This window comes from Muntiacus reevesi, chromosome 1 (genome assembly GCF_963930625.1).
Source record: "Muntiacus reevesi chromosome 1, mMunRee1.1, whole genome shotgun sequence".
In the NCBI taxonomy this organism is placed as follows: Eukaryota; Metazoa; Chordata; class Mammalia; order Artiodactyla; family Cervidae; genus Muntiacus; species Muntiacus reevesi.
Window position 1 is genome coordinate 63,058,810 of NC_089249.1, and position 134,788 is coordinate 63,193,597.

Genomic DNA, 134,788 nt, shown 5'->3' on the forward strand with positions numbered 1-134,788 from the left:
CAGGCCATGGTTCTTCCTGTTCCGACCGTGCTCCAGAGGCACATTTATTTTATATCACAGTTTTACTTTTTCTGATTGATTGGTGAATAATTTTGCTTTTGGTATTTATAGTGATAGAGTTTATTTTATTTGGTCCTTCTGTCCAGAAATTGTGGATTCAGCCTCGCTTTGTACTAACTGTTCTGTGTACACTATGGGAAGAGAATTCTATGGAAAAGCTGTAACTATCAACTACATCTTGTGACCAATTTCAGAAACCAGAATTGTAGTAGCTTAGCATGTTTTCTTTTTGCATGTATAATATATATAAACTAACTGTTATCTTTTCTCCATTTTCCATTTTTAAGAAATACACAATGTTGGAATTGACATATACACAGTATTGATACCATATATAAAATAGATAACTAACAAGAACCTACTGTATAGCACAAGGAACTTTACTCAATGCTTTGTGGTGACCTAAATGGGAAGGAAATCTAAAAAAGAGTGGGTGAATGTGTACGTGTAACTGATTTACTTTGCTATACAGCAGAAACTAACACAATATTGTAAATCAACTATACTTCAATTAGAAATGTTAAATGAGTTGGAATAATACATACACATTTTGCAAAAAGGCAAAATGGTTGTCTGAGGAGGCCTTACAAATAGCTGAGAAAAGAAGAGAAGCGAAAGGCAAAGGAGAAAAGGAAAGATATACCCGTCTGAATGCAGACTTCCAAAGAACAGCAAGGAGAGATAAGAAAGCCTTCCTAGGTGATCGATGCAAAGAAATAAGGAAAACAAAAGAATGGAAAAGACTATAGATCTCTTCAAGAAAATTAGAAATACCAAGGGAACATTTCATGCAAAGATGGGCACAATAAAGAACAGAAACGATATGAACCTAACAAAAGCAGAAGTTATTAAGAAGGAGTGGCAAAAATACACAGAAGAACTACACAAAAAAATCTTAATGACCCAGATAACCATGATGGTGTGATCACTTACCTAGAGCCAGACATCCTGGAGTGCAAAGTCAAGTGGGCCTTAGGAAGCATCACTGTGAACAAAGCTAGTGGAAGTGATGGAATTCCAGCTGAGCTATTTCAAACCCTGAAAGGTGATGCTGTTAAAGTGCTTCACTCAATATGCCATCAGATTTGGAAAACTCAGCAGTGGCTACAGGACTGGAGAAGGTCAGTTTTCATTCCAATCCCAAAGAAAGGCAATGCCAAAGAATGTTCAAACTAGGGTACAATTGCACTCATTTCACACACTGGCAAAGTAATACTCAAAATTCTTCAAGTCAGGCTTCAACAGTATGTGAACTGATATCTTCCAGATGTTCAAGCTGGATTTAGAAAAGGCAGAGGAACCAGAGATCTAATTGCCAACATCCGTTTGATCATAGAAAAAGCAAGAGAATTCCAGAAAAACATCTGCTTCATTGACTATGCTAAAGCCTTTACTGTGTGGATCACAACAATCTTGGAAACTTCTTCAAGAGATGGGAATACCAGACCACCTTACCTGCCTCCTGAGAAATCTGTATTCAGGTCAAGAAGCAACAGTTAGAACCAGATATGGAACAACAGACTGGTTCCAAATTGGGAAAGGAGTACATCAAGGCTATATGTTGTCACCCTGCTTATTTATTCTATGCAGAGTACATATCATGTGAAATGCTGGGTTGGATGAACCACAAACTGGAATGAAGATTGCTGGGAGAAATATCAGTAACTTCAGATATGCAGATGACACCACCCTTATGGCAGAAAGTGAAGAACTAAAGAGCCTCTTGATGAAAGTGAAAGAGGAGAGTGAAAAATTTGGCTTAAAGCTCAACATTCAGAAAACTAAGATCATGGCATCCGTTCCTATCACTTCATGGCAAGTAGATCGGGAAACAACTGAAACAGTGAGAGATTTTATTTTGGGGGGCTCCAAAATCACTGCAGATGGTGACTGCAGCCATGAAATTAAAAAACTCTCCTTGGAAGAAAAGCTGTGACAAACCTAGACAGCATATTAAAAAGCAGAGATATTACTTTGCAACAACAAAGGTCCATCTAGTCAAAGCTATGGTTTTTCCAGTAGTCATTTACAGATGTGAGAGTTGGATCATAAAGAAGGCTGAGTGCTGAAGAATTGATGGTTTTGAATTGTGGTGTTGGAGAAGACTCTTGAGAGTCCCTTGCATTGCAAGATCAAACCAGTCAATTCTAAAGGAAACCAGTCCTGAATATTCATTGGAAGGACTGATGCTGAAGGTGAAGCTCCAATACTTGGCCACCTGATGTGAAGAACTGACTCATTAGAAAAGACCCTGATGATGGGAAAGATTGAAGGCAGGAGAAGGGGACAACAGAGGATGAGATGGCATCACTGACTCAATGGACATGAGTTTGAGCAAGCTCAGGGAGTTGGTGATGGACAGAGAGGCCTGGTGTGCTGCAGTCCATGGGTCACAAAGAACCAGACACAGCTGAGAGACTGAACTGAAGTGAATAATAAATGTAGTTAAAAAATACACAAGTTGTCAAAAGTTAACTTTACTATTTAGTTTTGAGAGCATAAGAGAATACTCAGTGGGAGAGTGACAATCTGAGGAGTGATGAATGGAGTCAGTGATGATGCAGTGGCTGCTGGGACTGCACAGATGCTCTCCCTCGGGGGAAAGTGAGACTTCTTCACTTACAGTAAGAATAGATGTACCTTGTTAGGTGAAAATATAGCATTGTTTTTGTTGATAGGAAGTTCAGGTATGTTTCAAAGGCTGCAAACAGAAGCCGACTTTCCAGAAGGTCAGACTTGTCCACTTTCCACTTACTGCCTCAGATCCAGATCCAATTTTCCCTGTTGCTCTGCAATAATGGAGCTGGGTCCTGGGAGCACTGAGCAGGGAGTGTTCTGTCCTTTCTTGAATATAGCATTCTTTATAGTTAATCTCACTGTCAGGAGTTTTTATGTCAAACTTTCCCTGAAGTCACTGTGTGGTCTTGCTATTGAACCCCAACTGCTGATACAAGGAGGAAAAACCAAGCAGGCAGAGGGGCTGTGAGTGTGCCCGTGTGCGTGCACGTCTGTACATGTGCATGTGTGTGTGTGTGTGCAGATGTGTACATGTGCACGTGTGTACATGTGCATGTGTGTACGGAGGCTTGAGATCTTAAGTAGGGAGGCCAGGGAAGTCCTCAGGGAGAAGGGGATGATGGAGTAAGATGTAGGAGGTCAGTTAGCACGGGGACAGTTGGAGGGTGTGACATGTTGCACAGACAATGGCCTGTGGCAGGAGGGTGTCATGATTTGGAGCTAAATGAACACGGGCAGAGCACAAATGAGACCCAACTGTGTAGGAGCTGTGGGTGGCGGCACGACTGGCTTTCATGCTGTGTGAAACTGGAGCCCCTGGGGGAGGGCTGTGGTTGGACTTGTTTCCACTGGGTGCTGTGCTGACTACGACAAGCTGGCCTCCAGCAAGTATGGCAGGGTAGCAGCAGGGAGCCCGCCCGGAGGCTGCTGCTGTGAGTTTGGTGGGAGAGACTGTTCTAAGACTAGGGCTGCGGGGAGAGGGGCTCCAGTTAGAAGTGGAGGGACTGGAACTCAGGGTGGGTGGGAGAGGAGAGGGGCCCTAGCTGATCCCAGAAGAGCATCATGATCCGGCTGAGGGTTGCCGGCTCTCACAGCAGGACAACCAGCCCGAGCATCGCAAGCACTGGACCCTATTCTGAAACTCTGCCTACTGCACCTCCAGCCTCGGAGCTGGGGGGGAGGTCTTTGCTTGCAGGGCTTGTACTCTATTCTCGGTTGTAAGATTGACGCTTTTAACCCCCATTTCCTGAACGATCACCCTACAGAACTTGCCAGAAATCCACCCTGCGGTCTTCCTGGGAAAGATGTTTGGGGGGAGCTGTCTAGGCAAATGTGGGACCATGGGGAAGTGGCACCTGAGGCCAGCGGAGCGGCCCTGTAGCAAACCTTCTCTGGCAACCTCTGCAGCACCCTCTGCTGACAAGGCTCGGTAAAGCCAGGGATCAGATCCATTTTGAAGTTAAAAGAAACTTGCTTCTTCGAAGGAAAGCTATGACAAACTTAGACAACATATTAAAAACCAGAGAAATCACTTTACTGACAAAGGTCTGTCTAGTCAAAGCTATGGTTTTTCCAGTAGTCATGTATGGGTGTGAGAGTTGGACTATAAAAAAGGCTGAGGGCCAAAGAATTGATGCTTTTGAACTGTGGTGTTGGAGAAGACTCTTGAGAGTCTCTTGGACGGCAAGGAGATCCAACCAGTCCATCCTAAAGGATGTTCATTGGATGTTCATTGGAATGCTCATTGGAAGGACTGATGCTGAAGCTGGAACTCCAATACTTTGGCCACCTGATGCGAAGAACTGACTCTTTTGAAAAGACCCTGATGCTGGGAAAGATTGAAGGCAGGAGGAGAAAGCGGACGACAGAGGAGGAGATGTTTACGTAGAGCGACCAAAGGAGGAAGACACGCCCGCCCTTACCTCTCGAGGCCCTTCCGACCCCCGCGGCCACGCCCACCAACTGCGGCCCCGCCCTCGGCGCGGCCCCGCCCGCAGCCGCTCCACCCACACAGGGCCCCGCCCCATCCCGACACGAGGCCCCGCCCCCGGCGTGCGCGCGGACGGCCGCCGCCACCGCCATTTTGGAGCCAGCAGAGCGCGGCCCGCGGCCCGAGCCGGTCCTCAGGCGCCGGCAGGCCGCGCCGGATCTGTGGGCGCAGTGTCTGTGGGCGCCTAGCCCGGCCGGGCCCATGTGCGCGCGGCCTACTCCAGGCCGCCCGGGCTTCGCCTCCGCCCGGTCCCTGGCCTCCACCCGGGCCTCCGAGGAGCCGCCGCGGGCAGGTGAGTGCGGCCGCGGCTCAGAGCCGGCGGTGCTGGCCTGCGGGAGCCGGCGGGGCCCGCGCCTCAGGGTCCCCGTGTCAGCGTCCGCCCCTCTCTCGTCGCTGCCGCCGTGACGCTCGCCGTGTCAATGCCAGCCCTTGTCAGCGTCCCCAGCTCAGTGCCCACCCGGTCGGCCCTCCCCCTTTAGCGCCCGCCCCGTCGCTGTCCTCCACACGTGCCCGCCGCCGACTGACACTTTGTCACCGTCCGCCCGCCGTGGCCTCCCGCCGGTGGCCGCCCCTCCACTTCCTTAGCGCCCCCAGAGCTGTGGTCTTCGCTCCCTAAAGCCCGCCCCACCCGCGACCCCACGGCAGGGCCCTCCCACCCTGACCCCAAAGCAGCGGCCACCCCACCTGTGGTGCCCTCCCAGTCGGAGTCCCCACCGTCAGTGACCCCCGAAAGACTCTCCCCCCTGTAGTTTCGCATTTCTGTCCTTCCTTCCCCCGTGCTGCCAGGGCCCCCACAGTCAGTATCCCACTTGCGGGCGAGATTCCCCCTCAGTGCCACCGCCTCCTTGCCCGCCGCCGTTTCTCCTGCCTGGCCATGTGGCGCTCTGCTCGCCTGAGCCCTCTGTCGTCTCCTCCCCTTCACCACTCACTGCCTCCTCTCCCCTCACTGCCCCCTTCCCGTCACTGTTAGGGCTCCTGTGTCTCTGGTCACCTATCTCCATCTGTCATCTCCTTACTTCTTCCATGGCAGCCCACTCCGGCACTCTTGCCTGGAAAATGCCATGGATGGAGGAGGCTGGTAGGCTACAGTCTACGGGTCGCCGAGTGGGACACGACGGAGCGACCTCGCCTAGTGCCCATTCACTGCCCCATTTCCTCCTCCATCACCTCTCCTTCACACGTGTCGCCTTCCCTTATGCACTGTACAGGCCTCGTGAATGTCCTTGCACCATCACTGTGAGGTCCTCCACACAACCCCCCTTCCACTTTGTGTCTTCACAGGCTAACTCCCTGGAGCGTCCACAGACTTGTTACTGACCGCTCCCACTTCGATGCTGACCCCTGGTCTGTCACCACCAGCTCGTCCAGTCTGTCACTTACACTTAGTTCCTGCATTTCACTTTGCCCCGCGCTGTTCTGTCCCTGTAGCCACCTGCCTTGTCCGTAGGGCCTTCTCCAGCCTGCTACTCTTATCCACCTGGCACCTCCCCCCTTCCCTGTGGCTCAGCTGGTAGAGAATCTGCCTGCAATGTGGGACACCTGGATTCGTTCCCTGGGTTGGGAAGATCCTCTGGAGAAGGGGAAAGCTACCCTTTCCAATATTCTGGCCTGGAGAATTCCGTGGACTCTACAGTCCATGGGGTCGCAAAGAGTCGGACACCACTGAGCGACTTTAACTCACTCACTCCCCTCCCCTCGTGGCCTCTTCCTGCCTTGCCCTTGGCTTATCGGGGCCTGAGTCCTCACTGGTACTCTCAGCTGTTCCCCTCTTCTTCATGTCCCTTCCTTTTTGGCTTGCCTTCCCTTTTGGCTTCTCTAATGTCAGCTAAACCCTGGAAGGCAAGAGGAGCCTTCTGGGGTAAGGCAGCAGCAGATGAAAAGATGCTGGACCTCCTCCAGGAACCTGGATAAGACCGATATGTGGCCAGGGTAAAGGGGAGACACTCAGAGACACTCAGAGCCTTGGTTAAAACATTGGCCTTCCAGTTGTCTGTTCCTTATAGGCTGTTGACTCTGGGTTGTGAGGGGACCCAGGCTTGCAGATTGAGTTGGGGAGTGCCATCAACATATGAATAACAGAGGAAGAGACAGGATGTTGGGAGTGAGTGCAGTTTCTTTTTTGTTTGTTTGTTTCCTTTTTTTTTTTTTTTCCTATTTTTTCAGTGCGGTTTCTTTTTTGTGTTCCTTTTTAGTTGTTAAAGCCATTCTTCAAAATTGAAAGGTAACAGTTTCTGATTCTGATCTCTATTTTTTAGACTAATTTTGCAGGTCCTTCAGCATCATATAAATGGAGCCAGAAAGTACAATATATGGTCTTTTACGTCTCTGTTTATTTATTTATTTGGCTGTGCTGGGTCTTAGTTGAGGTATGCAAGATCTTTAGTTGCAGCATGCAGACTCTCAGCTGTGGCACATGTGCTCCAGTTCCCTGACCAGGGATGGAACCCAGGCTACCCGCATTGGGAGCGTGGAGTTTTAGCGGTTGGACCACCAGGGAAATCTCTGTGTCTGTCTTCTTTTCCTCAGTATATTTTTGAAATATAATGATTTTGATTCCTGTATCTATAGTTGTGCTTTTCATTTGAATAATATTCCTTTGTGTGAAAATGTTTTTCTTATTGATATTTGGGTTGGTTTCACCTTTTGGCTGTTGTAACTAGTCACTAAGTTTATTGTACATTCTTTTGTGGATATGTGTTATTTCTTTGGGGTAAATGTGTGGGAATGGAATTGCTAGATCATAGAATAGATTTATGTTTAATCTTTTTAGAAACTGTGAGTTTTCCAAACTGGTACCATTTTATACTCCCGTCAGTAACGTATGAGAGTTCTAGTTTCTCCACATCCATACCAACAGTTGATATTATCAGTCTTTAATTTTAATTCTGGTGGTAGTGGTGTTTCATTATGGTTTTAATAACAACAGTGGGGCTTCCCTGGTGAGTCAGTGATAAAGACTCTCCCTGCCAATGCAGGAGACACAGGTTTGATCCCTGATCAGGGAAGATCCCACATGCTGTGGAGCAAACTAGACCTGTGCACTACAACTATTGAGCCTGTGCTCTGGAGCCCGGGAGCTACAACTTCGGAGCCCACGTGCTCTCTAGAGCCTGTGCTCTGCAACAAGAGCAGCCACTGCAGTGAGACGCTAGGGTATTCCCTGCTTACTGCAACTAGAGAAAAGCCCACATAGCAAGGAAGACCCAGCACAGCCAAAAATAAATAAATAAATAAATAAAATGAAAAAAACAATGGTGAGTGACTTTTCATGTGCTTTCCAACCATTTGTATATCTCTTGTGAAGTGTCTAGTCTTATGTCCGCTTTTTGTTGGTTTGTCTTTATTATTCAGTTTTAGCAATTTAAAAAAAATTCTGATTATGAGTCTTTTATGATGTGGATACATATACAGTGAGGGAGTGGGAGGAGGACAGGAAGTGAGGGCTTAATGTTTTTTCCTATTTTGTAGTTTGCCTGATTCTTTTTTTCCTGAAAACAATTGTTTATTTGGCTGCGACAGGTCTCACTGTGGCACCTGGGCTCTCTGGTGGTTGCCCCATGGGTCCCGGCATGTGCGGGCTCAGTGGTTGTGCTGTGAGTGGGCCTACTTACCCTGTGGCACGTGGGATCCTAGTTCCTCCACAGGGATGGAGCCTGTGTCCCCTGCATTGCCAGGCAGATTCTCAACCACTGGGGAAGTCTCAGCCTATTTATTTGTTAATGGTATCTTTTTATGAGGAGAAAATTTTAATTTGGGTGAAGTAAATTTGTCAGTATTTTCTTTTTATGTTTATCATGTGTTGTAAGAAACTTGTGCCTGCATCAGAATTGTGAAGACACTGTCCACTTTTTTGTTTTCATAGAAGCTTTATAGTGGTAGCTTTTGTATTTGAGTTTTTTGTATTTTGTATTTATGAGTACTCTTTTTCTTTTAAACAGCTATCTTGAGATAACAGATGACATACAGTAAACTACACGTTTTTAAAAAATGTTCATTTTATTTGTTTAGCTGTGCCAGGTCTCAGTTGCAGCAAATGGGATCTTGTGGCATGTGGGATCTAGTTCCCTGACCAGGAATTGAACCCAGCCCCCTGCATTGGGAGCGCTGAGTCTTAGCCCCTGGACCACCAGGGAAGTCCCTAAACTGCACATGTTTAAAGTGTAAAATTTGATAACTTCTGACATATGCACATACCTGTGAAATCATCACCACGGTCAAGATATTGAATGTATCCATCATTTCCCAAATTTCCTCACATCCCTTTGGAATCCCTCCTGCCAACCCTTTTTTGCCCCTCCACCTCCAGGCAAATACTGATCTCCTTTATGAATGATCCATCCATCTTGTGTCTTTTTTGTGTGAAGTGGAAAAGGGTACATTTTCCCCCCATATGAATTATATAATCATTCTAGCATCCTTTGTTGAAGAGACTGTCTTCGTTAAATTGCACTGGAACCTTTGTTGTGAATTAATTGAATATGTGTATGCAGGTTTATTTCTGGGCTTTCTATTATGTTCCATTGGTCAATTTTTTTATCCTATGCCAACACCATGCTGTCTTAATGGCTGTGATTTTACGGTCAGTTTGGAACTCAGATAGTATAAAACTTTCACTTTTATTCCTCTACAAAGTTGTCTTGCCAGTTTTAGAATAAGCTCTTCAATTTGGACATGAATTTTTGCTAGGAGTTTGGTTGGGATCACATGGAATCTCTAGATCGGTGGTGGTGGTGTTTAGTCTAAGGCTTGTCCAGTTCTTTTGCAACCCCATGGACTGTAGCCTGCCAGGCTTCTCCGTCCATGGGCTTCTCCGTCCATGGGCTTCTCCAGGCAAGAATACTGGAGTGGGATGCCATTTGCTTCTCCAGGGGATCTTCCCAACCGAGGAATCAAACCCAAGTCTGCATTTCAGGAGAATTCTTCACCACTGAGCCACTGGGGAAGTCCATATCAATTTTAGAATTGAGTTATTAACTGAGTCTTCTGTGCAAATGGTACATCTCTCCATTTATTTAAATTTTCCTTAATTTTTCTCAGCAACATTTTGTAATTTTTTGGTGTGAAAGATCACTTTTTTCATTCAGTATGTTTGTACGTATTTGATAGTTTTGATGTTATTTAAAATATTTTTATATTATTTTTTCAGTTACTTGTTCATGTGCAAAACCACAATTGGTTTATGTATACTAATCATGTATCCTGCAACTTTGCTCAGTTTATTTATCAATTCTCATGGTAGGTTTGTATTCTATCTGCATAATCATATCATCTGTGAATAAAGACAGTTTTACTTTTCCTTTCCAATTATTATGCCTTTTGTTTGTTTTTCTTTGTAGTACCATCTAGGACCTCTAATATATAATGTGGAATAGAAGTGTGGTGATAGTGGGTCTTCAGTGGTTGAGGAGGTTGCCCTCTAGTTTGTTTTAGGGGATGTTTCTACCACGAAAGGGTGTTGGATTTTGTCCAGTGCCTTTTCTACATTTGTTGGGATGATTATTTGGTGTCTGTCCTTTATCTTATCAGTGTAATGAAAGTGAAAGTGTTAGTGTTAGTTGCTCAGTCAAGTCCCATTCTTTGTGATCCTATGGACCATACCCTCCCAGGCTCCTCTGTCCATGGAATCTCCAGGCAAGAATACTGGATTGGGTCACCATTCCCTTTTCCAGGGAATCTTTCTGACGCAGGGATCAAACCTGGGTCTCCCACATTGCAGGCAGATTCTTTTACCATCTGAGCCACCAGGGAAGCCCCATCAGTGTAGTGTGTTATGTTAATTAATTTTCAGATGTTAAAGTAACTTTGCATTTTTGGATAAATGCCCTTAGTGTGGGGGTATGGGGGGAATTCCCTGGTTGAGGAACTAAGAAACTAAGATCCTGCACGCCACCAGGCATGGCCCCCCCCCACCACCACCTCCGCCGGCCAAGAGACAAACACCCAAAAACGGTGGCTGGATTTTTGTTTCCTAGGGTTGTGTTAAGAAATTTTTTTGCATAGATCATATATATGTTTATAAGAGATATTTGTGTATGATTTTTTTCCCCATATGATATTTTTTGCTTTGGTATCTATGTAATACTGGTCCCAAAGAATGAGTTGGGAAGTTTTTTATTCCTTTTTGTGGATTGAATTTCTATAAGGCATCATTTTCCTTTGGCTTAAAGCACTTTTTTTTAGTATTTCTTATGTTGTGGGTATGCTGGGGACAGAATCACTCCATTTTTGTCGGTCTGAAGAAGTGTTTACTTACCCTTCAGTTTTGAAAGGTATTTTTCCTGAATATAGAATTCCAGGTTGATAGCTTTCTTCTTTAAGTGCTTTGAAAAAATTATTGCGTTGTGGTTTTTTTCTAAGATTTTTTTTTTAATGTGGACCATTTTTAAAGTCTTTATTGAATTTGTTACAATATTGTTTCTGCTTTATGGGTTTTTGTTTTGTTTTTTGTCCACAAAGCATGTGGGATCTTAGCACTCCCAACCAGGGATCAAACCTGACCCTGGCGTTGGAATGTGAAGCTTTAACCACTGGACCGCCAGGGAAGTCCTCACTCCATTGTCTTCTAGCCTCTGTTGTTTCTGATGAGGAGTCAGCTGTCATTCTTACTTTTGTTTACCCGATATCCTTTTTCCTTCTGTGTTTAAGATATGTATTTATTTTTATTAAATAAATTCTTAAAAACTTTTTTTCCATTTGGGTATAATTTTCTAGGTGTGTTTCTGTATTTATCCTTCTTGGATCTATGGGTTGATGTATTTAATCACCTTTGGAAACTTTTTGGCCACTGCCTCTTAAATATTTCTTTTACCTCCTAATCTTTCTTCTCTTGGAACTCTGGTGGTATCTATTTTAGACTGTCTGATATTGTCCCACAGGTTTTGAATGTGTTGGTATTTTCAAATTCGTTTTTCTCTCTTTTTTTACATTTGTATATTTTCTTTTCATCTGTCATCAAGTTCACGGCTTTTCTTCTTTGTGTCCTTTCTGTTATTAATTCTATCCAGTGACATTTTAATTTCAGATGCTGTTTTTCAGATTTCCTTAGTGGCTCAGACAGTAAAGAATCTGCCTGCAGTGTGGAAGATCAAACCCAGGGTTTGATCCCTGGATTGGGAAGATCCTGTGGAGAAGGGAATGGCTACCCACTCCGGTATTCTGATCTGGTGAATCCCATGGACAGAGGAGCCTGGGAGGCTACAGTCTGGGGGGTTGCAGAGAATTGGACATGACTGAGTGACTTTCACTTTCACTGAGTTTTTCAGTTCCAGAATTTCCTTTTGGTTCTCCTTTCAAGTTTGCATTTCTCTGCTAATATTCTCCACCTGTCATTTCTTCTGTTCCCTTTTCCTAAAGTCCTTTAACATATTTATAATGACTGTTGTGAAGTTTTCATTTGCCAGTTTCAATATATGGTCATTTTTGCTTCCTGTAGATTGTTTTTTCTCTTGATCATGGGTAATATTTTTCTTTTCGGCATGTGTAATACTTTTTTTTTTTTTAATTGCAAAATAGACATTGTGGGTAGTGTATGCTAGAAACTCTGTTTTAGGTTATCTTTCCTTAAAGAGTGTTGAGTTTTGTTAGGGCAGGCTGTTAAATGACTGGAATATTATCTTAATCCTGTCAAAGCTTTTCTAGAGTAGATCTGTTTTGGTTTTGTTCTAAGTTTTAGGGCATAGCTTTTAGCTCCTAAGGCATGGCCCTTCTGAGGTTTTAATAGAAAACCCATCTATTTTAGCAAAATTTAACCTCTGAATTCTGTCTCCACAGTGCTGGGCAGCTGCCAAATCTTGGCTTAGCTCTTTCATCTCACAACAGCTGTCTTCTGCTCAGTTTTTTTTTTTCCTCCAAGCTTTATCAAGGTGTAATTGACAAATAAAAATTTAATATATTAAAAGTACATTGTGATGATTTGATAAACGTGTACATTGTGAAGGAATTCTATCTAGTTAATTGTCACAGCTAGCACTGTCTTAATATATACACACACATACGTGTATATGGTAAGAACATTTAAGTTTTGTTTTAGCAGATTTCAGTGCCTTGTTATTAACTGTAATCACCATGTCTTACATCTAGTCCTCAGACCTTACTCGTCTTGGGCTTCCCTGGTGGCTCAGTGGTAAAGAATTGGCCTGCAAATGCAGGACATGTGGGTTTGATCCCTGGGTTGGGAAGATCCCTGGGAAAGAGAATGGCAACCCACTCTAGTATTCTTGCTTGGGAAATCCCACAGACAGAGAAACCTAGTGGGCTGAGGTCTGTGGGGTCGCATAGAGTTGGTCTTAGCTGTTAAAAGAATCCACCTTCAATGCGGGAGACCTGGGTTTGATGCCTGGGTTGGGAAGATCCCCTGGAGAAGGGATAGGCTCCCCACTCCAGTATTCTTGGGCTTCCCTGGTGGCTCAGCTGGTAAGGAATCCACTTGCAAATGTGGAAGACCTGGGTTCAGTTCCTGGGTTGGCAAGATCACCTGGAGGAGGGAATGGCTATCCACTCTAGTATTCTGACTTGGAGAATTCCATGGACCATATAGTCCATGGGGTCACACAGAGTCGGACAAGACTGACTTTCACTTTCACTCTCATAGAGTTGGACATGCCTGAGCACACACATGCACTTCTCTCTTTGATTTTCCCATTCAGTTTCAGCCGTCCTGGTAGCCCTGAAATCGGTTGGAACTTTCTCCTCCTGTGGTCGACACTACGTCAGGAGCTCTTCAGTGCAGAGCTCGTGGGGTTTGTTCTTTCAGTGACTGTGTTCCCTCCACTTATTGCATGTTTTTGAGTGGTGTCTGGTATCTTCAAATAGCTGCTTTTATGTTTTGTTTAGAGTTTGTACTTATTATCAGCAGGGAGATTAGTGTGATATAGCTGCTCCAGTTTTCCTAGAATCAGAACTGAGAGCTGCACTTCTAAACCCTGCGTTATTACCTGTGCAGCAGAGGGCAAGGAGGGAGACAGGACTGACGCTGGGAGATGCCACTGATGGATTGAGCAGAGGAAGTGGAAGCTGACAGAGTAGCTCTGGGGGCCGCAGGACTCTGGAGGGTGTGGTGTCAAGGAAGCTAAGACATACTGTTACTTCCACCGTGCCAGGCTGGGAGATGCTGAGGGGGGTGGTCCTGGGTGGGCACTGACTTCCTTAATAGAAACAGTCTGGTGGCGTGGTGGGCAGGAGCTGGATGGGAGGGGATGGTGCAAACCGGCATCCCTTGGGGAAGCATTCCTGTGAGCAGGATTGCAGAACCGTCTATGGGGTGGGAGTGTGCACACTTACGTGTGTGCACAGTGAGGGAGGAGAGACTGGCAGGCCAGAAGGTGTGAAGGGCGGGGTTGAGCACGTGGGTGCAGTGGTTTGTCTTGGTGGGAGCAAGGCCTTTTCTGTGCTGTAATGACGGGAGGCAGGGACTGTGATTTGGGTTGCAGATTTGGTGAGCTGAAGACTAGAGGGTTCCCACTTGAGACCGTGTGCTTTTTCTGTGTACTGGGGGATAACGATGTTGAAGGGTTGGGAGGGAACAGAAGGAATCAAATGACTTTTTCCTGAGTTGGTGGGTTGAGCCCAGTTTGGGTGGTGCTGGCTCCAGTCTGCTCTGTGTGTGGAGCCGGGCCTCCTCGCTAGACGAGGCTCTCCAGGGTTCAGTCTTCCTTAGGGAGGCTGGAAGGGCTTCTTTGCACTGGCCACAGGGCTCCTCGGGGGCGAGAGCAGGGGCTGGGGGGGCCTTTCAGAGCTGACACTTGGAGCCGCCGCATCCCTCCCCACCTGTGGTGACTGGGGGTCCTGGGCAGGGACACTTGCTTTTTGATGCGAGGAGTTGTGCAGAGTTCATGTCTGTCCAACATCTGTCCTGGTTGTCTCAGAAGAGGCAAGCTTGCTTCCGAGAGGAAGCCGGCTCGCCGGGCTGCGTTCTGTGTGCACGTGAGGAGTAAAGCTCCAACAGGTTTCCCCATGGAAGCTGTTGCTGAGTACAGCCCTGTCCTGAGTCCTGAGGACAGTCCTCTGGGGTCTCTCCCAGCTCCCCCAGCCTCTCCTTGGCGGGTACCGCAGAGGTGCCTTCTCTGTGTGGGGCGAGCTGTGGCTCCTGGGGCCTTAGCGCCTCTGGTCTACTCTCCTCTGGGAACTTGACTCCTACCTGTCAGCCCACTGAGCGCGCCTGTTTCTTCATTAAGATGTACTTCCTGTCCTGTGAGACCCACTCTTTTAAAGGATGTGGTTCATTGGCGTTGAGCACACTCAGAAAGTCATGCTCCGTGGCCACTGCCTGACCCCAGCTCGTCACAGTGAAGCCCCTGGGCACTCTACTTGGAGGGCTTGCTGGGTGACACCCTGGACCATCCAGGCCTGGGTTGTGCCTTTGCTTCCATTCCGTCCGTCTCAGTCAGCCCACTGCATCTTCTTCGATGCCTTCCTTTCTCCCTGTATCGACTGGAATCTGGGCCAGAATCTGGTATTGTGTAGAGACTGAGAGCATGGACTTCGCTGTCAGACAGCCTGGCTTCCTGTTACAAAGGTGGCAGTAACCTCGGCGCCTTGGGCTGGCCCTGTCGTGGTCGCCGCCTCTGCAGCTTCACTTGTGACCTGCAGTTGGTGGCAGGTTGCCTCCTGCACTGAGCCGTACTTGGCTCACGGGTACTGGCCCTTTAATAAGGTCCCTGTGAGAGTGGCTCCTGTTGCTGCTTTTCTTAGGGTAGGCGTCACCCTGCGTCAGTGTTCCTTAACTTAGTCCTTTTGTGTTCTTGTTTGGACTCAGCTCTGTTCATTGCCCTGGTTTCCACCCTCGTGCTGTTGAGTTTTTCTGCCTATTTGGCACTGCTTTTTAGCTGCCTGTTTAACGTTACTTTTCCTTCCAGAATCTCAGCCTAGAGGCTTTCCTGGTGGGCCAGTGGTTAAGAATCCAGCTGCCTATGCAGAGGACACGGGTTCGATTCCTGGTCCGGGAACTAAGATCCCACATGCCTTGGGGCAGCTAAGCCCGTGTGCCACAACTCCTGACGCTCCTGCACCATAGAGCCCGCACTCCTTGATCAGCAACCCCACCGCAGTGAAAAGCCTGCACACCGCACTTGGAGGGCAGCGCCCATTCGCCCCTGCTCGACAGGGCCCATTCACAGCACCGAGGGCCCAGTGTAGCCAGAGTGCACAGTCTCCCCCTAGAGCGTGCCCTGCCCTGCCGCCTTCGGTTTTGGTTCTCCCAGGGGTGTGGTGCTGAGAACAGGTCCAGGCAGGCACTGCCTGCTGGTCTCGTCTGTGTGCTGGGGTGGGTGCCCCCGGGCCTTGCTGTGGTGGGTCTCTGTGGCGCAGATTCTGACCCACCATGCCACCAGGGAACTCTAGAAACATTTTTTTAAGTAGGTGGCATATGTCAGTGGTCTTCTGTGGTGTCTCAGGCGGTAAAGGACCTACTCACAATGCGGGAGACCCAGGTCTGACCCCTGGGTGGGGACGATCCCCTGGAGAAGGGAATGGCAGCCCACCCAGTGTTCCTGCCTGGAGAGTCCCATGGACAGAGGAGCCTGGCGGGCTGCAGTCCATGGGGTCGCACAGGGTCAGACATATACCATCTCCATATGTAAGCAAATAGTTAACATTTATTAGATCTCAATACATGAATATTGTAATATTTTTCTCTGGACTTTTTAATGTTTTAAATATTTTTTTCATGATTGAAGATAAATAAAAAATACTTAAAACTAGATTATAATGTGTTGATTCTCATGTAATAGTGCTGAGGAAGGATTCAAGAAACCCTGATAAAAGTGGTTGTCTTTGAATTTTGGGCTTGAGGGGCAGATAGGAATTTGCCAGGTAAGGAAGGTGGAGGAAGGGTGTTTCAGGTAGAGGCCCATGTGCCGAGGTGTCCGCTGCAGAGGCTGGCAGTGAGTCAGGAAGTAGGGGTGCGGGGCAGGTAGGGGGAGCGGGGGTGTGCTGAGAGTGAGGCGGTGCCTGGCGCCCCGGCGTGCCCTGGACTCGGGGCTCACCGTGTGCTCCCGGGGCCCTTGTCCTCTCTTTCTGGCTGTTGTTGGATTGAGAGTGTGTTTGTGATCCTCTTTGGGTCTTTGTGTGTCTTTTCGTGTCTCTGGCATGTCTCATCTTCCCTCTATGTTTTTGAACATATGGAATACAGTTACAACAACTGCTTAATGTGCTTGCCTATTAATTTTACTATCTGTGTCATTTCTGGCTGGATTATGGTTTGTGTTTTCCTGCTTCCTTGCATATCTGGTCATTTTTGATTGGATGCCAAGATAGTGTGACTTTTATCTTGTTGGATGCTGGGTATTTTTGTTTTCTATACATTTGTTTTCTTGACCTTTGTTCTGGAATGTTGTTAAATTACTTGGAAGGAGTTTAATTCTGTGAAATGAAATGAAGTGAAAGTCACTCAGTTGTGTCCGACTCTTTGCGACCCCATGGATGGTAGGTAACCTGCCAGGCTCCTCTGTCCATGGAATTCTCCAGGCCAGAATACTGGAGTGGGTAGCTGTTCCCTTCTCCAGCGGATCTTCCCAACCCAAGAATCAAACCAGGGTCTCCTACATTGCGGGGGGATTCTTTCCCAACTGAGCTAGATTCTGTGGGTCTGGCTTTTAGGCTTTGTCAGGTGGGGTCCAGGTCTCATTTTGCCCCATCACTGAGGCTTCCGAATACTTTGTGCAATGCCCTGAAGTTAGGAAAATAGCCACTGTGACTGGGAGGAGGAGTAACTCTCCTTGACCCCATGTGAATTTGGAGGGTCGTTCCCACTAATCCTGGACTTGGCTGCTGCTCTCACACACTTGGGCTGAGCAGTACCTGGCCGGAGCAGGTGCATCCTCGGCGCACTCTGTGCCTCTGTCACCCTGTGCTATGCTTGGGAATGCTCGCGCCTTGCTCCCTGGACTCCTGCTCTCTCTTCCCCTCGGGGACTGCTGGATCCACCTGGTTCCTCTGCTGTGACCCAGAACTCTTGTCAGGCAGGAAGCTGGGCAGTTGATGGGCTCCTCTTGTTACCTCCTTGAGGGATCACTGTTTCCACTGCCAGGTAGCCAGTGTCCTGAGAACCATTTCATTTGTAAATCTGGTCCCTGTTATTTCATCTCGGCTAAAAGCAAAAGTATCAAAAACAGATCCTTGAATGAAGGCATTAGGAGGCACAGAAGCGGGTGCTGGGCCTGTGAGAGTGCTGCCTGCCCCTTGTCCAGTTCGGGGTGCCTGTGTGGACCTCAGGGAATGCACTTGTTTAGGGAAGGAGGTGGGGTAGGGCTTGGGAGAAAGGGGTCACAGGAAAAGCAGGCTGCTCACCAGATCCGAGAGCCTGCTGCGGTCTGGGCAGGAGGACAGGGTGCTTGCTTTGGGAGGGAGGGCGCGGGAGAGGGTGGCGCTGCCAGGCAGTGCGAGCATGGGGTGCGTGCTCAGGGTCCCTGCCTGCTGAGGAACCTCATCTCCCGTTCCCCGGCTGCACACCCTCCCCCGCCGCCCCGTCCCCCGGCTGCACCCCCCCCATGTCCTGGCTGCACAACCCCTACCATTCCCCAACTGCACTCCCATGTCCCAGTTGCACCCCCCCAATTCCCCGGCCGCACTCGCCATGTCCCGGCCGTACCCACCCCCCACCCCCTCCCACCGTTCCCTGGCTGCACCCCGCCATGTCCTGGCCACATCCCACTTGTCCTGGCTGCACACCCCCCATTCCCCGGCTGCACCCCCATTCCCCGGCTGCACCCCCATTCCCCGGCTGCACCCCCATGTCCTGGCTGCACACCCCCCACCACCCTCTGACTGCACCCCCTCAGTCCCCCAGTTCCCTGGCTCTACCCCCCCACCCCCGTCCCCGGCCGCACCCTGCCATATGTCCCGGCTGTTGGGCTTCCTCCAGCTCACACTGAGGAGAATGTGTCAAGAAGATGCAAAGTTATAAAAGTGCCCTGTTCAGAGTCAGAATAAACAAGTCTAAGAGCCCTTATAGAGATACTTCTTTATTTTAAAAACTGTGTAAAGTGCTGAAAAGCCAATTTTGAATTGGGTGGGAGCTTGAGAATAGCAGTTCGGGGCAACCAAGCAATAGCAAAAGCCATAGGCAACTCTCCCAGACAAAGAAGACGAAGGTTACTGTGCAGAGAAAAAGGAGAAAGTTGGGAGGGGCTCTTGAGCAAAAGTCCCTTGGAGGAAATGAGAGTTCAGGGTGCTGACGGTTTGTTACTGACTGAGTTGCTGGGCAAATGGGAAGCCTTCCTCCACGGGAATCTGTGACTCACCCAGTAATGCCGGCTGAGGCCCCCCTTGGACCTCCTGACTCTGTTAAAGGAAGGGTCCTTTGTTCTGTTTCGGTTTTAAAAGCTGTTTCCCTGTCTGAGGGTGTGACGTGGACTTACTGCTGGCTTACTAGCACAGTTCCAAGTGCTTTTTTTTTTCTTTTTATATGAAATTTAAAAATACACCAGAAAACACTGAATACCCTTGTGCTCATTTCCCAGCTTTATCAGTGATCAGCACTTGGCTAGTTTTTTTTTTTGTTGGTGGTGGTGTTCTGTCACACCTTTAAAATTTGTTTGGCTCTTGTGTTTTGGTAAAGTGTTTTTAAAGTAAATCCAAAAAATAATATCATTTCACTCATGAATACTTCATTTTTTCTGCCAGATAAGGGAGGTTTTTGTTTTTAAAAACATAGTGACCATGTTATTTTTACAACTAAGAGATTGACATTAATTCCTTAGTACTAATACCAGTCTGTATTTAGATTTCCCCAATAGTATCAAAAATACACTCTTCAAGTTGATTCATTTTAATTGGACCCAAACAAGATTTAAATACTGTATTTGATGAGTCTCTTAAGGCTCTTATGTTCTAGAACGGTCATCCCTCCTTATTGCTGAAGTATGACTTTCAAATGGTAAAATCATGACTTTTATACAAATAAAGAGTGAACAGCTGGGGGCTCTCTTGGTCCACGTTTTTGCTGCACTCCTTGAAGTCAGGATTTTCACCGAGGAGTGCTACTCACATTGTTTGAAAATGATGTTTAGCAATCCCACCTGGAGCACTTTGGAGTACTTTTTTTCTGAAAGCCGTGGGGGAAGTTGTCCTGTCATCTTGTGATCAGGATGGGTGTTTGTTGATGTTGATAGTGTGTAGGCGTGGAACTGGACAGCTTCACCGGGATCCTTCTCCTGTCCTTAAATTCCAGCCATTGAGCTGGTTAACCAGCCAGAGGATGGGTGTGTATCACTGGTACCAGTCCCTGTAGAACAAGCAAGGACAAGGGAGTTTTTAGATCCTTGGTCACAAATTGTTCTGATAATCTGAATTCTTAGTAAAGGTAATAACTTTGGTTTTCTGTATCATTTTGGTGAGTTGACTTTAAAAACATAGAACTTAAGGTTTTTTTCCTCTCTTATTTTTCAGGTGAAGAGATTATACATCTACTGAATGAAAAATTTTTTCTTAAAGTTGCATATACTCCAAGAAAAAATCCCAGATGTTTTTATATTTTGTCTAAATATAAAATTTAAACAAGGAGTTTGCACAGAAGGTAAGAATTGTTTTTGATTCTCGTTAATTGTGTGGTATATACAAATACACGGTATGAGGAGACATTCAAGGATGAATGACAACAAAAATTTCAGTTTTGAAAGGTGTGTATATGGTCTCCTGACTTTTGGGTTTTCTTTGGCCCTTGTGTGTCTGGTTTTGAGGTGCTGTGTTGTGGAAAGATGACTTGGTCCCTCTAAGCCAAAGCATTATCCAGACGAAGCAGAGACGGTCGTGTGTGTGTCGTGCGGGGAGGGCTCTGTGTGACCTGTGTGGAGCGGGTGGCTCCGGCTTAGATGTGAGCATGGACCCCGTCAGAGCACAGTCCGTACAGGCGGTGGGCAGGGCGGGAAGGACTTGTGCCTCCAGCAGTAGTGGAAGCTCCTGAGAGGCTCTCCCATTGCAATCCAATTAGAAGCTGGATAAATTACAATAGTTATAACTTATTGCGAGTGCTTCAGTGCTTTAAAAATTAAGCTAAGAGGACTTCCCTGCTTGTCCAGTGGGCAAGAATCCTTGGTCTGGGAACTGAGATTCCACATGCTGTGGAGCAACTAAGCCCGTACACTGCACTGAGAATCCATGCACTGCGTTGAGAATCCATGCACTGCATTGAGAGTCTGCTTACTGCACTGAGAATCCGCGCGCTACCTTGGAATCCGCGCATTGTGATGAAGGATCCCTCGCGGTGCAGCGAAGATCCTGAGTGCCGCAAGTAAGAGCCATCGCAACCAGCTAAGTAAATAAGTAAAACTTAAAAAAAAAAAAAAAAGCTATCTCTTCAAAAGTCGAAAGAGACTTGTTCTTCAGTTTCTAAGTCATGTCTGACTCTTCGACGCCAATGGACTGCAGCACACTGGGCTTCCCTGTCCTTCACTATCTCCTGGAGTTTGCTCAGACTCATGTCCACCCTCTTCTGGAGGCCGGTTCTGGCCAGTTCTGCATCTGACAGGGCTTTGACTGTGGGTTTCCAGAGTCCAGATGGTTCAGCGTAGTCTTAGGTAAACTATTCTTTGGTAATCGTTTAAACTTACCTTTGTGTTTGTGGTAATTTCTTCTTTTCACTTCTGATTTTAGATTTTTATTCATCTGTTCCTGCCAGCCACCCCCTTTCTCTGGGTCTCCCTCCTGCCGCCCCCAGTGGACTGTATCCAGTATAGACATGATCTTGTTTGTGGATTGATTGATTGTCCAGGTATCCACTGCTCTTCATGGACTCGCGTTGTGATTTTTTTCCCAGACCAGTGAGGTTTCAGTGGTGTGTTGATAAATGTTTAACTACTGACTCTCTGGGAGAGTCAGAATCCTCCTTGCTTACAGCATCTGTTGATTCTGCAATGCAGAACTTCCCTCATGTCCACCTTTAGCTACCAGTGTGATGCCACTGAAGCTGGCTCCGGGAGAGGCTCTGGTCCGCTCCCTTGAGCAAGCTGTGCCTGCCCCCGGCCACTGCTGAGCCCAGCCTCGGCGGCACGCTGGCCCTGTCTCTGTTTCCTTCTCTCTGCCATCAGTACCTCTGAGGAGGGGTTGTGCCAGTCCTGTTCGGGCTCCTCACACAGAGGGCAGCTTGAGTCATCCTCACAGCAGCTCTCCTGGGAGGTGCTCCTTGTCCCAGTTTTCAGGCGAGGACACAAAAGGCACAGGAGGTCAGGTCATCCAGCGGAGCCAGCACTTGAAACGGACCTGTGGTCAGATTCTCCTTTTCTCTTAGCAACAGTCTCTACCACAGAATGTCTGTTTCTGAAGGGCTCTGTTCATGGAACTTCGTGGTCGTATGGGCAGCATTTCTGTTTGGAAGCTGCCTTCTCTCTGATGGTTGTACTAACCAGAAAAAGTCAAAGAAGCAGCAGCACTTGAAGTTTCTTTATTTGGCTATTGGATAAAAGTCTGGAAGGAAGATAATGGTAATACTTTGCCTGGCATTCCAGGGAGACTGGAGGGCATTGTCAGGATATGACAGGAACGCTTATAGTGTATTGGAGCTCAGGTATAACCAGAGATATCTCGAGTCACCATGCCAGTTTACGAGCCAGTTGTTGTTCGGTTGCTCAGTCATGTCCTACTCCTTGCGACTCCATGAATGGCAACATGCCAGGCTTCCTTGCCCTTTACTGTCTCCCAGTTTGCTCAAACTCATGTCCATCGAGTTGGTGATGCCATCCAACCATCTCATCCTCTGTCACCCCTTTATTCTCCTGTCCTCAATCTTTCCCAGCATCAGAGTTTTTCCCAGTGAGTCAGCTCTTCCCATCAGGTGGCCAAAGTATTGGAGCTTCAGCATCAGTCCTTCCAATTAATATTCAGGGTTGATTTCCTTTAGGATTGACTGGTTTGATCTTGCTGTCCAAGGAACTCTCTGGAATCTTCTCCAGCAGCAGTTCAAAAGCGTCAATTCTCTGGTGCCCCACCTTCTTTATAGTCCAGCTCTCACATCCATACGTGACTACTGGAAGAACCATAGCTTTGACTATACAGACCTTTGTTGACAAAGTAATGTTTCTGCTTTTTAATATGCTGTCTAGGTTTGTCACAGCTTTTCTTCCAGGGTGCAAGCATAACTTTTAATTTCATGGCTGCAGTCCCCATCTGCAGCGATTTTGGAGCTCAAGAAAATAAAGTCTGTCACTGTTTCCATTTTTTTTCCCATCTATTTGCCATGAAGTGATGGGGCCGGATGTCATGATCTTAGTTTTTTGAATGTTGAGTTTTAAGCCAGCTTTTTCACTCTCCTCTTTCATTGAAATCAAGAGGCTCTTCAGTTCCTCTTCACTTTCTGCCATAAGGGTGTTGTCATCTGCATATCTGAGGTTATTGATATTTCTCCTGGCAGTGTTGATTCCAGCTTGTGCTTCATCCAGCCAGGCATTTTGCATGGTGTACTCTGCATATAAATTAAATAAGCAGGGTGACAGTATACAGTCTTGATGTACTCCTTTCAAATTTTGAACCAATCCAATGTTCCATGTCTGGTTCTAAGTTTTGCTTCTTGGTTTCTTTGCTTCTGTGAGTTTCTCAGAAGGCAGGTAAGGTGGTCTGGTATTCCCATCTTTTTAAGAATTTTCCATAGTTGGTGGTGATCAACACAGTCAAAGGCTTTAGTATAGTCAATGAATCAGGAGTAGATGTTTTTCTGGAATTCTTGCGCTTTTTCTGTGATCCAGCAGATGTTGGCAATTTCATCTCTGGTTCCTCTGCCTTTTTAAAATTCAGCTTGTACTTCTGAAAGTTCTCAGTTCATGTACTGTTGAAGCCTCTCTTGAAGGATATTGGGCATTACTTTGCTAGCATGTGAAATGAGTGAAGTTGTGCAGTAGTTTGAGCATTCTTTGGCATTGCCCTTCTTTGGGATTGGAATGAAAGCTGACCTTTTCCAGTCTTGTGGCCACTGCTGACTTTTCTGAATTTGCTGGCATATTGAGTGCAGCACTTTAATAGCATCATCTTTTAGGATTTGAAATAGCTCAGCTGGAATTTTGTCGCCTCTGCTAGTTTTGTTGGTAGCAATGCTTCCTAAGGCCTGCTTGACTTTACACTCCAGAATGTCTGGCTCTAGGTGAGTGATCACACCATCCTGGTTATCCAGGTCATTAAGATCTTTTTTGTAGAGTTCTTCTGTGTGTTTTCTTCACCTCTGCTTAATATCTTCTGCTTCTGTTAGGTCCGTATCGTTTCTGTCCTTTATTGTGCCCATTTTTGCTGAAATGTTCCCTTGGTATCTCTAATTCCCTTGAAAAGCGCTCTAGTCTTTCGCATTCTGTTGTTTTTCTCTGTTTCTTTGCATTGTTCACTGAAAGTCAAAGTGAAAGTGTTAGTCTGGTCGCTCGGTTGTGTCCGACTCTTCGCTGCCCCATGAGCTGTAGCCCACTCGGTTCCTCTGTCCGTAGGATTATCCCCTGGAGTGGGTAGCCACCTTCTCCAGGGGATCTTCCTGACCCAGGGATCAAACCCAGGTCTCCCGCATTTCAGGCAGATATTTTACTGTTTGAGCCATCAGGGAAGAGAAGGTTTTCTTCTCTCTCTGTTATTGGATTTCTGTGTTCAGATGGGCATATCTTTGTTCTTCTCCCTTGCCTTTCACTTCTCTTCTTTCCTCAGCTGTTTGTAAGGCCTCCATCTTGCCTTGTTGCATTTCTTTTTCTTGTGGATGGTTTTGGTCACTGCCTCCTATACCATGTTACGAACCTCCCTACGTGGTTCTTCAGGCACTCTGTCAATGAGATCTTATCCCTTGAATCCATCTGTCACTTCCATTGTAAAGATGAGCTGTCAGTGGTGGGCCTCTGGGTCATCTTGGGAAGGAAAGCTAGCCTTCTGGTAGGCGAGGGCCCAGTGAGAGGATGCTGGCATCTCTTTGGAGGGTAGCACAGAGCTGTTGGGACACAGGAAGCGTTTGGAAAAGAAGTATGCAGCTGTTACCTGAATGATAGTTCTGGAACCAGTTTACACTGCTTCCTTGGGTGGTGAGATGAGGTCACCTAGACCGGTGCTGTCGCTGTGAACTCTTCAGGGATGCCGCTGATGCGATTGCCTGTTTCTTACAGTGCATGGCTAGCCACCAAAGCTCAGGAATGTTATTACACAGAGACATTTGATTGAATGACCTAGAACTGTACTGATGTGGGCCAGTGAGGTAATAGTCAGTCTAAGGGAATGACTTTTGAGAGTACCTTAGTTTTATTTCTAGTCACAGTGCTGGTTTATGTGTAATAGATGAGTTGAGCAAAGGTGAACTTTTCTTTAATTTTTTTTGTGTGAGCTTTTCTTTACAAAAAAATGTTTTTTAAATTTATTTATTGTTGGCTGCATTGGGTCTTCGTTGCTGCTCATGGGCTTCCGCTGTTTGTGACGAGGAGGGACTCCTCTCTGGTTGGGGTGGGCCGTCTTCTCGTTGCAGCACTCTCCTTATTGTGAGCCCAGGCTCAGAAGTTGTGGTGCGTGGGCTTAGTTGCCTTGTGGCATGTGGGATCTTGGACCAGGGATCGAACCTGTGTCTCCCGAATTTACAGGCCGATCTCTTAACCACTGGACCACCAGGGAAGTCCCCTAAAGTGTGTCTTTTGTTGGAGATTGCTTTTTAAAAATTAAATCTGAGAAAACTCTTTTGCATTGACTAGTTTATTCCATATATTATACAACTATTAAAATTATTATTAGTACTAATTTATTTTTTAGAATTCATTTTTATTGAAGTATAGTTGGTTTACAGTGCCATATGTTAGTGTTAATTTCTACCATTTTGTTTCACGTTTTCCTTTACTAGCACTTCCCTTTTTTATATCTCCTTTTCTATTTTCTGTTGGATAGATTGTTTTACTCCTGATTAAGTTGCACATTCTATTTTGTGTGTGTGTGTGTGACCTTGAACTTAAGACCTTTTGTTATGGGTGTTTGACTTTTCCAGCTTCACAGGATCTTTGCTTTCCTTCAGTAAGACAACTGTGTTAACATGCTCCTCTCCTGATTGACATGGCCCCAAATTCTGACCTCTGCTCTATTTTATTTAAAAATCTGAGCAGTGATTGAAGGATATATTAGGATTCTTGGGCTTCCCTGGTGGCTCAGTGGTAAAGAATCTGCCTGCCAATGCAGGAGACAGTTTCAATCCCTGATCTGGGAAGATCCCATGTGCCTTGGAACAGCCAAGATCATGTACTGCCCTCCTAGGCCTCTGCTCTAAAGCCTGAGAGCTGCACCTGCTGAAGCCCTCGCGCCTGGTAGCCCCTGCTCACTGCGGCCAGAGAAGCCACCACAGTGAGGAGCCTGCACGTATGCTGAGGAGCAGCCCCTGCTCGCTGCAAGTGGAGAAGAGCCCATGCAGCAAGCAAGACCCAGCACAGCCCAAAGTGAATACACAATTTTTTGGAAAAAGGATATGTTAGGATTCCTTATCATGTTACTGGATAATGCAAAGCTTGTTTTAGTAGCAGTTCTGTAGCGATTCTAGGTGGGAGTGGTAGGTGGTGGTTTGCTGTCTCCATGAAGAAGACTGGTGGGATGTGTGTGAAGACTGAGGTCAGGCTGCTGACAGAGAGGCGGAAGGGGCCCTGGGTGAGACTGTTTTCTGTTTTGTTTTTGTTACTGAAATCCTGTAGATGTCTTTGTAAATTGCAGATTATTTTATAGTAAGCCTCTCTAATTTACGAATCCTTTCTAAATCTTGCACTTAGCTTTATAACTGTTTTGTCAGTAACTATTTAGCCTTAAGTCTTTGTTTTAACGATTTCTTGATCTCTTTTTGACTGTTGTGTACGGTGTTTTGTCTCTTTGTGGCTGTGCCTGGCCTTTTTCTCGTCGGTGCGAGTGGGGTCTGCTCCTGCCGTGTGACGTGGGCTCTAGGCGCAAGGGCTTCAGTCACGGCAGCACGCGGGCTCAGTCATTGTGCCCGGCTGAGTTGCCCCTCAACGTGTGGGATCTTCCTGGGTCAGGGATTGAACCTATATTTTCTGCATTGTCAGGCAGGTTCTTGACCACTGTTAAGAATACTACCAAAAAAAGAATATTACAAAAACATTATGTAATAATATTAAAAAATATATTGTAATAATATTACAAAAACATAATATTGAGGGACTTCTTTGGTGCTCCATTGGTTAGGACTCCATCCTTCTACTGTAGGGGACGCTGGTTCAATCCTTGGTCAAGAAACTAAGATTCTGCGTGCCGTGCTGTGAAGCCAAAAAAAAAAAGAAGAGTGATAATAATATTATATTAGCTATAATTTGCATACAGTAAATGGGCCCATTTTATGTTTGTAATTCTGTGAATTTTAATAAATATACCACCACGATCAAGATACAGAGTATTTTTACATCACCCGCAAAGCTCTGTCTTGTCACTCTCTCCTGTAGCCCTTGACCCTAAGCAGCCACTCGTCTCCTTGTTGCCATGGGTTCAGTTTGCTTTGTTTAAAGTTGCATATAAATGGAATCATTTAGCTTTACTTTTTTGTGTCCAGCTTCTTTACTCACCAGGGTTTTTAGCTTCGTCTGTCCTTATAGAGGTGCTTGCTCCTCTCTGCTGAGTGGTCTTCCCTTGTAGGAATGGCGTCATTTATCTCTCACCTGTTGGCGGATATTTGGGCTGCTTCCAGTGTTTGGCTGTTATGAATAAGGCATTGTGAACCTTCATTTACAAGGAGTCTTTGTTTGGATTTATGATTACATTTCTTTAAAGTAATACCTGGGATTGGAATTCCTGGGTCACATGGTAAGTATATGCTTAACTTTATAAGAAACTGGCAAAGAATTCTCCAGCGTGGTCATGCCATCTTACAGTCCTGCTCAGTGTGTGGGAGTTTCTGCCCTGCATCCTCATGGACACATGGTGTTGACAGCGCTTTAATCTCAGCTGTTCCAGTGCTGCCCTTTAGCGTGTGTTTCCTGATAACAATGGTGATCGTTTTCCGTGTGCTTATTGGCTATTTTTATTATCTTCTTTTGCAGTGTCTGGACCTTCTGTCCATTTAAAAATATATATATTTTTATTAGTCCTAGTTGTAGCGTGTGAACCCTTGGTTGCAGTATGTGGGATCTAGCTCCCTGTCCAGGGGTCAAATCCAGGCCCCCTGCATTGTGACCACAGGGTCTTAACCCCTGGGCCACCAGGGAAGTCCCTGTCCAGCTTTTTAGTTGAGTATTTTTTTCATATTATTGCTTTATAAAAGTTCTTCGTGTTATCTCAGTAAGAATGCTTTGTCAGAGACTTGTGGCTCGGTGATAGAGAATTTGCTTGCCACTGCAGGAGACATGGGTTTGATCCCTCGTCTCCTCTCCAAACCCATGAAAAAGAAATCTTTTTCCAAGAAGGAGCTGGTTAGTAGTGATCTTGAGTAGTGATCTTGAAGAGACAGCTAGCACTGTCCGGGAAGAGTCCACTGCTGTGGAGTAACTCAGCCAGTGCACCACAACTGTTGCTGCAGACTGCAGAGCCCTGGAGCCGCGGTGCTGCTCCGCAACAAGAGGGGCCCCCGCGGGGAGAGCCTGCGCACCCCTTGCTCTCCCCAGGTAGAGAAAAGTTGCATAGCAGCAATGAAGACCCAGCACAGCCAAAAATGAAAATAAATAAAATCATCTTTTTAAAAAAGAATGCTTTATCACATATAGAGAGCAAATATTTTCTTCCTTTCTGTGATTTATCTGTGTATTTTCTTAATGATATCATTTAAAGAGCAGAAGTTTTCAATTTTGATAAAGTCCTGTTTATCAGGTTTTTTGTTTTTTTTTTTTTTTAATTGGGCTGTAGGGGGTGGGTTGGAAACTGTCTCTACAAGTTATGGCCCACTAGGGAAATGTCTTTTCTGATTTTCCTGGTATGGCTTTCAGAACTTTTTCTTTTTCTTGCAGCCACAGCTCTTGCTGTAGCAGCCTCTTCAGGTCCACTGCTGAGTGGCTTCTCCTTGGAAGAGAATTTCCTCTTTTTCTTGGGATCACTCTTGTTTCCTGACTCTTCAGGGTCACTGTCTGGTTCCCCTTTGGGGAAAGAGTTCTTCCTTTTGGGAAGACTTACAGTGCTAGCTGTCTCTTCAAGATCACTACTAACCAGCTCCTTCTTGGAAAAAGATTTCTTTTTCATGGGTTTGGAGAGGAGACTTATGGGTCTTCCATTCCATTCTCCTGCGGAGCTTCCTGGGGCTTTTGCTTCTTTCCGGGTCTGTCACTTGTCTGCTCACGCTGCTCTGGAGTACTACTGCTGTTTCCTGAAGATGCCAGGGCACTTGTAGCCAACCATTTCGTTTCCTTCTGTAAGCGTGTCTTCTCCTGCTTTTTGAGCCAATAATAATAATAGTTTGTTTTTCCTTGTGTCTTATCTATCGCAAGTTTGCAAATATTTTTTTCGCAAGTTTTCTTCTAAAGATTTTAGTGTTAGTGTTTATGGTTAAGTCTGTGATCCGTGTATGATGTGAGGTAAGAGTTGAGGTCTGATTTGTGTATAGATACTCAACTTTCCAGAGCTATTTGTTAAAAAGGATTATACCTCCCCATTAAATTGCTGTGGTACACTTAGTGAAAGTCAGTTGACGTGTGTGTGTTGGTCTGCATCTGGTCTTTTTGTTTTCTTCTGCTGAACCACTGGAACCACACTCTCTTGAGTAATCTCCCTTTATAGGAAGTTTTAAAATCACGTGGTGGTAACACTCCAACTTTGTTCTTTCTTTTCAGAATTGCTTTGGTTCTCCTGGGTTTTTTTCCCATATACATTTTAGTATCAATTTGTCAATTTCTATTTTTAAAAATCTGCTAGAATTTATTTGGCTTTGCATTGAATCAGTAAACCAGTTTAAAAAAAACCTAGTCTTAACATGGTCTTCCCTGGTGGCTCAGCTGGTGAAGAATCTGTCTGCAGTGCAGGAGACGTGGGTTCCATCCCTGGGTGGGGAAGATCCCCTGGAGGAGGGTGTGGCAACCCACTCCAGGATTCTTGCCTGGAGAATCCCATGGACAGAGGAGCCTGGCAGGGCAGGGTGCAGTCCACGGGGTTTCAAAGAGTCGAATACGACTGAGCGACTAATCACAGCACAGCAGAAGTTAAAAATTTTTTATTGCTGGTATATTGAGATACGGTTCCTTTTTGGATATTGACCTTGTAACTGGTAAGCTAGCTAGGTTCACGCTCATTAATTCTAATAGCTCTTTTCCATACAGATTCCTTAGGCCTTTCTGCTTACACAGTCATGTCATCTGTGAGTAAGGACAGTTTTACTCATCCTTTTAAAATCTGTATGTAAAACAAGGAAAAGAGAAACCACGGCGGCTGCCCTGCCTTGCGCCCCGGCCCGCGTCTGCTGAGTGAGTAGAGCGGCCGCCAGCACCGCCGCCCGCCCGTTAGTGTCATAAAGTCCAGCTTGTCTCTCCCTCGATCCAAAGGCCGTTTTCTCGAGGGGGCGCTGCGGGGCGTTGCTGCCGGGGGTGAGCCCGCCTTGGGCCTCCCCAGACTGGAGGGGAAGGCGGGGTGGGGGCGACCCCAACCAAAATGCTGCACCAAAGCCTGGGCCGGCAGGCGCGGCCCTCAGGGGTCCTGGGCACCTGTCGGTGGAGCCGCCGGCCCGAACTTGGGCTGGGGGCAGCCACCTCGAGGCCCGTGGGCAGCGCGTGGGCGGGCTCTTCGTGTCGCTCCGCGCTGCCGGCTGAGCCTGGAGACAAGCGCCTTAAAGCCCGTCTGAGCCCCACAGGTGTGTGTGGAGCGGGCAGCCCTGTCGGTGCGGTTCCAGTGGTCCCCTGGGGCTGCGAGCTGCGAGTAGAGCAGCTCGGGCGTCTTCGCGGTGCGTGCGTCTAGGTCTGGCTTTACAAAGTGTACAGAAATGGCACTTCCGTTTCTCTGATGCTTCCTGGAAGCCATAGTACTTAGGGGCTTTTTTAAAAAAAATAAAGGAAAAGGAAACCAAAAAAAAAACAAAAATAAAATCTGTATGTGTTTTTTTCTTGTCTTATAGTACTACTTTGGATAGAAGTAGATCTTGAATAGAATCTTGAATAGACGGGCTTAGTTTCTTATCCAGTCTCAGGAGGAAAACATTCCGTCTTTTCAGCACATTAAGTGTGCTGATAGCTATAGGTTTTTTAGTAGATGCTCTTTATCAGGTTCAGGAAGTTCCCTTCTATTCCTAATTTATTGAGTCTTTTTTTTTTTTGTCATAAATGTGTTATATTTTTTTCAAATTACTTAAACCAAACCATGTTACATTAAATAATCTAAGTACTTTAATTAAAAGGCAAAGAATAACAGAATAACAAAGCAAGACCATATCGACTATGTGCTGTTTAGAAAAGAAACACTTTAAATATGAAGATACAGCTATGTTGACAGTAAAAGGATGTTGCAGGATGTAGCAAATATGAACTAGGAGAATGGTGTACTGTGTTAGTGTGGGACAAGCTGACTTCAGGACACTTGCCCACTCTGGCTGAAAACAGGACACAAAGAGACCAGCTCTAGCTTCCCTGTCTGGCAAGTTCTTGTTTGGAAAAACAGCCCTGGTTAGGTGGGGGTCTCCCTCCCTGGATTGTGTGTTATCCAAGTGCATAAGTCATTCTGTAGGGCTTTAGGAGAGAGGGCACCTGATGTGTGTGGGGACAGCCGTCTTTTCCTGAAGGTCCGTCTAGTAATCTTTTTTTCTGGTCCCCTAGTGTCTGTGACTAACAACACAAATACCCATCTGCACTCCTCACAAGAGAAATAAGGAAGATGTTAGGGCCTCGATGGACATTGAGTGCAAGTTGACTTTCGGAGTCCCTGCACTGAATGTTCAGGTAGCCTTACATCTGAGTCTTGCTGGCAAGTGGGGTTTTTGCCGGTGAAGGGCCGGAGCACAGGAGCATGTGCAGAAGGGTAAAGGCAGAGTGTGGTTTGTGTCGGGAGAGAGATGACATACTTGTGGCAAGGGTGGAGCTGGGGAGGCAGCAGGAAATCCCCAGAGGACCTGGAGGCACATTGGAAAAAGAACCCTCGTGAGTCGTGGACATTTGTGGCCAGACAGGCTTTAACGCCAACGTGAGAGGAGCATGAAGACATCTGTGTTTCGGAAAAGGGAGTTCAATGCAGCAAAGACAAGAGGCTGTGGAGGGCATGGCTGGACAGCTGGGGGGCCTGTGCTGGGGGCTCCTGAGAGGTGGGCTTCACACACACAAACTAGGGCTTCCTGTCGTGTGGGGAGTCCTTTACTCCTCTCAATGAAAAATACTAGATCAGATAAATCCCCCGTCTGTTATCATCATGATTTTGTAAGTAGTGATTTAACACTGAAAAGATTCATAATCTCAAAATACAGGTTTGACTTTGTTCAAGATACAGACTTTGAGGACTTCCCTAGTGGTACAGTGGCTAAGAATCCGCCTGCCAATGCAGAGGACACAGGTTTGATCCCTGGTCCAGGAATATCCCACATGTGGCGGAGCAACTGAACCTAACACAACTGCTGAGCCCACACTCTGGACCCTGCACGCGGCAGCTGCTAATGCCCGAGTATCCAGAGCCCATGCTCCGAAGCAAGAGAAGCCACTGCAGATCGAAGAGGCATGAGGTTGGAAGGAAGCATAGTGCCTGCTCCCCGCAACTAGAGAAAGGCAACACAGACCCAGTGCAACAATGCAGAAATAAATAATTGATTAATTTAAAAAAAATACAGGCTTATGTTTTTCATTTTGTATCCAACACTGAAAACTTTGTTGCAGAACACCCTAGGCTCACAGACTGCCATGGGGACTGGCTGAATGGTCAGACCCTGGGTAGTCCGGACACAGAGAGCCGGGGCTGGGACGGGCTGGGGCTGCAGCCCAAGGGCTGCTGGGTGAGGGGCCCTCGGTGGGGAGTCTAGTGCCCCAGCGTGCCGGCGGAGGAGTGGTGGCTTCAGGGGCAGCGCTGCTCACCCAGCAAGGTCACGGGGAACGGGGGCAGGGAGGTGGGGAGATGGAGCGGGAGGAGTTGTCGTGAGTTTGGCCTGCTGGGTTTGTTCTGTGAACTGTTCTGTGCTTCCTATGAGATGGCCGGGCAGGTGTGGCTTCGCGAGGAGGCAGAGGAGAGAGAGGAGAGCAAAGCTTGTTGCCCTCCTGGGGTCCTGGAGACCGTGCAGCCCCGACCTCAGCGGGGCCGAGTAGGGAAGCCCGGGGCTCAGGAGGCAGGAGCGGGGGAGGGTGGGTAGCTGAGGCTGTGGCCTCTGTGGGGTTTCCACATGAAAGGCGAGGCCGGGCAGGGGGAGTTGCTTAGGGTCGGCTTGCTTGGATAATTTTGGCAGGCTTTAAGCTATGTGGGTGGCTTCTGGTTGCCTGGCCCCTGGTCCCTGGTGCTGGGATGATGAAAGCAGAGGAAGGGGTCTCCTGGCGTGTGGGCCCGCGGGGGTGGGGTGGGGCTGGGGGTTCAGCCTGCAGGCTGGAAATGCGCTCACGGAAATGCTTTGCTACTCTCAGAGTTGGCTGCACAGGAGGGGCCATCTCTCCTCAATCAGAAAGTTTTTTCAAAGATAATGTACAGAAAGTTAAAATGTACATGATTTGGAGACATCTGGGAAGAGGTGGGCAGTGTTGATTGAAGAGGGAGGTGGACACTGGGAGGAGGTTTGTCAGTCGTGAACTCTCTGGGTGGAGGGGTATTCGCTGTCTGACACGGGGAGACAGGCATGTGTGGCCTCAGGGGCCCGGGGCCGTGAGCAGGAGCTCCGGTGAGAGGGCAGGAGGCGGGGGCGGCCCACGGGGCCACCCCCTGCAGCCCAGGCCGGCCAGCGTGGACTTGGGACTTGGGTGCAGGGTGGCTGAGGCTGGCGTGCGCAGGCTGGGGGAAGTGACCCTCTTGTCTGCTTGCAGCTCTGTGGCCGGCACCATGTTCTGGAAGTTTGACTTGAGCGCCACGTCGCACGTTGACAAGCTGCTGGATAAGGAGGGCGTGACACTGCGGGAGCTGATGGATGGAGAAGACATCCTGCAGGAGTGCAAGGCCCAGAACCGGAAACTGCTGGACTTCCTGTGCCGGCGGCAGAGCATGGAGGAGCTGGTGGGCCTTGTGACTCAGGACCCGGCCCTGGACCTGGAGGAGAGGGCCCGCTTCAAGTGGGTACCGGGCCGGACTGCACTCGGGGGGCAGTGGGCAGGGCTTGAGGACGGCCGGGGCCGAGCTTTTGAAGGGAGCGACTGACCCTGAACATTTACCCCACCTGACGTGTGAGAAGGGCCCAGTGGGCTTTGCTGCTGTGATGTTTAAGGTCTGGGGATCCCCGTGTGTGATTCCTCACCCTAGGTTGCAGTGAGCAGCAATTTCGTGCGTTGAAGCGTTTTGGGTAAATGTGTACTGGGAAAAGGCTGAACCCTGACAGAGGCTGATACATGCAGTTAGCCTGGTGAAATGGCCAGTCCCCAGTGACGGGCAGCATGTGACCACTTGACCGTGGGGTCTTCTGCCTGGAGGAAATGTGCTGTGTCCTTAGTTGTCCCAACTGGTCTCAGAGCTGTGACGTTAGGAGATGACAGACGGGACCAAGTGAGGACCTGGGACCAGGGCTGGATGCGGACAGAGGAGTGTGAACAGCAGGGCCTCGGGTGGTGGGAAGGACCCAGCACTGGCCTCTGACTCTGAGGGTGCTGTTCGGATCCCACTCAGGCCCTGGGACGTGCAGGAGCAGGGCTTGGTGGCAACAGGGAGTCAGGGCAGACAGGGTGCCGTCAGCTCCTCACGTGTCCCACTGGGGTCGGCGTGTGTGGTCACGTCTTAGAACAGGCTAGGGAGGTCCAGCCTGTGGTCAGATATTTTTTTTTTGGAGGACTTGTCAACTGAAAATGGTTTTACATTTTAAAATGGTTGGGAAAAAAAAGAAAAAATAGTGTTTATTTGCCTGAACATGGCAAAATTCGCATTTCATTGTCCATCAGTAAAGTCTTGTTGGATACACCCATGACCTGTTGGCTGTGACAACATAGACCTTCTAAAATAGTTACTCTCTGACCATCTGTAGGATGTCTTTGGTGACTCAGAAGACAATAAAGCAAGACGAGTCGACAGGGGCGGGGGGTGGGGTCAGGGCTGTGGTCTGCACATCCGTCTGACTGGAGTGCTCCAGAGAGAGGCAGGGACTTGCTTGTGGGGGAGCCGGGGCTCTGGGCCGCCACCTGTGGGCGGCCAGAGACTGTCAGACCATCTCTTGAGATGTGCCTGGTCTTACCTCCTCGTCACCGTCAGTGACCACATTCCTTTAATTCTTTTGCTCCCAAAGGGGTAATGTTGCTGCCCGAGTGAGGGTCTCCTGTCTGAGGTGCTGGTAACAGTGGGATGGGGAGGAGGGCTGGGGAGCTGGTTGTGCTTCTGGGCAGAGGGTCCCAGTGCGGCAGTAGAGACCGGGAGAGCTTTACAGTCAGAGTCTGGGGAGATCGGCAGTCAGCGAGCGCAAACAAGGGAACAAGGAAACCTGCTTCTCTGGGCAGGGACACGTATAAGTAAACAGATGGGACAGTGTTTGCCTGTTTATACAAAAAGGGCAGCCCCAGATAGGGATTTAATTAAGAATTGTGGTATAATTTTATGGAGGTGGGGAGAGGGCAATGGGGCGGACGGGCCGGATGATGTGAGAGCTCCAGTGTCACACAGGAGGTTGGTTTGTAGTGTCCGCAGTTGCTGAAGATGTTTGTGTTTTATTTGGAGACATGGAGGTGAATAATAGAGAAGGTGCCAGGCGGCTGTGGTTGACTGTCTCAGCAGTATGGCCTGCAGGTGGGGATGGAGCTCTTCCTCACGAGCCTGCTCATACTGAGCTGTTAAAACACGTGTGCGTGTCGCCTGTTAAAAAAAGTAGAACCTTTTTTATTTAAAAGTTAATTTTAAAATTAACTTGCTTATTAAAGATTAGTTTGCTTTTAGTTAAAATTAAACGCCCTTTTTGAAAAGAGAAATAGGCTGGGTGGATGGATGAGGTAGTAGCTGGAGGAGGATGTGGGGTCAGGATTATTTTCCAGAGGTGCCGAGGGTACAGATTGGACTGTTTCAGGCTCTGAGCCATGGGTCTCTGTTGAGCCACTCCGCATGGCCCTCTGGGTGCTGGGCGTGAGCGTGGTGGGCAGGAGCTCACTCGTCTTAGCCTCCAGACGGCTGCCCCCATGGCCGCCCTGATGGCCGCGTCAGCCCGCTGGCTGCAGGCTGGATTATGCAGAGACCTGTCCGGGAAGTAGGGGTGCCCTTGAGAGCGGGGCCTGGGGGCCACCCTGAGTGGTTGGCTGCTCTGCTAATGCCAGAGGAGCTCTGTGCAGGTGAGGCCCTGTGCAGCAGCCCGGGGCCAGGAGCTGGCCCGAATTTCCTGAGGATGCTTCTGGCTCTTTCTTAAGGTTCCCATGCAGTTTGTCTGCTGAGCTTTGGACCATTTGAGAAATGAGACAAGAGTCCGCAGGTGGATGCCAAGCTCCCACTGTTGTTTCTGATGCGGTGGTGTGGCAGTGGGTGGAGGAGGGCTTCCTCTTCTCGAGTCAGTGAGACCTGCGTGCCTGTGGGGGGCAGGGCTGGGTCCGGCAGCCCAGGGAGGGCTCCCCGCACCCCCACCCCATCCTGCAGGGCAGAGAGGAGGGGGACGCTGAGTGCCTGGGGAGCAGCCGGGCAGGCCACAGAGAGGTGTGCGGAGGCCTTGGGAGCCTCCACCGTGACGGCCCTGGACTCCCCTTCCTCTCCCGGTAATCCTGCAGCCACCTCCTGTGTTCCCGGGTTTCGTCCTTCTCTTTTTGCCTGCTGCCCCTGGCGAACTCTGTTCTCTTGACAGCTGCGTGGCTGGCACCACATCCTTCTCCCTCTGGCTGGCCTTGATGGGTCCCGTCCAGACTGAACATGGTTCTCCTGTCGTTGTGAAGACTCCAGAGTTGTCTTTGTCAACTGGAAAAAAAAAAAAAAAGCACAACTTAAAAGCTGAGAATTACGTTTTACTTGGCGGACTCTCTGAAGACTTTAAACCCTGGGGACAGGACTCCCAGATCACTCAGGGACGCCTCTGAAGAGGCGAGTGAGGAGCCAAGATGTGTAGGAGGTTTTGCAACAAAGACCAGGTAGTCAGAACTTCAGAAGATTACTGTTCATTAAAGAAGACCAGACGACTCACGTTCCGGGTTGAGCGCCTTTCTGGGTCTGGGAAGCTTCGGGCTCTGGGCTCAGGGCACCACTCCTCTGGCCTGCCTTGCAGCTCTCTCGGCCGCATCCTATGCACTCCCGTCCTGAGTCCCCTCACGGCACACTGTTCAGGGTGGTGGCTTTACGGAGGGTCCCCGCGGGGCTCCCAGGGCTGGGGGCAGCCTGTGTTCACTGACACGTCCACGCGGCTCGTTCACACCTTCTCTTCCTGACTCTGGCCCTGCTGCTGACAGGTCTGATGCCACAGGCCCTCAGTTTTCCTCAGGGGCATCCCAGGGCCTTTAACTCTGGTGCTCTGCAGTTTGCCAGGACCTTATCCGCTGGGTCAGGACAGGGGGATCTCAGAAGCGGCACTTTATAGTCAGAGAGTTTGGGAGAAATTAGTAATAAATAAGTACAAAACAAAGCGAACAAAACCAGGGAGGCTCATTGCAGCGAGCTCCCCCCCCCCACCCCCCCCCGGCCTGGGGGCCACTGTGTGCCTGCAGGCCTCGCTGAGCCACGGGGCACAGGCTCCTGTGCGCGGAGCACTGCGAGGCCAAACGGGAACGTCCCAGGGGGGAGCAGAGCAATGCTGTTCACTGTGGGGCTGAGCAAGAAGAGGTGGCTTGTGCTGTTGCCAAATGTTGGCTGTCTGTGCACCATTGCCAAACAGAAACATGAGGACAGAGTTGTGGAGGAGAAGGAAAAGAAAGTGAAAGTGTTACTTGTTCAGTTCTGTCTGACTCTTTGCGACCCCATGGACTGTAGCCCACCAGGCTTCTCTGTCCATGGGATTCTACTTGAGAGGGCTGCCATTCCCTTCTCCAGGGGATCTGCCCAACTCAGGGATCAAACCCGGTCTCCTGCATTACAGGCAGATTCTTTACCGTCTAAGCCACCAGGGAAATGGCTTTATTAATTTGCCAGGCAAAAGGGGAACACTAAATAGGCTAATGCCTCAAGGACTGTGCCCCCGCTTCCGGGTGAGTCGGGAGCGATTATATAGTCAGGCAGGGGTGTGTGATAAGGAGCAAAGCAGTAACAGTCTTGCATTCTTTCTTCTGCACACCTTCTTAGGAGTGGGGTTGCTGACAAAATGAGGGTCTTGTGTGCAGGGTCTCTGGTGGTCGTCTCCTAATCTTTTATGGGCCTCTCTGGGCCCTTTAGTCTTGCTTCACGTGGTTTCCGGGCTGCTCCTCCTTTGATTGGTAACTGTTCTGCCTTTTGGAACTCAAAAGAAGGGCATGGAAGCTGCAGTCTTGTCTATAAGAATAAGGCTGTGAAAAAAAAAAAGAAGGCTGTGTGCGCGTGCTCAGTCATGTCCGACTCGTTGTGACCCCATGGACTAGAACCCACCAGGTTCCTCTGTCCATGGAAGTTTCCAGGCAAGAATACTGGAGTGGGTTGCCATTTCCTTCTCCAGGGGATCATTCCAACCCAGGAATTGAACCTGTGTCTTTTGTGTTAGCAGGTAAATTCTTTACCACTGAGCCAAGAATTGATGCTTTGTCTAAAGGAAATGGGGGACAAAAAGGCCTCCTTGCCTGGGAGACCTAGAGAGCCTTGCTTGGCATCAGTGCCCAAAAGCCTGAACTCCTCAGAAGTTCCAGGGGAGAAGCTTTGAGGCACCTTTGAGGTGAGGGCTGCGCGAGTGCTGCTTTCTTCTCTTGGGTTGGTGGTGAGGTGACAGGGCAGAGCTCCAGGAACCTTGGGCTCAGCCTGAAGTTACTGTCATCCGTGGGTGGGTGGTGGGGTTAGTTCTACTGAAGAGCTCAAAGGTATTGTTGTGTGTATCCCTTTAGCAGGAGATGCGTGCTCCTTGGAAGAAAAGCAGTGACCACCCTAGACAGCATATTAAAAAGCAGAGACATTACTTTGCCTGCAAAGGTCCGTCTAGTCAAAGCTATGGTTTTCCCAGTAGTCATGTATAGTTGTGTGACCTGGACAATAAAAAAGGCTGAGTGCTGCCGAATTGATGTCTTTTAACTGTGGTGCTGGAGAAGACTCTTGAGAGTTCCTTGGACTGCACGGAGGGCCAACCAGTCAATCTTGGAGGAAATGAACCCTGAATATTCATTGGAAGGACTGACACTGAAGCCAAAACTTCAATACTTTGGCCACCTGATGGGAAGAGCCAACCAACTGGAAAAGTCCCTGATGCCGGAAAAGATTGAAGGTGGGAGGAGACGGGGACGACAGAGGACGAGATGGTTCGATGGCATCACCAACTCAGTGGACATGAATTTGAGCAAGCTTCGGGAATTGGTGATGGACAGGGAAGCATGGCGTGCTGTAGTCCTTGGGGTCGCAAAGAGTCAGACACGACTGAGCTACAACTAGGACCCTGCCCCGGAGCTGTACGATTGTTTCTTGACTGCCCCTCCCTTGTTTCTTCAGCCTCTCCCTTCTCTGATTAGCTACTGTTTGAACCTGCCCTTTGTAATTTGGGGGAGGTGTATGTTTGTTTATTCACTCCCTCTGTGGTGTCCGACTCTTTGCGACACCGTGGACAGCAGCACTCTAGGCTTCTTTGTCCTTCACTATCTCCAGGAGTTTGCCCATACTCATGTCAAGTCAGTGATGCCATCCAACCATCTCACCCTCTTATCATCCCCTTCTCCTGCTGCCTCAGTCTTTCCCAGCATCAGGGTCTTTTCCACTGAGTCAGCTCTTCCCATCAGGTGGCCAAAGTATTGGCGCTTCATCGTCAGTCCTTCCAATGAATATTCAGGATTGATATCCTAAAGGGATTCACTGGTTTGATCTCCTTTCTCTCCAAGGGACTCTTCTAGAGTCTACTCCAGCACCGCAGTTGGAAAGCGTCCTCTGGGGCCCCCGTGGGGCCTCTGCTCCCTGGGCTCACCCCACACCCCACAGCCACACTGACAGCCCTGCTCCCACCCCTGCTGCGCCTGGTGGGCCGTGCGCGCCGTCAGCTGCTTCCTGTGGAGCCTCTGAACCCTAGGCCCCTCTAGCTGACCCACAGTGAGCGCCTTAGTTTGGGGCCCTCTGGAGCTGGAGGGTCGCTGCGGCCGACCTTGACCCGGGGCTGGCCGTGTGCCAGGCTCGGCTCCGCTCTATGCACAGCCTGGGGGGGACGCTCAGCCCCCCATGTTTGGATGCTGCGGCTCAGACTCAGAGAGGCTCACTCGTGTGCCTGAGGCTACACAGCAGGCCCCGTGCGGCGTGTGCCCCCTGTGCCGCAGGGCAGGCAGCCCCCAGGGCTTCCGGCAGGCTCCGGCTGTCCTGGCCCTGGGCACCCTCACCGATGTTCCCCGGCGTGCCGGGTGTGGCCGCAGGCCTTGTCTCTGCACTGCTGTGGTGGGCTCTGGGTGCCGCAGGCCTGTCCGGCGCCGCATGTCTGTGAGACCCATGTAGCGTCTCATGTGACCCATGAGACCCATGTCTGTGAGAGGGTCAGGCAGGGAGCACAGTGGTATGAGGTTATACATGCTGGGATCAGGACTGTGTTGTGTCTGATTATTTTTATCAAAGGAATAATACATTTTTAAATATATTGATATTTATAGGGAAATAGCCCATTAGCCAAAATGGCGGTGGTCAGGCTCTCTGACCGCAGTCCTGTCCCCCACGTTTTGTAAATGCATGTTATAGAGCAGCTGAGGCCACTTACTGCACACGCACGGCACAGTGTGCCCACTCGGCCACGGGCCACTTTTATTCTGTAAACATATGTAAGCTCCACCTGAAAAGCCCTGGCCTCTGGGTTATGGCTACCTCACGGCTGCGTTAGGACTGTCCACTGGGTCAGCAGCAAGAGGAGAGACTGCCGTGTGTCTGCTGCTGTGGCGGCCGTGCCAGTCAGGAAGGAATAAAACACGTCTGCCTTTCCTACGGCTCCTCGAGCTTTCTTCCAGCTTCCCCACTCGCGCCTTGCCTACCCTGGGTTCAGCAAACAGTATGGATAGCGAGACAGCATTTCTTAATAATAATTCGCATAACACGTGGCTTGGTGCTTCGTCATCAGCTGTGACGCAGGGTTGCTTCAGTCTGGGAATGGCCGGGTCTGTGCTTGTTGGGGTGTGGGGGTGAGCAGGGCGTGGAGCGGGAAGGGCGACCTGACGCACGTGGCAGGCCTGGCAGGAGAGTGGAGGGCGGAGGAGAGGCCGGAAGATTAGAAGGGGGTCCGTAGGAAACAGACACGGAGTCCGAGAGTGTAGGGCGTCAGGTCTCGGGCATAAGGAGCCAGCAGAGAGGATAACTCAGCGCTGAGCTTCTAGTGAAAAATGCCGGTTGGTCACAGAATAATGACGTTTTTATTTTATTGAGAGGTCTAGCCATTTTGGTTTTTGCCTGTGGAGCTGCTTCCGAAGAGAAGACTGTTGAGCGGCTTCCTGAGCAGTGGAGAAGTCCAGTTCACACCCAGCCGTTGCTCTGTGCTCCTGCAGATACCCGAACACAGCCTGCGAGCTACTGACGTGCGACGTGCCACAAATCAACGACAGGCTGGGAGGGGATGAGACTTTGCTGAACGTTCTTTACAACTTCCTGGACCGTGAGCCGCCCCTCAATCCTCTGCTCGCCAGTTTCTTCAGCAAGACCATTGGCAATCTCATCGCAAGAAAAACTGAACAGGTAATCATCCACCCAGCCCATGTGATTTGGGAGGGAGTCTTGGCTGATGCCGATCATGCCGTCAGCCGTCCCTGTGGGGGGCGGGTTCTGACTGCTCTGAGGGACACGCCTGGGGCCGCATGTCTGCCGCCGTGGGAGCTCTGCACGAGCAGCACGTGCCCTCTTCAGGAGTGCACTGGGCCCCAGGCTCGGCCGGCTTGTCCTCTCCCTCACCGGTCCTGGCGTGAGGTCCCGGGTGTGCCTGCGTGATGCTAGGGCCGTAGGGCTCCCTCTGGTGCGTCTCGGTGGGTGGCGGGTGTCTGTGTTTATACCATGCCTATGTGCTCAGTCGTGGCCAGCTCTTTGCAACCCCATGGACTATAGCCAGCCTCCTCTGTCCGTGGGATTTTCCAGGCGAGAATACTGGAGTGGTAGCCATCTCCTTCTCTGGGGAATCTTCTGACTCCAGGATGCAATCTGTGTCTCCTGCATTGACAGGCGGACTTTCTACCACTGGTGCCACCTGGGGAAGACTCCTTTGAGTCTAGGGCACTTGCTATTTCAAAGCAAATAAACGGAAGCTCTCCTCTGTCCAGTGGATCGGACTCTGCGTGTCCACTGTAGGTGGCATGGTCAGTGAGCTAAGATCCTGCAAGCCACATGATGCAGCCAAAGAACAAAAGGCGCACCAGCGCTCACAGCTTTCTGTGAGGCACGGGCGGACTCGCCTCATCCAGCTGGGGCACGGCTCTTCTGGGGACAACGAGTGCGCCTGCCGCACACGTCCCGGGACGGCCGGGCGGTGCGCTGGCACCTGTGCCCGGCGCCCACTTCAGGACTCCTGCCCCTGCTCACCGTCCCAGTGCGCAGTTTCAGAACGAGCCCCAGACAGCGTGTCGGGTCTGTAAGCAGTGCAGTGTGAGTCTCTGAAGCATGAGGACTTCCTTTCTCCTGGTGGTAGGTCCTGTGGGCAACGTGAGTGGCCGAAGGGAAGGTGCTTGAGGCTGTCTGCAGTACCGGCAGGAGAGCACAGTCCCTGCTGCTGTGCTTCCTCTCCAGCCTTTAATGTGATCCGTCGGTTTGCTTCAGCTTTTCTGATAGATGTAGATAACAGCATTGTGGTTTTAATTTGCATCACTTTGGTAACTAGTGAGGATGAGCATCTTTTTGTATATTAATCGGCCATTTGGATATTTTTTGTGTGAAGTCTCTTGCCCATTTTCTTTCAGCCTCTCTCTTTTGTTTTCATTTGTAGAATTGTCTATTTTGTGGATACAAGTCCTCTGATTTTTTTTGGTTGTGCCACACAGCTTACCAGATCTTTATTCCCCTACCAGAGATTGAACCTATGCCCTCGGCAGTGGAAGCTCAAGTTCGAATCACTGGACTGCTAGGGAATTCTCCCTTTGTTGGTTTTGTGTTACAAACATCTTTTCCTACTCTGTCTGCTGGTTTTTTTGTTTTTGTTTTTTTTGGTTTTTACTCTCCTAATTGTATTTTTTTAATGAACAGAGGTTCTGATTTTCATGTAGTGCAAGTCATAAGTCTTTATTTATTTTTTTGTTTTGTCCGTTAAACTTTTATCTACTTCAAAATCATAGAGACACTCTGTATTATTTTTTAGAAGCTTTATTGTTTTCAGTTCAGTTCAGTCACTCAGTGGTGTCCGACTCTTTGCGACCCCATGAACCGCAGCGCCAGGCCTCCCTGTCCATCACCGACTCCCTGAGTCCACCCAAACCCATGTCCACTGAGTCAGTGCTGCCATCCAACCGTCGCATCCTCTGTCGTCCCCTTCTCCTCCTGCCTTCAATCTTTCCCAGCATCGGGGTCTTTTCCAATGAGTCAGCTCTTCGCATCAGGTGGCCAAAATATTGGAGTTTCAGCTTCAGCCTCAGTCCTTCCAATGAACAGCCAGGACTGATCTGCTTTAGGATGGACTGGTTGGATCTCCTTGCAGTCCAAGGGACTCTCAAGAGTCTTCTCCAACACCACAGTTCAAAAGCATCAACTCTTCAGTGCTCAGCTTTCTTTGTAGTCCAGCTCTCACATCCATACATGACTAGTGGAAAAACTGTAGCCTTGACTAGATGGACTTTTGTTGACAAAGTAATGTCTCTGCTTTTTAATAAGCTGTCTAGGTTGGTCATAGCTTTCCTTCCAAGGAGTAAGCGTCTTTTAATCTCATGGCTGCAGTCACCATCTGCAGTGATTTTGGAGCCCAGAAAATTAATTTATTTTTATTGTTTTACTTTTGATATTTCTACCTACAGTCCACCTGAAATTGATTCTTATAAATGGTGTAAGGTTGAGGTGCTTTTTACTGTGGCATCCAGTGGATTCAGCACTATATGTTCCTCTTGCAGTCACACGGTATGTCTGTTTCTGTTCTGCAGTCAGTCCTGTTTGTAATTATGAGCCCAACACTATCTTAATTACTGTAGACTTATAAGTTTTGATATTTTGTAGAATCAGTCTTCTCAGTTTGTTTTCTTCAAGGTTGTTTTTACGATTCTTTGCCTTTGCATTATTTTAGGATGAGCAGATTTTTAGAATGAGTTTGTCACTTTACACATTCTACCCTGTTTCCCAGAAAAACTTGCTGAAATTTTGATTAGGCTTGCAGGTTGGCTAATTACAGCCCATAGGCCAAAACCAACCTGCCACCTGTTTTTGTAAAAAATAAGAAACCAATTTTCTGAAGCACAGCTGCCCCCATATGGCTGCTTTTTGTACTCTAGTGAAAAGCTGAGAAGTTGGGGCTTCTTTAATTTCTCTCAGTAACCTTGTTCTCAGGGTAGCAGTCTTACATATTTTTCGTTATGTTTATTCTTAGGCACTTTATATTTTCATGTTGTTCTAAACAGTATCTTTTTATTGAGAAACTTTACTGAGATAATTGTTGATTTCCTGGAATACATTCAATGCCATGGTGATACATTATGCTTTTTTTCACATTGCTTTTTTTTTTCCTACTTTTTTGTCTGTTGTCATCAGTGAGATTGGCTTATGGTTTCCTTTAAAAAGGACTTCTGTTGGGTGTAGCTGGCGTAGTGTTGCGTTGGTTCTAGGCGCACAGTGCGGCAGTTTGCGTTTGCGTGTGCCCACTCGCAGACTCTGGCCTCACGGGCCTGACAGCGTGCTGAGCGGAGTTCTCTGCGCACTGCAGCAGGTCCTTCCATAGTGGCCTTTTCTTAAAGTGCCCACAGGAAGTTTTGGAATCAAGATTTTATGTCCTCATACAATGATATGGGGCATATGCTCTCACTTTATGTTTCCCGGGGGAGTCCTGCATAAGATTGGGATATTTTTCTTCAAATGTTTGACAGAATTCTCTAGTAAAGCTCTTGCAGGCTGGAGTTTTCTGTATGGGGAGGCTTTTAATTATAGATTTTGTTTCTTTTGACGCTCAAATCCATTTTTTTCCCCCTTTTTCTCAGTTTACATAAGTATGTTTCTCAAAGAAACTTATTTTTTCAGGCGTACAGAATTTGGCATAAACTTGTTCCTGATGCGCTCTTGTAACAGGGTCTGTATCTGTGGGGTGTACCGGGGATGTTCCGGAGCCTGCTCTGCTGTCTCCCGTTTCTCTCTACGAGTTTAGCCGCTCTGGTCAAACACCAGGCCCCTGCTCCCCACTGCCTCTCTTCCCTCTCCTCCTCCTCCTGCCTCTCCTCCCCGCTTCACTTCCAGAATGAGGACAGCCGGGACCCCCTGCCTCCTGCGTGTCCCATGGCCCCGGTAGAGCCCTGGGTCTGCCTCAGTGCAGTGGCCTGAGCTCACAGGCCCCTTCTTTCGGTGGCCAAGGATGCCTCTGCATGGGCCTCTCCCAGCCATCTGTGCTCAGCCACTGCGCCCATGACTCATGCTCAGCCACCCGCCAGCCGCCTCTCCACCCTCCTTTTCCAAAACCTCAGTCCTGTCCCTTCCGCCATCTACAGGGCCTGTCAGCTTTCCAGATTTGTGACTCGTGTCCAGGGACTGTCATCTCTTGTCTGCACTGGTCATTCTTGCTGGGAAGACTTGAGGCAGTGCGTATGGAGTGGTCACTGCGCCGTCTCACTCAGGTTTCTGGGCCCCATCGGTGCCCAGGCTCAGTGTGGGGGAAATTCTGCCAGCCCAGGGCCGTCTCAGGCTCCCCACTGCCTCCTGGACTTGTCTGTGTTCAGGTCTCTGCCTGTCACTGAGGGCGTCTTTCTTCCAACTCTTTCCACGTCTTTCCATTATTTCTGCTCAGTGTTGCTGAAAATGAATCTTTCTATGGCAGTTCTTGGGGGAAGACAGTGTTTCCTAGGGTCAGGGCCTGCCCTGCTCGCCTCTCACACCCCACCTGGTTGCAGGTGATTGCGTTCCTGAGGAAGAAGGACAAGTTTATCAGCCTGGTGTTGAAGCACATTGGAACGTCAGCCCTCATGGACCTGCTGCTGCGCCTGGTCAGCTGCGTGGAACCTGCTGGACTCCGGCAGGAAGTCCTGCACGTGAGTGTGTGGGCCCCTCCTCCCTGTCTGCGCGGCTCTGCAGCTTCTCTGAGTGTGGACTACGCCTGGCGTAGGGAGGCGGGAGATGGCGGAGCAGCGCTGGGGTGCCCAGCACCCGGCTTTCCACCCAGCAGGACCTTCCCTCCTGGCTGGGCCCTCAGGGGTTCTCATGGCGGCTTGTGTTTGAGGTGGGATCTGTCCTCTGCACCTTTTCCCTTGTCTTGCCGCGGTCCGTTCCCGAGCAGAGAGAAGGGGACGCCTTGCTTGCTCCTTTCCCTGGGGGGCTGCCGGGGCTCTGTTGGGCGCTCGTCCTGTGCCCGGGCGCCTGCCTGCGAGGAAGCATTGCCTTCAGGGCCCCACGGAGAGCGGTTGCGAACCCTGGAGTTGGCCTGCTGCCGGTCCTGACACTCTTGCAGCGAGGTGCCCCCTGCAGCTCCCTGGGCTTCCCGGAAAAGAGAGGGCGCTCAGCTGGGGAGCCCGGGAGAGCTCTGCTGGGTCCCTGGCAGCTGTTGTTTGTGATTTAAGATGAGTAAGAAGATTGGTCCTTGTGGCCAGCTTCCAGCTCCTGGCATTGACAGTTGTCACTCTTAGATTCATAACCTCATTTCATTACGGGGTAGCCGCCCGCCAGGAGCGCACTGTAGTAGCTGCTATGGCTTGGCTCGCGCAGCGTGAACATCAGCATTGTTAGAAGCTGCTGGGAACCCTGTTCTGGACACCCTGAGCCTGTTTTGGATAAGGAAGTACGTGGAAGAGCCAGGAAGGCCCGAGTGCGGCCAGGAGCAGTGGGCTGTGTGCGGGAGTGCACCCCCAGGCCCTGGCAGGGGTGCCCCTGGCTCTGCCGCGGGGTGTCCTGTGAGCAGAGTCGCGTGTGCTCAGGTGAACCGTGGGCTCATGTGGATGGGACCTCCTTCCTCTTGGTGTCTTCGGGTCATTCCAGAATTCGGCCACTGCCTGTGCTTGCTGGGCCGGGGTGCACGCCGGTGCGGTGAGGTGTCTCTGCTAGAGCTTGGCCATAGATTTCTGCAGCCCTGAAGGACTTCCCTTCCCTTCAGTCAGATGTGAGCAGTCGCTGACAGGCCTCCATTTCCTTTTCAGTGGCTTAATGAAGAGAAGACCATCCAGAGACTCGTGGAGCTGATCCATCCAAGTCAGGATGAAGACGTGAGTAGGGGCTCACGGAGCCACCTCGGGGCAGGAGTCCAGCTCAGGGCGGCCGTGGGCGCTGTCTGAGGGCAGGTCACTCCTCCTCGGACGTGGGCTGACGAGTTCTCCTCTTCCTCTAATCAGGCACTGACTTCTGGACAGTTTTTTTCTAAAACATAAAACATGCATATTATAAAAAATCAATTTGAATAGAAATGTATTAGTTATCTGTGGCTGAGTAACAGATTACCCCAAACGTTAGTTGTTTGTAACAGTCTTTTTTATCTCAGTTTTTATGGGCCAGGGTCACAGGCCATCTGCCCAGGATCTGTCACAAGACTGATCATCTCGGGATCCACCCCTGGGGGCTTGGCAAGACTCAGTTTCTTGAGGGCTGCTGGCTGAGGCCGCCCTCAGCTCCGCGCCCCGCCTCCCTTCTCCGCCCCCCCGCCCCCCCCCCCCCCCCCCGCCCCCCGCTCTGCGGGCAGCTCAGAGCCACTGCTGCTCCTCTGGCCCAGGCACCCCTCTTGGGGACGGTCCTCACTGGCCGCGTCTTGCTCCCAAGGGGGGAATCCCAGGGCATGAGCCCTGGAGGAAGCCTGTGGGGCGGTCCCCTCTCCTGGGGCATCATTGTGGGTGTCAGGTGTGGCCCGAGAGGCATCTTCCACTTGGGACAGCTGCGCCCAATTCTCGGGGCTTCGGAACGCGGTGCTGACTTGGATCTCGCCTTTGGCTGCTGCCTGGCCGTGCTGCGTGGGGCTGTGCTGCCCAAGGGGTGACCAGGCAGAGGACAAGGGTTGCTGGGCTCCAGATTGGGCTGAGTGCTGGCTGCCGACTGGCCACTCCCCCGGCCTGGGGGCACCAGCTGCTCTCATTTGCCCTGAAAGAGCCGTAGATCGCTTCCTGCAGCCCCATCCCCTGTGCCACGCACGTCAGGGCTGGGCATGTGATGCTGCCTGCTCGGAGCCGGCAGCTGAGTCTTCCTCTGATCCTGTTCACCTGCTCCGTAGCCTAATCCCACGCAGTTGTCAAGTGCCCGGAGTCAGAGAACATGCATTTTCAGGGGCTTCATGTTTCCATAGAAAAGCTGAGTCCTTTGTGTTCCCTGTAGCAACTTTCCTGTTTTCATTAGCTCACAGGACTCACCCTGTGTATTAATAGCTACTTACTGATCTAAAGCAGAGCCTGGAGCAGGATCTGCAGGGCGCACTTGCCTACGAAGGCCCAGTGGGCGCTCTTGGGGGGCGGCCAGGTCTGCACCCTGTGGGTAGAGGCTGGCCCTGAGGGCGGGCTCTGTGTGCCCATCTTGCAGAGGCAGTCCAATGCTTCGCAGACGCTCTGTGACATCATCCGGCTGGGCAGGGAGCAGGGCAGCCAGCTGCTGGAGGCTCCGCAGCCAGACCCCCTCCTCACGGTGCTGGAGTCGTGAGTGTGGGCCGTGGCGCTGTGGGCCTGGGGGTGGGGGCTGGGGACACCGCCACTTCTGATCACTTGTCAGGAGCTCGCCCCGACCCAGGGTTACCGCGATGGACCTCTTCCTCAGGGGAGGGGTCTCTGGGGGTCTCCTGGCAGGTCCAGAGAATACAGGCCCTGGGGCAGCTGTGTCCTGAGGACCCTGGGTGCCCAGCGTGAGCCCCAAGTAGGGCCCCTCTGGGGTTCGGGGTGCTGCTCCTTTGGTGGGGGTGGGGTCTGTGTGTCTGCCTGCCGGGCCATGACCTCGTGCGTGTCCTACAGGCAGGAGTGCGTGGAGCAGCTGCTGAGGAACATGTTTGATGGGGTGCAGACCGAGCTCTGCCTCGTCAGCGGGACACAGGTGTTACTTACCTTGCTGGAACCCAGGCGGGCAGGGTGAGTGTCCCCCGAGAGGGAAGAGCTGCCCCTTCAGTGGCCTGAGGCCCAGGGCAGCGGCTGGGGTGTGCTGTCTGCGTTTCTAACATTTTTAGTTACGAAAGTAATTCTGGGGATACTTCCTTGTTGAAAGATAACCTTATGGCAGCGGCCAAGCCTCCTTTTGCCATCAGTCTCATTCCCGCCTCAGCCCGAAGGAACCCTGTCTCTAGTCTGCAGAGTGTTTGTGCGCATGTGCGTGGAGTGGGCGTGGCTGTGGGCTTCCCCAGGGCCCGTCCGGATGCATCCCTGCAGTGAGTGCGGGCGTGCGTGTGGCCTGGGCGCACTTCTCTCTGCTGTCCTGTCACATGCGCTGCTGGTGGTCTGACTCCCAAGGAGACTGCAGTCCTTTCATGTCCTTGTTCTGGAGGGGCTTCACTGCAGCCTGTGCTAGTTTTTTCTTCTTTTTTTCTTTTTTAAAGAAAGAGAAAACCAGAAAATGACAAGAAATTGACTTAATTTCAGTGGTGAGATTGTTAGCAGTTTCTCTTTGTCACTCTGGTACCCAGTACATATTTATTACCTAAAACTAGAATTATGATGTTATCATCATTTTATCTGGTTCAGCAACCAGAATATTGACCTTGTATCTGCATGAGCCTGGGGAGGCTGGGCCCTTCGCGCAGGAAGTGGGGCCTTTGGTCACCTGCAGAGCAGGGACAGCAGGACCATTGGGAAGAGACAGGCAGCTAGCTTTCTTTGGTATTTTTATCCTTTCATGTATTTAAACATTGTGTTCTATAATGACTGTGTATTACTTTTATAACTGGAAACAGTGTTTATATGAAAAAGCCAAAGGGGCGATGTGGCCAGTCCTGTCTGTGTCTCAGGCGAGGAGGGGTCAGCAGGAAGGTTTTCAAGGTGGTGGGAGGGAGCCGAGCTCACCCGGGCTGTGACACCCACGGCCTGCCCGGCCTGCGTCCCGGGCAGTCAGCAGCGCCCCTGGAGACAAGCGGACACGGCCTGGAGGGCTGTAGGATGACGGCGGGGCGGGGGGGTGGTGGTGGGGCATCCCTGTGTCCAGCCGCTTCTGGTCCACAGGTCAGAGGGCTTGCTGGACTCCTGCTGTCAGGGACTGGACAGGTCGTGCACCGTCAGCCCCGGCGTCCTGCGCGGCGTTGAGCCACGACTGAAGGACTTCCACCAACTTCTGCTCAGCCCGCCCAAGGTAGACGTCCTGAGCAGAGGTGACCTTGTGGGCGGGGTTGCTGGTGAGGCGAGGACTTCATGCGTTGCCCGCAGTGGCGGGCACAGTCAAGCCCCATCTGCTGAGTGTCCGCCTTCCCTTACGGGAGGCCTGAGAGTAGAGCGGTTGTTCACTGTCCCCCAGATGACTCCTGTCTTCTGATAAGGGGTTGCCCAAGGCCCAAGTGCAGTGTAGGCACAGCCTCTGTGTTGGGGATACCCAGCCAAGGGTCAGGGGGTCCCAAGGGAGACCCTTAGCTCTGCCGAGCAGTTCTGGGCGGAGTTGGTCACACTGAGGAAGGCCCACTTCTTCACCCCCGCGGTCCTTCAGTGTAGCCAGGGCCGCCCGCCCACCCGCCCGCCCGGCCTCTCGTGGGTCTCCTCCTCCGCACCGTCTGCTCTCCTGTGCTGCTCGTTCTGTTCACCAGCCTACTTGTGGGCTGCTTCCCACTGGAAAGGAGGGCCTGTGTAGGCAGGGATTCTGGAACATTCTGCTCATGAAGAGGTGGACTGCATGCAGGACGCCCCTGTCATGAGGCCAGCTTCGTCATCAGTCTCCTCTGTCTTACGCGCTCAAGTCACACCCTGTGGCTGGCCGGCTGAGACCAGGGTGCCCCGGGCTCCGAGCAGCAGCAGCCCGCCCGGAGTCATGCTCTGAGCCCTGAGGGGAGTGCTGAGGCCCTTCACCTGACTGACTCCCGGTCTCCTGCAGAACACCTTGAGGGCTCCTCCCTGACTAGGCCATGTCACATAGCTGTGGCCTGGCCCTTTGACAGTTGGCTCCTGAGCTAAATGAAGCCCACAGGGGGGCACAGGCTTTAACTGGCGGTGCTTCTGTGTTTGCAGAAAGCAGCCATCCTGACCACCGTCGGCGTGCTGGAGGAGCCCCTGGGCAACGCGCGCCTGCACAGTGCCCGCCTCGTGGCCGCCCTGCTGCACACGGGCACTCCCAGCGTCAACCAGGAGCTCTGCCGGCTCAACACCATGGGGCTGCTGCTGGTGAGTGGGCCTGCGGGCGCCGGTCAGGAACGGGGCCGGCCTGCAGCCCCAGGCCAGGCCCGCCTCAGTGTCGGCTCACACAGGGTGGCCCTGAAAGCAGAGGCGTTGGGGAAACGGGCCTCCCCTTTCTCATTTCTGCCTCCGAATGTTATAGCTCTTCAGCCTAAAACAGCCTGAAGAGCCACTCCTCGTCCTCCCACAAGGACCGCCTTGGAACTGGGCCTCCGGGACCGCCTGCCCTAGGGGAAATCCCTGGGCTTTGCTGTGACAGTGGAGCCCAGATGTGGGTCAGAGGGCAGCAGGGAAAGGCCTCATTTCTGCTCCCCCTTCCAAAGCAGATTCTCTCTCCCACTCCCACTTTGCACTTTTCTTTGATTCTGGCAAAACATGCGTGTATAACGTGAGCTACACCATCGTAATAATTATCACTCATGTGCTTCATTGTTCACATTGCTCTACAGCCATCACCACCATTTCCAGGCCTTTCTCGTCTTCTCAGACTGACTGTTACACACTCAGAGCTCATCCTCCCACGCTCCCTGGCCCCGCCCTTGTGCTTCCTGTCTGAGGGTCTGACTAGCCCACTGGCCTGCGTACGTGGGGTCTGTGGCCTTTGTGCTCCTTTTGCATTTGGCTCGTTTCACTTAGAATGATGCTCACCCGTGCTGTAGCACGTGTCACAGTTTCTTTCCTTTTTAAGACTGAATGATAGATAGTTCATTGTGTGGATGGATATACTGCATTTTGTTTATCCGTTCATACATTGATGGACCATGGGGTTGCTTCCACATTTTGGCCATTTTTTAAAAAAAAAATTTGTATACTTATCTTTCATTTGGCCATGAGGCATGGCATGTAGGGCCTTAGTTCCCTGACCAGGGATCAAACCTGTGCCCCCTGCATTCAAAGTGCAGAGCCCTAACACCCGGACTGCCGCAGAAGTCCTCATTATGACCATTTTTAATAATGCTGCCGTTCAGTTCAGTCGCTCAGTCATGTCTGACTGTTTGCGACCGCATGGACTGCAGCATACCAGGCCTCCCTTTCCATCAGCAACTCCCGGAGTTTACTCAAACTCATGTGCATTGAATCAGTGATACCATCCAACCATCTCATCCTCTGTTGTCCCCTTCTCCTCCTGCCTTCAATATTTCCTAGCATCAGGGTCTTTTCCAACGAGTCAGTTCTTCACATCAGGTGGCCAAAGTATTGGAGTTTCAGCTTTGCATCAATCCTTACAATGAATATTCAGGACTGATTTCCTTTAGGATGGAGTGGTTGGATCTCCCTGCAGTCCAAGGGATTCTCAAGAGTGTTCTCCAACACCACAGTTCAAAAGCATCAATTCTTCAGCCCTCAACTTTCTTGATGGTCCAACTCTTACATCCATACATGACTACTGGAAAAACCATAGCTTTGACTAGACGGACCTTTGTTGGTAAAGTAATGTCTTTGCTTTTTAATATGCTGTCTAGGTTGTTCCTAACTTTGCTTCCAAGGAGCAAGCGTCTTTTAATTTCACAACTGCAGCCACCATCTGCAGTGATTTTGGAGTCCCCAAAAATAAAGTCAGTCACTGTTTCCACTGTTTCCCCATCTATTTGCTATGAAGTGATGGACCAGATGCCATGATCTTAGTTTTCTGAATGTTGAGCTTTAAGCCAACTTTTTCACTCTCCTCTTTCACTTTCATCAAGAGGCTCTTTAGTTCTTCTTCACTTTCTGCCATTAGGGTGGTGTCATCTGCATACCTGAGGTTATTGATATTTCTCCCGGCAGTCTTGATTACAGCTTGTGCTTCATCCAGCCCAGTGTTTCTCATGATGTACTCTGCATAGAAGTTAAACAAGCAGAGTGACAATTTACAGCCTTTTGTATATTGTACTCCTTTCCCAATTTGGAACCAGTCTGTTGTCCCATGTCCAGTTCTCGCTGTTGCTTCCTGACCTGCACACAGGTTTCTCAGGAGGCAGGTCAGGGGGTCTGGTGTTCCCATCTCTTTCAGAGTTCCCCACAGTGTGCTGTGATCCACAGCACAGTGCGGTCAGCAGTGGGCTGCCGCAGGGACGGGGTCTCTGGGTGCAGTAGACCTGGGTGTGGCATAAGCTCTCTTGGAAGAGGTTGCTCTTAACCCCACCATAGAGCCTCCAGAAGTTACACAGAACTGGGGAAACAACTCTGGGAGGCACAAACAGAATGAGGTGCACATCAGGACCCAGGAGAAGGGAGCAGGGACCCCACAAGAGACTGACCCCGACTTGCCCGTGAGTGTCCAGGCGTCTCCGGTGGAGGCGTGGGTCGCCGCTGGCCTCTGCAGCAGTGGGGGCAGTGAGGGCAGTAGTGTGTGCCTGGGGCCTTCTGAAGGAGGTGACATTATCTTCATCACCTCCACCATAGTTGGGCCCCAGGTCAAATAACAGGGAAGGAACACAGCCCTGCCCATCAACAGAAAATTGGGTTAAAGTTTTAGTGAGCATGGCCCTGCCCATCAGAACAAGACCCAGTTTCCCCCTCAGTCAGTCTTTCCCATCAGGACGCTTCCATAAGCCTCTTACCCTTCTCCATCAGAGGGCAGAAGACTGAAAACCACAGTCGCAGAAAACTAACCAGTCTGATCACATGGACCACAGCCTTGTCTAAGTCAATGAAGCTATGAGACATGCCATGTAGGGCCACCCAAGATGGATGGGTCATGGTGGAGAGGTCTGACAAGACCTGGTTCACTAAAGAAGGGAATGGCAAACCACTTCAGCATTCTTGCCTTGAGAACCCATGGAAACGCTCCTGTGAACGTGGGTATGTAAGAAAGCTTGAGTCCCTGCTGTCACTTGTTCTCACTGCATCCCCAGAGGTGGAGTTGATGGAGCATGTAGTCATTCTGTATTCAGCTGTTGGAGACAGTGGGACACTGTTTTACATTCGCATCGGCAATTTCTTCGCAGCCTCACTTACACGTGCGTTCCGTTTTTTTGATAATAGCCATCCTGATGGGTTTTAGGTGGTATCTCACTATTTTTTTTTTTTTTTTTAGTAAGCTTATTTCTATTTTTGGCTACACTGGGTCTTCGTTGCCGTGAGGGGCTGCCCTCTAGCTGTGGCGCATGGGCTTTTCATCCTGGTGCCGTCTCGTTGCAGAGCTCAGGCTCACTTGCCCCGCAGCATGTGGGATGTTCCTGGATCGGGGGCTGAACCTGCGTCTTGTGCGTTGGCAGGTGGACTCTTTACCACTGTCCCCAGGGAAGCCCCGCCTCCCCTTTTCTTCCTGTTTGTTTGGTTGCGTCACGTCTCAGTTACAGAAGGCAGAGACGTCCACTGTGGTGCAAGGGCTCAGCAGTTGCGGTGCGGCCTCAGCTGCCCAGGGGCATGTGGGACGTCATTCCTAGTTCCCCGAGCAGGGATCGAACCCATGGCTCCTGCATTGGAAGACAGGTTCCTCACCACTGCGCCACCAGGGAAGTCTTCACTGTGTTTTGGGTTGTGTTTCTCGGTGATGCAGTGGTAAAGAATCCACCTGCCAGTCCAGGGGACGCCAGAGACACAAGTTCAATCCCTGAGTTGGGAAGATCCCTGGAGTAGGAAATGGCAACCTACTCCAGTATTCTTACCTGGAAAATCCCATGGACAGAGGAGCCTAGTGGACTGTACAGTCCATGAGTCACAAAGAGTTGGTCATAACTGAGCAACTAAGCATGCACTCACACACAGTAGTTGGTGATGTTGAGCATCTTTTCATGTGCTTTTGCTGGCCATTTGAGTATCTTCTTTGGAGAAATGTCTGTTCAAGTCCTCTGCCCATTTTGAATTGAGATGTTTATTTTTTTATTGTTGAAGAAGTTCTGTATGTTTTCTGATACTAATCTCTTAGATGTATCAGTTGCAGTTATTTTCTCCTATCATGTGAGTTGTCTTTTTAGTCTCTTGATAGTGTTCTTTGACACACATAAGTTTTTCATTTTGATGAAGTTCGGTTTATCTTTTCTTTTTTTTCTTTTGTTGCTTGAGCATTTGGTGTCGCACCTGTACCTAAGAAAGCCTGGCCAAATCCACTGTTCTGCAGCTTTCCCTCTATGTTTTCTTGTAAGAGCTTTAAAATTTAAGTTTTTGTGGGTCTTTGATCCATTTTGAGTTCGTCTGTGTGTGCAGTGTGAGGTAGGAGTCCAGCTTCCCTCTCCTGCACGTGGCCGTCCTAGCAGCGATCGTCTCGTCCTTCAGTGTCAGCGTCGTGTGTGTGCTTTTAATTCTGTGCTCCTGTGCACGTCCACCACCAGAGACTGTTTTTGTCTGTCACCGTGCAGCTTATTAAGTATTTTTCCCAAGAAAATGCCTTGAATTTTGTCAGATGCTTCTTTAGTGCCGGTTGAGCTGGTCGTGTAGGTTTAGTCCCTTCGCTCTGTTCCTGTGGCATGTCACACTGCCTCTCATATGTCGCCGCGCCCAGTGTTGGGGCATTGGGGGATTTACCCGCCCCGGTCACGGCCTGCCATTGCTCTGCTGCTGTGTTGCTTATCCCATGGAGGTTTCCGCCTTGGTGCTCATCAGGGATGTGGGCTGTAGTCTTCTTGCCTGTGGTGGCTGGTGTAGGCATGCTGGCCTCAGGATGGAACAGGTAGGATGTGCCCCCTCCTCTTCAGTTCTTTGGGAAGCTTTGAGCAGATTGGTGGTGTTCTTTCCTCTTTAAATGTTTGGTGGAACTCACCAGTGAAGTCGTGTGGTCTGTGTGGGGAGGTGGTTCTGACTCTGTTGCAGATGAGGCAACCTCCCTGTCACCCAAGGTCACGCAGGCAGAGGACGTGAAGCCTGGAGACTGCATCTCTGGGGCAGCGCGTGTAGGCCCACAGGCCACCTCCTTTTATCCAGCTCCCCCCACCCCCGGCCTGGAAGGAGGCCCCAAACCCACACCCTGGGGTGGTGTGCACCCCGTCCCCCCGCCCCATCTCCCCACCCTGCGCACCTGGCTTCCTTCCTTGGGGGCAGCAGGGGGTCTGGGCGCGGGCTGCTATGGGTCCTGCTGGATGTGAGGTGGCATGGGCCGTGGTTAAGGGTGCAGCCTGCTGACCTCAGGCAGGTCTGGAGGAGGCCCCTCGAGGGAAGCTGCTGCCCATTCAGCCCCTGGGGGCTGCAATCCAGGCCCCTTGGGGAATGTCCACACGTGCGCCTATTCATGGCCCCCCGGGAGTGGAGAATTGCTCACACTCCCAGTGATTTGTGGGTCAAAGATAAAATCGTAAAAGAAGGATGATAAAAATATGACATAGCAAAGCGTGTATCATGTAGCAAAGGTGATTTTACAGGAAACTCGCAACCTCATGGAGACGCACCCAAGAGGGAGCAAGGCTGAGCCACCGTGGGCCATGGGCCATGCCTCTGACTTAGGGCGGGGCTGGGGGGCAGGCGGAAACAAACCCACAGGAAGCAGTCAGACAGGAGCAGAGGTTAGGGACAGAAGCACAGCCTTGGGCTGGATGGGGAGGGATGCAGGTGCTTCTTTGCAGAAGTTGCTAGAAGCCCCGCATCCAGATGTCAGGGCGGAGTGGGAGGGGAACAGTGTGAGGCGGCCGGGCAGCAGGGGCCCCTCGGGTTCCGCCCGCAGGAGACAGACTGGGTGCGTCCCTCGTCCCGTCTGCAGGACCTGTTTTTTAAGTACACCTGGAATAACTTCCTGCACCTCCAAGTGGAGCTCTGCATAGCCGCCATCCTGTCCCACGCTGCCCGGGAGGACAGGGCCGCAGCCAGTGGACCTGAGGGTGAGCTGGAGCCTCCACCCTCCAGCGGGGACCCAGCAACCCCTCAGCCTGCCAGCAGCTGCCCCGAGAGCACCATGGTAGCCCACGTAAGTCCAGCCAGGGTCACGCGGTTGCCGTGTCCCGCCGGTCTCCACGAGTCCCGTGCGCCCTGAGGTCCAGCCAGGCTGTGTGCACGTGCCTTGCTGTGCGCCTTGCGTTCTCTGCTTAAGCTCACATGACGTGGGTGGGCTGCTCTGCTTTTAAACCACGAGACGGGAGACCACAAAGAGAGCATCCACACTTGCCAGACCCCAGAGCTCGTGGTGGAGGGTCTAGGAGGGGTGCCAAAGGGCCCTGATGCTGCCTGAGTTGGCTCATCCAGGCTGTGGGGGACGAGCGGCCCCCAGATGCTATGTCTGCCATGGCAGGAGTGCCCGGGGAGTGCAAACGTGTCTTGATTGTCATGAAAAGACTTCCTGGGACTAGAGCCTCTGGAAAGAGTGACTGCTCTGCACAGCTCTCCCATCTTTCCCAATAGCCCAACCGGCCTTCTGGGGGCTGCAAGCCCTGCGTGGTCAGTGCCAGGCCTGCAGGGAGTTGGTCTAAGCACTTCTTGTTGCTCACTAAGGAAGGGAGGGAAAAGCAGAACGTGGCACATGTGGTCCCCAAGCCAAGGAGCCCAGCGGTGCACGCTGGGCCCTGGGAGTCTGCCGTGCCGCCCCTCCCCCGGGTGATGCGAGGCTAGGACAGGAGGGACTGGGCAAGGGGCCCTGGGTCTGTGGTCAGAGGCCTGGGAGAGAGTCCTGAGGGGCCACGCCTGCAGGCCTGACCCGGACGGCAGCAAAGACAGCTTCAGTGGGGAGAGCGTCACGGGGCGGGATGGATGCTCAGGCCCTTCCAGCTGGTGAGGCTGCATGTGGGTGTGGGTGCGACTGAGACCCAGCACAGACTCTCCATGCGGGGGAAGCTGTGAAGTGCTGGCAGCAGGGCAGCCCCGGGCCAGCGGCCTCCGTCCTGAACAGGGAAGGCAGGGGGGTGGCCAGCGGGGAGGAGGCAGCGGCCGAGAGGAGGGGGGCTGGGTGGAAAGTGTGTGCCCTCGTGGATGGCGCTGGGCGGCACCTGCCTGGGGCCGTGGTGGGGCCGTGGCGCTGGGCTCTGATGCCGGGTGTGCCCACAGGGAGCTCGGGGCTGACGTGTCCGCGTGCTGCCTGCTGAGCCCACTCAGCCCGGGGGTGGGCGGATGGGGCGTGCCGCCCGCTGACCTGACTGCTGCCGCCTGTCCCCAGCTGTTCCAGAAGTGTTGCCTGGTCCAGAGGATCCTGGAGGCCTGGGAAGCCAACGACCACACTCAGTAAGAACCTGGGGCCCGTGTGGGGCTCAGGCTCCCGCGGGGGTTTGTTTCCCAGGACAGCTCCCACTGCTGTGGGAGCCGCTGTTGTGCTGGCAGGCTGAGGCGCAGGGATGGGGGCGGCACAGCTGGGCCGTGCTCGGGGTCGTGCTCCTTGAGGCCTGCTCACCCAGCTTCGGGGCCCTTCACCCGCTGCTTCCCTCGCTTGCTCAGCAGCGGAGACTCCAGTCCTGTGTTCCACACCCTCCCAGGCCCCCATCCTGGCCTCCAGCCGTGGCGCTCACGGAAGCCTGAAACCCTTGACAGCGCATCCAGGCCACTTCCTGCCTCCTTCCTGCCCCTCCTGGTCTCTGGTCCCTTTGATCGGCTGGGGCCTTTCTGAAACTAGCAGGTGGTGTCACCCACCGCTTGAAGGTCTTGACTGCCAGGGTACCTGGCGTGGCTGCAGGGTCCAGTGAGCCGCCCCCATGCCCCTCTGCTCCCACTCTGCCCTCCTAGGGGCTGCTCTGGGCGGGGGTTTCTGTGACCTCACCTGGTTCATTCTTCCTGTCCTGCTGTGCTGGACCCACCGACCCGAGTCCATCCTCACAGAGTCCCAGGCACGGTGGGGCCACCCCGGCTTCGCTGGGCCCAGGTGTGGTAGCTCAGGAGGCCTTGCTGGCTCTCCTTCTGGGTTTTGCATGTCGCTGCACAGGTGTGTACCTGTGTCGAGAAATGGCTCAGTGCTGTTAGCCAAGGGGCCTCTGAGCCCCAGGAAGCAGTGGACAGGTGTGTGAGGCCTCAGCCCAGCTCTCCGGCGTCCTGAGCAGCTTGCTCACAGGCCTCCACCTTCGTCCGGCTTCACCTCTGGGCCAGTTCCTCCCAGTCTCCTGGCCCCCTGCGCCTGCCAGGGGGGCCGACCAAATCAGGACCCTTGGTGTCCTCTCTGGCTGTCACTGAACTGAGCAGGAGAGAACACGGTGGAAAGAGGAGCCGTGCCCCTGGGACGTGAAGGCTGCGTTTCTGAACGCGGAAAGCCTGGCGTCTTCCCGTCCTCTGCTGTGGGCCGCCTGGGGGCGGGTAAGAGGTTGAGAAGAGCCGTGTGTTCGGGGCTGTGTGGACGTGCTGGCGGGGACAGCCACCCCTGCTGCTGCCCACCGCTGGGTCCCCGGATGGTCCTCGGTTCCCCCAGGTCCCGGGACGCCCTTGGGCGGCTCTTGCAGCACCGACCCGACGCTGGTCTGCAGGGCCTCCGCCTGCGCGGGGAACGGCGCGTGCCTCTCAGAGTTGAGTGTGGAGGGGCGCCGGCACCGGTGCCGAGCCCGTGCTGCTCAACGAGCTCCACGGGGAGGCGGCCTGTGGGAGGGGGCGGGGCGAGGCTGGCCGGGTGGGCCCCGCTGACCTCATGCTCCCTCTCCTAGGGCAGCGGGTGGCATGAGGCGCGGGAACATGGGCCACCTCACCCGGATCGCCAACGCAGTGGTGCAGAACCTGGAGGGGGGCCCCCTGCAGAGCGAGGTCAGCGAGGTCTTCCGAGGTGAGCGCCTCCAGACCTGGGTGTCACTGCCCACGGTGCCCCCTGCAGTGTGGCCTTCAGCGGGTGGGACTGGCCCTGCTGCTGGACGGTCAGCTTGCCTCCCACGGGCTGACCTGCCCAGTGGCCTGGGCCTGAGTCGGTTCCCTGCCGAGCCCCGCACCCCCGCTTGTGCTGTTCCTAAGAGCAGCCTGGAGCCCTGTGGGCCCCCCCTCCTGGGTACGTGTGGCCTCTCCACCTGGGGCTGCCGCATGCCCCTTGCGTGTCCCGGACGCTGCTCTGCCCCTCCCAGCACCACACGTCCTGGGCTGAGCTGGGGGTCCTGAGGGGGTTCAGATGGGAGAAGGCGGGCAGCTTGGCCTCTCGGGGAGGAGGACAGCCCCTCCTGAGCAGGGGGGGCCAGCGGGGGCATGCACTCAGGGGCTGGGGGCAGGTGCACACGAGCCAGGCCCGAGGCCCGAGGGCGGGAGCGCGACAGTCCAGAGGGCTGGGCGCGCAGGGCGCCGAGGGGCTGTGGTGTGGAGGCTGAGGACAGGGCTGGCCTGGGGAGAGGGGGGCGCTGGTGAGCGCTGAACAGGAGTGCGCACCGTCTGGGAGCCCTGGCTGGGTGTGCGTGCTGTTGGGTGGGGTGGTCTGTGTGCCATTGGGGGCCCTGAGCCCGCCGGGGCCTGGGAAGCTGCCTTGCTGACGTCCAGTTGGCCGTGCACGTGAGTATGGTCTTGGCGTGCCCCCTGCCGTGCCCTCGCCAGGTTGCCTCCACAGTGGTCTCCGCCGTGGCCCCCACAGCCCAGGGACAGCTGTGAGCTAAGCAGCTGGGGGGGCCTCCGATCCAAGCGAGGCGCTCAGTCCCTGGTGGGCTGGGTCAGCGCCTCTGACGGAGGTGCACGCCCGCAACGGCCCTGAGTGGGGGTCAGGCGTCAGGGCTCTGTGCTCCTGGGGAATACATGCCCACGGGCTCGGGCCTGTGAGGCCAGGAGGGGCGTGTGCTGCCGCAGGGTTCTAGAGGCCTAGGGGCTCAGTGTGCGGCCTTCTCTGCAGGGCTCCCAGGAGACTGCCGTGGGCGCTGGGAGAGCTTCGTGGAGGAGACGCTGTCGGAGGCCAACCGCAGGAACGCGGTGGACCTGGTAAGTAGGCCTGGCCTCCGGGTAGAGTGCTGCGGGCCCCGTGGTCCCTCCTGGCCTGGGCTCACGGGGCTGCCTGTGCAGAGGGCTGGGGGCGGCGAGGCGCCTGCTTACGCCTGCCCACCCTGGCCGTTGCAGGTGAGCACACACCACCTCCACCCCTCGAGTGAGGACGAGGACATGGAGGGCGTTTTCCCCAACGAGCTGTCCCTGCAGCAGGTACGTGTGACCAGGCCTGCTTGTCCCCACAGCGCCGCACCCTGCGTGTCACCAGAGCCGCGGGTGGGGCCAGGGGAGGTCCCCCCACCACCCGAATGCTCCCTGGGCACTCTGCCTCCATGAGACCCTTAGGGACATGGTTGGCTGTGTGGATGTGGCCGCCTTGGGCGCCCACCTGAGGGGGCAGGAGCTGGGAGAGGCTGCTGAGGGCGACTCCTGAGAGCAGCCGGCCCTGTCGTCCAGGCGTTCTCTGAGTACCAGGTCCAGCAGATGACGGCCACCTTCGTGGACCAGTTTGGCTTCAGTGACGAGGAGTTTGCTGAGCAGGACGACAGTGTCAAGTGAGCCAGCGGCCTGTACCCGCCTCCCTCGTGCTGTGGGCCAGGTGCCGCTTGGCCCGACCCGGTCCCCGGCCTGCGGTCAGCCCTGTTCAGGCTGTCACACCACCTCCTCAGCTGGATGCCACGGGCGACCCCAGGGTCTGGAGGTGCCCTCGGGGGAGGGCAGCTGGGCGGGTCGCTCCGGCTGTAAGCCTGCAGCGTGGCGCCCCCGCCCCCGTCCCTCCGGTCCGGACGGGCCGCCTCCCGCTCCTCCCGGTGGAGGTGACGCTGTCCCTGCTGTCCCCGCAGCGCCCCGTTTGACAGGATCGCAGAGATCAGCTTCAGCGTCGACGCCGATGACGACAGCGTGAGTCTGCGGGGGCTCTCGGGGGTGGCCATGCTTTGCGGGCGCGAGCCATGGGGCCCACGTGCACTCTCCCGTAGCCTGGCGCCGCGCTGTTTGAGGCCTGCTGCAGTGACCACATCCAGCCCTTCGACGAGGACGACGACCTCTGGGAGGACGAGGAGACACACCGTGCGGCCCGCGTGACCAGGGCCAGGTGGGCCCCCGGACGCGCCGGCCCCGCCCCGCCCCAGCCCCTGCCCCGCCCCAGCCCCTGCCCCGCCCCAGCGCGCGGGGAGGGCTGCTGACTCCTCTCCCTCCAGGTTCGGGGGCCCCCACGCCTCAGAGCGCTGCCGGAAGGACGGCCCGGAGCGCCGAGGCCAGGGTGCGGGCGAGGGTGTGGACGCAGCTCCGGCAGGCTCCCCGCGAGCTGCCGGCTGGCAGGAAGGCCCCCGCATCGAGGGCGGCTCAGAAGGTAGGTGATAGGGCCGCGGGGGGTTTGGTGGAGACCCAGAGGTCTGGTGCCCCCACCCCTGCGGCAGATGCCTTCAGTCCCTGACAGTCTCTGAAGCCATCCTCCGGCCACGCCTTCCTGGCTGGGGCGGGTGTTCCCAGGACTCACTAGGGGAGGCGCGCTGACGCCCCTGCTCCGGGGCTGCCTCTGTCAGTCACGCCTGGACCCCAGGGCGGGGCCGGTCTGCCTGCTGGATGAGGGACATGGACATCCTGTCTCCCCTAGCAGGTTCCCCGTGGGCCGTGTTTGATGGGCCAGTGACTCCCATGGCCACAGGCCCGGCCCCAGCAGTGGCGCTGGACGTGGGTTCCAGTGTGTGGGCAGCCGGCTCCCCCAGCACTTCTGCTCCGGAGGAGAAAGGCTGGGCCAAGTTCACCGATTTCCAGCCTTTCTGTTGGTGAGGTGGGCGCTGGGGGGAGTGGGGCGGGGCCCAGCTGCCTGAAGCCAGGTCTCCTGGCTTGGGCTCAGTGTCGGCCTTGTCCACAGCTCTGAGTCGGGGCCGAGGTGCAGCTCCCCGGTGGACACTGGCCATGGCGACGCCCAGGCTGGCCTGAACCAGGGCCCAGAGAGAGCCCGTGAGTGGGGGCCGCCTCGGGCAGAGGAGAAGGCGGGGCGGCCGCATCCCCGGGGTGATGGTGGGGCTTGGAGCGGGCCTGTCGCCGGGGGAGGGCCCACCTCCAGGCGAGGCCCCCGGGCTGGGCCGCCGCCTCACGGAGCGGATGGCGTGGGCACCATGCCGCCCTGTGCTCGTCCTGGGGAGCCTGGCCCTGAGCCCCGTCAGACAGACTTGGAAGCCACCAGGCTGAGTGGTGGCCCTGCCTGTGGGGAGGACAGTTCTCTGCAGTTCCTGTGAATTTACAGACACCGTACTGGGTGTGGGGGACAGGTGTGTCTCTGGGGTGTGGGCTGAAGCTCACGCACACTCCACACCGGCCCTCTGTCCTCACCTGGCATCGCTGGCCCCATCTTGCAGTTGGTGCCTGGAGCGCGTGTGTCCCCAGCAAGGCGCCCCTGGTGGCCGCCAGCAGCCATGAGGATGAGCAGGAGGCAGCTGCTGCCTTGGGGGCTGTTGGTGTGGGTCCCAGCCAGGCCTCCCTGCTGTCGGTGTCGGGCCCCAGGTGAGCAGGGAGGGTGGGCAGCAGGGGGCTCCCTCTCGTCTTGGCGGCCCTGTGACTCCTCAGAGGCCAACTCTGGACAGGAGGGACGCCCCTTCCTCCAAGGGGAAGCCACGGGTGGTCACTGAGGTAGCGAGAGGCCAGCCCACCCCAGGCCTCTCTGGAGGGGATGGCCAGGCTTTGGGGGTCCCGGGGGTGGGGGGGCTCTGGAGCTGCTGCCGTCCTGGGGTGGGTGCCCAGTCCAGAATCACACCCATTGCCAGCTGCCTCTCTCACACACACACTCACACACACACACACACACTCACACCCATTGCCAGCTGCCTCACACACACACACACACACACACACACACACACACACACACACTCTCTCTCACACACACACACGTCTGTCTCGCTGGACCGGTAGGACGAGGGTGTTTGGGGCTCTGACTGGGGCGTTGCACCCCTCCGTGTGCAGGGCGGGCCCGGGCCTGTGGGACCCGCTGTGGACAGAGGCTCCGGGCTGGGCACGGCACGAGAGACAGGCGTGGGCGGCAGGGCCCTGGGCTGGGGGAGCGGCGGAGCTGAGTCGGCGTGAGGGCTGCTCCCTGCTCCCCCGGCCACCTCGGAGCCTCCCTCTTGCTTCTGGGGCTCAGCCTGTCCATGGGGGCCCAGCTCTGGCTCAGCACACACTGGCTCCTGGGACCCAGGGCACGCAGATCCCGGCCGGCGTGGTGGTGGGCCCACGGTCATGGGCACAGCTGGGAGGGAGCAGTCACCCTGTCAGGAGGGGCTGGTTCTCGCTGAGCCACCCGGGGAGACCCGCGGCTCAGCTTCTCCCCTTCCTGACCCCCGTCTCCCCCAAAACCTGCTCGGCGATGTTCTGAAAGCACGTCCTTTGGTTTGGGGGTGCACTTTGGGCTGTTGTGGGTAACGAGCCAGGCTTGTCTGCAGGCTCCCCGCACCCCTCACTGCCTCCCTGGAGTCCTCGCGAGGCAGCAGGTGATGCAGCGTAGTGGAAGCGGGTGCAGCCAGTGGATGCTCTGGGCGCTCCTGGGACCCAGGCCGCCCTCCTGCGCTCGCTCTCTCCAGGGGTGGGTGGGTGCATTCTGGGCAGACGTGGCCCTAGGTCACGTGGTCCACGGAGGAGTGTGGGCTGCTAAGGGCCCCTGAGGGGCGTCCAGGAGCAGATGGGGCCCGCGGTGAGCACAGTGGGATGGGCAGCCCCCAGTGAGCGCTCCTGGCAGGAGGCGGCCGCCTGGAGGGCCGCACGGGAGGTGGGGGGGGGGTGTCTCTGGAGTGTTTGGAACTTGGGGCGGCAGGGCAGGGGCCCGGGTAACCAAAGCCCGTCTGCCGCGCAGGACTGACTGTGCCCCCAGCTCACCGCCAGGCCTGGTGCCCCTAGACCCTGCCGAGGCGCCCGCTGCCTCCGCCGTGGCCGCCCTACCCGAGGCCACTGTGACGGACCCCGTGGCGCTGGGCGTCATGGGCCCTGAGCCCCGGGCTGTCTCCCCTGTGCTGGCCGTGGCCGTCCCCCCAGGGCCCATGGTGGCCGTCACCACCGCAGCCCCTGCCAGCCCAGCCGTTTCCATGGCGGCTGCCCTGGGGACAGTGACGAGAGACAGGTGAGCCAGTCAGGCCAGGGGAGGGCTGGGGGAACCAGAATACGGGGGTCCCCAGCCCTGAGTGAACCCCCCCTTCCTGCAGACAGGCTGACAGGCCGCCGCCCTCAGGAGCTGCCCTCAATGGCCCCGTGTGACGCTGCTGCTGCGCAGTCTTGGCGCCCAACCCAGAAAACTACCTGGTGACGCAGTTTGTCTTTTTTAATTTAATTTAATTTAATTTTAAAATAAATGCTGCATTGGTAAAGCTGGCAGTTGGAACCAGCCGGACAGCCCCGCCTGCATTTCTCCTGCCTGACCCCGACCGAGCGGGCCACGGGGGTCCAGCCCCGCACACAGCAATAAGGCCTCAGCCGTGGTCTGCCTGTGGGGAGCCCGGGGCCGCAGCCCCAGAGGCCTGAGGGCCGGGCCAGACTCCCTGCCTGTTTTTTACCAGTTTTTTTTTTTTAACAGATGTAGGAAGAGCCATGTGTTTGCACTTTTTATCTGGCGCAGGAGAGGGTTTCCGAGGCTCTGGGGTCAGATGTGGGTCTGGAGTGGGGCTGACAGAGCTCCTGGGAGCGGGCCGTGCCAGGCTGCAAACGACTGCCTTAAAAAACAAGCCCCCGGCGGCCTGGCAGGGTGTCCTGGGCCTCCCGCAGGGTGCACCAGGGGCGCCGGGCAGGCGCTGGCTGTGGGCGGGGTGCAGAGGGCCCAGCAGTGCTGGGGGCGCCGAGCTGTCGGGGGGGCCTGTGGGGTCAGCCCACGTGATGTTCTGAGGGCACTCAGACCCTCGACTCCAATAAAGGCTGTTATTCTCACGTACAGACCCGCGTGTCTCATTTGTTGTTCAGCTGCAGGCCCTGGAGCTCCAGGCAGGGGCCCACCTGAGTCGGCTGAGAGCAGCTCTGCCTGGAGTTGAGCTCGGGGCAAGGACCTCAGCCCAGCGGCGGTCCCCGGGCTGGGAGCACCCCTCTCACGGTGGGTGCTGCCAGCGGCCCCGCCGACCCCGTGCTGTTGTCTCCACCCGGGACCGCTGGCCCCCACAGTGCCACACCCCACCTCCCACCTGCTGCCGCCCCACGCCTGGTTTGGCACCCACTGTGAGTGAGGCCCAGTCCAGGTGACCCCCGTTACACCCAAGAATAGGGCAGTGGGGAGTCCCGGTCAGGGCAAAGGCAGGACTCTGGGAGAGGAAGAGACGGGCATTTGGAGCAGAGCTCCCGGCGCGGATGCAGTCAGGGCGCCATGCCCTGCCACCCCACTTTCCCCCCCCGAGCCCCAGAGAGCCCACCCTCCTGGCATCGGACTCTCACCTGACCAGGGGCCAGTGAGTCCGCACCCTGTCCTAGCCAGCCCCACCCCTCTGGATGCAGGACGGCTTCGGGGGGAGGGGGGGGTTCCCCTCCGCAACACACCCCAGGTGGTGGCCGCCCTCTCTGCCAGCCCCAGGGTTGCCTGAGGCCCGGCCCTGACGATGCCACCCCCCCACGCAGCGGCCCGGGTACAGGGGAGCGGGCAGAGCAGACACAGGCACGCGGTGTCGTTAGCTCTTTATAGACTCTCATTCTAGGAAGAGGGCGCCTGGGGCCGGCCGGCCGGGGCCAGCACACAGACAGGCAGGGGAACTATTTACAGGCCCACCGCGAGGGCTGTACCGTGCTGCTCCCGGCGGGCACTCGGCCAGGCCTCCAGTGAGCAGGAGCGGGCGGGCGGGGGGCTGTACACGTGGGGCTGGGAGGGGCCTCAATACTGTCGAGGGCGGGGGCTGTAAACATGGCCGGGGGCCCTGCCCACCCCTAGTGGTCGCTAACGACGCAGGGCTGCGGGGCAGGGCCGCGCTCAGGCGTCTGACAGGCAGCTCTGGATCTGGTCCACCCACTGCTGGGCCGACGGCACGTCCTGGGCACAGAAGTTGTAAACACGACGCGTCGTCTTCACCTGGGGACACAGGGCGCTGACTCCACGGCTCCCCCAGGGACAGCCGCGCCGCGCCGCCCCGCCCCCGCCCCCGCCGCAGCTCACGTCAAAGAAAGCCTTCTCGTCCACAGTCTTGGGGGCACCCATGGTGGGCGCGCCGGGTGCCACCGCCTCCACCTCGGCCAGGTCGATGACGCCCTTGCACTCCGTGTCCACGCGGTGGTCATAGTAGCGCAGCTGAGGGGAGCAGGAGTCGGCAGGGCGCCCTCAGCTCCCCGCCCCGCCAGGGCCCCGAACACTCACCTGGTGCTTCGTCTTGTCCAGCACGAACCAGCGGGCCTTCCAGGGCTTCATGAAGGCGCCCTTCTTGTACAGGGTGCCCTCGTAGGACCTGTGTTTGCAGCAGGACCGGCCAGACCACCTCAGGGCCCGGCACTGATGCCTGCTCTCCACCCCCGCCAGGCCCGCCAACAAGACCCAGGAGTCCGCCTCCAAGCCAACCCGAGCCCCGAGCCCTGGGTCCCCAGACAGACATTTGTGATGGCCCCCACCAGGGCCTCGGCAACAACGCAGGGGCCCCCTCAGGGCAGGGCCTGACGAGTGACTGTGGCCACGCGGCCCTTGGGCCCAGAAGTGGGGTGCAGCCTGCGGGGCCCCCGCCCCCGAGAGCCCGCGCCAAACCCCGCAGTCCCTTCCCTCTCTGTCTAGTGGTCACCAGCTCCGCATCCCAAAGGCTAAGCCCACTTGCTTCTTCCCTGCACTGGTCAGCTCACGCTGAGGCCACCGGTCGGGCCTCACCCACCAATCCCTCTGCCTGAAAAACCCCAGGAAGCCCCCGAAGGCACCCGCCACGCCCGTCTGGGAGCTGCCGCAGACCTGTTCTCACTCTCTGCCGTCTGGAACTGGCTGTAGAGGGTGCTGGTGCTGCGGCGGGCTGCCTGCCGCGAGCTGGACGCGGTGGAGCCGCTGCTCTGGTCACTGTCCAGGCTGAGGCTCAGTGTGGAGCCCACGGGGCCCTCCTGCAGGTACACACCCAGCGAGCGGCGGTGGTGGGGCACGCTGGACACCAGCAGGGAGCTGGGGGTGCCCTGCGGGCAGGAGGGGCCCGTGTCAGGGGGGCCTCCCCGCCTCCAGGCCGCAGGCCCGCGCCCCCCCCCCACCTCCGCCCCGCTCACACGTCCGTCTGGCCGGCCCTCGAGGCGCTGCGCTGCCTTCACCCGATCCCAGGCGTCCTTCCAGCGCTCGGGGGGGCGGCCCAGCTCGGTCTCCAGACGCTGCATCTCCTGCAGGGGGGAACCAGTGAACTCAAAGATTCTGCAGAAGGAAATACCCAGACTGGAACTCGTAAAGACAAAAGCATAGAAGCCATAGAAAGGAGACAGTGAAAAGATGCAACAAGTGTGTAACTGTCATCCACGAGGAAAATATGCAAGGCTGAGGGACTGGACAGTATCAGTATTTGGAGAAAATGGCTAAAAAAAAGACGTCAAAAATGTAATCAAAACACTACAAACCCCAAATAGGATAAGCTGAGCATACACACCCCAGGATATTAAGAAAATTAACATTTTCAGGGTATTATCAGAAAAACTTCTGAAAGAGAAAAATTCCAAAACCAGTCAGAAAAAAAAGACACACTATCTTCAAAAGAGCAACAAGGCGCTGACTGGCGCACAGACGTGGAGCCGCCCTCCAGCCGCCACCACCAGCAGCTACGGGGCTGGACAGTGCAGGAGCCGCCGGCGGCCTGAGGCCCGAGAGGGGCGAGGGGGCGGGGCAGAGGCAGGGCGTGGGGTGTAGGGCACCCAGGTCTATGGGGGGCGGGGAGAGTGAGCAGGAGCTCGACCCTCTCCCTATAGCCCCCCCACACAACCGCATCTCTGGCCAAGAGCAACCGCCACGTGTGCGGCAAGATCCCAGGAGGCCTGGCAGAGCAGCCACTCAAAGCTGTGAGCTGTATCCGGACACTGGAAGCCACACAGCTCAGGGAGACGCAGAATCATGAGGACACACTGCTGATGACAAAGACGTTCCGCTGAAACCTGGAGAGATCATGTCCGTGGAGCCTGGAGGAAAGGCTTCTCTACAGATGCCTAACAAAGTCTAAGAGCAACCCCTGAAAAGACCAAGCTGACCCACAAGGTCACTAACTGCTAGCAGGAAGAAAACCCATGACCCTGGAGGAAAACAGATCTGGATCCTCAACAGCATCCAGCTCACAACAATTCTTAGACAAGCAAGAAGGCAGGGAGAGGAGAAGCATCGTCAGAGGAAAGTGAAACAGACCCAGAAATGAACTAGATACTCAAGTAGCATATAAGAGGTTCAAAACAGTTATAAGTACATTTAAGATTTCAAGATGAACATAATGGTTGAGAAGATGGGGAATCTCTAGAGAGAAAAAAATCATAAAGAAAATGGAAACTCTAGAGCTGAAAACTCTAATATCTAAAATAGAAAATTCATTAAATAAGCTTCAGAGCATTTTAAACATAAGGAAAAGAGCAGTGGACTTGAAAGCAGGGTAATAAAAATCGTACAACATGATCTGCAGAGGAAAAACCCACAGAGCCTTAATGACCTATGGGGCAAGAAAGTCCCAGAAGAAATGAGGGGGTAATCATACAGGAAAAACTTTTTAAAGAAATAATGGTCTAAAATCTAGTAAATTTGATTAAAACCATCATCGCACAACGTCTGAGGCGCTTAAAGAGCTCTAAGCAGCGCACACACACACACACACACGCACGCACGCACGCACGCACGCACGCACGCACACACACACACACGCCAACGTGATGGTCAAGCTTCGGACACTGGACATGAAGAGAAGGGCTCCCTGGTGGCCTAGTGCTGAAAAATCCGCCCGCCGACACGGCAGACACAGGCCTGATCCCCCAGTCCGGGAAGGCCCCACACACCCCAGAGCAACTGAGGCCGGGCGCCGCAACTGCAGAGCCTGTCTGTGCTCCAGAGCCGTCGTCTGCAGCGAGACGCCTGCACACCACAACTGGAGGAAAGCACGTGCAACAGCGAAGACCCAGGACGGCCACAGAAATAAACAAAATGGAGAGAAAACCTTAAGGCAGTCGGGGAAAGAGGGTGACGTCACACAATTTACAACGGTAAGAAGGAGCGTCACCACTCAGAAACATCGCCAGCAGAAGACACTGGAACAGCGCCTTTAACTGCCAGGGCTCAAAGTTGTGAACCTAGAATTCTGCATCCAAAGAAAACACCCTTTAAAAAAAGAAAGGCCCAGAAAGAGCAATTAAGGAAACAATACCACTTACCACTGCATCAGAAAGAATAAAATACCTTGGAATAAACCTGCCTGAGGAGGCAAAAGACCTGTACGCAAAAAACTATAAGACAGTGCTGAAAGAAACTGAAGATGACCGAGGAAAGACATACCGTGCTCTTGGACTTGAAGAATCAATCCTGTTAACTCATTACTGACTGGGGAAGGGGGGCAGGGGCGGGGGTTGCAGAAACTAATGCTTGTGGCCAATGATTTTTATGTTGTGGCCAAAAATCAATCTGGTTATTCACATTTTGCAGGTTATTACATTCAGTAGTTACACACGACACACCGGTAAAGTCTTCTAACTTTCGTGAAATGTTTTCAATTCACTCTTCTGTAGAAGCAAAGGTGCATTCTCCAGTACCGTGAGTTTCATTTTCACTTCCCATTTCAGAATCAATCACTAAGGTTTTTTGGAAAGTTTTTTTTTGGCTTTCGTTGATCTAATATTCACATCATCTGAACAGAACTATATTCTGAAGAACTATCCTCTTCTGAGACATTAGTACATATATCACTTGGACAATCAAAGACAGTATCTGCGTAAAATTCACTGAAAAATTCTTCACTCAAAATTTCACAAAGCATCAGTTTTGAAAATGTCACATTTATAATATACACAAGGTTGAGACAAAAGCCTAACAGAGCAAAACGTGAATGGCAGAACTTCCCTGGCGTCCAGTGGCTGAGAACCCACCTGCCAACGCACAGGACACGGGTTCGGTCCCTAGTCTGGGAAGATCCCACTTGCCACAACCTCAGAGCCACAACCACTGAGCCCCAAGCTGCAACCGCTGAAGCCCGTGTGCCTGGAGCCCCCGCTCCATACCGAAGCCACCACAATGGGAAGCCTGCTCACTGCAAGGAAGAGCGCCCCCTACTCGCTGCAAGCCAGAAAATAAAAGCGAAACTTAAAAAATGAACAGAAGACCTAAACAGATATTTCTTCAAAGAAGACACGTGTATGACCAATAGGCTCATGAAAAGATGCTCGATATCACTATTACCAATTATTAGAAAAATGCAAATCAAAACTATAGTAAGGTACCACCTCACACCAGTCAGAAAGGCCATCAGTGAAAAGGTCTACAACTTAAATGCTGGTGAGGGTGTGGGGAAAAGGGAGCCCGGCTCCACTGCGGGCGGGAGTGAAAACTGGTGCAGCCGCTTCGGAGAACAGTATGGAGGCTCCTTAAAAACTGCAAACAGAGCTGCCATGTGACCCTGAAATCCCACCCCCAGGCATACATCCAGAAAAGACAAAACCTCTAATTCGAAAAGATACATGCACCCCAATATTCACTTCAGTACTGTTTGCAATAGCCAAGACATAGAAACCACGTATATGTCCATCAACAGATGAACGGATAAAGGTTCAAAATCAAAGTGTATCAAAATCACTCATATACACAGTGGAATACCCTTCAGCCATAAAAAGCATGAAGTGATGCCACCTGCAGCAACATGAATGGGCCTAGAGATCACCACAGTCAGTGAACTTAAGTCAGAGAAGGAAAAATACCGTTTGATGTCGCTTAAATGTGGAACCTAAAAAATTAAATAAGTGAACTTATTTATAGAACAGAAACAGATTCACAAAGACAACAAACATGGTTACCAAAGGGGATGAGGGGAAGGGACAAGTTAGGACTCTGGGATTAACATACATACTCCATGTGTATAAAGTAGATAATCAAGGACCTGCCCAGCACAGGGAACCATATTCAGTATCTTGTGAAAACCTATAATGGAAAAGACTCCACAATATATGCACACACACAAACACATATATATGCTTCCCTGGTGGCTCAGACAGTCAAGAATCTGTCCGTAGTGCAGGAGACCCAGGTTCAATCCCTGGGTCGGGGAAATCCCCTGGAGAAGGGAATGGCAACTCACTGCAGGATTCTTGCCTGGAGAATCCCACAGACAGAAGAGCATGACGGGCTACAGTCCATGGGGTTGCACAGAGTCAGACACGACTGAGAGAATGACACTTTCATGTATCAGTTCAGTTCAGTCGCTCAGTCATGTCTGACTCTTTGCGACCCCATGAATCGCAGCACTCCAGGCCTCCCTGTCCATCACCAACTCCCGCAGTTTACTGAAACTCATGTCTATCGAGTCGGTGATGCCATCCAGTCATCACATCCTCTGTCGTCCCCTTCTCCTCCTGCCCCCAATCCCTCACAGCTCAGGGTCTTTTCCAATGAGTCAGCTCTTCACATGGGATGGCCAAAGTACTGGAGTTTCAGCTTCAGCATCAGTCCTTCCAATGAACAGCCAGGACTGATCTCCTTTAGGATGAACTGGCTGGATCTCCTTGCAGTCCAAGGGACTCTCAAGAGTCTTCTCCAATACCACAGTTCAAAAGCATCAATTTTTCAGCACTCAGCTTTCTTCACATGTATCAAAATCACTCTACTATATACACCCGAATCACAACATTGTAAATTAATTGTACTTCAAAAAAAAAAAGAAAGAGTGACAATAAAAAAACTAAAAGGCACAATAAAGAGATTTTCAGGTAAAAAAAAAAAAAAAAAGCTTGGGGAATTTATCACTAGCAGATTTGATTTACAAGAAACATTAACAGTCCTTCAGGGTCTTCCCTGGTGGTCCAGTGGTTAAGAAGCTGCCTTGTAGTGCAGGGGACAGAGGTTCAGTGCCTGCTCGGGGAGCTACGCGCCACAGGGCAGCTAAGCCCACGCAGCCGAATAGATCAAGCGCGTAAGTAAGTACCGAGTGGAGAAAAGCTCAGGCTGGAGAAAACTGACACAACGGCAGACCTACAAGGAAAGAATGAAAAATACTGGGCATGGCAAACAGGCTGTTCCCTTATCTAATTTCCTCAAAACAAAGTTGGCCACTTAAAATTAACATAATCCACGCTGAGCGCTGACATCACAGGTCAAAGTAAAATGGGCAACGACAGCAAAATGATAGGAGTCGGCAGCTCCGTGGGGGGGTCGGGGGCATGGGTACAACTCAATCCCGAAGATCTGTGACTGCGGTCACTGACGACCACTACAAGTAACGCAAAGACACAGCTCACAAGCCAGGTAATGCTGGTAACGTGGAGCAACGATGCTCAACTATCAGGAAAAATAACAAAAGCAAGAAAAAAGCAAAAAAAGGACAGCAAGCAGGAAGCCAGACTTCACACCAGTGTGAAAGTGCCAGCTGCCCAGCTGGGTCCACTCTTGGCGGTTCTCTGTCCATGGGATTCTGCAGACAAGAACACTGCAGTGGATAGCCGTCTCCTTCCCCAGGGGATCTTCCTGACTCAGGGATCAAACCTGGGTCTCCTGCACTGCAGGCAGATTCTTTACCCTCTGAGCCACCAGAAAAACCCATCGCATCAGTGACTAAGTGTAAATGCTTATGCCGGATTCACACTGCTGTACGCAGAGGCTAACACAGCACTGAAAAGCAATTATCCTCCAACTATATATAAAAAAAATTTGAGAAAAATTTAGACGTAAATAAACAAGTATAAATAGACCTAAAAGTCCAACGAAAAACAGAAACGGGTAAAAAGAAGCCCTAACTACAAGAGTACCAGAAGCTCCTCTTAACTGTGAAGACACAGACCAGCCAGAAGTGAAGGCACCGCAGCCAGTACCCGCCACACAGACGCTGGTCCGGGACGCCGCCGCCACGCCCGCAAGCAGCGCGGGGGTCTGCCCTGCGCCTGTGGGCCCCCTCCACCCACAGAGCCAGGACCCAGGCTCCCCCAAACCCTGGAGGGCAGGCGGTGCTGGTTCTTAACACGCCTTACCGCCTGCTCGCTCCTCACCGCTGCCCACCCTCCCCACAGGAAGCAGCAGCTCAGGACGCCGCCCGCTGAGCTATCCCGGAAGTCACCCAGCCAAGGCGGGGCGGGGAGGCTCCACCCAGCGCACAGACCCCTCTATTCCAGGGCGCACCCGCCAGGTCCGGCAGGCAGAGGACAAGAGCGGCCTGAGAGTCCCACCCAAGCTTCTCTGAAGGGACGCCGGGCAGCTGGAACCCAGCAGGGCCCCGTCCACACGGGGGTGTGCACAGCCAGGAAGGCGAGGGCAGGGGTCTAGAGAGGACAGAGACAGGCTCTGTGCAAACCCCGCTCGCCCCTGGGGTGATTCCAAACCTTCCTGAAACTGCGGGGTTCACCACAGCCTCGGTCACCGCTGCCTGCAGCCAGCACTCAGGGCGGGCACTGCAGGCCAACGTGGGGGGTGGGGGGGCCGCCAGACTGACGCACGCCGGACCCCCGCTCCCAGTCCCCGGGCCGCACGCACCTCCAGGAGCCGGGAGATGGCATCGGGCTGTGCTCGGGGGCGGCTGTCATAGCAGGGCCACACCACCCGGCGCCTGCTCTGGGGGGCACCCCCATCTGGCCGCTCTTCCTCCGGGGGCTCGGGGGGGCCCTGCGCCAGCTCCCAGTCGTAGGGGGGGCCCTCGGCCAGCGTCTCCTCGGTGTAGAAGTCCCACACCTTCAGGTTGGACACGTTGCTGTAGGGCCGCAGGACCTGGGGGAGGGCCCGGCGTGAGCACTGGGCGTGGAGGCGCCCGGCCACCTCGCCCGAGGCCCGGCTCACCTCCGCGTCCTCCGGTGCGTACATGTAGTTGTAGAACACGGGCGTCCGCTTGCTCAGCCGCTCCACGTACTCCCACACCGAGCGGCAGGCCTGCGGGGCCCGGCGCTCCCCCTTCTCCTCGTAAAGCAGCCCTGCGGGCGGGTGGGGGCAGAGCGCGGGCCTGCTGACCACGCCCCTCCCGCAGGCCACACCCCCCACCAGCGGACCGCCCCCACCACCTCCTGTATCCACCCGCCCTGCCCCTGTACCCAGCTCAATGCGTTCATAGTCGGAGTCCAGCAGGAAGGTCCGGAAGCGGCGGGAGACGTGATGGTAGCCAAGGAACTTGAGGTAGAAAGGACTGAACTCGAACTCCATGGGGAACTGCAGGTGGATCTGTGTGCAATCAGGGGTCAGCGGAGAGCGGTCCGCACGCACAGCCCCCAGCCACCGCCACCCACTCACCTGGTGTACACAGTCCAGGAACTGCAGGAAGACTGGAGTGAAACCACTGCTCTGCCCAGCTAGAGTGTGGGCCCCGCGGTGGCTGAAGCGATGGCCGAAGGACAGCCACTCCTTCTCCACCAGCAGGCGGAAGCCTTCCAGGGTGCGGTAGAAGGGGTCTGAGAGCAGCTGCACCAGCGACACCACCTGAAAGCAGCATGGAGGGTCAGCAGGGTGTGGGGACCCCGCCCCCCGCGCACCCGAGTGGGGATGTCCCCGCCCCACCCCCCCCCGCACCTGAGTGGTGATGTCCCAGCCGTCCTCCAGGCTCACCAGGACGGAGGAGCCCGAGTCCAGGAGCTCCACCACCAGCACCGACACCTGCAGCAGCTTGTGGATCTGCAGGGACCCGCACCCCTCAGCACCTCCCAGGGCCCACACACCCACAAAGGAGGTGTCATGCAGGCCAGCACCACGGGACGGACTGTGCCACAGGCCCAAAGTGGGCGGGGTGCGTCCCTCGTCCCGCCCGCCCGTCAGCACCTTCTGGGCCTGAAGTGGCCCTCCCTGACACGCCCAGGTCCACAAGGACAGATCAGAGGGTGCCCACACGGCCGGGCCCTGGCCTCCACCCCTGTCCACCTCCCACCACTGGGAAACACCCATCACCTCCTCCCAAAGCCAATGAGCAAGCCCAGTCCCCACCCAGTTGTGGCTCTAGGTAATGGGGGGGGGGGTGCCGCAAGCAGCCAGGTGGCCACTGGACAGTCCCTCCCCGTGTCTTCTGTACCCTCCTCCCGGTGCCATCCCCCACAGTGGGGTCAGGGGAGGGGAGAGACCTGGATGAGCCACTCTGAGTCTTCCAGTGAGCGCAGAAAGGAGGCTGGACCGGGCTCGGTGGCAGGACAGCCAGGGACACAGGCCTTTAGCAGCTTCTTGAAGCTCGCCTTCACCTGCCGCGCCTCAAACACCTCAATGGGCACCAGCTCCCACTGCTGCAGGGGGTCTGGCCGCACACCCTGGAGGAGGCCAACCATGGTAAGGCGGGCCCAGACCTCACATCCCCACCTGACCCTGGGACCCCGTCCCAGTCACCTTCAGCTGGGCTTTGTCTCCAATGATATAGAGGGCTGCGCGCTGGGGCCGCAGAAAGCCTGGGTCAGGAGGGGCCCCGTTGGCCTGCGGGGGGCCCACACCTGCTAGCCGGGAGCCCACATCAGTGCTGAGCCCACCGCTGCGCCCGCTGGCCCGGACGCTGCCCCATTTACCTGCACAGAGAAACCAGGTAAGCACCAGACTAGGGCCGGGGCACCACTTACCTAGGGCTGAGCTCCCAGGAAGGGCAAGGGCAGGACTCGGGGTGTCAGGCTGTTAGTGCCCAGGGCTGTGGGGGGCTGGGTCACACCAGTCTGTCACGTGGGGCCGTTAGTGCCAGACGCGGGGACGTTAGTGCCATGACCGCTCAGTCCCATGGGGACCGTTGGGACTGGTGTGGGGGAGCCGGCCTGAGTGGCCAGTACGGTACCTCGGGGCGCAGTCCGTCTGGAGGCCGAGGCCGCCATGGGGTTGGACAGCGTGGTGACCCTGGCTCTGGGGCTGGGCACTGGGGGTACAGCAGAGAGAAAGCTCAGGCCTGGCCCCAGGCCTGGGGGAGTGCCCCGCAAGGGGGAAACTATGGCCCAAGGAGACTGGGCACAGGGCTGAGTTGCCCCAAACCCCCAAGGGGTCCCAGGGAGACAGAGACAGTGTGGGTGAGCACCAAGGCCCCCTGCGCCCCCGGGGCACGCCAGGGAACAGCGGGCCCGGCGGCACGCAGAGAGGGGAGGGGACAAGCAGGACCCTGGGCCTCCTCTGCGCCCTCAGCCCATGGACGCGGACAGGGCTGCTGAGGACGTGGCCACCCAGCACGCCCTGCCAGGCACAGAGCAGACGGCGGCCACGAAGTGCAGCCCAGCGAGGAGGCGGCCCCCAGCCTGGGACCTTCGAGGTCGGTTCAATCCAGGACACACGCAGGCTCGAGGCTCATGGGCTGGACGTGCAGGGTGAGGCTCTGCACTGGTCTCTGGGTTCTAAAGGCAGCACCAAGTCCCGCCCCTCCTCTGAGTGGGGTGCGGGCCACTGGAGGTGAGCAAAGAGGCAGCCTACCACGCTGCAGGTAAAACCATCACCCACAGCAAGGACACTGTGTCTCCATGACAGAGTCTGAACCAGAACCGTGCATGGCTGAGGTAAGCTGAGCCCCTGTACACCCCGGGTAATGAGGGGGTGGCCCATGCCCAGAATTCGGGGGACATGAAGCAGCAGCACAAGCACGATCAGGGAAAACACAGGCACGAGGAGACAAGCGGGCCCGTGGAGAGGGTGCTCGCTGCCCGCAGGGGCCGCTCAGAACCTCTGGAGCAGACAGAAGGCAAGACAGCGAAACCATGACACGAGCTGAGGGACGGAAAACTAACAACTAGAAAGCGACGTTCCCAGCAAGAAACGACACGGGTAAGGTACGTGCCCCTTCAGAAGGGTGGACGCCAAAGCTGGTCCTCCCTAGGTCGGCATCCCCATGAACCACCACGAGGACAGTGGGACCGCCCGTCTCCACAGCCGACACGGGTCCTGTGCCACAGGACCGCAGGCGTGGGTGGTGCGCTCAGAGGACTCAAGAGTGAGCGGCGGGAAGAATCAAGGAAGGTGCTCAGGCTTCTGGAAGGCTGGACCCACAGGTGGTGCCACCAGCCCGAGCCCACTTGAAGGCCCTAGCGCCTCTGGTGGCTAGAGCCACAGCAGAGGAAAACGCAGACAAGTCTGAAGGGAGGGAGGGAATCAGCAAGGCCTGAGTGACAAGGGACCCCTGGTGTGATGCCTGCACCAGCCGGGGTAAGGGGGGCGTATCACAGAGAAAGCACCCCGAGTGACATCTGCCGACTGCACACAACCGCCAGGACAGCCCCAGGTGTGCACAGGCCCTGGGTGGACACCGTCCCCACGTCTGTAAGGAACCGGCAGAGGCCAGCTCAGGCCAGCATCCGGGCCACACGCAGGCCCAGGGTGGGCAGCTTCCCAGACCTCGTGCCTCCAGAGGGCAGATAAGCCCTCCAAGCACAGACTGACAGGCCTCTGATCACCAAGCCCCAAGCAGAGGAGCAACAGGGGTTACACGGCAGCGGGAGGAGGCCCAGGGGGCCGAGAGAACGAACCAGAAGGGGCCAGAGTTATCACGAGGGTCCAGGAGGGGACCTGGGGGGCGGGGAGGCGGGGGCAGAGCAGGGGAGGCCGCCACAGGGCCCCGACGAGGGGGACAGGGCGCAGGATGGGGCTGGGGGAGGGAAGCACGACGCAGAGGTGACTGCCTCAGAGCAAGGCCCCCGGGCGAGGCTGCTCCTGCCGGCACACACCCTTCCCCTGCCTGCAGGCCCTGGGGCCCTGCTGGGGTCTGTCTAGAATCCTCTCCCAGTGCCAGGCACTCACGCAGCTCACCACCCCCAACAGCGTCCCCACCCCAGGACACCACACCACCCCCTCTCCGCAGCATCACAAGCTCTCCTGCACCACTGAGCACCTGTACCCTGAGGGTGAGGGGCAGGGCCTGGGAAGGTCCCTGGGTGCATGCCCTGGGCCTGCTGCCTCCCCTGCAAACCCCCAAAGGAGTGGTCAGAGCAGGGCCTCAGGACACTTACTTGGTCCCACTACCCAGACACGGCCCCCTCACCGGCCTGCCTTCCATAAATGCCTCCACTGCCCCCAAGTCCTCCCATCCAAGTACACTCACCATGGCTGCCCATGTGGGCGGAGGAGAAGCCGCTGAGCGTGTTGCGACCGGATGCATCCGCGTAACGCGGCATGGAGCTGACTACAGCCTGCAAGTACTTCTCTTGTTCCAGGCTGCTGGAGTCGGCCTGGGACTGGCCTGGCGGGGGAGGCAGAGGTGGGGGCGGGGCCCAGGGCCCTGGGGCGGGGCCAGGGCGATGGGGCTGGGCCAGGCGCTGGGGCGGGGCCATAGCGGGAGCAGGGCGCCTACCTGGGGAAGGCGCATTCTGGGCCTTGAAGAGACCGACAACACCCTTGCCGTGCAGGCCTCCAGAGCGCAGCAGCACGGCCTTGGAGCGCCCGCTGCGCCAACAGACCACGGGGAAGCGGTTCTGGCGGTAGCAGCGGGAGACGCGCTGCAGAGCGTTGTCCTGGATGCTTTGGGGCACGATCAGCAGCCCCGGGTAGCTGCAAGGGGGCAGCAGGTGAGGGCAGCGGCACAGCCGCCGTGGCCCGCGGCAGCACCCGGGGCCGCGCCAGGGCTCACCTGCGGCAGATGGCGTACATGCGGTTCACCGGGGAGATCCGGAAGGGCTCAGACTTGGCTCGGCTCAGGCTGCTGCTCAGCGTGCCCAGCCCCAGGCGCTGGTAGTCCCGGCAGCACGCCCGCTCCACCAGGCTGCTCATGGTCATGCGGTCCGAGGGCTTCAGGGCCGAGGACGGGGTCAGCGTGCTGGGCTCCAGCTCCTCCGACACTGGGGCAGACCAGGTACACGGGGGTCGTCACTCACAGACCACCCAGGTCCCCCATCCACGGGAAGGTCTTCACCCAGACCACCCAGGGCTCCCCCAAGCCCACCAGAGATCTCGTCCTCTTGGTCCTCAGGGGACGGCTGGCCCCGATGCTCCCAGCTGGGGGGGTTGTACTTCTTCCGAGTGACATACTGCCGCCCGATAGTCTTCTTGGCATTCTTCACCAAGTTCCTAGACAGGGTCCTGGGGAGGTGGGAGGGCACGGTCACAGAGATGAGATGAACGAGGGGACACACACACAGCATCCTGGCTTCTGGGCCCAGTTCCCTACCTGAAGGAAGGTCCCTTGTCCTTGGTGGCACGGGGCGGCCGGCCGGGGGTATGGGCAGAACCCAAGGTGAGCGCGAACGTGCCTCTGATGTCTGGTGGGTACCGCAGCTTGTGCAGCTGCTTGCGGAAGAGCTCGGCGCTGTCAGACCCCACCTCCTCGTCAAACGCCATCTTCAGCAGCTACAGCAGACGGGACGACCTCAGAGGCTGGATGGCCTGTGGGCCCGAGCCCAGCCACCAACGCAGACAGGCCTCCGGGACACCCACGCTGCATCACTGGAAGACGAGTGTTTCTAACAGGGTGGATGGGTGAGAGCCCTATGGCCAACGGGCCCCGGAGAAGGCAGCTGGGTCTGCCACGGGACCGTGAAGGTCAGTCTCGCCTCTGCGTCCAGAGACAGACACCCCTGAGGGAGCACCCCAAGGCGCAGGGCTAATGGAGGGTCCGCTCCCCAAGCCGCACGCAGCTGGAGACTGACGACCGGTCTTTGCGTGCATCCCCTCCGCACGGGTTTCAGGCAGGCGCGCCCATGCAGCACCCTCGACCCGGACCCCAGGGTCCAGCCTCACACGAGACGGACAGCCCGACGACCAGCACGTGGCACGGGCAGAGGACCCCGAGCTAAGGCGCAGCGGCTCCCACATAAAGTCAGGGTCACAGAGGGCTCGGTGCCGGCCTAACTTCCTGCCTGTGAGAACAGGACGAGGGGCCCTCAGACCTCCGCCCACCTGGAAGGTGCAGGAGCGCAGCTGCAGCCCGTCCTGCAGGAGCTGGTCCACAGGGGTCTGGACGCTGATGCGCTTCTCCTTGGTCAGCGCAGCCACCGGGAAGGAGCGGACCACCACCTGCTCCCCCACTTGGGACAGGCCGGGGGCAGAGTCAGAGGGATGGGAGGGGAGGGGTCACCGAGCCTCAAGGGACGAGGGGACCAGAGCTGTGGGGCGGCCGGGGCAGGCGAGGAGGGGCAGACTACGGACTGTCTCCACAGACCCCCACCCGAGACAGGAGAGGTAGGGGCAAAGTCCTGCTCACCCAGGGACCTGGGAGGAGAGGGGAGGTGAGGCTGGGGTGGGAGCAGAGGCCCTGAGGCTCACCCAGGGGGTCGGTGGGCATCCCCGTGAAGATGACCCGGTATGTGGTGAGGAAGACTGCGCCCTCGGCCGGCAGCAGTGCAGGGCCGCCCCCAGGGCCCCCCGCGCCTTCCTCTCGCCCGTCGGGCAACAGGTAGACGCGAAGGCCGTCGAGCACACACTCCTCTCCGGGCAGCAGGCGCGGCCGAAGCAGCTTGGGCTGTTTGGGGAGGGGAGCGGTGCCTCAGGACACGGCTGGGTCCTGGGCCCACCCCCCGTGGCGCCCCCTCACCTTCTGGATGGGGGGCAGCCTCTTGCTCTCTCTGTGCACGGCCTCCAGGGTCTCGATGTGCATCTGGACGATGTCTGTGGGAGAGCAGTTCTCACGCCCTGGCCTGCGCCAGCCCACCCAAGGGGAGTGTTTCCAGGCCCAGAGCCCATACCTGGCACCATGACATGCAGCCCCTTGAGGTGGTCGCTGGTGACCCCACTCTCTGTGCAGACCTTGTCCACGAAGCGGTTGATGAAGCGGACCACAGCCCCGGCCACGTCACAGGCCTCCGCGTCCTCGAAGCCGCTCTCCGTGTCGTAGCTCTCCGCCACGCTGCCCGCCATGCTGGCCAGGGAGAGCACAGTGGGTGCCAGCCCGGCCTGAGGCCCCCGCCGCCCGTTGCCACCCCAGGCCAGGCCCCACCTGTTGGTGACAAGGCTGTTGCTGGCGCTCTCGAGCTCGCCCAGCCCCGCGCGCTCCCGGAGCAGGCGACTCTTGCTGCTGTCCAGGGGCAGGAGCAGGTAGCTCATGCGGTTGGCGTAGTGGATGGCCTGGCTGAAGACGGTGCTCTCCTCCTTCTGCACCAGCTCCTGCTGCTTCTCTCGGCTCAGCGTGGGCCACAGTCGCCTCTGCTCAGAAGCCACGTCCAAGGCAGAGCGCTCGTCCCCCTGCGGGGGCGCCTCCCCTACCTGACGCAGGGGCACAGGTGAGCGAGAGCCAGGCCCACCCATCCCCCAGCCCAGGGAGCCCCCACACACCGAGAAGGGGTCCCGGTCCTCGGCAGGCTCCAGGTAGAGGGCCCGGATGTGGGTTTGCACGTCCCCGTAGAACATGGCCTCCCAGAACTGCGGTGTGCTCCACACCACGTGCTCCTGCACGCAGCTGTATGCAAACTGCGTCACCCCTGGACTCAGCTTCTGCAGAAAGAAGTGGGAGTCAGCGGGGGCAGCCGGAGTGGGCAGGGGAAGACCCTGGCCACCCCAGCACTCACCCGGCAGAAGGCAGTGACCAGGGGCAGCAGAGCAGCTGCGATGCCGTGCTCATCCAGGGAGGTGCAATCCTGCAGCAGGCCAGGGGTGTCGGAACCCTGCCCAGCACGCCCCCACTGGCACCGCCGACAAGAGCGGCACCTCCCTCAGTCCCTGGACTGTCTGCACCAGTTCCCAGGGCTGCTCGGAGGGTGAGGGCAGTAGACCTTTGCGCTTGGACTCTCCTAGGCCACCCGCACCGGCAGACCAGGGTCTCCCAGTTGTCACACTGTCAGAAGAGGCACCCTCACGGGCTGGCTGGGGAAGCCCTGCCCGCCCCCACCCTGCGGCATCCTCTCGCCAACAGTGTGAGGCCCGGCCTCACCTGCAGGCAGCAGTTCATCATGCGGACCACAAAGTCGAACTGCTGGTGGTCCAGGACGGCCCGGTTCTGCTGCACATGCAGGTGCAGCTCCTGGGCAAGGCAGCGGCGGGCCGCGCGCCCCTTCAGGGCCCTCAGCACAGCTGGGAGCAGCTGCGGACAGAACCACAGAAATGAGGGCTCCAGCCTGCGGAGACCCCAGCCGTGCCCTGAGACCCTGGAGGGAGGCACAGGGAAGGCCCGGCCCAGAGGTGGGGGCCGGAGCGCAGGCTCTCCGCTCAGAGGTGGCTGGAAGCCATTCAGGTCCGGTCTGCACCAGACACGGCACTTCACTGCCTAAGAGAGGCTGACACTCCAGTGTAGCCAGCCCTGCCCACACGCCGCTCACGACATGGCCAGCGTGCCGAGGTGCTCGGAGGGAGGCGGCCCCATGGCTGGCCAGGCCCCGTGCGCAGAACACAGGTGCCAGCAGCCGGCTCAGCACCTCGGGCTCAGAAGGGCTGCACTGAGACTTCTGTTACCACCATTCTCTTTGAAATGACCAGGAACCCAGTGTTTAAAAAAAAAAAAACAAACAAGAAACACAAAAGTGTATAGGTTTGCACTACTTTCTGTGAGAAAGAAACAAAAACCACTAAAACCCTTAGGACTTTCTGACAACTAAACACTGAAGGAAATCCTACTGCAGGCCATGTCCAGCTGCTCTGAGCTGGAGGGAGGGGGACCCAGGCCTGGTGTCCGCCCGCCCTCTCGCTGGCCTGGCTCCTGCCAGAGGCCCTCTGGGAGACACTGTCCCGGTCCAGAGCAGCCACACAGAGCGCCCGGCACCCCCTCACCTTCTTGGCCTCCAGCATCTTCCCCTCGAACACATAGGAGATGCAGTTCCGGACCACCTCCAGCCGGCGCGCGCTGTTACCATGCAGCCCGCCACTCCGCTCCACAATGGCCGCTGGGGAGCAGACAACACGCTTGCCTCTGACCTCACGCCCACTCTCAGCCACACATGCCCCGCCCCGCACCCCCAGCTACGCACTCATGGGCGGCCCCGAGGGCACAGTGGTCCTCTTCTCGGCCTTCACAGCGGGGGGCGCGCCCTGCATCTTGGCCGCGGCCTGGTCCACGATCCACTGCACCACGCCCTCGTCCAGCCGGGGGAAGGGCCGGGGTGCCCGCCGCAGGTGGCTGGCCTCGCCTGGCCGCTGTACCTTGTGCATAGCCACAGCAGGGTACGGGTTCTCCTGGGGGGACACAGGCAGGCGGGGTGAGCGGCCCCGCTGGGGCGGCAAGGTGGCCTCACCAGACCAGCCCGTGGTTCACGTCGTCTGTCTCACGTTCTTGTAGAGCTGCTCAGCCAGTTCCTTGACGTGACGCAGAACTCGCTGGGGGTGGTTCTCGTCTGCCCGCATCCGAGCGACTTCATGGGCCACCAGCTGGGGACGGGGCAGAGTCAGGAGGGATGGCTGGAGCAGGATAGGGGTGGAGGGGGCTCCTCCCAGCTGGGGTGGGGGTGCACCTCATCAAACAGGTCTGTAGGGCGGTAGGGGACCCCGCGCTCTGACACGAAGCCTGCGAAGGCCATGCCCTCCAGCACCTTCATCAGGAAATCATCCTCCACGAGCCCGCGCTGGCCCAGGAAAGCTGCCTGGGGTGCACAAAGAAGTCAGCCCTCGGGCACCCCTCTCTGCCCACCTGCGCCCCGCCTGGCACCCACCTTATGAAAGCGGATTACGGGCTCCGGGTGGATGCGGACCATGTGCAGACACCAGCGGTAGCCTTGCAGGAGTTGAGCGAAGAGCCTCAGGAAGACGGCACGCAGCTCCTTGTCCTGGGACACACGCGCGGTGAGTGCCCGCCCGCCGCCCTGCCAACCCCCCCCCCCCAACACACACGCCACGTGCGTCCTCCAGGACTTAGTGGCGGGGGGCCCCCCAAAGCTGCAGTGACGCCCACCTGCATCTTCAGGGAGGAAATGGACATCGTAGGTGGAGGGAAGGCAAGGTCGGCCAGCTCCAGCTCTGGATCCAGGACCTGTGGAGGCAGCAAGGACCAGGGTCGGCTGCACACCAGCCCCAGGCCCCGGGTCCCTCTGCCCACCACGCGGCCCCAATCCCGTCTCACCATGCTCAGGATGCTGTGTGTCTGACTCTGCAGGGGCTCAGGCAGGGGTGGAATGTGCACACACTCGGGGACAGTCACCGTCCCGCCATCCAGATCAGCAACAATCACGTCCAGCTGTGCAGCAAAGGGAGCGCGTGGTCAGGGACCAGGGACCGCTCGGCAGGGCCCGGGGTCGGCCCAACCCGGAGCAGCAAGGCAGGCCCCGAGGAGGCCTCACCAGCTCCTGGGCCTCTGCCTGGAAGGCGGCATTGACTCCGATGATGAAGGGCGTGGGCGTGCTGAGCACCTCCAGGAGCTGCGCCGGCAGGATGGGCACGTAGGTGAAGCTGCAACAGGCCAGGGTTCAGTGCGGCCGCCCCGCAAGGGCTGGGGCAGGCGGAAGGGCCGCAGGCAGCGCTAAGGGAGGCACCTGTATCTGAGAGGGAACAGCAGCGCCAGGAGTCCCCGGCAGGCATCGGAGAGGCGCTGGTAGCTCCGGGACAGGAAGAGCACCTTGTGCTCGGTGAGTGCCGCGCAGAACAGGGACAGCACGTTGGTGATGCCTGAGGGGGAGACGGGCTCAGCGGCCTGGCGTGCAGTGCAGCCTCGGCACCGGCCAGGCGGGTGGAGGCAGCGCCCTGCGGGGGGTTGGGGGGCTCAGGGGGGGCCAGGCTCACCCAGCTGGCGGAATAGCAGGGCCACACTGCAGCGGCTGATGGGCAGTGAGTCGGTGAGCGGGGTCTGAATGACCTGCCGGTCCCCGGCGCCCAAAGAGATGGTTCTCTGCAGAGAGAGGGGCCAGGGCTCAGCTGCTCCGACCAGACCTGGGTCAGACCCGGGCTCCACAGCCTCAGGAGGGCCTGGGAGGCAGACAGACCCCCAGGTGGGACCAGCAGGGATGGGCGGGGGCAAAGGCCAAACCTGGCTTCTGCCGGCCCAAGCAGAGCTCCAGAGAAAACTTTGGGCCTCTGACCTGGGGGTGAGGATAGGGCCTAAGTGGGCAGAAGAAACAAAGAATCCGTACCACTCCATCCTCACCAGAGTCCAGCTGCACAGGACAGGCAGAGAGACACGGTTAGACACGCCCACACGCGGGGGGCACAGACCGGGGGCACAGACCGGCCGACGCCGACAGCCAGACACAGGCAGAGAGACACGGTTAGACACGCCCACACGTGGGGGCACAGACGGGCCGACGCTGACAGCCAGAAACAGGCAGGCCTGCGGAGCGTGCAGGCAGAGGACACACAGGTGCGGGTGGAGAGCCGGGCGTGAGCCGGGATACGAGGCAAGCAGGGCCACGGGAGGTGGTGGCTGCCAGGGGCGCTGAGACAGAGGGTGTCCGAGGCGGGGCGTTCCACCAAGCAGGACCCTGAGGGCCTCAGGCCCCACCCCGTGGCCTCGGACACGATGAGGGCCTGAGGCTGCCTGCCCCCCAACCCACCTGCGAGCCCCCGGCCAGGGGGATGAGGCACGTCAGCAGGTTCCCGACCACGTTCTCCAGGCCCACGTTCAGACCCTCTACGTGGATGGTGTAGATGAGGCCGAGGCTGTTCTGCAAGGATCATAGGCTGGGGATGACGGTCCAGCCAGCGAGAGCACCCCATGGCCAACCTGGGGAGCCAGCTGCCCGCCTCACCCTGAACACCTCCACGTGGTCCAGTCGTGACACCAACACCAGCGTCTTTGGAGCAAACAGCTGGTCAGGCGGGCCAGGCGCGGGGGGCGACAGTGCCCCCAAGCCCCCCTCATCGGCCTCCTCGTCCCGTGCAGCGGCGTCCCGGGCACACGCACCTTCCTGCGGACAGAAGCTGTCTGCCGGGGTCCAGGCGCATCCCCAAGCCCAGTGGGGAGGGGGCGGGGGTCCAGGCGATGCAGACGGGCCTGGCCTGCTGGGAAGTACAGCCTCCTCGGGGTGGGGGCACCAGGAGTAGACACAGACAAGGAGAGACGCGCGCGGCGGGGGGCGTCCGCAGCCAGGGGCTGGCCGGCGGGCTGACCTGCGTGGGCTCCACAGGCTCCCAGAAGGTCAGGCAGGCGCAGTAGTGCCGCTCGGAGTTGATGTCGGTGAGGACAGCAACGAAGAAGGTGGGGGGGTTCCGCTCAGGACACAGCTGCCACCCACTGGGCTGGCAGAACTGGGAGAGACGGCGGGTCAGCGGGCAGCACCCTGGGCCCCCAGCCCTTAAGGGGCCTCAGGCGAAGCCCAGCACCGGGGAGCAGCGGGTTCTGCAACCCGAGTGCCTTGCCTCCCGGAGCTCAGCACCCTGCCCACAGGAGTAAGGAAGAGGCCCCGGCCGCTCCGTGTGGGCAACGACCCTGGGACATGGGACAGGCCCCCATCATGAGGGACGTGATGGGGGCTCCCCGCCCTCCAGGGCAGCGACATCGCCCTGTTCCCAGCAGGGCCGGGCCCTGTAGGGGTCCTCCGCGTCTGCCCCGCCGCCTTGGCACCCCCAGCCCTCAGCTCCAGACCCCAGGGCGCCCCACTCACCAGCTCGATGCCCTGGGGGAACGGGTTGTCCTCCCAGTCCTTCTCCGGGAAGCGCTGCAGGATCTGGCCCTGGCCTTCCCCACTCCCTGAAGACAGGAGTGGGGGTCAGGACACCGCCCGAGCCCCACAACCCCACGCGACAGGAGCCTCGAGGGTGCAAGAGACTTCTCACCCACCTGCCCTCACCTGGCACCAAACCAGCACCCGCTCCCAGACCTACGGTTTCCCTAAAGACGATCGCATGAGGAGACACTGCCGGGCCCTGGAGCCCAGGGCCACCGGGGGCGTGGAGAGGAGCCCGGCTGTGGGTCGGGGCGGGTCTCCTGCCCAGAAAGTAGAAAACAAGCTGATGGCCGCCGGGGGAAGGACGGATGGACACACTGGGAGCCTGGGACTGACACATTCTCACCACTACGCAGAAACAGAGAGCTGGTGGGACCTGCTGCAGGGAACCACTCAGTGCTCTGCAGTGACCTTCCCGGGAACAGAACCTACAGAACTGTCCCAGTGTTACTCGCTCAGCCGTGTCCGACTCTTTGCGACCCCATGGACTGTAGCCTGTCAGGCTCTTCTGTCCCTGGGATTCTCCAGGCAGGAACACTGGAGTGACTGCCTTTCCCTTCTCCAGGGGATCTTCCCGACCCAGGGATTGAACCGGGGTCTCCTGCACTGCAGGCGGATTCCTTACCGTCTGAATCACAATGGATACATGAATAGTTAATTCACTTTTCTCCATAGCACAACCTTAATGCAACATTATATATTAACTATAATCCAATAAAAAATTTTTAATGACCTGGAAATTTTAAAAAGTAAAACTATGAGAGCCTCAAAAAAACAACAACAAAAAAAAGAGCTCAAGCGCCGTGGCCCAAGGGACAGCAGCAAGGGGAGCTCAACACGCCCCACCCTCAGCCCCTGGCTCCAGGTCCCGCCCCCCACACCCGCTCCACCAGTCAGAGCCCCCCAGCCCCCCACTCCCAGAGAGCCAGCTCCGGAAGGGGAGAGCTGTTCCTGACCCCCCGGCCAGCCCCCGACTCAGGCCCTGGGCCCACGGCCCTGCCTCCCCTCACCCGCCAGCCCGACAAAGGTCTCACACTGGTGTGGGTGCCAGGGAAGGACCACCCATGCCTATGGCCCCCGAATGCTGCATGTTCCTGCTGCCTCAGAGGCAGACAGGACCAGCAAAGGTCCCAGAAGCAGGCCAGAGAGGGGTGGGGCCGGCAGGAAGGACAGGAAGGCTCTCCTGAGCCCTGAAGCTGCTGGGCACAGCTCTGCCCCCTGCCCACACAGGCCGCCACGCACACACACGTGGCTGTGTGCAGCCCTGGGCCCTGTGGACCAGGGGAAGGGCGTGTCCCCGCACTCCCAGCCTCCTCGCTCCCATGTGATCCCCAGAGAACCCCTCCACGCCCAAGTCACTGTTTCCAGTCCAGCCCACACGGGCAGGGCCAGCTGGAGACCCCTCCCTCCTGCCCACCCTCCACGGAGCCAAATCTGGAGGCCTGATGAGGGCCCAGTCGGGGAACCACTTCCCTCACAGAACTCGAGGAGGATGAACAAGAGTCTCTGACCCGGCAAGGTGGCAGCTCAAGCAGTAAAGACAAAACCCCTCCACCTTCACATCCCACACTCCAGCAGGTCCCGCCCTCTGCTCAGACCAGCCTCCCGCAGAGGAGCAGGGGCAGAGGGAGGGCGGGACAGCTGAAGCGTGGGGCCTCTGCGGACCTGCGAGATGCGGTCCCACGTCCAGCCAGCCTGAACCTGAACGGACGCAGGAGCCTCAGACAGAGCTGGGGCCTGGACCCAAGGACACTGGCAAGCAGACCCCAGCAGGCAGGCGAGCAGGGCTGCAGTCTCGAGCCTACCACCCTCCAGGAAGAAGGCCAGCAGCAGGTAGGCGGCTGCCGGCTGGGGACGGGGAAGGGCTGTGACTCTGACTCAAAACCTCAGCTTCCTGCTGCCCTCCCCTCCCCCCACTGACACCGAACGAGGTGGCAGACAAGCCAGGGTGGGGAGGACAGGTGTCTGCTGCTGCCACACCCACCCACCCCCACACACCCTGGGCCCTGCAGGCCCCCCGAGGGCCACCCTCAACAAGTCCAGGCTCGCGCGCCCTGTGCGGGGCTCCTCCCCGTCCACGCCCCCAGGCCAGCTTGTGTGCAGCCCCAAACCGCACCCAGGGCTCACCCAGTTCTTGCCACGAGGCAGCAGGCAGAGGGAGGAGGGGGTGCGCGGCTGAGGACGGCAGCCTCTGCCCCCAGCACCCGCCCAGAGCCGGGGCAGGTGGACTGCAGAGGGCTGCTCCCCACGGCCTCCCCACAGGAGGCAGGCAGAGGAACGGGCCACCGGCCCCCCATGGCCCACCCATCATGCAGAGCGTCAACTCCCAGAGCAGGCACTGCCTCCAAAGAGCAGGATTCCTGGACCCGGAGCCCTCCCCTCCACCAACAGAGGTGAGGGGCAGCAGGGGCTGGGGCGCTGGCGAGGCAGTGAGCGGACCCCCGCCAGCCCCTCCTCTGAGCCACGCCAGCCCCAAACCCAGTCCTCAGGCCTCAGCCCAAAGAGCATCACCTCTTCAAGCCAGCTCTCTGAACCCTGCCCACGCACGGAGGCTGCAGCGGGACCCCAGGAACCTCCCACCCCCACCACTGCCTGCTGGGGTTCCTGGGGCACCTGCCGGCCAGACACGCGCTCCACCAGCAAGAAGCTACATCCTGTGCAGCGCTGCACCTGCGCCCCGCAGCCCGCGGGCTAACCAGCCTCCGGCCGCTCCTCCCATGCCCAGCCCCTCCCACCCCACAGGCTCCTGGGGGGACGTGCGGGCAGCTTCCAGAGCCCCACTCACACCAGCGCACACTGTGGACCTCTCCTGACTCCCTCCCCCTTCTCCGAGACCCCAGGCCACACCTCCACTCTGCGCCAACAGGGGCCCAGCTGCAACCAAGGCTGCAGGCCTGCGTGGGGGGGGGGGGGGTGTCTGCCACATTGCCTAGCACCCCCACCAACCCCAGCTCCTGAGGCCATGGAGGGGACCTCCAGCAGCTGAGTTCCTGCCCCATCATAACTGCCCCACGTCGGGTGGACAGGAGGGAGGACCCCCCCCCCCCCCCAGTGACAGGACTAACCCAGCCAGCACGGCGGGGCGCCACGGGGCCAGCCTCTAGGGGCCTGGAGGAAGGGCGCAGAGGCCCCCTGGGACGCAGCTGGCTCAACAGCTTCCTCCTGCAGCAAGCCACTCTCCGCACAGTCAGCCCCGTGGGGGGAGCACAGAGCGCGCGTCTGTCATCCCCAGCAACGCCGTCACCAGTGCCAGGCTCCGGTGCCCGGGCCAGCCCAGGCCGGCAAGTGCTGGGGGCAGCCCGCTTGGCCCCCGACTCAGCGCCCACGCCCGGAGACCAGCCCGGCCATCGGAAGGACAGCACCCTCCCACTGCTCCACCCCCAGACCTCAACAAGGGCCCCCCACCCCATGCCCCCACCCCCGAGGCTAGAGCGCAGGACTAGGCAGAGGGGCTGCAGTCTTTCCAACCTCCTGGTCAGACAAGCCTGGCTCTGACCCAAGGCCTTGGACCCTTCGGGCTTCCAGACCCGGCCAGCCCAAACAGCTCCAACCTGCTCCAGAATGGGGCAGGGCCATGGGTGGGGAGAGGTGACCGGCTCAGCATGGTCAGGAGTGAGGCCAGGGCGGGAGAGCCCTCTCCTCAGATGAGACCACCCTGGCCAGGAAATGGGCATGGGTGGGGGGTGGGCTCTCTGGCCCCCATGACGTGCCCAGAGCTGGGCCAGGGTGTAACATGTGCTAAACCCAGGGCCTCAGTGAGGAGCGCCCCCAACTCATCAGCAGAGGAGCCTGCAACCTCTGAGATGAATGGAAGGGTCCCACCCCAGCCCCTCCCTTCCCCGCTACCTACAGCCCTCTGCCAGGTAGTCCCACAAAACCAGGATGCTCCCTCAGGCAAGGAAGATGTCCAGATGCCAGCCAGGGACAAGACACCCACCACGCCTACCCTCTCCACTGAGCCCAAAGGCCCCGGGACCCTGGCCTCGAGTCCAAGGCCTGCCAGCAGGCAGGGGTCCTCTACCTCCAGCAAAGGCGCCCACCACCTCGAGTGTCCACACATGTGCGGCCCAGCGTTAACAAGACACCCGTCACTTCCCGGAGCTTCCTGTGTGAACGCGTCACGGGTGCATGCCCATCTCGTGCTCACGGCGGCCAGCAGGGAGGCCTCTGTGACTCATCCCATCACCAGAAGAGGAGACTGAGGCACAGAGGCCGAAAGACTGGCCCGAGGTCACAGAGGCATCAACAGGCGAGGCAGGAGCCTCAGGCCGTGCTCCTCTGCTTCAGCCGTGGGCTTGCTCCTCACAGGATGGACCAGTCCTGCCAAAGCAGGCCCTGAGGCGAGGTGGCTGGCCAGCAGCTGACCAGCTCCAATCCCAGAAGATAGTGGTTAGGGGGTTCCCCGGCCCCCAGCCCTACTGCAGGGGACATCCTGAGACTCACTCCTTCCTGTCACTCAGGGCGACAGGCACTGTGGCACCAGCCTTCTCCCCTGTCGTGCTCAGAGGCCACATACCCCGCGGGTGCCCACCGCCCGCGTGGCTCCAGCCAGCTTGTCGTGGAGCCCACTGAGGCCGCCTCTCCTCCCCCTGACGTTCACTCCAGTTGCCGCCACCATCAGCATGCCGCCCCCAGCTTCTGCCTCCTCAGACCTCCCCACACGGCCCGCAGCGCCCTCAGCCCCCAAGCCCACACTGCTTATGCAGTCCTGGGGCCCCCATGCTGCGGCCACACCTCAGCCAGCCCGGCCGCCCCAGACCCTGTGCACCCCCTGCTGCAGGTGGCACGGCCTTCTCGCTGCCCCCACCCCACATGTCCTGGAGAAGATGGCTCTCCTGCTGGGCCTGTACAACACTGACAGCCTGCCACGTGCAGGCTGCTGGGCGAGGACAACTGATCCTGGCCCAGAAGAGCACCTTCCCTGAAGGGAGAGATGCGCTCAGGACCGAGGGTGTCGGCGGACAGGACAGGTAGAGGAGTGAGCGCTGTGCCAAAGGGCACTGAAGAGGGTGAGGGACCCAGCAGGCGCAAGCTCGGTGAGACGCAAGGCAGGGAGGGTGACAGCGGCAGCCGGCATGTCAAGAAGCAGGGCAGACTGGGGGTCTTGACCCCACCCTCAGGCTCAAGGCTCAGCCCCAATCTGATCACACAGCCGTCCCCAACACCCCCAAAGCCATGCCTGCCCTCCTGTAGTTGGGGTCTGAGCCCACAGTGAAGCTCTGAGTTAGCTTGAATGCGAGTACCACTCCCTCTGTAGCGGCTCAGACCATGCACTCAACCTCTCTGCCCCAGTGCACAGATGGGGGCAACCACAGGGAAGCCTCGTGGGCTGCTGGGAGGAGGAAACGCGCTCATGCACACAAAGGCCAATGCAGGGCCTGGCACACAGTGCACTCCCCAACGCGACGTCTCCACGGGCCGGTGCTGATGTCATCGTCAGGCTTTCTCCTACCCCCTGGGCTGAAGGGCTCTCAGACACAGGTGGTGACCCGAGACACAGACCCCCCCGGCCATGGGCACTAGTCACCAGGCCGAGCTCCCACCCGGGGCTTGGCGGGCAGGTATGAGGTGGGCAGGCCCTCTGCCAGAACACTCCTCTCTCCTCCCCACGGTTCCTCCCGAAGTCCTCCGAATTCCGGCTCAAACGCCGCCTCTTCAAGAAGCAGTCCCTCAGCCCCAACTCTGTCTGCACGCCCCCCAGCCTCCCGGGCCTGAGACGCGGCACGGGGGCCACAGGCTCCAGGCCAGAGGCCCCGGGGTCAGAGAAGGGGCTTGCAGTTGACTAGGCGGCCCGTGCCCCTGGAGGCAGGGCCGCCCGGCGGTCAGCCCCCGCGGAGGGAGCCCGTCCCACCCGGCTGGGAGGCGCAAGCCGAGCCGCCCGGGGCCCTCCCGCCTCCCGGCGACGCCGAGGCGCGGCCGGGCCGCTTCTGCCCTGACGACGGCCGGCGAGCTCGGCCCGCCCCGTCACGCCGCGCGGCCCACGTCGGGGAGGCCGGCCCCCGTGACCCCCGACCCCGGGCGGCGGGCCCGGCGCAGAGACTGCCCGGCGGGCCCGGGGCCGCCCCGCCGCCCCTTCCTGGCCCCCGGCTCTCAGCCCGCGGCCGCGCGCCGGCACTCACCGCGCGGGTGCGGCCCGAACGCCACCAGCACGAAGTAGTCCGCGAGCCGCGCCATGGCGAGGGGCGCGGGCGGGCTCCGCGGCTCGGGCACGCGAGGGCGGCGCGCTCATGGCCAGGCCCCGGCCCCGACCCGCGCACCCCGGACGCTCCGGGGTAGATCCGCGGCGGCCGCCAGGCTTCGCGCCGCCATCTTCCCAGCCCGCCGGCCCGCCCGGCCGCGCCGCGCGCCTGCGCGCCCTCGCCCCGCCCCCGGTGGGCGGGGTCCGGAGCGGCGTGCCCTCATTGGGCCGCGCTCCAGGGGCGGGGCCACGCGTCTCCCCGCCCCCAGGTGGTGACAGCCGCGGCGGCTCCGCGTAGCAGGCCCGCGCGGCTGGGGTGGGAGTGTGCCCCGCGGCCGCGGCGCCCTCGCAGGGCGGGGGGACTCTGGCCCTGCCCCGGGAGCTCTCAGTCTCGGTTCGCGCGGCTCCCAGGGTCTCCCCGCCCGCGCTGTCAGCCCGGAGGAAGACTGGAAGGCGCGGCCCGGCGCACGGGCCTCCGGGACTGGGAGGGGCCCTGGGACGACCCGGGGGCCGCCAGCCTGGCAAGGGAGGGGGCCCACTCGGGAGCCCGGTCTCAGTGAGGCGAAACGCTTAACATACGTATCTTCGAAACAGCGCGCCGCACACCCTGCCGTGAAGAGCAGGGAGCAGGCTGACCCGCTGAGGGTCCCGGCAGTGCCGCCCACCCTGGGGCCCCGCATGGCACATGGATGGGCAGGAGGGACTCAGAGTCTGGGGCAGACACTAGGAGAGGCGCCACGCGGTGCGGGGAGCCTCGGGGCTGCCGCTGACACGCTGGGATGGGGAGCTCTTTTCTGGATGAGTGTGGCGCTTGAAGACCCTGTGAAGGAGCAGACTGCTGACGGTCCTGCTCCCCCCTCACAAGCGGGAGCCCCGAGAACCCAACCCAGAGAGGGCTGAAGAGAGGACCACCGGGCCCCCCCGCCCCTGCCCCGGGCACAGGCCCCGTCAGAGCCTCTTCTGCTTCTGCTGAGTACTGGCATGAGACCCCTCCTTTCTGCCCCAGCTGTCTGGAGTTGGTTTTTCTCACTTCTACCCCAAAAGGTCCTGGCCACCACACTGCCACGCCACTGAGCTCATGCATGGGCAGGCAGTGTCCCCGACAAGCCCTCTGGCCTGGCCCCTGAGCCCAGGACGGGCTCTCCTGCAGAGATGGTGGGGACCCTGCCCCCCGTATTCCCCCACCCTCACGCCCTGTTTGGAAGGAGCCCACTCCCTGAGCCCTCTCAGAGGCACTTTAGGGTCAAGGGTAGGGTTAGGGTCACTTCTGGACCATGATACCCCTGCCCCTGCCCCCCTCAGGGTTCTTCCTCCCCTCCTGAGGGTCTGCACCTCCCCACCTGCAGCAGGCTCGCCTTCTCCCGTCCTTGGGCCCCTTGGCTCCCTTTCTGTCCTTTCACCCCCACCTAGCATGGCTCCAAAGCCTGTCACCCTGCCGACACCGTCGCCCCGCCTCCCCGACTGTTTTCACTGTACCCAGCTGGCAAACCCCAGCCCTGCACAGTCCTGCCCACCTGCCTCCTCCAGGCCCGTACCACCAGCTGGTGCGGAGTGACACCAGAGCGACGCTGCAGCCCCAGCTGTGCGTGGCTGCTCTCCCCACCGCCCAGCCAGCCGATGTCTGGCCAGTGCTCTTCGCTCTGCAGTTTCCTCAAACCTCTGGTGCCCCCTCCAGTGTCTCAGAGATGACCCCGCTGGCCTCCTTCACAGAGAAAACAGACCTGCATCACCCCAAGTCTGGCCCTCTCCTCCCTAGCCTCCCCCCGCCCCGCCACAGTTACACAGAAGTTCTGCTCCTCCTGCCCACTTCCCACCTCAGGCTGTTTGCTGTTGGTACCGCAGCCTCATCTTTCCCTCTGTAGGATCCTCACCATCAGGATCAAACTCAGTCTTTCCCACCTTAAGACACTCAAGCAAAACCTCACTAGACGCGTCTATGCAGCCAGAGGCCGCCCTGGCTTTTCCTGCCCCATGCAGAACTCTCCAAAGCATTCCTCCACCGTCACCAGCACGCCCGCCTCCTGCGGTTCCCTGGTCTGCTTCTTGTTTGTTTCCATGGCTGAGCAGTGCTCGCGTGGCCAGTCTGTCATCCCCAGAAGTGGCCCTGCACTGAGCACCAGTGGGGGAAGCCTGTGGATTTCCCCTGGGGGAGCAGCACACGGACAGTTAAAGATCACAAGTGCCAGGAGCTGTGCCACGCAGGGGCTGTAGGATCACAGGGGTCTCTGCCCCAGTCCGGGGTGAAATAAGCTCCCAGGCTGCGCTCTGAGGCCAGAGAACACCCTGCCCAGGGGCTGTAGGGGAAACAGTACCCCAGGCCTTTGGTGGCAGCAAGTGTTCTGAGAGGAAGAATGCAGACGGACACTGCTGAGGCTTTCCTCCACCTGACGTAGAGACTGGGAATTTTGATTTCTTTTTCCTTTATTTAAAAAAAAGAAAAATTTTGGACTTCCGTGGTGGTGCAGTAGATAAGAATCCACTCGCTACAGCAGGGCACAGAGGTTCGATCCCCGATCTGTGAAGATTCCACGTGCAGAGGAGCGACTAAGCCCATGCGCCACAGCTACTGATCCCGAGTGCCGCTGAGCCCAGAGCCCACGCTCCGCAGCCAGAGAGACCACCGCAAGGAAGAGCCCGTGCACTGCAGGGAAGAGGAGCCTCAGCTGTTGTAACCAGAGAAAGCCCGTGTGCGGCCACAAAGACCCGGAGCAACCGAAAGTAATAAGTAAATCGAGAGAAGCTTTTAAAAAATAAGTAAATTTAAGAAATTAAGAACAAATTTTGGGCCACATCACACAGATTGTGGGATCCTAGTTCCCCAGCCAGGGATCAAACCCACACCCTGGCACTGAAAGCGTGGAGTCTTAAGCACTGGCCCACCAGGAAACACGCTAGTTCTCCTTTGTTGGTGGGTGAGGGATGTGATCACTTGTGTTTTGGAAGGATGATCCTGGCAGCACTGCGCACAGCACACCGAGGGGGGCAGGGGCCTCTGCCTGCCCCCCTCCCACTCCAGGCTCTGTCCTCTCTCTGCACCGTCTGAGGGTGATGCCCACCACTCTTCTGCCTCCCACAGACATGCCAGCTCCGAAACTCCCCAGATGGTGCTCCAGTTCTGCCTTCTCTTCAGCCCCTGGCCTGGGCCACTGGAGGCCAGCCAGACATTCCTGCCCGCAGGTAGGGTAGCTAACCCCTCCCCCACTCTCCCCTCGTCTGCCCCCCATCCCCACTCTGTGTCTCTGACCCATTCGCCCACCCACCGCATCCTTCCTGCCAGCACCAGACCGACCTCCCTGCTGAATCCCACTTTTCTAACATAAATGTGATCACATCACCCACCCTTCTTCCGATAAAAATAAATAGAAACGAGAATACCTGCTGATGCTTCTCTACCTGCCTCAGGACATAAACCAAGCTGTTTAACATGGCAGGTGGCCACCACTTATTAGTTTATTCATCCAGCTAGTGTTTGTTGAGCTCCCACGGCCTGTGCAGAAGGAGGCAGGGAGAGTGACCAGGACACTTATGATGACCTCACAGAGTGAGCAAGATTGGGGTGGGAACACAGAAGAGGAAGCACTAACACAGAGATGCACAGGCGATCAAAAAGGTCTGCGGGCGTGATGGGATAACTGTCCCCTCTCAGATGGACAAAGGGGCGAGGAACCTTGGCACCAAGTCCATTATCAGCTGACAGTACATCAGCCTTGTGGAGAGCAGTTTGGCTGCACCCGTCAACACAAACACGGGCTCACCTTTAGCCAGAATTCCCATGCCCGCAAATATATCCTGCGGGGACACATCCATGAGCTCATGAAGCAGGGTACTTGTGCTTGGAAAGCCTGGAAATCACCTAATTGTCCCCCAGTAAGAGATCAGTGAAGTCACAGAACACCTACTTGTTGGCGTAGGCTCAGTCATTAGAAAGAATGGCAGGCTCTGTGCTTGTTGTCATTATGGTGCAGTTGCTAAGTTGTGTCTTCTTGTGACTTCATGGACTGTAACATGCCAGGCTCCTCTGTCACCCACTATCTCCAGGAGTTTGTAAAGATTCATGTGCATCAAGTCTGTGGTGCTGTGTAAACATCTCATCCTCTGTTGTCCCCTTCTCCTCCTGTCTTCAATCTTTCTCAGCATCAGGGTCTTCTGCAGCGAGTTGCCTCTTCCCATCAGGCAGCCACACTATTGGAGCTTCAGATGTTTTTGCCTGCATGTGGATATGTGTGCATATATAATGCACACACAGGACACCCCCCCCAAAGGAAATGCACATAAAGTAAAACACCAGCACCCACCCTGGCCTGGGAAGGAGTCCACAGTGGGTGGCAATTCAGAGTCCTCACCTATGTAAGTTTCTTGCAAAGACCATGTAATATTTCAGTAATGGGAGGAAATGTGTGAAAGTCGCTCAGTTGTGTCCGACTGCCTGGACTATATGGTCCACGGAATTCTCCAGGCCAGAATACTGCAGTGGGTAGCCTTTCCCTTCTCCAGGGGATCTTTCCAACCCAGGGATCGAACCCAGGTCTCCCACATTGTAGGCGGATTCTTTACCATCGGAGCCACCGGGGGAAACCCAGTGGGAGAGCGGGAGAATTTTCAGGACTAGAGCTGTTGGGCGCTCTATTGGGGAGGGGTCTCAAAATCTCCTTTGGCCTGGCCTCCACCTCTCACTGGCTCAGAAATTTAGGGGCGAGCCCCACGGCGGTGGGCGGGATCCAGCCCCGCGACCACACCCCGCGGCACCCTCTCCTTCACCCTAGACAGCTGGGCAGGCCCTGGGACAGGGTCTCCCACCGGAAACTGGTGGAGGCGAGACTGGCTCCTGGGGTCCCCGGCCCGCCGCCCCGTCCCCAGAAGCGGCGCTAGTGGGGGCCCAGGTGGGGAGGGGTGGGACCCCGCCCCGCCGGCGCGTCCGGCTCCGCCTCCCTGGGAGACTATTTAGTCCTAGAGGTGCCGGGGCTCCGGCCCCAGGGACTCTGGGCACAAGGTGACGGAGGAGGCGCCCGCACCACCTGCCAGAGACTCGCCCGGCCGCTGCCTGGCGGAGACCCTCGCCAACGGACCCGAGGCGCCCGCGGAAGCATTGCGGGCCTGGGGCTGCCCCCCACGCCTGCCCGACTCGCCGCCCCCTCCGGCCCCGCCCGCATGGCCGGGCTCCTGGCGGTCACTCTCGGTTGCATCAGCCTCCTCTACCTACAGCTCCCGGGCGCGCTGCCCCTCGGCCTGGCCGGGAGCCGGCCGCCCACGCGACCCAGGTGAGCAGGTCTCAGACCACCCTGGCTGCCTGGGCAGGAAACCAGATGCTCCGGAAGGCCCCGCCCCGCCCCACCCCGGCGACGCCCCAGGACCCCGGATTGGGGGAAACCCGCTTCTGCTGCTAAGGCTCACCTGCTAAATCCAGCCCCAGGCCGTGGGCACCCCCCGCAGGGCAGAAGGCTCCTTTTTCTTTGCTTGCCCTTCTAAGGCATGCCCACTACCCCACTGGCAGAGCAGACCCCTCAGAAGGAGAGGTCAGCTGTGGGAGGGGAGGTTAAGGGGATTCCCATACCTGCCCACCTTCCCCCACCCCAAGGGAAGGGCTGAGAGGGCATAAACCTGAGTCCTGAGCAGAGTAGCCCAGGGAGGTCAGGCAGCCACTTGCCTGGCCCTTGAATGGGCTACTGAGATGGCTGAGGGTCAGAACCCCAGCCCTGAGCTCAGTGGGCTTCCCCTGGCCTGCTGGGCCATGGCGTGGGGTCTGTGGGCTTCCCCTGGCCTGCTGGGCCATGGCGTGGGGTCTGTGGGCTTCCCCTGGCCTGCTGGGCCATGGCGTGGGGTCTGTGGGCTTCCCCTGGCCGAGCTCCAGCCTGGGGGGTGGGGTGGGCTTCCCCTGGCCCGCTGGCCAGTGGCTTGGGGGCTGTGGGCTTCCCCTGGCCATGCTCCAGGCTGTTGGAAAGCTGTGGGCTTCCCTGGAAGGCTGGACCACTGGGTTTACTTCCTCCATCTCCCTGTGCAGGGAGCCCCCAGCCCGGACGCCTGCCAGTGGCTCACAGCCTCAGCACCCTGCAGCCCTTCCTGTGGTGTGGAGGCTGCACCAGGCCCTCCAGCCCAAGAAGAGTGTCAGCCTGGTCCCTGCCAGGGGTCAGCCTCTCCGCAATGGCCTCCGCCGACACTTGGGTCCCCGCAGGCCGAGAGCCCAGCTCCTGCGTGTGGGCTGTGCTCTGGGTACCTGCCAGGTGCAGAACCTCAGCCACCGCCTGTGGCAGCTCGTCGGTTCGGCCGGCCCCCGGGCCTCAGCCCCCGTGGACCCCAGCAGTCCCCACAGCTACGGCTGAGCGGGGGAGCAGGCCTGTCCCAGCTGGGATGCTGCACCCCAGCCCCAGGGCGGCAGCTGAGCCCCCAGCCCAGAGTGCCTGCAGAGAGAAGCCCCTAGAAGGGCAATGCAGGCACCAGCGAACACCCCTGCCCCACTCTCCCCCCGCCACGTTCTGCAGCAACCAGCCTCCAATCGCTGTGGACATAGAGGCCCACGTGGGGGCCCAGCAGAGTCTGATCACCCAGGGGCTCTGCACTGAGAGAGGGTAACACTTAGGGGACGGGGCTGAGAGGAGGCGGTTGGCAACATTAGATGCCAGAACGGGGCGCAGAGGAGAGGGTCTGCCCAAGGACGTGGGGCAGACGTCAGGGACCTGAGCACCCCAGGCCTCTTCTGGGCTGTGGGAGAGAGGGACTCTGGGTTGGCCACGTGTCCTGACGTGGTAGGGTTAGCGCTGGGCTGCTCCAGGTGGGTCCAGGGTAGCAACGGAGACCTCTGCCTGCACCCCCTGAGGGCAGCTGGGGAGAGGGCGGAGGGGTCCTGGAGCTAGGCAGAGCACCCTTCCCACCCCCCAGGGCAGGGTGGGAGTGGGGTGGGGGTGGCACTTCTCCCAGTCCAAATCTCGCAATTAAGGCAGAACCTTAGCTCAAGGTGCGTAGGGGTGGCTGGCCAAGGGTCAGGGCTCCGCGGGCCACAGGGGCTCCCTGAGCCTCCCCTGCCCGGCGCGGGGACCCAGTGGGTCCAGGTGTGGGGACAGGCGGAGGCTGGGGGAGGAGACTGGCCTGGTTATCAATGGACAAGTCAGCCAGAGGTGGAGTCTGCAGTGGGCGGGGTGGCAGCTGGGGGAGGAGTTACACGCTGGGAGCCAGCGCCTCCTGTCCAGGCACCCAGGTCTCACGGGGTTCAGAAGGGCGATTTCCCTTATTTAGCAGACGTTTCGTGTAGCACTTAATTTGTTGACGTTTGCCGTGTTACCCTTTCGGCCACTGAATGAGGGGAGCACCGCCTTTACCCCAACTCCCAGCCAGAGAGCAGGGCCAGGCCTGCAGGCACCACGGTGCCCACCCACAGATCCTGAGCTGCAGACCCCATGGGTCGGGCTCTCCTACCCTCGTGCTCACTCCCCTGGCTCCCCCACCTCCACTGGGCCGCAAGAGGTCAGGCCGGGCTGGTCCCTGCCCGGTTGGGGGATGGACGGAGGGTGGCCGCAGCAGCTTGGATGCCGTGCGGAGGCTGGAATAGGCGCTTGCCAGGGCTGGAGAGGCCTGTGGTCACTGAGGGGTGTCGGAAGAGCGGGTGGGGAGGGCAGGCCGTGAGGGCTAGAGGGGCTCCAGGATGAAGAAGAGGACCCCAAGAAGGCTGGGTTGGGGAGTCAGGAGCTCAGCTGGGCAAAACCTCCTGCGGCCCCGGCCCTGGGGCAAAGTCCCCGAAGTTCGGTGCTGGATGTTCGCCTCCAGGAACACAGCCTCACATGGCACCTCCACGAGGCAACACAGCCTGCCAGGAGGCCCCCAGGGCTGCAGTGCCCGCCTCCTGCCCCCAGGTGCTCATTGAGCCTCGGGCCATTTTCCTTGGGTCACCTGTCACGGTCACAGCATCACACTGGTGTCCACATGGCCTCCAAGCTCCAGGCCATGTCCCGGCTGCCTGTCCGACAGCCTGCTTGGAGACCTGGGGGATGCCCGCCGGGACCCCACCCACCCCCCTCCCGCTGCTCCCGGCCAGAGCCTCTCGGTCCTCCTCCCGTCTCCTGCCCTCATCCAGACCCGCTGGCCGGCACTTTGTTCCTTCCTTCGGTCCAGGCCACCAACCTGCTTTGGGGTGATGGGTCCAGCCTCCCCCCCTGGCATCCCCTCTCCATCCCTGAAGCAAATATCTGCGGAGCACTTGTAGAAACAGCGAATGAAACATCAGCCTCCCACCCAGAGACGGACACATCCGTGGGAGGAGGCAGAGGAAACCGACCTCAGAAGCACAGAGAGTGAGCGATGCCCGGCTCTCGGAGTGCCGGAGGCGCCGCGGCTCGCGGGGCTGAGAGCACTCTGCCATTGTCAACGGGGGCCAAGCACCCCCAGCTGACTCTCAGGACGGCAGGAGGAGCCACGTGGAGAACACCTGGCCCACTGCCCTCTCCTGGCCCAGACTGCACCCTGACCTCAGCCTCTTTCCAATGACACCGTCGTCAGCTCCAGGCTGTGTGGTCCTGCTGTGTGTCCACCGCCGAGCCTGGCTCTCGCGTGACCCGGGCCGTGAGTTCATCTCTGCCCTGACTGGAGATGGAGCCTCAGCCCCAGGGCCTGAGAAGATCCCTCTGAGATCTCTGAGCCTCTCTGAGCCATGAGCCTCGCCCAGTATTAGCAAGAATCCCACCCTGAACAGAATCCTGTCAAGTTTAGCAAGGCTGCCCCCACCCCTGATTCTCCTCTGGGAATTTCCCCTCGGCCCCTGCCCAGTCCCCCACCCCCACCCCAGGACTGTGAAACTCCAGCTGACCTTGCTGTGTTCCAGCGAGCATCTGAACATCTCTCCCATCTCGCAATCAAGAATAAAGTCTTCCATCCCTTCTGAACAAGTGTCAAAGGGCACTTCCCTGGAGCTCCCATAGTTAAGGACCCTGACGGAGAACCAAGATCCCACGCGCCATCGAGCAACTAACACCTAGCACCTAGCACCGCAACTGCGGAGCCCTGCAGCCAAGACCCCGCTCGGCCAAATAAATAGATATTCTTTAAAAAATGTCAAAAACGTCAAAATATTTTTCTGAAATAAGCCCCACCCTGCCCCAATCCCAGGTGCCTGGGGAAGATAGGGAGCAGGGAGGGGCAGCGTCCTGGAGGAGTTTAAAGCTCCTGGCAGGGGTGGGAGTCTGGCCGCCTCAACCTTCTGGGCAGGTCAGTTGCTGCAGGGACGTGGAGGTTGGCTGGGGGCGGGGGGGGGGGGCGGGGGGGGCGGGGGGGCAGTGCTATGCTGACACATTAACTCTCAGAGGCCAGCAGGAGGGTGGATGGTCACTCATTACCGAGGGCCAAGGCCGAGGGGCTGGGTGGTGTCCGGTCACTTATGTAACCTGTGGGCATATATACGGGCCCGTGGAGCTCTGCCCATCTCAGGATGAAGGTGGCTGCGGTGAGTACCCCTGGCCCACGCAGACTGCATGCTCAGGGAAAGCGGGGCAGCCCCGTGCCTATGCCCGGCGGGTTTCTGCTGGCCCACTCTTCGGGGTCAAAGGGCTCCCTCCCGGCCGTGGTCTATCTGGGGCAAAGGTCATGGGCCTAAACGCTGGGCTCCCTGCGGACCCGCGTCCTGAGAAGCAGACTCCGGGTGCGGGTGCTGTGTGGCCGCGGCCAAGCATCACCCTCGGAGCAGACATCCCCAGCATCCGCTCAGCAGATAAGGACTCAGGGCCGGAAGTCTTGACTCGGGCTCACCGAGGCCATGCGCTGGTGCCCTGGGGTGCCTCTCTGCCGCTCCACATCCAACAGTCCTGGCCCCCATGGGGTGTCCTCCCTTCCTCATGGAGCTGGCATCCTGATGAAATGGATTCACCACCACCCCCACCCTACCAGGACCCAGACCCTTCGCTGGTTTCCCAGCCTGATATGGAGCCAGAAGCAGCCACAGACAAGGACAGCTTCCGAAACTACACGGTGAGGACTGCTCCCCCAGCGGCCCCTGCCTCTCCTGCCCTGTCCCCTTGCACAGCTCCAGGGGCCACCCTGGGGCCACCCTGACCACACTTTGGGGCCTGGGAGAGGCAGGCAGTGGCCCCCTGGGTGTGAAGGGCAGGGGGTGGCAGTTGCCTGGCTGACCCTCCGGCTTGCAGTCCGGCCCGCTCCTGGACCGTGTCTTCGCCACCTACAAGCTTATGCACACATGGCAGACCGTGGACTTCGTCAGGAGGAAGGTAGGAGGCCGACTCCTAACCCAAGCTCCCAAGGGCTGATCCTGGGACCACACTGACCTTTGCTTTCTGGCCCAGCATGCCCAGTTCGGGGGCTTCTCCTATAAGAGGATGACTGTCATGGAGGCTGTGGACATGCTGGACGGACTGGTGGACGAGTCGGACCCCGACGTGGACTTCCCCAACTCCTTCCATGCCTTCCAGACAGCCGAGGGCATCCGGAAGGCCCATCCAGACAAGGGTGTGCTCCCCACTTGCTCTGACGGGTGTTGGGGAAGGGGGGGTGGTCTGGCCCTCTCCCAGTAGGCCCTGCATCCCACCCACAGCCCCAGGACTGTGCCTTTGCCCCGGTCCCTGCACCCTCCTAGCCTGCACTGTCCCTCCCTCTCCTCCAGACTGGTTCCACCTCGTCGGGCTCCTGCACGACCTGGGGAAGGTCCTGGCTCTGGCAGGGGAGCCCCAGGTGAGGAGAGGGGTGGAGGGCAGTCAGCAGGGCGGGGCCCGGGCAGCCTCCGCTCCAGGCTCTGGACACCCCCTTGGGGGGCAGGCCAGTCACGCTCACCCACGGCTGCCTGTTGGTCCGTCCCCAGTGGGCGGTGGTAGGAGACACCTTCCCAGTTGGCTGCCGTCCCCAGGCCTCTGTGGTCTTCCGTGACTGCACCTTCCAGGACAACCCTGACCTCCAAGACCCCCTGTACAGGTGCGGCTCCCTTGCCCTCCCTCGCCATGGTCCTCCCCCCTCCTCCCCCTCCCGGGGTCCTGCTCCTGAGCCCCTCACCTTCCGTCCCCCCCTGCAGCACGGAGCTTGGCATGTACCAGCCTCACTGTGGGCTCGAGAACGTCCTCATGTCCTGGGGCCATGACGGTGAGGCTGGTCGGTTGGGGGAATGGCGGGGACCACTCTGGGGCTGCCCCTCTGGGTGCCCGCCCAGAGATGGTGACCCGCCCTCTCCCACAGAGTACATGTACCGGATGATGAAGTTCAACAAGTTTGCCCTCCCACCGGAGGTAGGAAGGGGTGGGGACCGAGGCAAGGTCAAGCCCCGCCCCGCCCGATGCCCTCGGCCGGAGCCTGAGGCCTGGCTGCCCGCAGGCCTTCTACATCATCCGGTTCCACTCCTTCTACCCCTGGCACAAGTTCGGAGACTACCGGCAGCTGTGCAACGAGCAGGACCTGGCCATGCTGCCCTGGGTGCAGGAGTTCAAGTACGGCCGCGGGCGCGGCGCGGGCACGCCGGGGGGGTGGGGTCACTCGGGGGGCTTCACGGGCCGCCGTCCCTGTGCTGCAGCAAGTTCGACCTCTACACCAAGAGCGCCAGCCTGCCGGACGTAGCCGCGCTGCGGCCCTACTACCAGGGGCTCGTTGACAGGTACTGTCCTGGCGTCCTGTGCTGGTGACCGCCCGCCCACCCCCTCACCCGCCGGGTGCCCGGGGCGCAGCCACCGTCAGGAACAGCATCGACCGCCGCAGCCCTGCCTGGGGACCGCACGGGCCCACCTGCCCTCCCTGCCGGTTGGCAATAAAGACCCCGAAGCGCCTTGTGATTCTGACCTGCGTCTTGGGGCGGCACACTCACTGGGGTACCGGCCTGGGGGTGGGGGACCCCTGCTCTGGGCTCAGTCTCCCTAAAGAAAACAAGCAGAAGCATCTGCTAGCCGGAACACTCGACAGGAAGCACCGTGGTAAACACACAGGCGGACTGACGGACGCGACTCTTGAGGACACCCCCAGACGCAGCCCCCTCCTTGGTCACGTGCGCCCCCTCACGCGGCGGCGCTGCGGAAAGCCGCTCGTTTGTCTGGGGACTTCCTGTCAGGATTTTGCTGATTACAGCCTCTTGGGATCTTTTCATGTTTCCCTCAGTATTTCTTGCTAACTGATAACTGAGCGCAGAGGCTGAATCAGATTCAAGTTTGACTTAGGGGCCAGAGTGCTCTAGAGGTGGGGGCTTTCGGAGAACACCGCCGTCCTCAGCATGGTCAGCTGGCCGCATGGCGGCCTCGGGTCTGAGAAGGCCCTCCGCCGGAGGGAGACAGACTTACCCGGGGCCCAGCCAGCCCCCCACCCTGTTTGCTCACGTCTGTGCAGGAAGGGGAAGCACGTGCTCCCACCGCCCTCTTAGTTTAATAGTTTGTAAGAGCTGGTTCCGTAGCACCCTTCGAACACAATCAAGTTGTCTGTTGTGTATCAAGGACACACAGATTCAGCGGGTTTGTGCTTCCATGAGTTGTCATCCTTCCTGGTGCTCAGACAAGGCTGGGGAGGGGCTTTGCGGTGGGCTCCTGGGTCCTCCAGACGATCAAAATTGGTCTCTGGGATGGGATGTCTTGCCATCTGGTGTAACAGGATGCCCAGACTCTGTTAATTTCCTGTGTATGCTGTAACAAACTACCATAAACTTGGTGACTTGTTGAAAACAACAGAAATTTATTCTCTCAAGCACTGGAAGGCAGAAGTCTGAGATCACGGTGTCAGCAGTGCCTCCTCCAGGGCATCCGTTCCCAGGTGGCGGCCAGCACCCCCGGCTCGTGGCTGGCGGAACCTTCTCTGCCTTCACGCTGCTGCCTCTCCGTGTCCCGCTCCGTCCCTCTCTATAAAGGCACTTGTGACGGCACTCAGTGCCCACCCAGATGATCCAGGGCAACCTCGTCATCTCAAGGTCCGTGATTATATCCACGAGGTGCTTTTTCCAAGTGAGGCTATGCTCACACGTTTCAGAGGTCGTATGTAGACAACTTTGCGGGCCATTTCCAGCTCACCGCAGGGGCTGATGTGGATATGGAACTGGCCCTTTCTCCAAGGAACTTTGGGAGTGGGAAGTGGTATTTCAAATGCACGTGCTGGGGGCTGAAGACCCAATAATTTCTTGAACGTCCATGGGTTGTGACCGTGGAGGTGGCACTGCCCACTGCCTCCCTGCCCTTCTGCCCAGTGAGACCCTCTTGTCCTGCTCAGACCCCTCCTGAGCACCCAGCCCTGCCATGCCCTGGCAGCAGGAGGGGTCAAGTGTGACCAGAGGCTTTGCCTGGGACTTCCCTGGGTGCCCGGTGGTTGCAGGAGATGGGGTTTGGATCCCTGGTTGGGGACCACATGCTGCAGAGAAACTAAACCAGTACACTCTGGAGCCTGTGAGCTGAGCTGCTACTATAGAGTCCATGTGCCTTAATTAAAGATCAAGGCGTGATTCAAAGAAGATCCTGCATGCAGCCAAATAAATAGTAAGATGCATGTATGCACATACACATACATTTTTTTTTCATTTATTTTTATTAGTTGGAGGCTAATTACTTTACAGTATTGTAGTGGTTTTTGCCATACATTGACATGAATCAGCCATGGATTTACATGTGCTCCCCATACCAATCCCCCTTCCCGCCTCCCTCTCCATCCCATCCTTCTGGGTCTTCCCAGTGCACCAGCCCTGAGCAGTTGTCTCAAGCATCCAACCTGGGCTGTTGATCTGTTTCACCCTTGATGGTATACTTGTTTCAATGCTGTTCTCTCTGAACATCCCACCCTCGCCTTCTCCCACAGAGTCAAAAAGTCTGTTCTGTACATCTGTGTCTCTTTTTCTGTTTTGCATATAGGGTTATCATTACCATCTTTTTAAATTCCACATATATACGTTAGTATACTGTATTGGTCTTTATCTTTCTGGCTTACTTCACTCTGTATAATGGGCTCCAGTTTCATCCATCTCATTAGAACTGATTCAAATGAATTCTTTTTAATGGCTGAGTAATATTCCATGGTGCATATGTACCACAGCTTCCTTATCCATTCGTCTGCTGATGGGCATCTAGGTTGCTTCCATGTCCTGGCTATTATAAACAGTGCTGTGATGAACATTGGGGTGCATGTGTCTCTTTCAGATCTGGTTTCCTCGGTGTGTATGCCCAGGAGTGGGATTGCTGGATCATATGGCAGTTCTATTTCCAGTCTTTAAAGAAATCTCTACACTGTTCTCCATAGCGGCTGTACTAGTCTGCATTCCCACCAACAGTGTAAGAGGGTTCCCTTTTCTCCACACCCTCTCCAGCATTTATTGCTTGTAGACTTTTGGATAGCAGTCATCCTGACTGGTGTGAGATGGTACCTCATTGAGGTTTTGATTTGCATTTCTCTGATAATGAGTGATGTTGAGCATCTTTTCATGTGTCTGTTAGCCATCTGTATGTCTTCTTTGGAGAAATGTCTGTTTAGATCTTTGGCCCATTTTACACATACATTTAAAAAGAGGCTCTGCCCAAGCTCTTCTCCACTCACTCCTTCTGGAGCACTCTTCTGGTGCCTCCTCTCCTCCTGGAGCACTCCTGCTTACTCTGGGCCCCCTTGCACCATCCTCAGGCCCCCTTGCCAGCTGCGCCCCTGCCCCCCGACTTTGAACTCAGGCAGGGCAGGTGCAGGGTGCCGAGGGGGTCCTTTCCCTAGAGTGGCTTGTGAGGTGCAGGGGCCTCTGGAGGGGCAGGCCAAGGGCTCTGAACCTGGACTGCATGTGGGTGACGGCCTCTCTGCCTTCCTGAGAGTGGGGAGGAGGCAGGTCTCTGAGGAGGCTGGGGTTGGGGGAATGCTAGACTGAATGTCTCTCTGGGCTCAAAGTCATCACCCAAGGGGTGCCTCCACAGTGAACGGCAGGAGTGGCCACCTTCGCCTCTGACCCCAGGTCCCCACGCCTCTCTGTGGCCCTGCAGACTGTAACCTAGACATCTCCAAACAGGCCCCAGGGTTGGGAAGAGGGCCAGGGATCTCATGTTCCAGTCTACTCGGCATTGCTGGTCTTGCTGGGGGCCTCAGGGCAGTGGGCAGCTGAGGAGCTCACAGAGGCAAGGCTTGGCTCTACCTCCAGATTGTGCTGGCCAGGTGCCTCTGCCCGTGGGCATCTCCAGGCAAGAACACAGGAATGGGCTACCATTTCCTCCTCCAGGGGATCTTCTCGACCCAGGGATTGAACCCAAGTCTTCTGCATTCTCCTCCTGCATTGCAGACAGATTATTTACTGCTGAGCCATTGAACTTCTCTTTAAACGAGCCGGTTTCTTCTAAGAGAGTGGTTGCAGGCAAGAGTCTTAGAGGAATCTAGAATTTGTTATCGGGCCTGTTTGGGGTTGAAAGTTGGGAACGCCTGCTGGTAATGGAAACCTGGTGGTTCGTGGCCTACAGGAGCAGGGCAGGTAATCACGGCCTTAGTTACTCTGGCCAGCCCTCGGGGATGGTGAGCAGGTGCTAAAGGAAAGCCGCTGCTTCTACAGGCACTGATGGCCTAAGACAGGACAGCGATGAGTCCAGCTCCCTAAACCCAGGACCGAGCCTAGACCAGAAGAGAGCGTTCCGTGACTTGCTGGACCCTGCGACGTGCCCAGACTCTGTGACTTGCCCAGACCGTGGTCCTAAGGCCATGGTTGGTGGCTGCCCAGCTGCCCTGGAGACTCTGGGCTGTTGGGGACCATGAGGTTACTGCTGCTCTCACCCAGAGAGGCCACTTCCTTAAAAGGTCAGTTTTACTCAAGAAGGCCTTTTTTTTTTTTTTTGCCATGCTGCATGTTTTGTGGGATCTTAGTTCTCCATCCACGGATCGAACCTGCACCCCCTACAGTGGAAGCACAAAGTCTTAACCTCTAAGCCCCCATTCAAATATTAATAAGTAAATATTTAAAGAATTTCATAATTTCCAATGGTAAATACTGACAGATACAACACTAATAAACAAAAGCTTTTGGGAGTTCTCAATAGCTTTTAAGAACATGAGACCAGATGACCTGGTGACTTCCTCTGGCAGAAACCCCAAAGCTGCCTCTGTGGGCTCCCTCAGGTACAAAGTGAAGGCCCTGCCATCAGTACAGCTGCCCCAGAGCCCACGGCGTGCCCCTCCCCGAGGAGTCGTTGGCCGCCCCCATGGGCACCGCCTGTGATGACAGCAGCCATCTCTCACCACCAGGCCCTTGTGCGCCTGGACTTGCTACCCTGTCCCGCACCTCCTCCGGCACCGTCATCCACTAACTCACCTGTCACAGCCTCTAACGGAGGCCAGAATGCGGAGGCTGGAGCCTGCAGGCCCCCAGACGCCCCCACGACCCCAAATCGATCATCTGACGGGACGACAGTACTACCAGTCGGAGACCCAGCTGCAGTGCCAGCTTTTGGATGGGGGATGTGGTTGCCGAGGAAGCAGGGCTTCTCCCCAGAGGCATGGCAACGCTTCCTCCGAGCTGGGCAAGGCCGGCTGTGTCACAGGGATGGGGTGGCTGGCGCTTGGCTGAGGGGCCAGGAGGGCCTGGAGACTGGCCGCGCAGAAGTGCCGAGCAGGAGCTGGCTCCGTGGAAGATGGCAATGCCCTTGCAGATGGGCCGAGGGCTCAAAGGCCTTGGCGAGCCTGGGGAGCATGCCATGGTGAGCGTGGGGAGGCCCTACCAGCCTCACTCATGACTGTGGCAGGAACAAGCATAACCGGTACTTTTCTTTGCTGTTCTGCAGACATCTTTGGGTCACTAAATTCACTGTTCAGTGTGTGAGATGCAGAGTTTTGAGCAGGGACTGTGCTGAGCTCAGGGGTGGGGGTCCAGCTGCAGCCTGGAGGTGATGCGTCTGCAGGAGAGGACCAGCTGTGGGTGCCTCCGCCTGCTGTGGGCAAGTAGTTCCGAGTGAGATGTACCATGGCTGCCTCATATCAATGCGATGTTGTGTGGGTGCGGAGGACTCCTGCGTGAATCAGGAAGATGGATTCATCAGGGGCCAGGGCACCAAGGAGGCGGTGTGGGAGCACCTCCACTGTGAGAAGGGCCTGCCTCTCCAGGAGTCTGGGTGGGGCTGGGGCAGCTCCTCCCCGCCTACCTCTCCTTTCAGAAGCCAAGAGGGAGAGAAAAATCGGTGCTTGCCCAGCAGCCCTGGGACACACGTTTCGGCCACACCAGACTCTGCATTTGAAGCTGGAGGCTAGTCTGGGGTCCAGGCACTGGGCGTCCTCACCAGGCCAGGCTGCGGCGGGGTTTTGCCCTTGATCAATCTTACTAAGTTTACTGTTGGTACAAGGGCATTCAAGAGAATGACTGGCTCACTGCACTTGTATGTTTAGTCGCTTACGGGTGTTTTTGGATCTTGGGAAGATTGTGTTAGGTCAGATGACTGAACAGTTAAAGAACAAATTAAATTTGTAAAGCAGTTAAGTACATTAGGCATTTAAAATTTATAAATGGAACCCTTCAGAATGACTGTTAAAACCTGCTGATGTAAATAGAAGAGGGAAAATGAAAATAAATGGCTGGGACAGTGTCACTCAGAAAACAGTTTACCCTCGAATGGCTCAGATCAGAACTGGCCCACTTATATGTGGATTTTAGTTCACTAAATACATATTACAGTACTACACGACCCTTCATAGGTTGAATCTGTGGATGCGGAACCTCAGATATGGAGGGCAAACTCTAAGGCTAGACTGCATTTTTGACTGGTTAGGGTCAATGTCTCTAACCTCGGCATTGCTGAAGGGTCAACTGTACAACCAAACTGATCTACAGATTCCAGGCAATCTTTATGAAAATTCCAATGGCATTCATTTTCAGAAATTAAAAAAAAAAATCTATTCTAAAATCTCAAGGGACCCCAAATAGCCAAAAAATCTTGAAAAAGAAAAATAAAGCTGAAGGACTCATCCTTCCCAATTTCAAAACTCACTATAAAGCTGTAACAATCCAATCAGTGTTAAGTACTTCCCTGGCAGTCCAATGGTTAAGATTCCCTGTTCCCACTGCCAGGGGCATGGGTTCAATCCCTGGTTGAGGAACTAAAATCCTGCATGTTACTCACTGTGACCAAAAAAAAAAAAAAAAAAAGGGGGCAAAGGACTTGGGTAGACAGTTCTGCAAAGAGGACATACAAATGGCAAGACATGAAAATATGCTCAACATCATTAGCCACACACACGACTGAGGGACTTCACGTTCACTTTCATTAGCCACTGGTAGTAGCAGAAGCGTTGGTTGCAGCTGTGTCTGATGTAGCCCACCAGGCTCCTCTGTCCATGGGATTCTCCAGGCAGGAACACTGGAGCAGGTGCTCGCCTCGGCAGCTCATATACTAAAACTGGAACGATGCAGAGAAGATCAGCATGGCTCCTGCGCAAGGATGCCATGCAAATTCGTGAAGCGTTCCATATTTTTATGGAAGCAACCTAGATGCCCATCAGCAGACGAATGGATAAGAAAGCTGTGGTATATATACACTATGGAATATTACTTAGCCATTAAAAAGAATTCATTTGAATCAGTTCTAATGAGATGGATGAAACTGCAGCCCATTATACAGAGTGAAATAAGCCAGAAAGATAAAGATCAATACAGTATACTAACGCATATATATGGAATTTAAAAAGATGGTAACGATAACCCTATATGCAAAACAGAAAAAGAGACACAGATGTACAGAACAGACTTTGGGACTCTGCGGGAGAAGGTGAGGGTGGGATGATCTCAGAGAACAGCATTGAAACAAGTATACCATCAAGGGTGAAACAGATCACCAGCCCAGGTTGGATGTATGAGACAAGTGCTCAGGGCTGATGCACTGGAATGACCCAGAGGGATGGGATGGAGAGGGAGGCGGGAGGGGGGATCGGGATGGGGAGCACATGTAAATCCATGGCTGATTCATGTCAATGTATGGCAAAAACCACTACAATATTGTTAAGTAATTAGCCTCCAACGAACAAAAATAAATGGAAAAAATATATAAAAAATAAATAAAAACTCTCTTAGTAGACCAAAAAAAAAAAAGAAAATAAGTAAATGCTATACTTATACATAAGAATATCCTATACTGGTATGAGCTCTTTGATTTGTTGTATGGAATGCGATATGAAATATTTAATAAAAGTAGTTTCAGTTTAATTAAAAAAAAAAGAATACTGGAAGGGGTAGCCATTCCCTTCTCCAAGTGATCTTCCAAACCAAGGAATTGAACCCTGGTCTTCTGCATTGCAGATAGATTCTTTACCATCTGAGCCTAATAGGGAAGTCCTATTAGGCAAAAGCAAAGATCCTCTGGGGAAAAAAATGGCAACCCATTCCAGTATTCTTGCCTGGAAAATCCCATGGATGGAGAAGCCTGGCAGGCTACAGTCCACAGGGTTGCAGAGAGTTGGACCTGACTGAGTGACTTCACTTTTCTTATGCAAATGAAAATCACAGTGAGATAGTATTTGCATTTCTTACCCACCAGGATGGCTTTTATTAAAGAAGGGAAAAAAACTAAGCATTAGTGACGATGTGAAGGAACTGGAACTCTGGTACATTGCTGGAGGAAATATAAAATTTACAAGGTGCAGCTTCTGTGATAAAAGTCTGGTGGTTCCTCAGAATGTGAACCCTCATGTGTTTCTGCAACTCCATTTCCAGGTATACACCCTAAGGACTGAAAGCAGGGGCTCACACAGATGTTTGTGCACTCATGCTCACAGCAACGTTACTCACAACAGCCAAAATGTGAGATCAACACAGAATGTTTACTGATGGGTCAATGGATAAACACAATGTGGCATAAACACACAATGGCGTATTATTCAGCCACAAGAAGGAATGTCATTCTGCCACAGGCTACTATATGGATATACCTTGAAAATATTATGCTAAGTGAAAGAAGCCAGACACGTAAGGGTATAAACTGTATGATTCTATTTACGTGATGTTCCAGAATAGCTAACTCCATGAAGACAAAACGTGGTCCACTGGAGAAGGGAATGGCAAACCACTTCAGGATTCTTGCCTTGAGAACCCAATGAACAGTATGAAAAGGCAAAAAGATAAGACACTGAAAGATTAACTCCCCTGGTCAGTAGGTGCCCAATATGCTACTGGAGAAGAATGGAGAAATAACTCCAGAAAGAATGAAAGGCTGAGCCAGAGCAGAAACAATGCCCAGCTGTGGGTGTGGCTGGTGATGGGAGTGAAGAGCAATGCTGTAGAGAACAATGCCGCATAGGAACCTGGAATGTTAGGTCCATAAATCAAGGTAAATTAGAAGTGGTCGAACAGGAGACGTAAAGAGTGAACACTGACATTTTAGGAATCAGTGAACTAAAATGGACCAGAACGGGCAAATTTAATTCAGATGACCATTATATTTACTACTGTGGGCAAGAATCCCTTAGAAGAATTGGAATAGCCCTCATACTCAACAACAAGAGAGTCTAAAATGCAGTACTTGGGTGCAATCTCAAAAACGACAGAATGATCTGTTTGTTTCCAAGGCAAACCATTCAGTATCACAGTAATTCAAGTCTATGCCCCAACCACTAATGCTGAAGCTGAAGTTGAATGGTTCTATGAAGACCTACAAGACCTTCCAGGACTAACATCAAAAAAAGATGTCCTTTTCATCATAGTGGACTGGAATGCAAAAGTAGAAAGTCAAGAGACACGGGGAGTAACAGGCAAGTTGGCCTTGGAGTACAAAATGAAGCAGGGCAAAGATACAAATTGTTATGCCCGATGTCCGAATCCCCGAGCGGGAAGAGAGAAGGCTTCCAAGACAATGCAACTCGCAAAAAAGGGAAGTTTATTACTGACTCGAGCCAGGGCCTTCTGCCTCACCCATCACAGTGGTGCAGGGTCAGAAAAGCCCCGAGCCCAAGCTGTTAGCAAATTTATAAGATATGCATAAGCAATTAGTAGCTGGCTTAAGCGGATTGGTTACTGCAAAGCAATTCTATTGGTACAGACTTTCCCGGGCTTTTTCAAACCTGGGCGTTCGCGGGCTTTTCAGCTCTCCCTTTGTTTCTTACTGGGTGCATATTGATTGGCTGGCTCCAGGTTACCTGATGGGGGTAGGGAATCTTACCATTTCGGGGGAAGCTAAAACTTAGCTCCAGGCTGCCTGTCATGGTATTAACCCTGGCAGCCTCACACAAATGTTCTCTTTTGCCAAGAAAACACACTGGTCATAGTAAACACCCTCTTCCAAAAACACAAGAGAAGACTCTACACATGGACATCACCAGATGGTCAATGCCAAAATCAAACTGATTATATTCTTTGCAGCCAAAGATGGAGAAGCTCTATACAGTCAGCAAAAACAAGACCAGGAGCTGACCGTGGTTCAGATCATGAACTCCTTATTAATTCAGACTTAAATTGAAGAAAGTAGGGAGAACCACTAGGCCATTCAGGTATGACCTAAATCAAATCCCTTACAATTATACAGTGGAAGTGACAAATAGGTTCAAGGGATTAGATCTGATACAGTGCCTGAAGAACTATGGGCAGAGGTTTGTAACATTGTATAGGAGGTGGTGACCAAAACCATCCCCAAGAGAAAGAAACGCAAAAAGGGCAAAATGATTCTCTGAGGAGGCCTTACAAATAGCTGAGAAAAGAAGAGAGGTGAAAGGCAAAGGAGAAAAGGAAAGATATACCATTCTGAATGCAGAGTTCCAAAGAGTACCAAGGAGAAATAAGAACGTTTTCCTAAATGATCAAAGCAAAGAAACAGAGGAAAACAACAGGATGGGAAAAACTAGAGGCCTCTTCAAGAAAATTAGAAATACCAAGGGAACATTTCATGCAAAGATGGGCTCAATAAAGGACAGAAATGATATGTACCTAACAGAAGCAGAAAATATTAAGAGGAGGTGGCAAGAATACACAGATGAACTACACAAAAAGATCATGACCCAGATAACCACGGTGGTGTGATCACTCACCTAGAGCCAGACATCCTGGAATGAGAAGTCAAGTGGGCCTTAGGAAGCATCACTGCGAACAAAACTAGTGGAGGTGATGGAATTCCAGTTGAGCCATTTCAAATCCTGAAAGATGATGCTGTGAAAGTGCTGCACTCAATAGGCCAGCAAATTTGGAAAACTCAGCAGTGGTCACAGGACTGGAAAAGGTCAGTTTTCATTTCAATCCCAAAGAAAGGCAATGCCAAAGAATGCTCAAACTACTGCCCAGTTGCACTCATTTCACATGTTAGCAAAGTAATGTTCAAAATTCTCCAAGCTAGGCTTCAACAGTACATGACCCAAGATCTTCCAGATGTTCAAGCTGGATTTAAAAAAGGGAGATCAAATTGCCAACATCCGTTGGATCACAGAAAAAGCAAGAGAGTTCCAGAAAAACATCTACTTCTGCTTTATTGACTATGCTGAAACTTCTGACTGTGGATCACAACAAACTATGGAACATTCTTGAAGAGATGGGAATACCAGACCATCTTACCTGCCTCCTGATAAATCTGTATGCAGGTCAGGAAGCAACAGTTAGAACAGAACATGAAACAACAGACTGGTTCCAAGTTGGGAAAGGAGCACAGCACGGCTGCATATTGTCACCCTGCTTATTTAACAAATGCAGAGTACACCATGCAAAAAGTTGGGCTGGATGAACCACAAGTTGGAATCAAGATTGCAGGGAGAAACATCAATAACCTCAGATAAACAGATGACATCACCCTTATGGCAGAAAGCAAAGAGGAACTAAAGAGCCTCTTGATGAAAGGGAAAGAGGAGACTGAAAAAGTTGGCTTAAAGCTCAACATTCAGAAAACTAAGATCATGGCATCCATTCCCATCACTTCATGGCAATAGATGGGGAAATAATGGAAACAGTGACAGACTTTATTTTCTTGGGCTCTGAAATCACTGCAGATGAAATCACTGCAGCCATGAAATTAAAAGACACTTGCTCCTTGGAAGAAATGCTGATAAACCTAGACAGCATTATAAAGCAGAGACGTTACTTTGCCGACAAAGGTCATTATAGTTGAAGTCATGATTTTTCCAGTAGTCATGTATGAATGTGAGAGTTAGATCATAAAGACAACTGAGCACCAAAGAATTGATGCTTTTAAACTGTGGTGTTGGAGAAGACTCTTGAGAGTCCAAAGGAGTCTGCAAGGAGATCAAACCAATCAATCCTAAGGGAAATCAGTCCTGAATATTCATTGGAAGGATGGATGCTGAAGCTGAAGCTCCAGTACTTTGGCCACCTGATGTGAAGAACTGACTCATTAGAAAAGACCCTGACGCTGGCAAAGATAGAAGGCAGGAGGAGAAAGGGTCGACAGAGAATTGAGACGGTTGGACAGAATCACTGACTTGATGGACAAGTTTGAGCAGGTTCCAGGAGTTGGTGGTGGACAGGGAAGCCTGGCGTGCTGCAGTCCATGGGGTCGCAACCAGTTGGATACAACTGAGCAAGTGAACTGATGAAGAAAAGAGGGTTTCCCAGGTGACTCAGACAGTAAAGAATCTGCCTGAAATGCAGGAGATCCAAGTTCAATCCCTTGGTTGGCAAGATCCCCTGGAGAACGGCATGGCAACCCACTCGTCTTCTAGCTTGGAGAATTCCAGGGACAGAGGAACCTGGTGGGCTACAGTACATGGAGTCTCAAAGAATCAGACACAACTAAGCAACTAACAATTTCACTCATGAAGACAAAAAGTAGATTAGTGGTGTTTTACGTCATGGCAAGGGGGGTCGGAAGATGCTATCTTAGCAGAATGGGGTTTCTTCTTGAGATGATAAACGGTTCTGACTATGGTGATGCATGCGCAAGTCTGTCAATCTACTGAGAGCCACTGAACTGTGCCCTTTAAGCGGGTGAACCGTATGGCATGTGAATTGCATCTCAAAGCTGTTACGGAACACAAAGAAACCCCTGCAAAAGAGATTCATACACTGAGCTTAAAAGCCTAAGAAAAGCAATAGGTCTTTAAGTTGTAATATATTACAGTCACCCCTCTCTCCAAGGGGGATTGCTTCCAGGAACCACTATAGTGGTTCCCTGATGGTAGGGATTTTCATAACCTACACTCACCCCCCCACGTACTCTGTCACCTCTACACTCACCCTCCCGTGTATTCTAACTCATCTCTAGATTACTTATACTTAGTACCAGGAAGATGCTACGTAGACAGTTGCCGATTGTGCAGCAAATTCAAGCTTCCCCTCTTGGAACTTTCTGGAATGCTTTTTTTTTCAATCTGAGCAAGGTTGGTTGAGTCCACAGACATGGAAGCTGATATACAGGGCTGAACACTCTGAAGCCAAGCTCACGTATAGATCACGTATAGACATTCGTCATGTCTGAGAGCACCCGAAGGCTCAGGCTACAGGGCCCCTTACGCCCGTGTGACTGTGTGCACAGGCTGAGCGTGGAGCGCTGTCTACTTGGGTCAGCTGGAGGGGAACCCAGGCACTTGGGGGGAGAGGCTGGGCACACTGGGGGGCTGCCTGGAGGTCTGGGAGGTGACAGCGTGAGGGGCAGCGGCTGAGGACGGAGCCGCGCGCAGGGAGGCGGTGGCCTCCTGCTGATGAGCCAGGTCCAGACACCCAGGCAGCAGTACCTCAACGCCTGCTCCTGGAAGTGGTCAGAGGCGTGCTCCTCTCCTGCCCCTGGTCCAGGGCCTCTGCTCCCCCTTCCTCTCCCCACCCACACCCCATTTCTCTCAGCCAGAGGCCGGACAAGCTCCCTGATGGGGCGTCCACACTGGCCTTGCCCACCTCCCCTCTCCTCCATCGCAGTCTAAGCAAGATGCAGCGTGCGGACCCTTCACTTCTCCCGAGATAAGGAAGGGGGAGTAGGAGAGCAGGGAGGGCCAGTGTTCTGGGCAACTCTTCGACCTTCAGATGGCCTCAGGGCCCACATTGCAGTACTGACCTCATAGCCTTGACACAGAGCTAACAGGTCAGCCAGGCTGTGCTGGACTGAGACTCAGGCAGCGCCAGGCCAGGCCCTCGTGTCCATTTTACAGATGGGAACATTGAGGACTAGACCGAGAAGGCACCTAGGAAGCCTGGTCGGCAATTAGCCGGACTGTATGTGGGCTGTGTCCACCATCAGAGGCAGAGAAGGCCAACTGCCCTCAGGCTTCCCCACGGGAAGGAAGCGGCAGGAACGTGGTCAGACACAATTGTCTTTATTGGTTCACTGATCTGGATGCCCAGACAGGCTGCTGCAGAGCAGACCTGGCGGTGTCTTTCCTCCTCCACAGCAGGTCAGCCTCACCCCCCACCCCACCCCCACCCCGGGGGCAGGAGCTGGGGTCGGAGCCTCAGACTTGGACCCCTGCAGTGGGGGCAGAGGGCAACAGCTCCCGATTACCATGTCTGGGGATGAACCCTGGGCCAGGTCACAGACGGGCCTCCTGGGCCGTGGAGCAGGCCTGGGACGGTACGTTGTGGGGGTAGGGGGGATGCCCTTGAAGCAGAAGGGCTAGCGCCCCCCACAGGCCAGCGCCCTGACCTGCATCTGCGTGGCAGCTGGCTAAGGCACGGTGGCTGGGCCGTCCTGCGGCAGAGAGCCAGAGGCTAGCGCGACCGACCCTCTCAGGACACGTGGCTGTCAGACCACGGCTACTTTTTCCGCCGGGGGGTCTGGGAGCTGCTGCTGATGTTGGGGGCTGGGGAAGCTTGCTTGCTGGCGGCTACCGAGTCCTCCTGGGAGGCTGGCTTGTGCTTCTCCTCCTTGGTCCGAGGCAGGGCCTGCGGGCCCAGCAGGGCCTGCATGACCTTGATGGCCCCCACAGCCCCGAGGAGCCCCCAGAGCAGGGTGGGGGCCTCCAGGGGAGACAGCTGTTTCCGTACCCAGTGGAGGACCTCGGTCAGGGTGTTGCTGGAGCCGCGGGCCCGGGGCGGGCTTCTGTCCTGCGGGACAGGATGGAGGAGGGTCCGGGGGGTCGTCCCTGTGAGCCGGGGTCACCCCTGCCACCTACCCCTGCCTGCCTGACTCCTTCCTACCTGCAGGCCAAACTGCCTGAGCAGCATATCCAGTGTTGGGTCCCCCAGGGACACGGATGGGAAGAATTCTTCTACCCATTGGCGTCGCCACCACTGGCTGCAACAGCATGGGGGGTTCAGGTGGGGCCAGCTCGCAGACCCCGCACCGCTCCTGGCACCCAGACTCACCCTTGCTCCCAAGGATGCGAGAACCAGTACTTGTAGCGCTGGGCCCGCACATATGTGGGCGGCTGCTTGTGGAAGGGGTAACCGGGCGTGTGGTTCTGGATGAGGCGGATCACTGAGGGCACAGGGGGAAGACCTCAACATCCGCCTGCCCCGAGGCCCCCCAGAAGGTCCCCCAGACGCCCCACAGGCCCCGCCCCTCCACCCAGCCTCACCAGGCTCCTTGCCCTGCAGCAGGCGGAGCACCAGGCTGGTGAACCAGGGACTGTGCGTGTGGGGGCCCAGGGCCGCGAACCACATCTGCCAGTCAAGGCGCGGCTGGTGGGGCACCACGATCGGGGGCGGCCGGCTCAGGTTCCCGGGTTTGTACATGAATTCGATCTCCTGCCGGGCAGAGTCCCCTTCAGCACGGCTGGCTCCCCCTTCTCTCCCCACCCAGGCCTGTGGGGTTGCCAGGCACCCCGGGCAGGGGCCTGAGGGAGCCCTCACCGTCCACTGGAGCCCATCATAGCTGCCCTCCAGCACCACCTCCGGCCGCCCACCCAGGCCAGTCATTCGGCGGAAAAGGCCATATGAGTTGGCCAGCTGCAGGTGCTCCACAGTGCCAAACAGGCGGTGGGCCCCAGTCCAGAGGCGCCCATGGCTCGAGGGCTCCATGTAGGAGTAGGGCACCTGGAGGCAGGCAGGCAGAGGCTCAGCAATGACCTTCCAGCCCTCCCCTGACTCCCGACCCCAGCCCCAAAGCACTACCTACCAGGCTGATCATGAACAAAGCCACCGTGGCGGTGCCAAAAATGGACAGCTGGACGGCAGCACAGAGCTTCTGCAGCAACCCTCGCACCTGCACCCACCTGGGGCGGAGAACAGAAATGCAGTTGGGTCCGCCCTGCACAGCTCCACCCACCCTCTGGCACCACAAACCTCCAGAGGGCGGTCAGCAGTTCCCAGGCCAGAGAGGCCGCGCCCAGCCACATGGTGGGGAGGGTCACCGTCTTCAGCCACTGGGAGAACTGGTGGAAGGTGAAGTCTGCGGAAGGAAAGAGGTGTGAGGAGGGATGGTTCAGCCTCTACTCTCTGAGCCCCCGGCTGGCACTCACTGGTTCTGGAGCGAACGACGTGCTGCTCCCAGTCCACCTCCAGGCCGAAGCAGTGCACCACGCCATAGGTCAGCAGCCCGTAGACAGCCAACTCCAGCAGCAGGGTCAGCACGGCCAGCAGGGCCTTGGGCCAGGCTGCAGACCAAGACAGTCATGGGTCGGCTGGGAGCAGGGCTGGAGGGTCTATGGCCTGGGGGCTGGGGTAGAGCTAGGTCATTTGGCAGGCAGCAGGGGTAAGGACAGCTGACTGCCTGGGGCAGGCAGACACTCACAGCTGGGCGTCCTCTTGCGGCGGCTGGTGCTAGACTTAGCAGCCAGGTGTGTGTCATCCAGGAGGGCGGTGGTGAGCACCAGGGTGAGCAGGTTGAAGAAGTTATAATTGCCAGTGATGATAATCAGGACTTGCAGCAAGACCTGGAGAGGGTCTGGACTCAGCTCACGGGGGCCGCCCCCTTCCCGGGCCCTTCGGAGCCTGCTTCCAGGCCCCTCCACATCTCCCCCACTGAGCTCTCCTGCAGGCCCCTGTGTTCTCCGAGTCATCCCCTGGCCTCTGTTCTCCCACTCAACTTCCCCTGCCTTGGCTTACCCCCTCGATGGCTCCCACCAGCACCTGGAGAAAACCCAAGCTTGGCCTGCCTCACGCAGCCCTTCCTTAGCCACCCATGCTGACCCAGGACGGACGTCCTCCATGACGCTGGAGCCCCACCGCGCAGGCACACCTTCACACCCCAGGCTAACGAGCTCCTCTGCCCACAAGGCCCTCCTGACTGCCCAGCAGCAGACACCCATCCCCAGTGGGGCCCTCTGGGCAGTGCAGAGCAAGGCCACGTCCTGCTTGTCTTTCTGATGGCTAAGGACCCCACCCACCTGGGAGTAGAATGCAGCCAACCGCAGGCGGCGAACAGGAGCGAAGAACAGAGGTGGCACCGCAATCTCGATGAGGAAGGTGGCCACCACACTGAGCTTGTGCAGCCAGACGGGCAGGTGATGGGCAAACCAGGCGGCCGGCGTGGGCAGGCACTGAGTCTCATAGTGGTAGGTGAGGGCTGCAGGGGACAGGCAGGTGGTCAGGGATGGGCAGAGCCCCCAACACTGCCCCATGTCCAGGCAGGGACCCTCACCAGTGAGCCCCCACCATGCGGGGCAACGGCTAGTCAGCTTGACCACACCCGAGGCAAACATGAGGCGGAACAGCAGCCAGCGCACGAGCCAGAAGGGAAGGCCTTCATGGGGGGAGACCCCTCCTGGCCTGCCCTGGGGGGCCTGCTTGTGGTTGGGGGGAAGCCCCAGAGGGGCCACCAGCACAGCCAGGAAGCCAGTTTCCAGCAGCAGGGAATCCCTATGGGGAGAAAAAATAGCACAGAGGCCCTCCTCCCCATCAAGGCTGCTCCCCTAAGGGGGTCCTCCTGGGAGAGAGAAACACATCCCACCCCATCTCACCCACCCAACCTTCTGTAGCCCAGACCCAACAATCACTCACCACTGGAAATAAAGAAACACCTGGCCCACCTGCAGGGAGAAGGGCAGTCAGGAAGCACGGGCTGTGAGTCTGCAGGGGCATGGGCTGGGGAGAGGGCGGGAGGGCCTGGAGGGAGCTGGAGGCAAGGGTCCCAGTGGCACAGCCCCCACTTGCCTGGTAGACAGACAGGTAGGTGGCCCAGAGCAGCAGGTACACGAGCAGGTGGCGCAGCTGGCGCGTCAGCAGGGCACCCAGGGCCAGCAGGGTGCCCAGCAGGCTCAGTAACTCCAGGCCCTGGGCAGTGTCCAGTCCCAGAAGCGGCGCCTCCCACAGCAGCGTGGGGGTCTCCCACAGTTGCTGCCAGCGGCCCTTTCCCTGGGGCCGCAGTGTCCTCCGGGCAGGCAGTATGCCCTCGGGGCCGTACAGGCCTGTGGAAGGGCACATCAGGGCAGGCCCTGGACACAGCTCGCGGAGACGAGACACCCCCCCCCATCCCCCAGCCAGGGCCTGCGGATCTGCCCTCCCTAACCCAGGTCGGGACCAGCAGATTCTCCCTCCAGACAGGTCAGGGCCTGCAGACCCTCCAGACCCTCGCGCCGAGGTCAGAACCCAGAACCGTGCTGAAAATGACCCCTGCACGCCCGCCCACGGCCCACACCCCCGCGGCTCGCAGGACACAAACCGCAGCCCCCGACCCCATGCATCCGGGCCTGGACCTCACCGCCCCTACACAGCGGTGTGTCGGGTGGGGAGATGAGGGGGTCACAGGACCCGGGTTGGTGGGGAGGGGTCCCGCCCGGTGGCACCGCGCTCTCGGCGCCCTCACCCGGGATCTGCGTGTAAAGGGACGCGAAGGCGAACATGAAGACGGCGGCCACGCCCTGGAGAAAGAGCTGCCGTGGGAGCCGGGAGCCCGCCATGTCCGCTACGCGGCGGGCTGGACGCGATTCCCGGGTCCGCCTGGCCCCGCCCCTCCGCGCCGGCCCCGCCCCCGCGCCGGCCCCGCCCCCTCGCGGCCGCGTCCCCTCGCCGGCGGCAGCGGCAAGCCCCACCCTGCCCCTCCGCGCCGGCCCCGCCCCCCGAGTCGGCGGCAGCGGCAAGCCCCACCCCGCCCTACGCAGGCGTGGGCCCCGCCCCCGCTCACGCCCCGTCTTCGACGCGTCCTGCTCCCTTTCCGGCGTGAGGCTGCCGCTCTGCGTCAAGTTGTGCGCGCGTCGCTGCGCGCTACGTATCTTCCTGGGCGGGAACAGCAAAATGGCGCCAGAAGTAGTGGCGGGCTGAGCGCACCGGCCCCTCTGGAAGCCGGCGCTGCGGTCCCCAGGCCGATCCGGCTCCTCCCGAACATGGAGGACGTGGAGGCGCGCTTCGCCCACCTCCTGCTGCCCATCCGCGACCTCACCAGGAACTGGGAGGTGGACGTGGCGGCCCAGCTGGGCGAATATCTTGAGGAGGTGAGGGCGGCCCGGGGGAGTGGCGCTGGGCGGGGGCTGCGGGGCTCTGCCGCCTCTGGGGCGTGTGCAGCCTCCGTCTGGCGCTCTGACTGCACTCATCCGCAGGCTCGTTCCCTTTTCCCCAGTTCCGTCTCTTGGCCCTCGAAATCATCCCTTACTTGATTAGCCTGGAGCTGTCATTAGAGATCGCTTTCTGTTAATGAGCCTTGAAATCGATCTAGTGAGTAGCGACCAGCATTTTTCTGTAATAGAGTAGAATAGCATTTGTGTGCATGTGAGGCTGTGTGAGAGGTCTGGGTCACGATGCAGGAGGGAGATCTTATGTTAGACTTTCAAGCCAGTGCTCCACCGTCAGCATTTAATCCCTTCCCCATATCTGACAGCATGTCTAGACCTCGTTAAAGAGCTGTCTGCTCCATTTCTGCACTTCACTTTCACTGCTCAGCCCGCTTGGACTGCTCTTGTGTTGATCAATAACGACCTCCTTCCTACCACATCCAAGGGTCACCAGAAGAGTCATCTTATTCAACTCAGCAGCATTGGATGAGTTGACGGCATCCTCTTTTTTGAAACAGGTTTTGTCTCCTGTCTAGTCTCAGTGTTGAACTCCTCAGGGCGTGGCCTGAGCCATCTTTTTACACATTTCCCCTAAACCACTTCATTTATTTCCATGATTTTAAGTACCACTTGTATGAGGACAATTGCTGGGTTTTTTTATTTACTCTCCCCTCTCTCGGTTTATATTTCTATTCCAGGCCTTTTCTCTGAGTCTGGTTTGTGTATCCAGCTTCTTAATCTTGAAATTCTCACTTAGATAGAAGTCACACAATCATCTCAGGTTTAATAGAGTTAAAGGAGTTGTTGTTGTTCAGTCGCTTATTTGTTTCTGACTCTTTGTGACTCCATGGACTGCAGCATGCCAGACATCCCTGTCCTTTACCATCTCCCAGAGCTTGCTCAAACTCATGTCCATTGAGTCGGTGCTGCCATCCAACCATCTCATCCTCTGTCGTCCCCTTCTCCTCCTGGGGAGGGGTCAGTCTTTTCTAATGAATCGGCTCTATGAATCAGATAGCCAAAGTATTGGAGCTTCAGCTTCAGCATCAGTCCTTCCAATGAGTATTCAGGAAGGATTGTCTTTAGGGTTGACTGGTTTGATCTCCTTGCAGTCCAAGGGACTCTCAAGAGTCTTCTCCAACACCACAGTTTAAAAACACCATTTCTTTGGAGTTGATCATCAATTTAAAGGAGAGCTCTTTATTTTCCTGCTCAAAGCTCAGCCTTTCTGATCTTGGTATATAGCACCAATGTTTCTCAAAGTGAAACCTCAGAGCTAGGGAAATCTGCCACTGCACACCAGTTTGCCCATGGTTTCTATCAGTTATGTCTCCAGAACTTCACTTCAGTTAATCTGTTTTCCATTTTCTCTGATTCAGGCCACAGTCTGGCTCCCATTCATGTTAAAACTTTCATTCTTGGACTCCCTACTCTTATTTTTGGCTCCATCCAATTCATGCTCCACCCGGCAGCAAGTGCAACACTTAAAAATTAAAATCAGGCTGCAGCACTGCCCTGCCTAATAACCCTCAGCGGCTTCCTGTTGGCTCCCAGAACAGGAGCCACGCTTTCTTCTCTAAATCTGGCTCTGCTCGCCGTTTTAGCCTTGTCTTAGGCTCTTTTCCACCTGTTCTTTGAATCAGTCAGTCTGCAACACCCAGGCTCATCCCTGGCTGCACTTCACACACACACAGACACACAAACATTTATGTTTTCTGTACTCAATAGCGAGGTTTTTTTGCCCATTTCTTTTTATGACTGATTCTTTCTCGTCCTCTACCCCTCAGTTTAAATATCAGCTGACTACCATGTCTAAAATAGTTCTCTCTGTTATAGTACCTTCTGTATTTTAGAATGTTCATCTTCTGCGGGTCTCTAACTTGTTTATGGTCTTTCCACACTAGAATGTAAATCCTGCATGGGCAGGGACTATCTTCATTCTCTCTCCCTTTTGCTTAATAGAATGCCTGGGACTCAGTTGGTGCAGAATAAATGTTAAATGGACACTTGATCTGACGACTGACCTCTGCTTGAACACGCAGTCTCCTGAGAGCTGTGCTAGCCGGAGCTGTGTTGAGCGGGGTGCTTGGGGGTGCCTGGTGAACCTCCTTGTTTGGTCTGCTCCTCTCCTGCTTCATATGTCTGCTCCTCCAAACCTTTTCTGTCCCCTGACGTCCTCATTTCTCTGCCTCTAGTTTTGTCTTTCTCATTTCATTTTCACACAGCTGCTAGAACATTCTTACCTTAGAGAGAGCTGGTTTAGATAGGTTTGGGGATTGTTGGCATGTAGTTGGTGGACACAGATTTAAGGGGTGGCAGGAACTGGGGCTTAGGAGAGGCTGCGGGTCAGGAGTTGCAGAGGAAAGAGGATGATGTACTTGGAAGCATTTCCTGAGTTTTCTGCTTGAAGGATTGAGACCCCAGCATTTTGCCTCTCTCTTCCCCACCCTTGAGGGTCCCCCATCCTTCTCCTAGGGTGGGGTCTTCCTGCTGGAGTCTGGCTGAGCTGGCCCCGACTAGGGTGGGCACAGTGCAGGCTCCTCTGTAGAGGAGCTGGTGTGTAGCTCTGGCCATCTGTGGGTGATGCACCCTAGGGGCCTGTGTCTTCCAAAACACTAGGTCTTAGAGGTTATAGGAAGTAGGGGAAATCACAAACACCTGTCTTTCCCCTCCAAAAAAATGGACAGCTGGCAAGCCCCAGGCAGAGCCAGAGCTGTTCAGAAGGGCTGCTTGTGGTAACAGGCACCTTGGGCCACTGGCCCTGGGTGGGGGGTGGGGTGGGTTGGGTTGGGTGGGCTGCCAGGAGGAGGGTGAGGAGGGTGCGTAAGTAGGGAAGTAGACTTCCCACTGTCCATCATTGTGTCTTTCAGCTGGACCAGATCTGCATTTCTTTTGACAAAGGCAAAACCACAATGAACTTCATTGAGGCAGCGCTGTTGATCCAGGGCTCCGCTTGTGTCTACAGTAAGAAGGTGGGCCCGCCTGACTGTGGTCTTGTACTGCAGTGTCTTGTGGGACCAAGGTCTGCTGTCTCGCTGGGGCAGGTGGCAGGCTCAACCCTGTCTCAGAGTTGCCTCAGCAGCACCTACCACCTCCTCGTCCAAGTCCTTGCCCCCTTTTTAAAAATTTTTTTTTGTTATTATTTTTTCTTGCCCCTTGTAACATGGAAGAACAGAATGGGTTTTAAATTGTAGGGTTGAGAATTCCTTGGTGGTCCAGCGGTTAGGACCCCATGCCTCCAGGGGCATGGGTTTGCTCCCTGAGTGGGGAACTAAGATCCTACATGCCATGCCACATGCCCCCCCCCCCCCCCAAAAAAAAAGAGATTGTCAGTAACTAAATCAGTGGCTCTCAACCCACGCTACAGTCCAAACAATTACCAGTGCCTGGACCTCACCCAAACTGACTAAATCAGCATCTCCGGGTGGTGGTGGGTTGGGGGAGGGAGGTAGATATCTGGATTTTTTGAACTATCCTCAGTGACAGACGGTATTGAAAACCATGGGTGGGGGTGGGGAAAGGGGAGCTGGGAGAGGAATATGGATGAAACAGCAGCAGGAGAAGTAGGTCAGGAGCGGTCGGGAGCATGGCTGACGGGCTTGCCGTGAAGCAGAGAAAAGACAACTCTCAGGACACTGCCGGCCGAGAAGGGGGGCCCAGAGGTTTGCAGCGTCCACGCCTAAGGCCCCAGCTTTCACATGGAGCATGTGAGTCAGCTACTGAGAACCAGCTACTGTATAAGAAACTCGGAGAGTGAGGTGTGGCTAAAGATCAGCGCTACTGAGGGAAATGCAAAGTAAAGACCAGTTGAAATCACTGGTAGTACAGTGGAGGTTAAACGCACCCCGCTATTTGCCAGGGCACCCGTGTGCATGTTGGATATTTTCCTCCAGCAGTGCTACCCCATCCATCCTCTAGTGGAGGAGCAGGGAAAAGGGGACCACAGCACTGATCCACTCAATTGGTGGTTTGGGGGGGGTGGGGAACAAAAGGTGCAGAGAAGGAAGAGTTCAGGAATGTGTTGAGGAGCTCCGTACCAGGAACCCCTCCGGACAGAGGAGGGGGCCACCAACTCGCAGGTTAACTGACACAAGGCCCCACCTCAGGCTCCGTCAGTTATGAAGACGGTTTGAGAATTCATGGTTTTTGTCTTAGATGATCCCATGAAATCGGATTCTTTGCCCTGCATTTGTCCTCAGAAGGAATATTGGCAATTAACTTTGGAAGCACAAACATAAGGCGCACCTATGGTCACATACAGAGAGGGGCAGACGTGTGCTTCTAGCAGGTGTAGTAAAATGTTAACCCGAAGTCTAGAAGGTGTGAGGGGAGCATAGGCTGTAGTCAGCACTGTCTCACCAGTCTTTCTGAGCTGATGGAAATGTTCTATGATCTAATACGTGCAACTCCCGGGCCCTTGAAATGTGGCATGTGTGACTGAGGAGTCTGGCGTTTTGTTAACTTTTAATTAGATTTAAACTGATAGCGTCACATGCGGCTCGTGGCTTCTGGATTTCTGCATCCTTGGTGCAGGTCCTTGACCCATCGCTGGTGGGGTTATTACTCTGATTCTCTGAATCTCAGTGTATCTCGTTTACTGTGAGAATAGCACCGGCATTGATCCTGAGTAGGACAGAGACAGAGCATGAAGCACAGTCCTGTGTGACAGACACTTAGGAAAGCTCCTGTGGTCTGTTTCTGGTGAATGGGATCCGTGCCCTCCGGCACACTGTCCCCTTGGGTGCTGTCACCCAGAGGGAGTGGCCTAGGCGGTGCGTGTATGCAGCCTACTGATGGCTGCTTTGTGGTCAGAATCTGGAAAATCCCAACGCTCACCCCCAGCAGTGGGGCCCCACAGGCTATGGCTGGACTGTCAACGGGCTGGCAGAGACCCGCGGCGCTCCCGCAGGTGGGGGCTGGTTGGTGAGCCCCGTGAAGTCAGACGCGGCTGTGGGTCCGGGCTGCAGGGTTGAGGTGGCCACAGCTGTGGCGGTGTGGAGTGAGGGCGCAGGAGGGGCTCCGGCTGTTCGGTAACGCTGGGGAGGCTTGGCGGTTGGATTGCAGCTGTGATTTTGGCAGTCAAATGGGCAGGAATTTGGAGAGAATGTCCTGGCATCTTGGTACTTGGACGAATAGTGCGGAAGGTTCTGGGAGCCCCTCCTTTCTCTTCCTCACTGCCGGCTCTGGTTGCCAGGTGGAATACCTGTACTCCCTGGTCTACCAGGCTCTCGACTTCATCTCTGGCAAGAAGTGAGTACGCAAGGGGTGCCCGTGTGTCTGCTGTGTGTGCGGCCCGGGCAGCCCCTCACCTGCGGTGCCCGTGCCCTGGTTCTCTCAGGCAGGCCAAGCAGCTGTCCTCCAAGCCGGAAGACGGGACCGTTGGGGATGCCAGCTCCAGGGCCCCCCAGGAGGCAGAGCAGAAGGTGAGGCTTCCTGGGTGCCTGGCAGTGCCCACTGTGCTAGCCAGGCCACCCCTGAGCCCTCTGTCTCCCCACAGTTCCTGGCGTTGGATGACCTCTCTGACTCCTGTGCTAATGTGGATCTCAGGGGTGACCAGGTCCTCAGTGTGAGTGCCCCCTCCTGCATTTAGCTGATGGGGGTGTGGAGGTTGATGTTGTGGCCCGTGGGTTCCCACGGTTCACCCGTTCTTGGCCTCTGTGCAGGGGACCCTCATCCCTCTCCTGCCCAACGCCCTGGTCGCCCCGGATGAGATGGAGAAGAACAGTAACCCCCTGTACAGGTGCGGGCCTGCGCCTGCTGGGTGGAGGGGGTTGTGCTGGGGAAGGGTCTCTGCAGCACCCGTGTTTTGCCAGCTGTCAGGGGGAGGTCCTGGCCAGCCGGAAGGATTTCAGGGTGAACACGTGCACGCCGCACCCCAGAGGCACGTTCCTGTTGGAGCCGGTGGGTGCGTCCCTCATGGAGGCCCTGCAGCCGCGGAACCCAAAGGGTGAGAACTCGGTCGGGGACGAGGCGGGCTCCGCTTGGGCACCTGCGCCCACCGTCTGAACCTGCTTGTAGGACGGGGCCTCTGCCTGCAGCTGGCTCAGCCGCAGAAGGCCCAAGTCCTATGTCTGGGCTGTGTTCTCCCTGCCTGGTTCTGGCCATGTGGGACCCGGGAGGGACCTTGTAGGGGGAGCAGGGCTGACCGTGTTTGATCCCTGGTCTCGCCCAGAGCCTGGAAGGGCTGAGGAGCAGCCAATGGAAGTCTCTGTGTGTGGGAGTCCCGGCCCAGCGCTCAGCATCTCTCGGGAGCCAGGTGAGAAGCGAGCGCCCAGCCGGGCCTGCAGGGGAGGCTGGGGAGGGGGCTCTGCACTCAGCACCCCAACCTGTCCACCGCTCCAGCCTGAGGCTCAGGGGGCAGGCCTCTGTGCCCAGGGCCCACCTTGGCCGCTGTGCTGTCTTGGTTCAGTGGCTTCCCCTGGACCACCCTGCTGTCTGAGCAGACAGAGGTGGCAGCATTTAAAGAGAAAAATTACTAAAAAATAAGATGAACCAAACAAAACAGCAGTATAACGCGCGTGTATTGTGTCCTGTCTGCGTCCCGCAAGGGAAGCTGAGTCAGGAACGGCCCCTTATCCCGAGGCCTTCAGGCTCCTGGGGCTGACTGGTCTCGTGTCCCTGCCAGGCTCCTCTCCAGAAGGCCTGGCGCCCAGAGGTGGGGGCATGGGAGAAGACGAAGAGGATGCAGAAGGGGTGGCGGAGCCCCCTGAGGCCTCCGAACCTGAGGTCCTGATGGAGCCCCCGGAGCCCAGGAGCCCTGAGCAGGTGGGACCCCCAGGGAGGCCTGCCGAGCCCCCGCCCTCGGCCAGGCAAGCCCTGGCGGGGACAGCGCACTCATGTGGGGCAGGCGACCCCCGGGCTGCCTGCTCTCTGGTCCTTGTGCACCAGGGCGGCGGGTGTGTCCCCCAGCCGGCCCTGGCCCCACAGACTCCCCTTTCCGGCAGCAGCTTTCACGGCTCCCTGTCTGGACAGAGCAGCTGCTGCTTCCGGGGGTGGACTGGTCTAGGGGTCAGAGGCTGTGCTGCTCAGGGTACCACCCAGAATGGTGCTGGTCTCCAGAGCTGACTCTTGAGGCCAGGCTGGCAAGAGTGGACAGGCCTGCCTCCCTTACCCCTAAAGTCCAGCTCTGTACTCCGGTGTAGAGCTAAGAAATCCTTTTATTTGTAAGGAAAAGCCTTGACATACAGGAAAAAATATTAACGTCTGTCAGGTTTGGTTGGCTGTTTTTGCTGTGCTTAATTGCTCAGTCATGTCTGACTCTCTGTGACCCCATGGACTGTAGCCCACCAGGCTCCTCTGTCCATGGGATTCTCCAGGCAAGGATACTGGAGTGGGTTGCCATGCCCTCCTCCCAACCTAGGGATGGAACTCAGGTCTCCCGCATTGCAGGCAGATTCTTTACCATCTGTTTTTCTCTTTGAAGAAGTATTTCGTGGCTACTAGTCTATTAGTTTCTGTCTTCTCCTAAAGTTTTTACTAGCTTTTCACTTTTTGGTCGTTTAACGACTTTCTATCCCCAGGGGGTTTCTGCAGGGTTCCCCGTGTCTGGCCCCAGAGCAGAGCTGCTGGGGGGCCTGGAATCCTGGGTGGAGGAGGAGAGGGAAATCCCTGGTGTTCCTTTGCAGAGTGCTGCCCAGCCCAGGAGGTGTACACTCCGGGAGCGGAAAGAGGCCCTGGAGCCCGCATCCCGGCTGAAGGTGAGGGGTGGGCAGGCCCGGAGCCCGGCACGGGGTTCGCGCCCTCGGCAGTGTGTCTCTTGAGCACTCTTCCTTCCCCCAGCGCTGGGCCTCCCTGCTGCAGCTCCAGGGCACCTCCCTCCCCGTGTGTCTCGACTGGGGGAGGGTGCGCGTCCTCCACTCTCCTGTGTCTGCTTGTGCTCTGTGCTCAGGACACCCCAGACCCCTGGCAGGGCCTGGACCCCTTCGACTCCCCGGATTCTAAGCCTTTCAGGAAAGGTAACGCAGAGGGTATGGCCCCTGGGCACCAGGGGTGGGGGCTGGGCTCACCTGGCTTGAGTGGAGTTTGGGGCTCCAGGGCCTGTGGGCACGGAGACGGCCCTGGGCTGTGGTTGTGCTCCGGGACTGCCTGTCTGCCCCCAGGTAGGCCCTACTCTGTGCCCCCCCGCGTGGAGGAGGCGCCAGGACAGAAGCGTAAGAGGAAGGGTGCTGTCAAGCTGCAGGACTTCCACCAGTGGTACCTGGCTGCCTGTGCGTGGGGCCCGGGGCCGGGTGTGGCTGTGGGCCTCGGCTTGGCTCCTGCTGACCCTGTCTTTTTGCAGATGCCGACCACGCTGACAGCAGGAGGTCCCGGCGAAAGGGCCCCTCCTTCGCAGGTGAGCCTGGGGCCTGGGGCTCTTTGAGGGAGGCTGACCCCACACTGTACCGCCCTCCTCAGCCTGGGGAGGCCGGAGGCCGAGTGGCCTCGAGTGGGCTGGGGCAGGATGAGGGAGCCCCCTCATGAGGCTTGTGTGCGCAGACATGGAGGTTCTGTACTGGAAGCATGTGAAGGAGCAGCTGGAGACACTCCGGAAGATGCAGAGGAGGGAGGCAAGTACCGGCCACTCGGGACCCTGTGGGGCCTGGTGGGAGATAGCAGTGCCTCTGAGGGGCTCTCTCTGCACAGGCGGCTGAGCGATGGCTGCCAAGGGCTGAGCAGGGGCTGTGGCCCGTGGAGGAGGACCGCCTGGAGGACTCGGTGGAAGACCTGGGAGCCGCAGGTGGGGGCCTCCGGGGGCAGGCCGGGGTAGGGTTCAGTGCCCGCCGCAGCCTAACCGGCCTTTTGCTTGGGTGCTCCCTTCTCAGCAGATGACTTCCTAGAGCCCGAGGAGTACGCAGAACCTGAGGGGGCAGAGCCCGGGGACGATGCAGACATGGGTAGGTCTGGGAGTGGGCTGCAGGCCCAAGGGGCCCCCGAAGACGGGAGGAAGGAGAGAGTGAGGTTCACGGCCGCACTTTTGCAGAAGCGGAAGCCATGCCAGCATCTCTGCGCTATGAGGAGCTGGTCCAAAAGAATGTGGTAGGCCCAGGTCAGAGTGGGGGGAGCTGGGCAGGGTGGGGGCAGGCCCTGCACCAGCTGGTGGCCCCTGGTCCTCCCCCAGGAGCTCTTCGTCACCACCTCGAAGCAGGACGTCTTCATCACCACCTCGAGGCAGGAGCTCGTCCAGGAGACAGAGCTGAAGCAGCACATCAGGGGCTGGGAGGACGCTATCCAGACCCTGCTCCAGGAGCAGGTGAGGTGGGCCGGGTGGGGCCCCTGGCGGAGGATGGCGTCCCCGCGACCTGCCTTGAACCGGCCCCTCCCCCGCAGGAGGAGCACGTGCCCTTCGACATCCACACCTACGGGGACCAGGTGGTCTCCCGCTTCAGCCAGCTCAACCAGTGGTGCCCCTTCGCCAAGCTGGTGGCGGGCCAGCCTGCCTTCGAAGTGTGTCGCTCCATGCTGGCCTCCCTGCAGCTGGTGAGCAGCCTGGGAGTCCGGGAGGGAGGTGGTCCTGGGCCTCTGCTGACGCTTTGTGCCCCACAGGCCAACGACTACACAGTGGAGATCACCCAGCAGCCGGGACTGGAGGCGGCTGTGGATACCATGGCCCTGAGGCTGCTCACACACCAGAGGGCCCACAAGCGCTTCCAGACCTACGCCGCCCCCTCCACAGCGCAGCCCTGAGCGGGGGCGCTGCGGCCAGGGCTGGGCCCCAGAGCCCGGCCCCCGCGGATACCGCGTGCGCGTCTGCTCGGTTTGCTTTCCTTCCTGGCTGGCCCAGCCTAATAAAGTGTTGCCATCCCACCAGTCCCTTAAAAAACAAAAACCTTTACAGAACCGTTGTGTGTAGGGGAGATGGCTGTCTGTCCCCTGCACCCCAGGAAGCAACCAGGCCCCCAGCCCCCTTCCCGCCATGGCCTCAGGGGCTGCTGGTACAGATCTCCCGCACAGGGCTCCGTCACAGCCTTTTAATGACCCGGATTAGCACAGGACGCTGCGGAAGGCAGCCATGTGGCGCCGCACGCTGTCTGAGATCTGCTCGGCCGACCTGGCCCTGCTGTAGTAGTCCGTGAAGAGGCCGTCGGGGCTGAGCAGGTAGATGGCGACGGAGTGGTCCACGATGTAGTCCTGGTCTTGGTCCTTGGGGCCGGCGCTGTAGTACACGCGGTAGCTGCGGCTCACCTGAGCGATCTGGTCCGCGGAGCCAGTCAGGCCTAGCAGCCGTGGGTGGAAGTCCTGCACGTAGCGGGCCATGGCAGCCACGGTGTCCCGCTCGGGGTCCACGGTGATGAAGAGGGGCTGCACAGGGGGCAGGCCGGGCTCCGCCTCCAGCTGCCGCACCACCTGCACCAGCTTCTCCAGCTCGTCGGGGCAGATGTCAGGGCAGTGAGTGAAGCCGAAGTACAGCAGCACCCACTGGCCCCGGAAGTCAGCTTTGCAGCGCATCTGGCCCTGGTGGTCCAGTAGGCTGAAGTCGCCCTGGCCCACAGCAGCCTGCCGCAGGGCCTCTGTCCGCTGTTGCTGCTGCCACCGCTCCTTCTCGGCCCTCACGGCCAGCCAGGCCCCACCCAGTCCAGCCCCAATCAAGGCTGTGACGAGCAACCTGGTTCGCAGGCCAGGACCCTGGGGCTGGCCCTGCCTGCCTGTCTCTGCAGGGCTCGGCGTTGAGAAGAGCTGGTATCTCACATGCTGGGCCTTGCCTCCTGGGGTCCCAGGGAGGGCCAGAGGCTTGAGTTGAAAGAGCCTGTGCCAAGCTTTGGGAGCCCGAGTCAGCAGCAGCATGGACCTGATGCTTCTGGGAAGGAGCAAGAGTGTCAGGAGCCAGAAGTGACCCCATCATTCAAGAGATCCCTGACTCCACCTGAAGGACCAGCCCTACACAGGCTCTGCTGTCAGCAGCTGCTCACCTACCACTCACCTGGGCTCAACTGCCTCACCTCTGAAACCTCAAACTCCAGTTTAGGCATCGTCAAGCGTTCACTGCTTGTCCCTCTTGTTCTTTAGCCTGAGGGCCTCAGTCTCCCATCCCCCCCGGCCCTAGCAGCTCTTAACAGCTCAGTCGTCGCCTGTATCTGAAAGCATTCCATGCACACGCCTCAGCCGGATTCCTGGGCATATTTATCTGTTTGCAATAAACATCCATTTCTTGAGAGGAGGTGGGTGAATTTCTGGCTTCACCCTCCCAAGATCGCCGCCTCTGGCCCTTCTGAGGCCACTCCCGCCACAGTGCTCTAGCCCCTGGCCCCGCGGAAACCTTGCGCCACACACGCCGCAGACTGCAGCGCTCCGCCTGGCCCCTGGCCCCCAGCCCCCGCCAGCCTCTCGCACGTACACTTCCAACCTGCAGTCGGCCCGGAAGAAAAGGTT

The 134,788-nt window shown here is 56.2% G+C and overlaps 7 protein-coding genes and 1 non-coding gene across 28 annotated transcripts in view; 5 read left to right on the top strand and 3 right to left on the bottom strand.

Moving 5' to 3' along the window:
* The first annotated feature begins 4,638 nt into the window (after window positions 1–4,638).
* On the top strand, window positions 4,639–65,532 carry PPP6R2 (protein phosphatase 6 regulatory subunit 2). 9 transcript variants are annotated; one of them, XM_065945894.1, is made up of 25 exons: window positions 4,639–4,859; window positions 19,952–20,078; window positions 21,155–21,272; window positions 33,370–33,612; window positions 41,050–41,236; window positions 45,556–45,693; window positions 46,792–46,857; window positions 48,152–48,264; window positions 48,574–48,687; window positions 49,768–49,894; window positions 50,758–50,910; window positions 56,537–56,740; window positions 57,920–57,984; window positions 59,382–59,497; window positions 60,533–60,618; window positions 60,754–60,834; window positions 61,078–61,175; window positions 61,464–61,521; window positions 61,599–61,714; window positions 61,821–61,972; window positions 62,237–62,408; window positions 62,498–62,586; window positions 62,985–63,129; window positions 64,472–64,735; window positions 64,822–65,532. In XM_065945894.1, exons 4-25 carry the CDS (start codon window positions 33,386–33,388, stop codon window positions 64,916–64,918), a joined length of 2,868 nt encoding a protein of 955 aa, XP_065801966.1. In that variant the 5' UTR covers window positions 4,639–4,859; window positions 19,952–20,078; window positions 21,155–21,272; window positions 33,370–33,385; the 3' UTR covers window positions 64,919–65,532. The 9 variants fall into 9 exon arrangements, with proteins under 9 accessions (XP_065801966.1, XP_065801991.1, XP_065801979.1 ...); XM_065945919.1 differs by lacking the exon at window positions 21,155–21,272 and having other exon boundaries at window positions 64,818–64,914; window positions 65,186–65,532; XM_065945907.1 differs by lacking the exon at window positions 21,155–21,272 and having other exon boundaries at window positions 64,822–64,914; window positions 65,186–65,532.
* SBF1 (SET binding factor 1) lies at window positions 65,527–93,434 on the bottom strand. 8 transcript variants are annotated; one of them, XM_065945853.1, is made up of 42 exons: window positions 93,228–93,434; window positions 87,046–87,131; window positions 86,552–86,689; window positions 86,191–86,349; window positions 85,996–86,106; window positions 85,576–85,599; window positions 85,229–85,334; window positions 84,982–85,114; window positions 84,790–84,898; window positions 84,573–84,686; window positions 84,405–84,482; window positions 84,166–84,279; window positions 83,968–84,096; window positions 83,786–83,884; window positions 83,488–83,692; window positions 83,291–83,403; window positions 82,458–82,607; window positions 82,096–82,164; window positions 81,863–82,021; window positions 81,528–81,793; window positions 81,277–81,449; window positions 81,126–81,199; window positions 80,858–81,053; window positions 80,492–80,619; window positions 79,764–79,942; window positions 79,539–79,675; window positions 79,227–79,434; window positions 78,951–79,147; window positions 78,702–78,839; window positions 76,464–76,541; window positions 76,034–76,206; window positions 75,778–75,957; window positions 75,236–75,337; window positions 74,960–75,145; window positions 74,764–74,890; window positions 74,516–74,646; window positions 74,216–74,446; window positions 67,807–67,914; window positions 67,508–67,719; window positions 66,935–67,022; window positions 66,737–66,868; window positions 65,527–66,652 (listed from the first exon to the last, which is right to left on the bottom strand). In XM_065945853.1, exons 1-42 carry the CDS (start codon window positions 93,280–93,282, stop codon window positions 66,554–66,556), a joined length of 5,694 nt encoding a protein of 1,897 aa, XP_065801925.1. In that variant the 5' UTR covers window positions 93,283–93,434; the 3' UTR covers window positions 65,527–66,553. The 8 variants fall into 8 exon arrangements, with proteins under 8 accessions (XP_065801925.1, XP_065801931.1, XP_065801916.1 ...); XM_065945859.1 differs by lacking the exon at window positions 85,576–85,599; XM_065945844.1 differs by having other exon boundaries at window positions 81,528–82,021.
* A 5,000-nt stretch (window positions 93,435–98,434) lies between these two features.
* ADM2 (adrenomedullin 2) lies at window positions 98,435–100,201 on the top strand. Its single transcript, XM_065924526.1, has 2 exons — window positions 98,435–98,544; window positions 99,285–100,201. Exons 1-2 carry the CDS (start codon window positions 98,435–98,437, stop codon window positions 99,601–99,603), a joined length of 429 nt encoding a protein of 142 aa, XP_065780598.1. The 3' UTR covers window positions 99,604–100,201.
* A 2,371-nt stretch (window positions 100,202–102,572) lies between these two features.
* On the top strand, window positions 102,573–106,124 carry MIOX (myo-inositol oxygenase). Of its 3 annotated transcripts, none has more exons than XM_065945950.1 (10): window positions 102,573–102,710; window positions 103,151–103,231; window positions 103,408–103,488; window positions 103,564–103,726; window positions 103,881–103,948; window positions 104,076–104,185; window positions 104,283–104,350; window positions 104,444–104,493; window positions 104,579–104,703; window positions 104,775–106,124. In XM_065945950.1, the coding sequence occupies exons 1-10, from the start codon at window positions 102,696–102,698 to the stop codon at window positions 104,881–104,883; spliced, it is 870 nt and encodes a 289-aa protein (XP_065802022.1). In that variant the 5' UTR covers window positions 102,573–102,695; the 3' UTR covers window positions 104,884–106,124. The 3 variants fall into 3 exon arrangements, with proteins under 3 accessions (XP_065802022.1, XP_065802028.1, XP_065802016.1); XM_065945956.1 differs by having other exon boundaries at window positions 104,579–104,691; window positions 104,775–106,122; XM_065945944.1 differs by lacking the exon at window positions 102,573–102,710 and having other exon boundaries at window positions 102,717–103,231; window positions 104,579–104,691; window positions 104,775–106,123.
* Window positions 106,125–111,531: 5,407 nt separating this feature from the next.
* On the top strand, window positions 111,532–111,638 carry LOC136156714 (U6 spliceosomal RNA). Its single transcript, XR_010661200.1, has one exon. It is a non-coding gene; the product is annotated as a U6 spliceosomal RNA (small nuclear RNA).
* Window positions 111,639–118,394: 6,756 nt separating this feature from the next.
* Window positions 118,395–122,904, bottom strand: LMF2 (lipase maturation factor 2). Its single transcript, XM_065924540.1, has 14 exons — window positions 122,761–122,904; window positions 122,109–122,362; window positions 121,956–121,984; window positions 121,597–121,814; window positions 121,343–121,521; window positions 120,748–120,889; window positions 120,476–120,610; window positions 120,300–120,405; window positions 120,133–120,229; window positions 119,868–120,050; window positions 119,594–119,762; window positions 119,382–119,493; window positions 119,214–119,310; window positions 118,395–119,120 (listed from the first exon to the last, which is right to left on the bottom strand). The coding sequence occupies exons 1-14, from the start codon at window positions 122,852–122,854 to the stop codon at window positions 118,830–118,832; spliced, it is 2,106 nt and encodes a 701-aa protein (XP_065780612.1). The 5' UTR covers window positions 122,855–122,904; the 3' UTR covers window positions 118,395–118,829.
* A 276-nt stretch (window positions 122,905–123,180) lies between these two features.
* Window positions 123,181–133,113, top strand: NCAPH2 (non-SMC condensin II complex subunit H2). Of its 3 annotated transcripts, none has more exons than XM_065945967.1 (20): window positions 123,181–123,385; window positions 126,313–126,414; window positions 128,637–128,692; window positions 128,781–128,865; window positions 128,940–129,008; window positions 129,106–129,182; window positions 129,256–129,389; window positions 129,615–129,698; window positions 130,068–130,207; window positions 131,068–131,139; window positions 131,331–131,397; window positions 131,542–131,649; window positions 131,721–131,774; window positions 131,918–131,988; window positions 132,065–132,158; window positions 132,244–132,315; window positions 132,402–132,457; window positions 132,540–132,671; window positions 132,749–132,898; window positions 132,965–133,113. In XM_065945967.1, the coding sequence occupies exons 1-20, from the start codon at window positions 123,278–123,280 to the stop codon at window positions 133,103–133,105; spliced, it is 1,872 nt and encodes a 623-aa protein (XP_065802039.1). In that variant the 5' UTR covers window positions 123,181–123,277; the 3' UTR covers window positions 133,106–133,113. The 3 variants fall into 3 exon arrangements, 2 of the variants coding, with proteins under 2 accessions (XP_065802039.1, XP_065802043.1); XM_065945971.1 differs by having other exon boundaries at window positions 132,247–132,315; XR_010664456.1 differs by lacking the exons at window positions 131,918–131,988; window positions 132,065–132,158; window positions 132,244–132,315; ... (2 more) ...; window positions 132,749–132,898; window positions 132,965–133,113 and having other exon boundaries at window positions 131,222–131,397; window positions 131,721–131,748.
* Window positions 133,114–133,402: 289 nt separating this feature from the next.
* The window catches only part of SCO2 (synthesis of cytochrome C oxidase 2), a 1,859-nt gene continuing 473 nt past the window's right edge, over window positions 133,403–134,788 (bottom strand). The window contains exon 2 of one of the 2 annotated variants that reach the window (XM_065945981.1): window positions 133,403–134,213. In XM_065945981.1, the coding sequence (XP_065802053.1) occupies window positions 133,403–134,203 (801 nt within the window). In that variant the 5' untranslated portion in view covers window positions 134,204–134,213. Of the gene's footprint in view, window positions 134,217–134,788 lie in introns of both variants that reach the window. The other variant, XM_065945977.1, reaches the window with a different exon arrangement.

Coding starts and splice junctions, on each gene's coding strand:
- MIOX (XM_065945944.1), top strand. CDS start 102,851: ATGGGCCTAAACGCTGGGCTCCCTGCGGACCCGCGTCCTGAGAAGCAG. Junction 104,186..104,282: donor CTCCAAGACCCCCTGTACAG/GTGCGGCTCCCT, acceptor CCCCCCCTGCAG/CACGGAGCTTGGCATGTACC. Junction 104,692..104,774: donor CCCTGGGTGCAGGAGTTCAA/GTACGGCCGCGG, acceptor CCTGTGCTGCAG/CAAGTTCGACCTCTACACCA.
- LMF2 (XM_065924540.1), bottom strand. CDS start 122,854: ATGGCGGGCTCCCGGCTCCCACGGCAGCTCTTTCTCCAGGGCGTGGCC. Junction 120,051..120,132: donor CTTTGTTCATGATCAGCCTG/GTAGGTAGTGCT, acceptor GCCTGCCTCCAG/GTGCCCTACTCCTACATGGA. Junction 119,311..119,381: donor TCGCATCCTTGGGAGCAAGG/GTGAGTCTGGGT, acceptor ATGCTGTTGCAG/CCAGTGGTGGCGACGCCAAT.
- NCAPH2 (XM_065945967.1), top strand. CDS start 123,278: ATGGAGGACGTGGAGGCGCGCTTCGCCCACCTCCTGCTGCCCATCCGC. Junction 128,693..128,780: donor GACTTCATCTCTGGCAAGAA/GTGAGTACGCAA, acceptor TGGTTCTCTCAG/GCAGGCCAAGCAGCTGTCCT. Junction 132,159..132,243: donor GGAAGACCTGGGAGCCGCAG/GTGGGGGCCTCC, acceptor CTCCCTTCTCAG/CAGATGACTTCCTAGAGCCC.
- ADM2 (XM_065924526.1), top strand. CDS start 98,435: ATGGCCGGGCTCCTGGCGGTCACTCTCGGTTGCATCAGCCTCCTCTAC. Junction 98,545..99,284: donor CGGCCGCCCACGCGACCCAG/GTGAGCAGGTCT, acceptor CTCCCTGTGCAG/GGAGCCCCCAGCCCGGACGC.
- SBF1 (XM_065945844.1), bottom strand. CDS start 93,282: ATGGCGCGGCTCGCGGACTACTTCGTGCTGGTGGCGTTCGGGCCGCAC. Junction 80,620..80,857: donor GATGCCCACCGACCCCCTGG/GTGAGCCTCAGG, acceptor GCCTGTCCCAAG/TGGGGGAGCAGGTGGTGGTC. Junction 67,915..74,215: donor CCATCTCCCGGCTCCTGGAG/GTGCGTGCGGCC, acceptor TCCCCCCTGCAG/GAGATGCAGCGTCTGGAGAC.
- PPP6R2 (XM_065945894.1), top strand. CDS start 33,386: ATGTTCTGGAAGTTTGACTTGAGCGCCACGTCGCACGTTGACAAGCTG. Junction 48,265..48,573: donor CTCCTCACGGTGCTGGAGTC/GTGAGTGTGGGC, acceptor CGTGTCCTACAG/GCAGGAGTGCGTGGAGCAGC. Junction 57,985..59,381: donor GAAGCCAACGACCACACTCA/GTAAGAACCTGG, acceptor TCCCTCTCCTAG/GGCAGCGGGTGGCATGAGGC.